We start from the raw sequence: 144,179 nt of genomic DNA, 5'->3' as shown, positions 1-144,179 counted from the left end.
AATTTCGTTTTAAGATGTGGGTGTAAAAGTAAAGTGATATAAAATTATATTATTGTCATTATTTTCTCAATGCAGACCTGTTCTCAACACTAAAACTTTTAGTCTGCCATACCGTCACGACTTCGCCGTTGGCAGCTACTTCATCATCTTTGACCCAAGCGAAGGTGGAGTAATCAGAGGCACTTTTAAAGCCAATCTGCACACAGAGATATAAATCACCACTAGTTACTGACCCGCTTTGTGATACAGATCTCCTTTTGGTCTCTTTCTGTGCTTGTGTTCATCCATCAACCTCTGTTTTTCTCTGTTTCCCTCTCACCTTGTACAATCCGATCCAGTCCCAGGTAGAGGACTCAAAGTTTTCCAGAATGGTGTAGGTGAATGTGGGACCTTCATCAGCACTCCAGTGTCCCTCCACGGTTAGTGCGACGAGAGGCGTCTCAACCTTTTTTTCTCATCTGCATGAAGAGATCGAGACAAATTTGGACTAAATGTACTCATGCAGGCTGAAAAGTAGATGTATCTAAAATCATAATTATTAAGGATTTTGATTCTTATTATTTAAGCACATTTACTTGAATTTGATCAGCTCTGTAACTGTACAATTGATCAGCATTGTAACTGATAGATTAAATATTCAAGGCATACATTATTCATACCTCCAGATTGAAGGTCCCAATGACGGGTTTGTGGTCACTGACCCCATATGAGACATCACAGGTGTACATGTTCTGTGTCACCTTAAAAGGATACTCCTCATCATCAGCTGACGATGTTGTCGAACTATTCTCATCCTCAGTGTCTATAGCTTTGGGCTTTATCCTCCACAAGATACGATCCGTCCAGGCAGGTTTCCGCTTTTTACCACTAATCATTGACCCATGCAAAAAAAAAAAAAAAAGAATAAATAAATAAATAAATGATTATATATTCATATAGAATGTAAATTATACTGAACTAATAAATGCAGAGTGATATTGTAGTCTTTACTAAATTATATAGATAGTATATATACACACTATGCACTATGCACCACTAAAAAAGGTTGGGGTCAGTAAGTTTTTTTTATTATTATTTATACTTTTTATTAAGAACTTAATACTAGTCAGCTATTTCAATACAATTTTGATTAAATGTATCTGTAAATCTGTTATTTCTATTCATCAAAAAATCCAGATCCAAAATTGTTAAGGACCACAGCTGTTTTCAACATTGATAACAATAAGCTTTGTTTCTTGATCATTTAATCAGTATATTAGAATGATTATAAAGGATCACGTGACACTGAAGACTGGAATAATGATGCTGATATTCAGCTTTGCCATCACAGACATAATTTTACATTTTAAAATATATTCAAATAGAATATACTTATTTTAATTTATAATAATATTTTACAATTTTACTGTTTGTCCTTTATTTTTGATTATTTGTATGCAACCCTTGTGAGCTTAAGTCTCCCTTGTTAGCTTTTTTTTTTTTTTTTTTTAAACATGAAAAACTTTACTGACCCCAGACTTGATAGCTAGATAGATAGATAGGTGAGCTGTGGTTGTATAATGAGAATTCCATGTCAAATTCCCATTTCCATGCAGACATGAAACCGACATGCAGTTTTTTTTCCATAAAACAGCATGCAAATGCATCAAACGCCAGCATATCAAAGTGAAACAAGCTTTCTACACAGTGATGAGATGCTTAGTGACATGTTATATGACAGGTGCAAAGCAATTCTCCATTACAACTGTTAAAAGCCCAGTGACACACCGACAGCATTTCATGAATGTGTGTTCATGTATTATACATACGATGGAAGGGCTGGATGAATAAATGGAGTAGATGGTGTATACATGATTTCCTTTTTTCAGAAAACCTATTTCACTTTTTTCACCTTGATTGGTAATCTTGAAAATAAATTCAAAGCTTGAGCTGATCTTCCCATTGGAGACATAAACTTCATCTGCTTCCATTACAGACAAATTCAGCAAACAGGTGACAGCTAAATGTGGAAAAGATGTGTTCTGAAGACACTTTTGTACACAGTCACAGATTCAAATACTCCCTGGTGCAGAACACCTCCTATATTCGGGCCATTTATGTTTGATGGGAAATACAATTCCTTTGCATGATAGGAGCAACTTAATTTACATTAAGGGTAGTAAACTGTAACTTTATAAAATGTGCGACCTTAGGATGTTCGGAGGTAATTCCCATTTAGAACCCGAGGTACAACATGTACTTTATCACTGCTATGCTGCATAAACATCTTCATCAAGATCTTCAACCTCCTCATCAATTTTTCTTAAAGTTTGTATACTGTAGATATGACTGAAATGCTTTCTGGAGCATCTGATTATGCAAAGATTGAACAATGAGTGAGAGGACTGCAGTGTTTTAAAGGGATGTGATGGTGAGTGCTGAATTCTGGGTAATAAATGGGTTAAGGTAAAGGTAAGGCCAAAAAACAAACACAAACATTTCTTCTCAAATCTTACATAAAGCCAAACCATGTCTTTGGCGCTCTGTGTGGAGAAAGAATGACCATGAATTTCTTCTAAGAAACACAATAAAGATAAATGTATATCTAAGACTGTTTCCACTTTCAGGCACTGAAAATAATGCATTTGTATTGTGTTAATAATGTATAAGTGTGTATGTACCTTGTATCGTAAGTCTCAGAGAAACGGTCAAACTTATAAGTGGGTTTAAAGCACAGCAGTCCCTCTTCAAATTCCTGAAGAATAGCTTCTTTCTTCTTCATCATGGTCAGCTAAGAGCCAGAAATCAGTAGAATAGCATAGAATAACATGTCTCATGTGACATTCGCATGTTGTTAAGCTAATGATGATATACTGAGCACGTACAACTACTGAGTGAAACTACAACGACTAACTTCTTTTGATGCACTTTTTACTTTAAAAGAAAATTTTATAATCACCATGTTAAAGAGCCATTGTTTTCAGAAGAGTGTGTATTTGAGCTATCTTTGTGTGCTTGCCTGACCTGATCTCTGTTCCACAGCAGGTTAAAGCGGCCATTACTGATCGAGGAGCGGAGAAAGTGCATCCCATGGTCAGCGATACGAAAGTTCAGATCCCCAAACCAGAAGACTACCCTGAGATACGGAACAACAGCAATATGAGAACCATGACGCATGTGAGAATGCATGACCGCGAGCAAATTTACCCCAACTTAGCACTGACTTGTGGTCAAGCACTTGTGGAGTGTTGTACATATCAAAGTCTTGCATGTCCAGTATATATTCAAACTCATCCATGCGTTGCAGGGCGTAGTTCATATGAGCCGCCAGATGACAGTTCAAAAAACACAGCATGTGACCGTAGAATGAAAAACGCACAGACACACCGCCTTTATTTCCCTGTAAGAATAAATACAAATGCATTAGTCCAGCTGCATATTATTAAAAGGAAAATGCTATTGAAATTAGTGTATAACAGTAAGTGTCTGTGAAATGTAAAGATGTAAAGGCTATACCATACCCAGTATCCGAACAGGCCCGTGCGGGTGTATGTACTTTGGATGTCTCTGATGAAAGGCAGGTGGACCTGCTTTGCAAACAGTATCAGCAGCAAACCCTGCATCCTCACTGAAGTCACCTGAGGACAGCAAAACCAAAAAGCCTTTTCACATGTCAAAGCTTCAGTGCATTTCGCAATACACACGTCACAAGCCGATTTGACCTCCACATCAAAACCGACAGCATCATAGAAAGAGGATTTGACATGGTTTGTACGCAAGAAAGCTATAGTAGGCCTTATACAGTGAAAGAAAACAAAAGAGGAAACATGTATTTGAGCTTAGAATGGATAAGTGTCCTTGATACGTTGGCGTAAGAAAATAAGGAGATTGGTATTGCAAATTCCTGGGATGTTTTGGTGAAGTGGAATTCAGTTCTGAAAATCAGAGCTAATTAGTTATGAAAGGCAGAATGGGACGGGCTCACATCAAATCAGAGGTTATGGTACACAAATGTGCTGATGTGAAACAAAGCCTCTAGTGTTTTCAATGGCCTGCAGCGAACAATGGAGTTTAACAAGCTTAATGAGGAGACGGCTCATCCTGATTGTGTCTCTCTGTTCCATTGTAAACATATTGTATGTATAAGGACACTCAACACCTCTCTGTCTTTCACACTCTCTAAACTGAGTTTGCAATGCTGAGACAGACAATGTTTTTTTTTAATGTTTTTTTGTACCTTTATATATCCCATTGGCGCAAGGGTATCCATGAGAAGGTGACTCCATGAGTCCTCAGAAATGAGATCAGAGATATACCGCACTGGATTGGCATTCACTTCCTGTAGACTAGAGCACAAACACATCTGCTCATCTTATATGACAAAACAATGTAAACTTACCAATTGACAGAGAAATTCATTCGGTCTCATAGATATATTATGAACTCACACACACATAAATTGGTGTAGAATTTACTCTGAAACAGTTTTCACTGTGAAACTGGTACTAAATTTCATAATAAAGTTGAAAGAACATACTCCAGTAATTTTAGTTTCATTTACACTTTGGAATTTGATATTTGATTCTATATTATATATCTGAAAATTATAATTTGAAATATATATACAGTTCAAGAACGGTTAAAGAAAGTAATACTTTTATTGAATGGGGATGCATTAAATTGATCGAAAAATGATTTCTGTTTCAAACAACAATAGCACAGCCGTTTTCAACATTTATAACACAAGGTTTCTAAAGCAAACCAACTCATCAAAATGATTTCTGAAGGATCACGGGACACTGGAGACTAGTCATTTTCAGTATCATGGAGTAACAATGCAGAAAATTCAGCTTTGCCATCTCATAAATAAATTACTAATATATATATATATATTAAAATAGAAAAAAGCTGTAATAATGTTTAACAATATTACTTACAATTTACTGTATTTTTGATCAAAGACTTCTTCATATCCATTTAAAAAATCTTGCCAAACCCAAACTTGGTATTGTACATATTAGTAAATTAACATATTTATTGAGTATAAATCTGCTGATCATGTGATTCAGGTGATGTTAACTCACCCAATCACATAGAGGTCAGTGGCCGGCTGTGAGTCAAGCTGCAGTAATGACCTCACATCAGCAGGGGGCTCCGCTGTGCCAACATTCCATGTGACCATGTGCAGCCTGAATAAGAGAAGAAGACACAAACAGAGCAGGAATGAATCAATAAATGAGTTGGGTTCATATGAACTCTGAATTCAATATCTGAGAAATGTGAGAAAGTATCTGAAAAGACAATGTAAAGATATAAATACAAAAAACTTGCTAGCAAATCACCAACAAAATCCAAAGCCCACACAAACAAAAACACAAGTCTATCTAAAACTAATTTTCAGTGACTTAATACACCTGAAGGACTCTCTGTTGGTGTATTTTCCACAGAGGTAAAAGGCTTCATCTAGCGTGCGGGACACTTCCTCATTTGCCTCATCATCTGAGCTGAGATCTTCTAAGCAGACGAGCAACTGAGCGAGACGCTCGCGAAGAATCATCCGTGATGAAGTAGACTGAGTCGCCGTTGTGGACGTACTATCGGATCGCACACGTGGGATATCAAATGTGTCAGACATCTTGTTGCTGTTCTCCCAAAACAACTGATAATCTGAAGCCTGATTCATCCAAACCAAGAGATCAGCAGAAGTGAGTAGATCTGTTATCTGATTCTCTATCGTATTGGTTGTGTATGATAACCAATATGATAGAAAAAAGTTCAAATGTCCAAAAAAGGTCCAAAAAAGTTCAAATGTCTAAGTGTCCAAGAGCTGGTTTAGGTTCAGCAGATGCAGATATCCCAAGTTTTGTTCGTGCTGTAGTTCCAAGATTCTTATTTCTCCAGTCTCCTCAGAGACAATTCATCATTATCCTTTGAACCTAGACAGCCTCAGAAATCTAACATTTGCGATTAAATTTAACCCTTTTTGTTGATCTACATGTTTTCATTGCTTCTTGTTGCTTGAATGGACGAGTGTGTGTAAAAGCATGCGTTTTGGAGAGTTTTTGGGATTATGAAGTGTAATCTGGAGCAGTGGAGAGGAGGAGGGCCAGGAATGCAAAAAATGCAAAAATCACTAACAGGCCTGATCTCCAAATCACTGCATGTATTGTTGCAGGTCTTTAGCGATGCAAGTAAATGTCCACAGAAGCTAATCCGCTTTATGCAAGAACTGGCCTCAACACTGGGAATTTTTCTTGGACTCTAAATAAGAGATACATTTTGAAAACAATGTGGGGGGGGGGGGTCTAAATGTAAATATCTTTAATTAAAATGTGAGAGCATAATACCAAACTTTAACAAACTAGCATTTTTCATTTAAATATGAGAGAGCTATTTTTACTTCCATTGAGTTAAATGTTACTCTATCAGAGTTGAAATATCCTTCTTGCCAAACAAATTAAATTATAATGTGGGAGACTACGTTCCAGATTACTTGATGAACACAGTGATCCACTGCTTTTAATCTGTGACGTACAGTATTGACATTTGTATTATTAAAAATGTGCAATAATTAGTCAAATTAAATGTTTATTATTATAAATTGAATATTTATTAACAGTTGATATAAAATTATGAAATTAAATTATGAAATTAAAAATAATAATAAAGTCTTTTCATGTACCGCCATAAATCTTTGCCAATAATTTGTGGTCATCTCTGCACCTTATTTTTTTCCCCATGTTTAAACCAGGAAATTTGTATAGGCACTAAGAAATTAGTCTAAAATAACAATGTAGTTCTCAAATCCAGGGTAACTATCTTTCCATCCCATTGCTCTAGAATACAGTCACATGCAAATTCTTAGGGGCAAAGAAGCATTAAGCAATAGAGAGAAAGAAAAACAGCAGGCACATAAGGACAAAGCAACCGGTCTTGTGCCAAATTATAAAACTTTTGAGAGAAACACCAACATTCACAGTGCTTCCATGCAAAAAGAAGCAGTAATGCTGGGCAATAAAACAGACTTTACACACTGAACTCCTTTTAACGTTACTTCCCGTCCATTTCAGTTCTCAGTTGCATTTTCTATCACCCCCCTCCTCTTGACTATTTAGAAGTGAAGTAGGGTTCAGTTCACTGATCAAGGATGCTGTTACCTGAAAGCCTGATGTCCATACCTGGATCCAACATTGTGTGCGCTCATACTCAGACCTGTGTAGACAAAAACCGCATAAACAAGCATCCATGGTAATGTAAACTAATCTAATCTAAAAGAGTTAAACCTGTCGCATTCGAGCTTTTAAACTGATAAAAAAAAAAATCTGGATGTTACCTGATTATTTCTATGCTAACTAAAAACGCTCGAGCGAAGTACTTTTGCTATGATAACGAGCAAAAGTGTTCGCAATTTAGCTGTAATATAACTTCTATGATTAGCCTACCGAAATGTTATTTATAAACGTTTTCAAAAAGCATAACAGTCTAATCTTTCTCCCCTTGTATCAGTTTTATGTGTTGTTGTCACACAACGTTCAAATTTGAAAAAAGTGGGCTATATTTAAACAGCCATCGAATAAATTGAAAATATTTAGGGACTTAGCCTACAGGTTAAAATGTTCCGAAATCTAAAGCCTACTGGAACGAAAGCAAAATTCAACTTTGAATGAAATATCGTCGGTACCTTTCAGTCTCGGTCTTGTGGAGATTGTTGATTTCGGTTGTCTTGAATATTTATTCCGTACTCAACAGGTGCTATAGGACTGTGAGAGTTTGGGGTACGTGTTTACACCCCTCTACTTCCTCGCTGTCAGGCCAATCCACAGAAAGCTCTTAAAGCCGCAGAACTTTACTGTTTCATCATATAACGCCTGAAAGCTTTGGCTAGGTCATGAAAGGACCTGTGTCTACATCGATGTGGTAGGCATATATCGCAATCCTTTTGATTAGGGCATGAAACAGAGGGTTCTCTGTTCACTGAAAACAACTGTTTTTATATGCAACATGAATTTAAAATATTTGCCCTTTCTGCACTGAAAGTTAGTCTAAATAATTTCATACCGCGATTAATAATGTAGCTGTATGTTAGAAATCTGAGTTGTTGTCAGGAGCTCTTATACTAAAAAGATATACAACATTATTAACTTAATACTTAATTTAAAGTTCATAAATTTGTTTTTAGACACTGTGATGGTAGTTTCAGAGCTGAACAAATCGAGTTTTATTGCTACTGAATATAATTAATAAATACATTTAATAAGTATTTAAACATGTCACATATAGTATGTACATTTTCAACTGTGAAAATGAAATCCGAATGTCTGAATCAAACACAATCCCCTTTCTGAAGGCCTCATAAGAAGGGGTTAGTTTAATCTGGCTTCATCTCTTCAAATCCTGATTAGGCTGAACGTTTCACTTGATGAAGGGAGGAGGGTTTGTCATTTGTGCTTGTTTATGTGTTTGTCCGGAGTGGTGTCGCTGAATGGGTTAGGTTTGAGTAACCAGCATGTTTACTGTGGAAATGTTGCAAGCCAGATTCAAACACCTGTCACCTATATGAGCACCACAGCTCAATGTGTCAGTGCGCTAAACACTAGGGGAACAACTGGTGTTAAGCATATAACTGAAAAATGTGTTCGATCCGAGAAGAAAATGTACCAATATACAGAAAAAAAATAAAATAAAAAACAATATTGAATATTTTTTTACAACTTGAGGATACGTAAAGCAGTAAAACAGTTATTTTTAAAAGTATATTTATTTTTTTCACATCTCCAATGTAGTTTTATTGGAAGATAAAATGACAAAAGGCACAAATTCACAGTAAAAGAAAAAAAATGACATGACAAGGTGGGGGTTAAACATAAATTAATAAAAAAAAATAATGTATTTCTATAATCACTGGGTTTTTAATTTCGACAAACATATTGTGAAATCTAACAACAACATATCTATGAGAAAGTCCTGTTTACCATGATCTGCTCACATAATGATAACACACACTGTGGATGATCAGTTCATGTGGATAGTTCCCTTTTATAAGCCACTTGTCTGTCATTCAAACACCAGCTTGGACTGATCAAGGACAAGTTTCACTCGAGTCTCCTGAGAGAAGAATGGCAACCTTGTCCAAAACCCCTTGAAAGGCTCATTTCTCAAGTTCGTGGCTGCGTTCACAGTGTAAGCTTTGAAATTAATTTAAAAGTGAGAGTTTTCTACGGCTCACAGCAAAAATACAACAACAATCGATGAATGAAAACATATTTAGACACCATCCTGCCAAAGAGGAGCGGCCAGGGAGGAGGGGCGGGGCCAGTGACAGTGATGGGCGGAGTTATCTGAAAGTTCCATTATAGACTGTTCAAATCAACAGTTCATATTTAGTTTTTAATTCCCTAGGGCACCATAATCCCCACATTCCAGAAAATAGTAACTTCACCCACAGATAACACCCAACCATTACTAAACCACTAGATATAATTACTCTGGTTAGGTTGATGGAAGGCTGTATGTGCTGATATCCTGGCAGGATAGTCGGGATTATATTTATTTTAGTTTTTATGTGTTAATCTACATATATTTATATATTATATACAATTCAATACATACATCCATACATAACTTTGATTAGACTCAGGACCAACACATTTCTGGTGTATCGGTGGTTGTATCATGACGGTAAAGATGTTTTAACACAGTCTACACCATAAAACCTGCATTCACTTATTAAGAACTCAATGGCATTGTTATGAATTTCAAAGAATTCGATGCAATTCTACAAGAATAATTGAACTCTTGTCAGAGTGAATATAGGTGTGCATCAATGGGTCCTGAGCATTGGCTGAAAGAAACACATGGGTGTAAACCTCCATTCCAGTTACATGACGGATATCCCTCGAGCAAAAAACAAGAAACACTGAGAACTTCAAATGCACATACATCCATACATCACGTTACTAAGAAAAGACTGATTTAAAACCCCATCCTCAACCCATTTCATCTTCCTTACCTGATTCCAGGTAAGAAGCGATTGGAAGTGAGTATATTTGTATTGAAGTCCTATTGACGCAACATTCTGAGAGGGGATGGATTATACACTACTAAAGTCACTATCTCACATGTGTGTTGATTGGAAGGGTTTGTGGAAGGAGGTATTATTGCTAACATCTGGATAAATGTGTCTTTATCCTCAAGACAAGTAATAAAAGGGGAAGTACGATAATGAATCCTTCAACAAAACAGAAAGGAGGTGAGACATGACGTAAAATATCCTCCTTAAGCACCTTATCTGGTAGCGAACAAAATAGTCAGGAAAAAACTTTTTCTATAGTAGGAATGAAGCTTTTATGAAAGATGTCAAGACTAAAGGTTTAGCGTTGCCTCTTCAAGTTTTTTTAAAGACAGTCAGCCACTGAATAAAGAAAAGGGCGGAGCCTGATCTTGTAAACCAATCAAAAACAGCCAAGGGAGGGAGAGCTACACCTACTATACACCTGTCTTTTTTATAAAAAAAATAAACCAATACAATAACTTGACTAAAATAGCACACACAATGAAATTGTGGAAGAGATGACAATGCAACATTAATATTGACTGATTAACAAACAACACTTTTAAACTTCAACTTATTTCAAGAATGTGATACTGTTCAATGAGTCATAATAAACTATGTCTCGCATTAAATTATGAACAGTACTTGCAGTCTGACATTTTAAGGTGATTAAGCAGCTGCCAGTCAAAATGAATCCAAAATTCATCTCACAAATAAATGAATGTTCCGGATGACACGACTGTGATTGTACAGTACTCCACTATAAAGAGACACACTAAGATCCTGGATCAGCTGGTAAACAGATTTAAAAGTGGGTAAAAAAAATAAATAATAATAGTAAAATAAAATAAAGCAACAAAAACAAATCACTACAGAACAAAGCAAGGAAAACCGGCTTAGTCTGAAAACTATTCAGAGAACATTAACTTCAAAACCCTGTTTATACATCTGTCACAAGGATTCCACTGCCAATAGATATTCTGAAAATATATACACACAAATATCATCTGCTTTACATTAAACTCATCTTATAAATCCATTTATGCCGAGCTCCAAATGTTAAGGTAATGATCTGACATCATAAACGACGAACTGCTGATCGTCCCTGTATTTGTTTAAGTAGGCAGACTTCAGAAACTGGGCATGAGGATAGAACTGGAATAAAAGCCTACTGAACTAGTCAATGTGCTCCACTGTCAGACTGAAAGGAGGATGTGAAAGCTGCTCAGGACTAAAGGACTGGATGAAGGACTTCGATCACGATTAAAAAGACATGTTGCTTTGATGAGATTGAGGAGAGAGATGCTACTGGTCTCCAGAAGTTCAGGTCTGATCTGAGAAAAACTCACAGGAAATGACATGGCAGAGAGAGAGAGAGAGAGAGAAGAACATTAATTTACTCTAAAGGTTAAACACCACAGTTATGTTCAGAAGAGATTACTAATATAATGATTGAATATGGTTCAGTACATACTCCCATTCAAAGGTTTGGAGTCAGTAAGATCCTGTCATCAAGGATGCATTAAATTGATCATTTTATTTATTTTTATTTTATCTTGTTATTATTTTTTGTTTAATGCTACAACAAAATTAGTTTTCTATTAATAAAAGAATCCTGAAAAAAAAAAAAAAAAACTATTAATTAGCACATTGTTTTTCACATTGATAATTCTAAGAATTTTCTCGAGGAGCAGATCAGCATAGTAGAAAGATTTCGGAAAGATCATGTGACTATGAAGACTGGAATAATGATGCTGAAAATTCAGCTTTGCCAACACAGGAATAAATTGCATTTTCAAATGTTTATTTAAATAAAAAAACAGTTCTTTAAAATTATTAATAGCATTTCATATTTCTGTTTTGATTGTATTTTTTTATTATTAAATAAATGCAAACTTGGGGAGCATAACAAATATCCTTAAAAAATACAGAACAAAAAAAAACATCACGTGACATAATTGGCTGTGGCGTACAGTTACCAACCTAAAAATACATGTTTATTTTACATTTTTATTATTGTGGTTAAAAAATATATTTTGCAATGTCAATGAAAGGCCAAGTTCAGTGCAATGCACTGTGGGATTATTCTTTGCATACAGAAAATCCGCATACTGTACATACCACATAAACTATATACTCCCAAAAAAAAAGTTAATGTGCGTATGCTATCCCAAACATAGCCTATATACTGTGTTCATAGACTAGGAAATATGAAATAATTTTGAAGTTCTCACTTGCTGCTTCAGATAATGACATTAGGGGGCGCCAAAGATCTTGAATTACCTTTTTGAACAGCAGCATCCAGGAACACAGAGCAGCCTCAGTCTTCAAGAGCCACCATGCCTTTCACTGGATCCTTCACTCTCATCTGGAAGACAGCGATGGGAAAGCATGCATGTGTACATAAAGTAAGCAGCTCCTTGCAGAAAAAGAGGGGGTTAAAAATATGATTCAGGAAGGACTTTATCTTTAAGGATCTTTCTTATTTTCTGGTAGACAACAGATCACTTGTGGAAGTCAAGTAGGATACACTTGATTTCTGGGATAGTCCTCCAAAAAAATGTGAAGCTGGGGATATCGCCAATACATGATGTCACTCATTCCCCAAACGGCACCTGAGAGTGCTGAACTGTGACCTGCTCCGCTCTGCTGCCCCTTTTGTTCGCAGTGACCAGACCTCATTATGAGCTACATTCAATTATTCATCTGCGCTGTTACACATAATTGTCTTTGTACGGTGGGAAAATGTGTAGCAGGTCGAAGGCGACACACAATGCACCAGAACATAAACAAACTCAAGTCTCGCAACAAATGAATTGAGCCGTCAGTGCTCTGTTAAATTCGACAACAAAATATCTCAGGGCAAATGGTTTGTTTGGCTAACTGGCTAAAATTCACCATTACCATATAAAGGCTAGCTCAAACTGAATAACTGAAAGTGGAGAAAGACAGGGTAAATGTAAATCTACTAGGGGTGTAACGGTTCACAAAATTCACGGTTCGGTTCGATACGATACACTGATGTCACGGTTCGGTTCGATACGTTTTAGATACAGCAAAATGTAAAAACATCTCAACTTTTCAGAATGCCGCAAGCGCACCGCGGGTCATGTGACAAGAACTAACCAATCAGCTTCATCCTTTCCCGTAACAACGTTGAAAACTCAGCCAAGATGAAGGAACAGCTGATCATAGTTGTATATGGATTGCAATTTTGAAATAAATTTAGTAGCAGAGCTACTGCAAGCGATTTTTAGAGCTGCAAATCCATTTATCCTTTGCTGAAATTTCCGCGTCTCATGGAGAGAGCACGTCATTGTTGCTTAGCAAAGACAGACGCCTCATGAGCGCTTCTGCCCGAGCGCTTTGTAAAGGAGGAGAAAGACGTGCTTAGCGTTTTCCACGCGTTTTTAGGAGCGATATGTGAACGGACCCTAAGGCGCTCGCTCACTCAGCACGCGCTGAAGGCTCATTGCAAAATGTCTAATGCATTTAACAGACCAGAAATATAAGATCCTAAAATAACCAACAGGTCTGGTGTTTGGGTGCACTTTGGATTCCCTGTAAGCTATAATACTGGTGTCTAAATGCTGCAGGCATAGTTTGTTGCGTGCATGTTTCTCCTTTTTTTCGTCTTTTCCCAGATACTGACACAATAAGGTGATGTCGGCGTAAATGAGTTGACATGTTTCAAGTATTCACGCTGGTGTTTTTTTTTTTTTTAAAGCAATGAAGCAACCGCGCGAAGCCCTCACTATATAGGATTTTAGAAAGAATGCAGAGCACTAGTGTAGTGTGCAAACTTACCACAGTGTGGATTTCAGAAAGTGTGCAAAGACTTCACGTGCACACTTACCATAACATGGATTTACAAATAATGTTCTAAGGAGGGGCTCTCATGTCACTCTGATCGAGCAGCTCATAGATGGAATCATGCATCTCAAACAATATGTTTGAGAGTCATCTTCTTTTTCTCGTCTGTTAAACGCATTGGCCATTTTGCAACGAGCCTTCAGCGTGTACTGAGTGAGCGAGCGCCTGACTGAGTCATAACATAACATAAACATAAGTTGGTGTTTTTTTCTTCTTCGGGGGTGTCAGGGGCGTTGCCTGTTACGTCGTTTGGGTTATTGGGCTACCTTGTTGAACGCATATCATTATATTTCTCTTTTTTTTTCCAAATATAATTAATTAGTCCAACGAACCGTTCGGTATGCATAATGCGTACCGCGTACCGAACCGAAAGCGTCGTACCGAACGGTTCAATACGAATACGCGTATCGTTACACCCCTAAAATCTACTGGAGGACGACGTCTCATCTGACCTCATCCAGTTCCCTCCTGGTCTCTTCCTCCATTCTGCGGATGTCGTCCATGTTCAGCTCGATCCATTTATCAATCCAACAGAACAGCTGCCGGTGGAAATTAGTGAACAAGCGCTTCTCTTGCTGTTAAAGGGAAGATGACTTTTATATAGTTTGAACTAATATCCACAAGATGCCATGACATGACATTATAAGTCAACATGAAATGGTAATCAGAACTCATGAAATAGTTAGCAAATGACACATTTTATATTTTTGATAATAAAAAATTTAAATAATTTAAATTGGATAAAGCAAAAATTGCGGCCTTCCCCAACAAAGCCAAAAATGAGGGCCAAAAATGTAAGTCCTCTCAGTAAACTTTATTTTTAAGGAATAATCAGACCAGGAATGTGCATTAAATACTGTCAAATCTGATATCTGATTTTAACTTTAATATACTCTTTAATCAATCCCACTGACCTTTTGAATAAAGTTTTCCACTTTGTTTTGCAGGCCCCACCACTTGAACTTGACAGTAACCAGTTTGTAGGCACACATGTGTGGGCAGTCTGTCTTTTTAGGTAGCTCTTTCTACACAGACCCAAAATCATTTAAGCATTTGCATATCATTTCCCATTAATAAGCTTCCCACTCATACATCAAGCATGCACTTACTACATTTACACAAATTGTATTCAAGCACACAGCCATTAGAAGAAGTGCTTTAAAATATATCACCCTCCAATCCGGACCGAGCGGCCCTCTTCCAGTCTTTGCAGACTTAAACTTAGTGGGGTCTTCCTCTGGTTTATAGTCCTATAGACAGACAGCGCTGATCAGATTAGAAAGTAACAGGTGGCAATTTTATCTAAGTGAAGCCCACCTTTGGCTCCACCTGACTCCGGTCTGCGATGTCTATGTACATCACCTCCACCTTCTTCCAGGTGTCTGGGTCTAGTCCGTGAACCTGTACACATGAACACAATAATCACACTTGAGAACTTGACTGTCAGGTTAGACACAAATTTGTGGAGCTCATACACACAAACTATACTCGCATTTTCCTGCTGTCCCATGTCAGGTTTGTGCCACGTCTCAATCTTGACAAGGAAGTTTTCTTTCATATACTCATTCTAAAAACACAGATACTCAATGAACAAACTGATAAACCATAAACTCTTCAGTGACATACTGACTGTCCTCTCTCCTTTCACTCCAGCTAAAGTTACTGTCTCCTCTTTCACACAAACAGTGAGTGTTTGTATGTGCTTCTTCTGTACATGTTCAACATGTTTGTTCATTCAAATTACAAGTATAACTGGAAAAATACACATTCATGTACTTGTAAAGAGTGTATACTTACAGTAATTACTGACAGATGATGCAGGACAGACAATAGTGGTGGGGGAAGGATAATAAAATATGAATTAGATCATTTCTGTTTATGAAAACATCACAACACATTTAAGACTTAACCTCATTTTAGCCCATGTAAACTTAGTCTGGAAGTAAAGGAACTGAAATAATAGTTAAAATTAAGATTAGTTCCATTCAGACTGTGAGTCATTACTCATAAATTCTAATCAAACAACGATAAGCTTTGTGGCACATGACATGCAAGAAAAAAAAAAAAATTGTGCGCACGATTGACTAATTCGTTCCCTTAATGTACTAAAACGTGCACACGATTACTATTGCGTTCTTTCGATTTACTATTGCATTTTTCGATTTGCTAAATTGTGCACACGGTTTAGCAAATTGAGCGTATGAATTGGGAAATCGTGGGCACAATTTACGAAATAGAGGGAACGCAATAGTAATCTTGTGCACGTTTTAGTGCAATGAGGGAACGGATTAGTAAATCGTGTGCACGATTTAGCCTAATATTTTTTCCTGCATGTCATGTGCGGGGCTCCGTATCATAGTAAAAAATGGTGTGAAACAATAAATCAGCTCAGTAATGAATTCTGTTCACTTGAGGCAACTCTTAAGATTATGTTTTACTCCAATGCTGTTTTATGAGGAAAATGTCAGTTTAGTAATTTCTATGATTTGTGATTCTATATTTAAAAGCAGTCTTGAATAGGCAATTCTGACTTCTTAAAATCATGAAATGAAATCTATTATCTATAATCTATTTCACAGATGCATGTTATTTATCTTATTGTGAACGATTAATCTAGGCATGCTGTAGTATTATCATTATTATTAAATTTGACTTAGTCGTTTTTTTTTATCAAATCTCAAATCTCACTTTTATTTTTATTTTTATTGCAATTATGTCATTGTACAGCACTTTGGCTAACCTCGGTTGTTTTAAATGTGTTTAACAAATAAAATAAAATTGTATTGTATTGTATTCAATCTTGATTCCAGTAATGTATTCTGTTTAAACCCCGGTCCCTCCACAACTGACCCCACAACAAACAAACTCCCACAACCTGAAATCCAATTACCAACCGATGGATTATTTTATTTTTCAATAATCTGTTACACTCAGATGAACATCACAATAAAGATCTATTGCTACTTCCATTTTATTGCACCTTTAAATGGGACATCGAACTCCCATCGGAACTGTAGAAGCTAGAGCTCTTGGCTCTCAACTGAATATCTGTAGACATCCCTGTCTTGGACAAATAGTGGAAAACACTTTCTTTCTTCAAGCAGCTTGCTGACAGATGGCCAATAATCTCAGACAAATTATTTTTTTTATTCAATACTTATATGATTAAATAATCAGAAAATTCAGTACAGCTCAATACTTGCCATATCAGCTTTTTCCATTTATTCAAAAACCAAACTGTAGACTTCAGTTTGTTTTAAGCACTGCAGTGAGATTTAGAAATATCTTGATAACATTCTTCAGCGAATGGGGAGACTGTCGTCTATGCGGCTGTGAAAATGATGTGAAGGGAATGTGTCAGTATAATCTCAGTTTCCTGTGCTGTAACTCCACTCCTGCTCAGCTCAAACAGTGAATTATTCAGTGCCCGCAAACACAGGGACAAGAGAAAGAGACAGGGAGAAATAGATAGGAAGACATAATAATAAGAAAGCGAGAGAAACAAAGAGCACATGAAAAGAAATCTAGCTTCTAAGCATGTGTGTGTGTGTGTGTTACCTGTGCGGCAGTATGGGTAGGCGTTCCAAGCTTTCTCGTGAATGTTCAGTGCTGATGCTGGCGCAAGCATTCGTACAAATGACGGGACTTTACTGAAAAAGCAAAAATGCAATTAGAAGTAGATATATACAAAATAAACAGAAATGTCTATTTATTATAATTCTTTCTTCAAAACTTTGCTCTGTTTGTTTGAGCAATTTAACCAGGGGCCCGTTCTTCATACGTCGCTTATTACATCCGAGATCAAATGACACATCCAAGATGATATCATCGTGCTAATCATGATTCGGCTAATTGGGTTCTTCGAACACACCTGTTGTGTATGATTTGTATCGCCTGGATTGAGTTATCGGAGATAATTGCGCGTTCATGTGTTGGCTTAAAAGGGGATATGTATCGATACTCGAAACCATGATCAGCAGGGCAGCGATTGGCTGGTGGCAAGACGGCAATGTAATGACGTCATAAAATTTAAAACGACACCTGACGAAAAACTTGACAAATTTCTGGACTTTTTTAAGGAAACAGCCAAGCAAACAAAACTATACATAAATGTTATAATAGATACATGAAAGAGATAATAAATACATGTTTTTTTTTTTTTTTTTCATGATTCCCAATTATTTAGATTCACAATTTATAATAGTTGTGCAGTCTTTAAATTTTTATTTCAATGTAGAAATTATCTTTTCATTTCATTTTATATTTGGACAGATTTGTTACGTGACAGCATTAATGAAAGTTTCTAAAGGGTCAATATCATGTTATCTGCATCTCCTGCGCTCCATCAAGCCACTCTTATAAAAGCAGTCATCACTCAAAATAATGCAAGACTCTATTATCTGTATAGCATGTGTGTAAGACTCTAATACAATTATGAAGTAATAATTTTATGACATAAATATTTCAGTGAGTAAAACTGGCTGTGTCTATAGTAGGCTGTTATCGACTACACAGCATTTTTATATTATTTTTAAATATTTTTTTTAATGATTATTATTTTAAATAATTGTCCCTGGATCAGTATGATACTCTTGTAATAAAGTAGCGGTGGTAGCAGACATATTTTGAGTATCAGTTCTGGTTGAAAAGAAGCGATCTAATCCTGTTTACATGAAATAAGCCTGTTCCCGAGCAGGTTTAAGCTTACGGACCTGTTGCTATGACAGCAGCTCCGGGATGAGCTTCGAAGAACCAAATGATCCAAGATCACGCCAAACCATCAACATTCAAATCCAGCTAACTGAGTAAGCAACGTACGAAGAACGGGCCCCTGGTCAACATAGCAATAGTGGCTCAACCAATGGTGTAAATTTGGGGCGGGGCTATCTGTTTGTCTGACCAATAACAGACAAGGGAGGTATTTTGTAAATCTGTCTGAAAACATTCATTATTTTTGCATTTCTTTTTACTTAAATTATACACATAAAATTTACCTTAAAGGGTTAGTTAACAGAAAATGAAGCAAAAAATAAAGTCAAGCACCCAAATGTCAAAACAGCATCATATAAGTACATAAAATAGTCCACATCATTCATATTCTGAGTGTTCTAAAGAAATTTGATAATGTTATGTGAGGAACTAACAAAAGACCATTTTATGGTGCTTTTTGTAAAAAAAAATTCAAACTCAATGGTTCATAACAACCAGGACATTCTGCAAAAAAAAATTTTTGTGGAAGCTCAAATGCCATACTGGTTTGGAACATCTTGAGGATGTGTAAATTATGCACCTATTTTTTAGTGCACTATAACATAAATCTAGCATATTTTATTTTATTATATACACTTGTGTCTGTGGGTTTGTGTAAGTGTGAGCACCTCTGCAGGTGGTAGATTTTGTGTGTGTACTGTCCCTTCTCTCCATCCTTCTCATAGGGTTCGTTCTTCAACACCTCCACACCCTCTCCTCCACCCGTCTCGTTCTTACTGGCCTCCGCTACTGAGTACAGCTGTCCAACCTGATACTGCGGGACACACATAAAGCATCGGACTCACTTACTAAATGGCAAGTTATAAATTTTACTGATGTCTGTATGGAAATGAAGCATGTTTTCTGTTAGTATCGTACCATTAGCAGTATGACTGATTTTCAGATATCACAACATGTTGTCAAAATTCAGATTATGTTCTACTAATGATGATCATTTTCAAGTGCAACTGAACTGGACATTTAGACTAGATTTTTTTTTTTTTTTTTTTTTTTTATAGCCATACAATAATCTTGCTGCTTAATTACAAAAATAAATCAATCAATAAAAAGGAATTACAAAATACACTTGGCACATGATGAGAAAAGTTGAAGATATTGTTTAGTAAAATTAGTCCATTTTGTTATAGGCTATTAAAAATAAAGGCTCTAAAAGTGTGTTTTGTCAGCAATTGCAACAGAAGGACGATTTTCCCAAAGAACAATTCAGCGAACAGTTCTTAAAACATTTTTTTTTTTTTCTCTAAAACATTTGAATAATATAAAGATGCTTTTCCACTATAAAGAACGTTTTTGTCCAATTGAACAATTCCATGGATGTTGAAAGTTCTTCATGGAACCATAGATGCCAGTTAAGAACCTTAATTTTAAAGATTGTAGATTGCGTGTGTAGAATTAGAGATTTAGTGTACACTGTTAGCAGCCTTCGCTCAGAGTCAAGCTGAGCCGGCAGCAAAGACTTGAGCTAAAACACCTCCTGAATCTTACCTAGAAACAGCCCAGCTGTTCAAATCTGGGCTTTCATCCCTATACACACTGTCCATCACACATAAGCGTGTGTGTGTGTGTGTGTGTGAGAGAGAGAGAGAGAAAGAGAGTGAGAAAGAGAGAACAGAAGAAAGAAAATGATGACACAAAGCCTATTTATACCAGTTGGCACCAGAAAATGACAGATAGAGGAGAAAAGGGGAGAAAAGGAAAGAGGGAGTAGAGCAAGGTGACACACTCCAATCCATAAATAGATTTGGATTTCATGATTTCTGTGTAGAATGTGGAACTATGTGTGTGGTTCTATATGGCCATGCAGTGTCATCATTCCTCTGCCAATCAGAGATTTCCTCTGTCCTCTTAGCCAATCAGACGCCAGTAGCAGATTGCGTCACTTTGCAGCACCGAAAATCCAACCTACATCACACATTATCATCCCTCTCGCTCTGCAAACCACACACACACAGACACAGATCATTGGACAGGGTTTCGTCTGCAGCGGATGTGCTATTTCTTTGTATTGGTGTGCCATACATCTTTTTTTAAAGGGACAGTGCACTAAACTGTAATATTTTTGAATGAGCAGCATTTGATAATGTGTAGACTACATGAGAGTGTGGTTATAGTTCACTGATGGTGATGGACAGGTTAAAAGATGTGAGCTCAGACTAATCGACAGGCTAACAGAGGGAAAGGATATCTCATGCGCCAGCCAGTCTACAATGGCAGACAGCTTATGGTGTTTATGTGCGGTATGATTATAAACAGGAGGAGGAGGAAGGGTAGAAATGAGGGAGTGTCATAAGGGGGCATAAACTGCCCAGCTGCCCTTAAGCAAGTAAGCTTTCTTAATCCATCATTCCCTGCTGAATGAAAGGACTCCAGGAATAGAATTTTGCCCTCTTGCTTTAAACAACATCCACCAAATAAAATATATCTGCATGGGCTTTAATTCATGTGAGCTTTTCTGACAAGAGCTGTTCTCTGCTCTCAGCGCTCAAAAGAAATTAGATTGTCATTATTTATTCACATCTGGAAACTTGCAGACTAATGACCAGAGGTGATTCTGGGAATTTTATGAAAATGGGAGGCACAAAGGGCCAAAACTTGCAGCTTGAGGAATTAATATCATGCCATGATTCTATGTTTTTGAAATGTGGATCAAAGATTGACTAAAGGTTGACTAAAGGTTAAATGGTGAATACAAATTATATAGACGATAAAAAAGCCTAAAGATGTATTTATTTAAATGTCTTCATTTTCCATTACCACTATCCATTATATACAAATAAAATAAGATAAACATATTTTTACAGTAATAATGAAAAAAAAAAGGTTATTGGATTTATACTTGCTTAGTAGGTGGCGACAAGTAACTGTTTTGTATGTGTGAGTTTGAATCATTCATTCAAAACTCAAATTTATTCAGCAACAAATCAAGTGAGTGTGTCACTGAATCACTCACTCTACCGATTTGTCTTAAATTAAAAAAACACATTGTTTGGGACTGGTTCATTGTCATATTAAGTAGATATTGTATAATATTGTGTCTAGAATATAAGTTGCTCAATCCACTTTATTTTTAACGTAAGAGAAGTTGTGGACCTTTTCTTACTTTACTGAACTGTTATTCTAGATGTTCATATAACAGCTAAGTCTTGAATGAAATCTTGTGCATTGATAGGAAATCGCTTACTTCCACATTGAGAATATAGCTTGATATTAACACCTTTTATTGAACTGCTGCATAAAATCAATATTATAATCACAAGCTTGCAGTATTGCTGTACACTGCAGTATTTTCAAATATTGCAATGAAACTATACTTTTCAAGATTTTCATATTCATCTGGGCAAGTACAAAATAAACCTCTATGAATTATAGATAAACCTTTTTAAATGAATTGGCATCCCTTAAATGTCAATTTTTCACTGAAGACAATAGTTTATCTGCAATCGCTTTATGAAAATTACAGCATGTCAGTAATAAGGATCATTACTCTGACTGAAAATACACTAATCAATGAAGATGATGATGAAAGAGTGAAACTACAGTAGCAATGTTCACCCACCCTTGGTTCATTAAACTCAGTCTAAATCTAATCTGCTCAAAGTTCATTTAATTGTGCAGTCTTAATGAATGCAATGCAATGCAAAAGCTGCTTATTTAACCTTTTAAACTCCCACTGTGTGCAAGGAGGAGACGCTGACCTGACACAAAGTGCTTACATTAAAATGTCTCGTCCTAGACATATTTTATGTGACTGAACTGATTGGACTATTATCCAAATGGATCTTGGCAGACAGTACTTTTTTTCAGAATATGCTTATGTATCTAAAAATGAGTCCAGATGAAGAGGGGCCTCACAAGGTGTAAGCAGCCCTTCAATTTGTATAATCTGGCCCAAATCCATCAAGGCATTTTAAATTCTGTCCGTAATTCACAGTAACACTTCCTCCAGTGGAAAAGCCCATCCCCTGTTGTCCTCTCACATCAAAATTCACAGACACAATTGCTTAGACCTGTTTTGGACTGTTTTAGCTTGCAAATAGTGCTTGCCTTAAATTGCCCGTTATATGGAGCCAGATCTGCCTCAAAAATTATACATATACATAACAAAATTCATAAATGCTCAGCACAATGAATTCATGAATACACAAGTAAAATAATAAATATTTCCACAAAAATGCTCACACAAATGCATCTAACCTAAATACATTTTAAATGTTTACGTTAATATATGTAAATATTAAATTATTTAAAATTTACATTCACATTTATGAATGATGTTACATGTATTTATCTATTGTTGAATCTGCTTTGCAAATCGTCACACATGCATGGTCTACTTTGAATTTGTGTGCGGTAGAGCGGAATTTGGGTGCGAATGCAACTGGTTTTTAAAGGGAATGGGAGATGACACCCATTACTCATTAAGAGAATGGGCACTACCCTTTTAGACCAAGCACTCGGCACGCCGACCATTTTTCCGTTCCTTAAACTAGCAAAAGTGGATTTTAATGCGCACTAAGTGCAACTGCGCTGTGCGCTTTAAACTATGAGCTTAGATCATTAAAATAGGGTCCTAAATCTTAGAATAGCTTCCAACAAATCATTTGAGAATTGTTGGAAAATTAGGTGATATTAAATGCATATTTTGAGAAAACTAAAGCGTTTTTTGACCTTGCATGCATGTAAATCTACTGTAGGATTACACCAAAAACAATATAAGGGACCTTAAAAAGGGCATAATAGGGTCACTTTAAAGGTTTAGTTCACTTACAGAATAAATATTTTGTGATAATTTACTCATGTCATCCAGAAAGAATTTATTAAAAGTCGAAAAAGAAATTAAGGTTTTTGAGAAAAACATTACAGGATTTTCCCATTATAGTAAACTTCAATGGGATCAACGGGTTGAAGGTCTAAATTGAAGTTTCAATGCAGCTTCAAAGAGCTCTATGATCCCAGCCCAGAAACAAGTGCCTTATCTAGTGAAACTGTAATTTTCATAAAAAAAATTTTTTACCACAAATGATTTTCGATGTGTGTCCATGACTTTACGCAATTGCGTAATCACTTCGGAAAGGTCACGCGCAGTTGGTTTATCTTTGTACTCCGGTTCAAAAAGGTAGGGTAGGGTGGAAAAAATTTCTAAATCATCAGACAAAAGTTTTACCTTTTTTTTTTGTGAAGGGCATTTGACTTTCTTTGCACATTTGCTTTTGTAAACGCTGGGTCAGTGCTTCCACCTACATCATGCGTGACCTTTACAACATAAGACGTGAAGTTGAACTAGTGCAATTTTTGTTTTTAGAAAATGACAGATAGATTCACTAGACAAGACACTTATTCCTTGGCTGGGATCGTGTAGAGCTCTGTGAAGCTGCTTGAAACTGCAATTTAGGACCCCTTTGCACCCATTGAATTCCATTATATAGAGAGAAATCCTGGGACGTTTTCCTCAAAACCCTGAATTTCTTTTCGACTGAAGAAAGAAAGACATGAGCATCCATTAGTGAGCAAGTGATGCTAAAAAGTACATTTCTCCAAATCTCTGCTAAATCTGTTTAATTTTTGGGTGAACTATTCCTTTAAAGTTGCAGTGTGTAATATTTGCAAAACTTGCCCAAACAGCAATTTCCAACCTTCAGTCATTGCTCAGGCAAAAAGAACGCTTGGCCAATGGAGCATATTCTGATTCTGATTTGTGTTCAAAAATTACACACTGCACCTTTAATGCTCAAAATTAACTGATAATCTTGGCAGTTGGCAGTCTAAATTTTATTTCTTTGCAGATCACAACTTTGTGAGGCTAGATGACAAGAAAAGCTGAGAGAAAGAGAAGCAGAAGGAGGAGGTATCAGGTAACTCTTTAGATATTCACAACCAGATCACTGAACAGAATGACACGCTAGAGGATTAGAGGATCATGGGAAATGAGGAGACTGGGAGACACAGGGAATGCTGTCTGAATGGGGCAGAGAAAAGAATGAGAGACAGAGAGGAAGCAAAAATGTGGCACAAAAAAAAATGCTGAGAGGGCCAAAAGCACAACTATTCATTGACACAAACTGAGAGAAATTATGCATTAGTGTTTCTCCATGGGCAGTACGGGATCAAACAGCATGAGAGGAAAAAGATTCATCCTCTTGCTGAGATAACTGACTCATAAGAGACTGAATGACAGGGTGGTGTGCTGATCTGTGGCTTAGTGCACATGGAGAGCATCACAAACTACATTGTGACTCCTCTGCTGTCAAAACCAGCTAAGACTGAGTCATCCGAACTCAACACATGCAAATCAGTGTTTGACGCTGCACACACACATACCAAAACAAAGTTTGTGTTCAGTGTCATTACCAGCGTTCACTGTGTACACAGACATACACTCACAAACAAACACACTCAATTTGCACTTACCTCCTCCACAGAAATCGGTAGGATCACTCGACTGCAAGAGAGCAAGAAAAACGAATTATTTAAAATCTACCAGTAATAAGCATGTTTGATCTATCATTATAGCTATTACCATCATGTCTCGTTTCTTTAAACTGCAGAAATGAATAGGATTTTTATTTGGGCACTATTCTGATAATTTCTTAAATTATTAACACAACATACAAAGTGGAAAGTTTGGAATAAATACGTTTTTTTTATTATTATTATTTAATGGATGCATTTATCATCAAAAACAGTAAAAGTAAAAAACAGCTATAATGAGAAATATTATAAAGATTTAAAATCTTTTCAGTTTTAATATATTTTAGAAATATATTAAATGTAATTTATTCATTTATTTATTTTTATTATTAGTAGTATTATCAATGTTAGAAACTGTGCTATTTAATATTTTTTTCAGGATTCTTTGATGAATAGAAACATCAAAATGACAGCATTAATTTGAAGTTGAAATTTTTTAACATTATAAATGTTTGATCAATTTAATGTGTCCTTGCTGAATAAAAGTATTAATTTATAAAAATTAAAATTAAAATCTTACTAATTCAAAACCTTTTAACAGTATAGTGCATATAATTTCTTTTCTTTATTCAAAGAAAAGTATTTTTACTCCAAAATAAGTACCCTAAAATATATATATATATATATATATATATATATATATATATATATATATATATATATATATATATATATATATATATATATATATATATATATATATATATATATATATATATAATAGCTTAAATGTAAAAATATGATCAATATATCAATGCAAAGTGGAAAATATTGTTTGGGAATCTGGTCATTCCACTGTATTTTCAGCTCATCTTTATATTCCTAATAAACTTAATAGCAAAAAATAAAAAACAAATAGAGAATCTATAACACAATTGCTGCATCAGGACCTCCTTGGCTATATCTCTTCAACACATGTTATATTTAGCAGCTTAAAGTATCATGAATACAAAATGAACCTGTTCATATTAGCAAACCTAAAAGCTATTCCCTGTCAAGCACATCTCTGCTATGCTGTATGTGTACTGTTTCTGGATGGTAGTTGGCAGTATACCTAACTCTGTGTAGCACCCATATATAATCAATACTTCTCAGGAGTAATACAACACCAATACCACGCTCCAATCCAGCACAGCTCTCTCATTATCAGCCTTATCACACACACACACACACACACACACACACACACACACACACACACACACACACACACCCCTCAGCACTGTCTACATCTGACTTATGAGGGCTTCTGTGACAGGACACATGAGCTTGTCAGCAGGTCAAGGACCAGGTTCACCTTTAATAAATGACAAGATCATTGGGAAAGAAGTCCACGCTTTGATGAGAATAACAGGTTAGGATAATTCTGATATTTTTACTGGAAAACAAATCAAAAATACAAATTATGAACATGATTTTGCAGTATAGTCATGTTGCGCTTGAGGGAATTTCTTTCCTCACCATATATTAGGTGCTTCATAAACGGGGAAGTCTCTCTATTTATCAAATGCCATGGTCGCACAGGTGTGTTTTACTGTTTGCTGTTATCATCATCTGTTAATAGCAGGAGTCACCTTGCCCTCCTGAGTGCCGCCTGTGTCCTGGACAGGGACTAGCGTTCACCGTGCTGGATTTGGTGTCTCATGTACTCTGCCTCCATGACACCCAGGCAACTTTCTGCATTATAAATGCCTTTGCCTGCATGACTGCATTTCGCTGTATAAGAAAGGCTTTACTTATTGTTTCGGTTACAAGACAATCAAGTATACAAATAGATCCTGAAATTCAAGATTCACCTGAAAGTTCAGCTCTCCTTTTCACTAAATTTGTGAAACATAATGCATTCAGACAAAGATTAAGACATAATAATATGACATTTCATTATTTATTTCTGAAGTTTTCCAATCCATCTTATTTATAGATTTTATGATGTTACCCCAGTCCTAAAGCTTTCAGTCTTAACTATGAAAATACATGATGAAAATATAAATCATTACATAATTAAAACGTGATCATCTAAATTTAAAAAATCATAAAACATTTTTATTTTCCATTTTTTTATCTATTCTGTGAACATTTTCTGTGATTTTGTAACAAAAAAAAGACAAATGGCTTCAGTTTTATACACTGTTGGATGCTGTTTGTGAGACAAATGAAATAAACTAGTTATGAGATTATTTTCTAAAATTTCACAGGCCAGAAGTGTTGAGAAACTCTCATATAGATTGTAAAATTGGCATGACACGTGTGACTAAAACTGTTTTATGGCATATAAGTTAAGTAGGAGACCCAGCAAACATTGTGTCTGAATCCTGGAGGTGAACTAGAGCAGTGAGAAAGAGACACACAGAACAAGAACTCACTGCTTTAGCTCACATAGCCTACTACAAAGATTAACACCTTGTTTTTATTTAAACTCATAAGCTACATTTGATGCATAACGGACACCGCGTTCTCTGCTGAGCCCTCTCTGTTCCTTGAAATCTCCATGACGTGGCTGAAAGTGGCGTCAGAGAGATGCCGGCAATGAGGAGTGTATCATACATGATAATAAGTTTGCATCGCGTCCTTGTTACATGCATCTAGTGAAGAGATTTGGCTCGTGGCTGAGTCATACAGAAGATGTGCATGTGCACAAAATAACCCCTCCACAGTGGAATTAAAGAGAAAAGAGGTATTTCTGAAAGGGTTAGTTCACCCCGAAATTACAATTCTGTCATTAAATACTCAACCTCATGTCATTCTAGACCCGTTATACCTTTGTTTATCTTCAGAACACAAATTAAGATATTTCTAATGAAATCCGAGAGGTTTCTGACCCTGCATAGACAGCAGAGGTCTCATAGCTATTCAAAGTGCTAAAGGAAATAAAAAAATAGGCAAATAATATTTTTTTTTATATTTGATACAATCACATCAGTGTGATTAGATCATTCAGTGCGGCACAACATTAGCTGATACATTCAATTATAAATTATTACGTTTGGAAATATTTCGAATAAAAAAAAATAAAAAAAAATAAGACATCCTATAAACAACTTATATCAGTTATACAATGTTATCATGGCTGCTGTGTGTCACATGACAAGCATAAAATTAGTGCATGATTTATTAGATTGACAGCAATGCAACTACCATGTTCAAGACCCAGAAAGGTAGTAAGGACATTGTTAAAATAGGGTCTATGCAGGGTCAGAAAGCTCTCGGATTTCATCAAAAAAAATATCTTAATTTGTGTTCTGGTGAAAAAACAGTAACATCCTCGTCCTTTTTATGAGCCATCTTTTGAAGCTTTCTCGCTTCTCAAGATGGCCACCGTCAATCACATAAGCACAGCTCTGTACTTGTGCTCTACTCTCTGGTCAAACGCACTTAAACCACTAGCCTAATGTATCTATTAACTATGCACATCATAACGTTTTATTATTATATGTTATGATAAAATATTTAATTAAGACTGAATTTGTATTTAACCAGACCAAGTTTAATTAAAAGACATTTTAAGTTTAATTATAAATCTGCATGTCCATGATTAACCAAACAACGGACAAATTAATTATGCAGTGAACAAAGAACATTTACATTATCAAAGAATATCACTGGACTCGGTCTAGTGTGAGTGTAAGCACTCTAAAAAAAGCTAAGCTTTAATCAGTGTATGATGAATTAATCTCTCACATCGCATGTACATCTGCACTTTGTACTAACCAAAACGTTTGCGTATCACTGATGTTCAAATTGAGTAAAATCCCCTTAATAGAAATATTAAAGAAAAACATATCCTTGCACTAAAATCAAAAAAGCACAAATATATATTGGTTTGCATATGACGCTGTCTTCTTTGTATGTTAATCCATAAGAGTTTAGGCTGATTAATATTCGGATTTTGTTGAAAATATCCCCCTCCATGGCCCCGCCCTGCAACATCAAGCCCCGCCCCCAGCACCCCCCATATAAAATATGTTCCCGCTCTATGAACGAAGGTCTTCTAGGTTTGGAAGAACATGAGGGTGAGTAATTAATGACAGAATTTTCATTTTTGGGTGAACTAACCCTTTAAGGACAAATGTAGCCTGTGTTCCGACTGTGAGAAAAACCAGATGGATTTCTCGTTAACTGGTATGATGCTGGTCTACCAGCCTAAACAGATGAAAGTGCCTTAAGTTTACACAGTAACCAAAGAAGTTTACTTCAGAGTGCGCAAACGCAAGCGAACAAACTTTGCGTATGAAGTAACCATGGAAACAGCTGCTGTCTGTATCTTGTGCTAAATCAACAAAACTAAATATTGGTAATATTTATCATTTTATTAGACTGGGTTTACGACTTTAAATGTATCGCTAGTGTTTGTTGAAAAAGCCTCTGCTATGATTTGACGATAGACGCATCAATATTTGAACTCCCTGAAAATTACTAACAGAAATAATTTTTAAGTAACTTAATTAAAGAAAAGGTGTACACTGCCTAAAACCCATCTAAATCCAATAAACAAACTTTTTACTAAGGACGTCAGAAAATATTACTATCATCTGCACTGTCTGGAGATGAATAAAGCCTCATATGGTTTCAGTAACCTTAATTTCTGCCGGTGCCTTTTGTGTTTGTGGGCAAAGAAAGGTTATTAATATTTCAAAGGTGACTGGCGGGGGAGGTTTGGAGTTTATTATTAAGTTAGCCATAGTTCGTCGCGCGGTTCAATGAAACATGCGCAAGGTGAACGCATCCACGTTGTTCTGAAAAGCGCGGACGGTTTAACGAAAATGTGAATATAGCCAAACTCGTGGCCACATGGAGATGAATGAACGGGATGTTTCTGAGAGTATTAGTACAAAATACACAGTCGCCATTTAATATCGGAACGCGGTGTCTCAGTTTCACCTTCTCGAGCGTATCAATAACACAATAAAGAGACAATTAAACTCGGTTGATTGGATATGTGACAATATAAATTTAAAAGCATCTAATTTATTACAAATTATAATTGCACCAGTTAAAATGTCACACGCATGTTTTAAACACATAACGTGTACTGTAGGCCACGGTAAATTGATGACTATGCATCAAAGCCATTTATATATTAAATGTATCAAAAAATATGCATAAAATCAAGGGCTTTAGATGTGTACTGTCGGAAAGTCAAGTTTCCAATGTCGCCATGGCCTCTGGTGCCTGCGCTGCATGGACGGACAGAGGATGCTCCCACATCACAGTCAGATCCGAAAATAACGCTGCACTTACAATTCTTTAATCAGCATTTTCTCCGGTGCTCTCTGCCTTCCAAAGATAACGAGGTTTAGCACCTGGATGAACCCAAATAGGAGTCGAGTCTTGCGTTAGTCCCGGTGTCTCGGTCTACCCCACCTCACCCGCTTCTATGTCATTCTAGGGACCGTTTTTCTATTTCCCACAGATTCACTTCCTGATCGGGGCCGAGGGGGGCGTTAACGACAAACCCTGATGCTGTGACAGAGGAGTGATGACGTCATGGGGTGATGATATGGAGGGGGGTTGATCGTTATCAGCCTTAATGCATCATAAAAAATAAATAAAACCCCAGACCGACCGTCGATGGAAGCTCTTAGGTGGTCGTTTGTGTGATGTAACAGCTGGTGGTCGCATAGCTCTCTATCAGTCAAATTACAATCTGTCACAAATTATGTAACGATAAACTGGTGCAGTCTATTTATATCACATCTGGAGACAGATCCCACCATCCGATTATTTTCATGTAGTTACAGTATGATCTGCCCTTCAAAGCGTTTCTCAAAACATTGAATACAGTAAATAAATACAGTGTCTCCCATTCACAATATATTGTTCATAGATTTCAAACCCAGATGTATTTGTGCAGTAGACTTGTAAGATCTGATTTCTAACTTTAATGAAGAGTCAGCTTCTTTTTTTCTCGATGCCACTCAAGGATCCAGGATTATGATGACCCCTGAGAGGAGTAACACTTATAAGACTATATTTTAATTGATGAAAAAAACTCATTTATACAACGTGAGAAAAAATAATTGTGACATTACAAAGAATATATACATATAAAAAACTATATTTTAAATAATTAAATAACTTGTTCATGTTTGTACTAAACACAAAATAAAATATTATGTAAATATGTCATATATATTTTTCCCCACAAGACTATGAAGATCTTGTGGATACATATAGTTATTTCATTCATAAATTATGATATGTCCTCAGTAGAGGACATCGTGACTCAATTTCTTAAAAATTAAAATAAAAAAGACATGAATGAACAATGAATGTAATAGACACTATTATGATGTTTTCACTATAAATTAATAATAAATCACAAAAATCAGCAAAACCTACACATTTTTATTGAATAAAATCCTCAACAGTAATTCCACATAGAACAATACATGAAAGTTTTTGAAAAAACAAACAGTCTGTGCGACACTGAGAAAAACCTTTGCAAATAAGGCTGCATTGTCCATATGGTCCATTAGATTTTAAAGAAATAAATACATTACACAACACCATTTCTAACATTACCAACATTTCCACAGTATCTGTGGCTCCAGTCCTCCCATCAGCTATCATCAGCATCACTAACTTCACTTTAAACCACACAAAAGGCACATTTGTGAGTTAAGTTGTGCTTTCCATATGATATTTTACTTCAGAGGACCATTATATTTTGATCTTATGATCAGTGACACATAAATGACTCTTAACACGCTCTAAAATATCACAGAATGCAAGTGAAAGAAAGACAGAAAAAGGGAACTATGGGTCATGAGGGGGTTTACGGTACATGTGTCAAAAGTGCTGTTGTTGCCCTGACATCTGCGCCTCAGTTTTTAGCCATCACCTTGCAGATCAGTCACTCACTGCAGATCATAAGCATTTCAGCCTCTTAAATGTATGCATCTCATGCACATGTAGTGTAAAAACATATATACAAACTGAAATGCATAAATTGTGGCTTTCATAAAGTGCCTATGATCAAAAGTGATCAGATCTTTTTCACAAATACAACATTATTTCATAGAAAAATGTAAAAGGCCCTTTGAGGATCATTATGAAGGGAAAATGTGCCCTTTAGTGAATACAATTGCATTGCACCACAATTATTAGCTACAGTGAAAACTGGGGCTATAATGGTTTACGTTGAAATCCCTTGTAAAGTTTAGCTGAATGAGTAGGGTGTTTGGGTGTCCTTGGGCAAGACAGACAAACTGTCATCTTTACATCATCTGTGCAGGCAAGGCTGACTTCAGTCCTCCTCAAAAACCTCCAGTTGGCATAAACAATGTATATAAAAAATCATGTACTTATATGCTGTATACTGAAATGCGCCTGGTTTAGATTATGGAGCAACAGTCAGAGTTGAAACTTTATCACATATGTACATGCGTAATATAAAATATCTGTTTAAATTCAAATCAAATGTCAAAGAAGAGGGATGCCAAATTTCCCATGTTGCTTCCTGTCTCCCTCATTCCTCTTTTGGTCCACTGAGTTACTCAGTAAACCTCTGAGAAAGTGGTTTAATCGTCTCTGCGTTTCTGTTTTTATGAAGCTGTGATGATATTCTCATGCCTCTGTTTTTCCCTTTATCTGCTTTCTTTATACAAATGCCTCTTGTTCGTCAGTGCCATTGATTCTGAGATAGATTTTAGCGTTATTTTCCTTCTCCTTCCTCTTCTTGTGCAGGGTTTTCCTGAAGTACAGTAGATAGAGTGGTAACAGGAAGCCCATCATGCTGAGAACCAGCAGACCAACGTTCACCTACACCAGAAAACCAAAACATACAGAGGAGGTCAAAACCTGCCTAATGGGCATTTCATCCATGTAGTATTCCTAAAGCTCTCTGTTGTGTGTCATACCCAGAGTGGGTCTCCCTTCAGTGGTCCCATCATGGCCATGAACAAAGGCTGCTGCAGCAGAGCGAACAGAGCGCTAACCAATGACTGCATTCCTGTCAGACTGCCGAACTGAGATGATGGGTACCTGCAGACACACACACAGATTATTTCTTATCATAATTTAAATGCAGCTATTACAGACGAAAGTGATGATCACAAGCAGAATTGAATCATGTTTTACAGATAATGTCGACAAACTCACACAGCAGCATAAAGTCCACCGATGGCGGAGTGGATGAAGCCTCTGACGATGGTGTGAAGGACAAACGAGAGCATCTGGAGAGAGATGACATGAGGTGGCAAAATCAAAACATTATAATCACTTTCCTGTGGTAAAATTGGCAGGTGACATGCTATTTCCATAATTAGGCCACTAGGGGGAGATGCTGTATTGTACAGCTATGCAGACACTTCATGTGCCAATAGCAAGAAATAAGTGGTACATACTACTCTTACTATTTCTGCTATATGGTAGACTTGCACACTACTCCATATGGAAGAAATAATAAGAGTAGTATGCTATTCCAAATTTAGCAATAGCCTTCCTCTGCACAATAAGTAGAATAGCATACTAACATAAAACTCTTAATATTGCTGCAATGTGTACGGTTTACTGTGCACACTATACAAATAAGTGCACAGAATATCCATAAATATTACATTAGCAAAAAAAAAAAATCAAAATAGCAGCATATTGTAGTATACAAGTATGTTATTATTCATGTATTATATTATTTATTCATGTTTTAAATTAACTCGTATATATTAATGTTAAATTGATATATAATTATTAATAATTAATTAATTTTATTTTAGTTTTAGTAATTGTGTTATGTTCTTCATTTGTTTGTTTTTTTATTAATTTATTGTTATTATATTTAATTTTAGTACTTATTTTATTTAGTTGCTAGGCAACTATTCTAATTTTTGTTTACATTTTTTTTTGTTTGTTTTTTTTTCTTCCAAAATTTGTTTTACTTGATTTCCGTGACTGAAAACTAATTTTTATAGATAACATTTTAGTCATATTTAACAATAACAACACTGGTACACATATTTTTACAGTGTTATGTTTACAGCATACTGAAAAATTGATTAACAAAAAAAAACGTATAAACTTTTTTTTAAAAACATGTACACTATTTTTTTTTTTTCAAAACACACCATGCCTTGTGCAACATTAAATGTGTCAACCAGTAATATTGTCAAATGCTCATCATATTGTGAGATTTTGTACGCAGCACACACCTGAAGAGGGAGGTTGGGAACTAGGCAGGTGATGCCAAAGCAGACGAGGAGGATGTTGGTGAAGATGAAGGCCCGTGTGGCGTTGGTGACTTTCTGAATCTGTCTGTCTCTGCGTTTGGGCTGGGGCTCATCCCTGGAGACAAGGAGCACATAGACACACATTTTAAACAGCTGTCATTCATTTTTTTTCTTAGAATTTTGAGCTTCAAACTTGATTATTTTAAGTCAAATCTACATCCATAGATCACTCAAAAGTGTGTCATAACTTACTTGTTGGGCTCTTTTTCATTGATTTCTCCATCATCGCATTCCTTCAGCTTCCAGTCCATGATCTGACCGATGACCGGTGTCGTCATCAAGCACAAGAGTTGCATCATGCCAAAAATGGAGGTGTAGAGACTCACTGGGGGAGCAAAAGAGAGGCAGAATATAACACTGTGTAATAGATAATAGAGGTTAGTTAATAACTACGCTGGTTAATTGTTTTTGGCGCTCGTGTATGCTCGTGTATGCTTGAGCGCAGGTGGGCAGGGAGTGGCTTACGCTTGACGTCAGAGCAGGAGAAGGTTAAAGATTAGAGTAACAAGCTTAAGGGGAAGACACACTCTACTGGTTTCTACTGTGCTACTGAGATTCTTACCCAATTCCATTCTCTCAACTGCAAAAATAGTATTACAAAAAAATTAAGAGCTTATAATTTTATTAGTGGTGGATTTTTTTTTTCCTGCATTTACATATCTGAATTATCATAATTAAAGTAATCAAAATTTTTTGTTGCTCTGGAAATATGTATTGGTGTGTTCACACATTTTTGTTTTCACATTTCCATAAACTTTTATGCTGGATTCTCAAATCAGGATTATCATGAAAGCACATTTAAACATGCATATTCACCCGTATTGAAATCTCCTCCGCTGAGGGACTCCAAGATATTGTTCATGGCTCCCATGTAGAAGATGAGACGCAGTTGAGTTACACACATGGTCACCAGACTCAACATGAAGAGAGGGCTGAAAATACTCCGCATGAATGACTGAGCTGCATGGAAGAAAAGGAAAATGGGGTTAGTTTGAATTGTTGACCTGTCATATTAGCACATTTTCTGTCTTTTTTCCTGTATCAGACCCGTTTAAAAATTGTGACTTACTCTCCTCCTTGGCCTCACACTGCGGTTCCAGATCCATGGTGGACAGGCAGAGATTCTGACCCTCTTTGGCTAGCTCTTTCAGTTTTTGAGTGTGATCCACGCTAAGACGCTTGCCCACTGTCGTCACCTGCTTATAAAACTGCTTTCCTGTAATCTTATGGTCAAATCGCAGCCAACTGAACTTGATCTTGACACTGGATACAGAATATACAAATACAGAACGAGTGTCAAATATTGTAGATGTTCGATGTGTGTGAGAAGGGTATGTGTGTGTTTCTTACGTGTAGTCCATGTCTTCGGGTCCAGGGAAAGGCTCCAATGGCCAGTTGAAGAAGCAGTTGATGAAGACGAGGCCTGCACAGCCCGCCCAGACCACCAGAATCATGATAAAGGTCACACCAAGGTCATAGATCACCTGAAAATTTTAACATTTATTATCTAAGAACATAATGTACCATTATAATCACTTGTTTTTTCAACCAGTTGCTTAATCTAACAAACCTTGACCCCAGGAAAGGTGACAGCCGAGGAAGCGTACGAGCCGATCATGAGCGCGATGAAGGTGGCACGCAGGTCGCCAAACATGCTGGGCAGCTGGAAGGAAACATGGGAACAGATTAATATCTCGGTTGGTTAAATTCATTTTTAATTACTCTCATTTGTTTGTTCATTTAAAATGTATATAACTCTTAACAATCTTAGCAAAAAACATAAGTATTTAAATAAACTAAAACAAATTATAAAGCTTTTTTATTATTTTAATATCATCTATAGAATCCACAACAATCCTGGCAAGAGAGAAAACGTTTCAGATTTATTAGTAATTTATATATATATACATATATTAATTTATCTCATTTATGACTTTATAATTATATAATTTATATTAAGAAAAGTCATGTTTATTTGTTCTTTTTCCACAACATGTATTTTTAAATTATTTTTATTAATTATAATTTAAAATGTAATATTCTTATCCTATTCAGACTGTGGCTATTCAGAGCATTGATATGAAGACAACTGATCCACAGTCTTTCTCTAAAAATCGCAACAGCCAAGAAGAGATGGCACACAATTATGGACTGACGAAAGCAGAGCAAATCAACAGTGAGAGCAGTTTCAGTTTAGAGGCACTAACTACAGCCCCAGAGTGAGGTCGGGAGATTGAAAGAAAGAAGAGAAAGAGAATTTGACAGATGACTAGAAAACTAGAACACTACCAGTGGCCTGAAATATTTTTGAGTTAATCCACATTTCCTTCTTACTTTACTTTCGGTTCGATGGAATAAATGGGGCAGTATGAACTGAGGATTCATCCATTCAGTCAGAACCGGGTGAAGCTTTAATTGGAGCACAGACTGGGGAAGACTGCTTACAGTGAAAGTGTGTTTTCAGCAGGTTGGTAATGGGCGAGTTGTGTTTTGTGAGAATTCCTGTCAGAACTGATGTGAAAGTATTCTCCAAAATCAATTGGAATGCAACTATTGCCAACTCATTTACACTTCAAGAGGGACATGCAACATGGCAAACAAGAACTTGTTTTCCATGATGAATTGCATTATTAGCGATTTAGCCATCGATGTAATAATTTTGAGGTAGGTATCGTTTTTTTTTATTTTCTCAGTTCATGGCCATTAATGTGTGGCAAAAAGTTTATTTTGGGCTTTGGGTGCGAGTGTTCTTGTGAGTTCATGGTCAAATAGTTCCTGAGATCATGCTGAGTGCATGATAACATCATCAGGATTTAATGCATGGTACCAGCGCAGCAACAAGAGTGAGTCATCTGAAAAAACTCTGTAGTTAGACGCACAGATGGGTCTAATGATTAATCTGCTGCACCACGCTTGAGAGATGCTCAAATAAGAGAGATTGAGAAAAAAAGAGACCTAGAGATGTCTAACTAGCATGGATATAGCAGGATCAAGAGCACCCAATGTAACAATAAGAATCGACCACTGAGAAAACCTCATTAGCTAATCTGAATATCAGATGGGACATATCCTCTACAATTTATATGGTGGATACAGTCTGTTAATTAGCAATGTAAACATTACAAGTAACTTGGGGCAAGCAAGTTTAAACAAAATAAACGCACAAACACACACACACAAAAAAGTGTACATTCATAAATAAGTTAAGACACACTCACTGTAAGTGAAGTGAAGGTCATACACATTCCTCCAAAGCCGTTAAAGGTCAGAGCGATGAAGATCAAAACAGACAGATCTAGAAGAAACATGCAGATGTTAAATGATGGGATATTATCAGTATCTATTACAACATTGGTGTCTGTTTCACTAAATATGGACACATAAATTGCATATATGATGTTCTTACCATTTGGGTTGCTGGCTCCATAAGCAATCATAAGGCACGAGAGGGCAAAGCAGGCACTGGAAATAAAGATACAACACTCAGAGGTCAGTTAATAATGGACAATTAAACACTTTTCTTGTCATTAGTCTGTATTGTGATCTGACCTTAGGAACACACTTATCACATTTTTCATTTCATGAATAATTTATCCATCATGTGACTGGTATAGTAATGATACTGAAAAATTAAGCACATCCTATCTACCTTCCAAGCAGACGGAGTTTGCGTGGGCCGTATTTGTCCATGACGATTCCGAGAGGAAGTGTGATGGCGCTGAGGAGGAAGGAGCCCACGGTGAAGGCCAAATTGAGCATCTCATCCTGTTCTTTACAGATGAGCCAGCCATTCATCCTCAGATTGTCCTCTGGATGGTTTAGGGGGACCATCTCCACCCCACCATCATGCTGGGTAGACTGGAACTCGTCATATTCAAATGCTTCATCATTCGACAGCGATGAAGGAACAGCTGGTAAGGAGAAGTTTGTCATCGAGTTGTTACCTTTGGGAAAGAAGAAAGAGGAGAGGTAAAGTTAACGGAACCCAGATTACCAGAACAGCAGCTACCATGTTCCAAAAACCAGCTTGAACACAAACTGATGTGGCCTAAAACCGTATGAGTTGCACTACTCAACAGGTTAGCATTTCTGCTAAATCATGTTTTCTAAACCAAGCTTATGTGTGAATGGTGTTCCCACTGTCAGCACTACAAAAGATGCATCAAAGATTGTGTATAAGCCACATTGATGTGCAAATGTGCAAAACTCTATGTGATAAAAACTCTTTTATCATGACAACTTCAGAGATTGCATAATGGGAAATCCCAGCTAATGTACTAAACTCTCGAAAGCAGTCCTCACATACTTCACATATCATTCAAATTGGTCAAAGACTAATGCTTCAAGACATTGTCCTTCGAGACTTATCTGTGGACTTTAAGCCTGCTCAATACTGTCTTGAACACATGATTTTTTTGCTGAGACGGTCTTATTGCGTCACAATAATGTCACTGACCGAAAGGACAGTCAAATCAGATGAGTAATATCAAAAAACATGAACCATGACAGCGGCAAAAAGGAATGATAAGCACTTTTCCATGCAAAAATTCCATGCCAAGCAGACAGTTGGACATGCAAGATGCCCACCACTCCACCAAGAAGTTGCATTCCTAGATCTACCTAAACGATAAACCTCCAACAGTTTCCTTCACACACAACTCTTTCTCATCTTCTGCCCCTCCTCTACCCCCTTCTTTTTTCTTGTCTGCCTTGGAATTTTAAACCAGCTTTTGTGGTTAAATAGGTCTCAGTGTCATCATCTTTTATTAAATCAAGCCCATAGTGCCTGAGAGAGAACAGGACAATGCTAAAAGGGCATTACCAGCCACAACAAGACCGAAACGTTCTTATGTGATGCTAATCAATACCAAAGACAGTTAAATCAATCAATCAATCAATTACAAGCTAATCAGCAGGTCAGAAGGTCTAACTGAGACGATAAACATCTTCATTTACATCTTGCAGGCGGTAGGCCTCTCAATTTAAAGATACACTTGATTAGGTCAGGATCCCTGTTGAAAACCTTTCAGCATTCCTATGTTTTACTGTGACCAGCTGATTAAATGGACGTCTGTGCTGTCTATGGTTGTGAGGCTCCTGTGGCAATTACTCCAAAGAAAACTGTCAGTGATGGATTAAAAGTAGGATCTTTCAAGTACTATCAGATACAGTCTTTGTTTCGAGATCAGATTGGAATGAAGGAATGGAGGGGATCTGCCAATATGTTTAGTGACAAATAAAACCCACTCATGCATTAAATTAAATTCTTTCATAGGTAAGATCACAAACTTGACTTGCGGACCACGTAACCTAACTGTTCCTCAATGGCTCTTCTAAATTGCTGCAGAGTTTTCTTGAGTTCTTGTTCTTGATGTTACATTATATTTGAGTAGGATTCTTACCTTGCTCTGTGCAGAGGTATGAATAGAAACCCTCAGACTTCAGCATGATGAGTAAGGAGCCCCAACCCAGCAGAACGGCAGAGAAGAGCAGGTTTTCAATGATGGCTGTTATTGCCATCCACCAGCGGCGGGCAAATGCCGTGGCTAGAGTGGGTGCCATGGCTGAAGGAGTAGTATAGCCGACAGATAAGAGGAAAAGGGTGGTCGATAGTGTCTGGTGGAATCAACCCTCACAATCTGTGGGGAAAAAAAGAAGAGAGAGAGAGTGTGGTGTTGTAATTATTTTAGTGTAATGACCAAGTTATACATTTCTGCATGGGATGAAATGGAAACATACTGTAGACTAAAATGAAGACATTCCTAAAAATGGAGTTCTTGAACTCTATATAAAGATGTGTGAATGAGGCACTTCAAAGTCTCACTTTCAGAGTCAGTTCGTTCAAATTCATTCAGACTGTTTAGCAAAACAGTGTAAGAACAGTGACAGGGAGGTCCCAAAATACACATTACAAAAGATCCCACACATTGATCGATGCAAAATATCAAAAAGAGAGCTGTTAAAGCTTCATAACACATTATGACATTATCGTAGACTTATCTTTAGTGTGCCTTGTACTTCAAACACACATGCATTTTTATTCTTATTAAAGTTTAGCACTTTTTGTAATGGAATTTTAATGTAAAATGAACATTTAGTGTTTGAAAGAATAATATTAATTGTCTTAAAGTGTAACAAACTAACTGTATTACTACTATTATGTTTACTTTTACCTAAAATACATAAGCATTTGTTTAAAGCAGGCTATACATAAATTATATAATTATAAAATAATATTTAGCTATAAAGAATGGAATAAAACACATACCTTTCTGCCTTTGCTCTCTCTCTCTCTTCTCTCTCAGTCAGTGCCTCCTGCAGTTACCGGCACTTGGGCTACTGACAGCTCGTTTCAGTTGCATCTGACGAATTTATAGCGGTTTCGTGTGGGAAAGCATTGAATCGTTTCTATTGGCTGCATCAGGAGGCTAAGTACACCTATCAGCCAATCAGGTGCGAGTCTGCCGCTGCATTGAAACATCACGGGCGGTCAACAGGTGAGGAGCCAGATGTTTATCTTGAAGAAGCGGATGAATTGGGCTCGATTTTGTTCAGGAAATTGTTTTTAGATTGGTCGTCTCAATAAACGGAAGGTCCTTTATATCATCAATGATAAAATCAATATTTTCGACTTTTATTGATTATAGAATTATTTCCTAAACTGTATATTAGAACTAGCAGGGAGTGATGAGGAGAATAACATGTAACAATCTCTAAGACTTTTTAAAAAAATCATTGTTTTATGAACTTGTTTTTCTTTAACTTTGAGGACACGGACGAGAGGTTGTGATATGCTGAATTGCTAAATGCAGATAAGACAGCAAAAACAACTAGCAAACTGTGTCATCGCCAGAAGTCAACAAAAACAGCTCGAAGAGTCTGAAACAGTGACGCTCAAGGATGTGTTACTGAACACACGATACTGCTCAACTCACAAACCACATCTACTGAAGAATTATTCTGACCAACCATAACAAGCACGTTATCCTTGCTGAAAAAAAGGTTGGGTAAAAATGTATTCATTAAAATGCTAAATGTGTTTGGTTCAGCCTTTTGCAGGTTTAACTTAGTTTGTAGTAAAAAAAATAAAAAAATAAAAAACTTTTCACCTCTGCTTTGTTTATCAGTAACTTCTTTATGTGTGGTTCTTTTTAAATCTACTCAAGGAATGTGTTGTTGTAATGCACACAAGATAAGTTTTCTAGATGTGAAAGTATGTGTGTTTGTGTGTGTGTGTGTGTGTGTGTGAGTGTGTATGTGTGTCATGCAAGTTTAATGTTTTTTTTTTTTTTTTTGTAATTTTTAATATACCATGTTAGAAGACTGAAAATAGCTTTATAACATAGTTATTGTGTACTAATACACTGAGCCGATATGCTATATTCTTCAGGAAGCATAAAAGTGTATTTTAAATTTTAAATTAATAATCAGTTATAAGTTCATATTAAGCATATGTGGCAAGTGTAATGTTGTTACACTAGATTATTGAAATTATTATTAACTAATAGTACTAATACAAGAGGCTTTAATTTTTGAAACTGGTATCAGGAATAATTTCACAGTGAAGTCATGTGATCACAAGCACAAAACTATTGTTATTTTTATTTCTTTTTACATATATAATTTGTATTTCTTTTTTTTTTATTAGTTTGATTTTCTTTTTGGAATTGTTAATCTATATAAAATGTTTAGGAACAACCGTTTACGTGAGTTACGTCGTGTGTTAGCGCTAGGGAAGGGCTGATGTAATTTCCTGTGCTCTCTCTCTTTCGCGGGATGTCGTTGCGATGAGAGGTATATTTTATCAGCTCCTCAGAAAAGTGTTTGAATCTATTAAATTACTTACTGATTATTGATTTTTTTTTTTGCACGAAATCAGTTTGTTTGTTAACTTTTCCTTATTATGGGATTACTAGTCCAAGTTAGTAACATTGTAAAAAGTATGTTTAATCGAAGTGTGAATTCATGTAATGGTCGCCATTACACGTGCAGTATGCTGCTGAATTAATTACATAACGATGCATACTTCGGTAAAACAGAGTTATTCAGTTATGAATTATACATTAGTGATTGCGTGAAGTTTGTCTCTTTAACTTTAATGATCCATGAGAGGTTTGAATGTATTTGCTGTTATATAAGTGTACAGTGTAACACTATGCAATGATTGACAGGCACTGCTAGACCTGATATTCTTCTGTTACTACCTGCTGATGTCTGTTATACTTTGATACAGGTATGTAAATGGATCATTATAGTATTGGTTTCTTTTCCTGTATGTTTTTCTCTTGTATATTATTATTGTATTTGTTTTTATGAATGTTACTGTATGTTTTAATGCTCTCTCTTGCGCGGGATGTCGTTGCGATGAGAGGCACTGCTAGACCTGATATTCTTCTGTTACTACCTGCTGATGTCTGTTATACTTTGATACAGGTATGTAAATGGATCATTATAGTATTGGTTTCTTTTCCTGTATGTTTTTCTCTTGTATATTATTATTGTATTTGTTTTTATGAATGTTACTGTATGTTTTAATGCTCTCTCTTGCGCGGGATGTCGTTGCGATGAGAGGCACTGCTAGACCTGATATTCTTCTGTTACTACCTGCTGATGTCTGTTATACTTTGATACAGAAACGTCGCTGAGAGTAAACCACGTGACAACTGCATCATGGTGTGAAGTCTCTTTTATTATCAAAACACACAACGCAGAAGGAAACCCACTACACATATCTTAAAGAACACTTAACATATGTGAAGTTGCTCCAAAATAATACATTTATTATGCTCTTAGTATGGTAGTCCTATAATACAAATCAAAGCACTGATGTTACAACTGAAGTGTATTTTTTACCTGGCAATTATCAAGATGATTTTTGTCACTTAGCGATAATAACAGAGATTTTAACATTTTAGATGCCAGAAATGGCTTTTATTGTTGGAGTCATAATCTTTTTCAGCAGTAAACACCCGGTCACTCAGGCTACAGCAGACCGGGTGTAAATTGTTATTCTTGAAACACGTCGCCCTCGTGTTATTTACCAGAATAGAGACTTCTCTGAAACCCGCTCTTGAAACAAACATGAAACATCACATTTTCGTCACATCTGCACTCACAGTAGTCTGGTGTTTTCGATTAAATCATTGCACAACAAAGCCGTATTGATCAACCTTATCAGAAAGAACTAGTATTTCCCTTTATCACCCCATATCAATATGACTGTCAGACTGACACACACACAAAGGTTTATCTAGTAAACGTTTATCAAATTGTATTTTAATGCAGTTTGAATTCTTTCCCAGTGAGCTGGTGGTCTGTTTCAAGAATGTGATCAATACTTCGGCTTTATCACTGCAAAGAGTAAATGCCTGATCATGGGGTTCAGGCTTATTACCTTTGAAAAACCAAAGCATATGTTTGGAGGAACCACATTCACAGGTGTTGACTTGTATTCTAAGCAGTTTCAATCGGACTTTAAAGTCAAATGTTTACTGGCAAGGTTCACTTCTTTACATCTTAACTGGTCAATGGTTACTTAACTCTTTAACTGCCCCACCAAGAAAAAGGCATTTGAATTTTTTTTTGTTTGCATTTCTTGTCTGCTTATGTTGCTAGTTATCATACTCAATGTTTTTTTTTTTTTTCAACACATCCCAAAAATTTATACAAATAATGGAATTCATACACATACTATAAAAATCTGAAAATATGAACTATAATACTAATTTATAAAAAATAAAAATAAAATAGTTTTGTATATTGAATCTTCTTTATTTATTGAAGTATGCTATAAAATATTTCAGGTTTTCATGTTAACACAGGAAATTATACGTTTTCTTTTTTTTTTTTTTAAGTAAACAAAAATAAATAACAGAAATAACTAAAAGTAACAAAACCAAAGGCATTACATTCTTTCAGCATTCTTCAAAAAAAAAAAAAAAAAACAGCAAAAAATAGTAATATAATGGCATTTGAAGTTTTTATGATTCAAGAAGCACGTTGTCAAGTGTGGTAGTGAAACAGGATTTTATTTTTTATTTTGTAAATAAATGAACATTTCTTTGTAAAAACAGGAATGCTGTTCAGTGTAATTCTTGAGCCAGGGGTATCCTCTGGCTCCTTCAAGGAAACTGTTTTTAGAGTGTGTTTGCCTTTTCTTCTCTTCTAACATGGAAGCTCAGTAGAGGATGTGCCTGTTGAGGGAGCACCATCTTGATCCAGGGACTCAAAAGAACTGTCACCAGCTACCTCTTTTCGGAGGGGGTGATAATCCAGATCCTTCTATGGTTCTCAGACCTCTACATGAAGTACCCCCAGCACTAAACATTTTGTTTGTCTCCCTATATCTGACACACAGGTCATGCAGTCTCCACTAATGAGATGATGAGTTTAATTAGGTGTGATAGATGAGGGAGACATAAAAAATGTGCCAGCCCTGGGTGTACACGACAGATTTGAGAATTTATTGGGTCATCATCATCATTGAGATCAGCATCCGAGTCCTTGGCGGTTTTCTGGTACACGGGCCTGAAGTTCTTGTACCATAGAAACGGTTGAAATCCATCTAGTAATTGTAAAAGAAAACAACAACAAACAAATAAATAATCTCTTGCATTTTAATAATGTTAGTACATCAGCATTTGTCATTTAATTAGTAATTGCCTCTGATAATTATGATTTGCACACATTAATTCAATGAATTCATTATATTTACTTCAAAAAAAATATCCAAAAAGTGGCAGAAAACACACATTTAAGAAATTATATCAGTACTTTAATGGAGAAGTAACAAGAGCTGTGTCATATTCATGAATAATCAGAAGTTTATATTTCTCAGCCAATTGTACATTCTGACTCCAGAAACTGATGATCTGAAAACATTAGCACAGCTTTTCTACATTTACCATAAAGTGTCAAATCAACCGTTTGGTTGAGCATGTTTTTTAAAAATTATTAAAATCATACAAAAGTTTTTCATGGCACCAAGTAACATAATTTTGTAAAGTCAGGGCTGTTACAGTGTAATATGTTAAAAAAATATATGCTTACGTTGAAAAATTTCACCAAGAAGGACTGACATGGAAGGGGTTTCTTTGTGTCTGACATCCATGTTAGAAGGATTGTGACAAGTGCTGTTGATTGACACTCTGACATCTAGTGAATTTTTTTGGCATAACATAAATCAACCAGATGGTAGAGATGGCTCAATCAGCTTGAGTCAAGTTACAGTATGTGATGAGCATAACAGACTTATTTCCAAACCATTTAAAAGTCCTGCCGGCCCTAAATTTTGAATGGTACAAACAGGTACCAAACCACCCTTTCTCCCTCCATCATCTCTAGTCCATGAAGGTTTGCATAGAGCTTCCCGATAATCCCGGTCAAGGGCAGAAAAAGGAAGCAAAGTTTGGTATTGTGTAACCCTCTGCCTGAAACAAAATGACATGTATAGTGAATTTTTTTATTTTTTTATTATCAGTTTTTTGGGGCAAGGGGGTTATGAAGTGTGTCATTCGTGTACTTTTTTCATACATGTACCTCTGAAGTGTAAAACAAATAGTGAATTCCACTTGATCCATCAAATATCAAAAAATGCTTCTTAGTGGTCATAACTTGACAATTTTTGTGTGAGTGTTACTGCAAAATGCATGTTGTATATACTTGTGACCTGTGATCTCTCACTGTAACAAAGAGTCAGAGGCATTCGGATTCATGTGCAGAACTGTATTAAGAGAATGGTAAGACAGGCACAAATCAGGAATGACATCAGGTATGTCAGGGATAACCAGAATCATATTCGGTAACGAGCAGAGGTCAGGGCAGGCAGCAGAGAATCAGAGTCGGTTTGAACAATCCAAGATCAGACACAGGAAGAACAAACACAGGGAAAATGCTCGGAAATGCTAGACAAGACTTCGCAAAGCATCTGTGTGTGAGTGCTGCTTATATGTGTGCAAATGAGGTGCAGGTGTGGCAAGGAGATTAGCTGATGAATGAGGTGCAGGTGTGGCAAAGTGATAGTGATGCAGTGACTCATGGGAGATGTAGTTCGGGTGTAGTACAACAGAATGAGAGGTGCTAGTGTCCAAGTGATGATATGGTGACATCTGGTGGTTGATGGGTTTTGAGTGAGTGCTGAGTGGAGTGGAGTGCCCTCTACTGAAGTTCATGGGCACTCCAGCTAAAGATCGTGACACTCACCATACAGTACAACTTGTTGCTTTTCTGAAACTCAGCATCTCTCAGAAAAGGTTGTCAGCTATTGTAATAAGATTTAATGTTTTCCTCCAGGCACCAGGATTTATTCTCATCAAACACCATGAAAAGGAGGGCAAATTCTCTTTACCTCCGTTCTCTGTATGTTTTTGTTCAGTACACCCCTCATGCAAAATATTAATGGCCCAATCAGACCACTGGCTGTATACTAGAAAGTAGATTATTATTATTATTATGTTACATTCAGCAAGGAATTTTAAGTCTATTTGCATTACTAAGTGCTATACCTTAACAAAGTCCTCAGCAGAGCAGTAGGCAAATGCAATGCAGTTTGGGTCAGATATGCCTGGGACGAATTTCTCTGTAATGATCCACTTTAACTTAATCATATTTCCTGCAGTAATGAGTTTAATTTACATTAACAATGTTCATATCATGTGTCACTTGTGTAATTGGTAAATGGATAAACTAATGTCCCTTTTAGTTAAGTCAGGTAATGCTCAAGACACACAGCTTAATGAATCCCTGAAGGTGTTTTTGTGTACATTTCACAGCTGACATAAGGAGGCATATGGTACTCTAGGTGTTTCAGATTTCTCTACCTGGCTTGCTAGCCTCAGGTTTAGAAGAAGACCTGACTCCATATGCCTGTATTGAGTAAAGATGACTGGCTTTTTTCATGAATGTGATCAGAAAGACCTGACCTACTTCAGCTCAGATGATAAGTCTTATAAAACACATACAGATTATCATTCATTAATTCAAATGAGAAAAAACAGATGTCCAGAATATTATATGAAACAAAGTTTTGTTTAGTTATGTTAATAATAAGTCTCTCCAGGTGTTCCTCTTGAGGCTGTCTCAGTTTCTTTGTCCTGAAGGAGGATTCAGTGTGTGGCGAGTGGGGCGGGGCCGAGAGGCGTGGGAACGAGGAGTGAGGCCAGGTGTAGTGATTGGAGATGAGCTACACCTGCGCCCCACCCCTCGTTCCCACGCCTCTCGGCCCCGCCCCACTCGCCACACAGTGTATTTTCAATAACTATACCTGGATGCCAGTCTGTTCTTTCCCCTCCCCACAAACAAACTGCCAGGACTGAGACCAGAATCTGGTTACAAATCTCATTCAAACACTGCAAACTGTTGTTTATAAACTGACCCATTGCCCTGTGGTCGTGCAGTTTCCAGGTGCGATCAGGTGAGTAGTCCCACTCTACCTCTTCAGCACAGATCATGAAATACTCTACTATCTGAGACTCTAACACTGAGAGGTCCTCATCCTCTGACCCCCACCACTAGACAGACACACAGACAGATACATAGACAGACAGAGATAGATAGATAGACAGACAGACAGACAGATACATGTGAATACATTTGGTCTTTGCATAAAAATATTGAATTTTTCCATTGGTCTCCATAACCATAGACAGTAAAAGAAATGGACACAGCAACCCCATTGGAACTCAATTGAGACAAGTGAAGCCCATTTTTAGCGTTTTTTTGCACTTCCGTTTCTGACGCGCAGACTCAAACTAAGCTTGATGACGTCAGCAACCTGTCTGACAGATGTAAATCTTCTAAGTGGCTGTGCGTACAAAGTGCCATCGTTAATCTTGCAGAGACGGCGAGCTTGAGCGGGGAGTTCTTTGTCGTGAGTGAGCAGGAGTAAGTATTACGATTAATTATTTTGTATAATATTATAAAATGTAACGCCAGGATGCCATATTAAGTTAATTGCCTGCGAGCTTCTCCTCCTGTCTGCACGGTAAAGCGACAGAGAGTCAAGTGGTTATGACGCAATCGTTAGCCTATTTTTACAAAAACTGTTTCTACAGGGCCACAATGTAACATAGAAGGTAATGGAGCCCTTTATACATTGTCGTGTATCTTTAGAAATAAATAATGGACAAACGGAGTCTTTAAACGCCTCAGATGTAAAGTTATTCGCTGTCAAAGTGACGCCAAAATGAATGGGAGTCAATGGGAATGCTAACGCAAGTGAAGTTCTTCTACAAGATGGCGGCACGCGGCCGACTTCAACTTCCGGTCGACTTCCTTGCCGTTTGTCCATAACTTTAGCGATTATTTAAAATACCTCTTATTCGTGTTGCTTCTGTTCTGATGGCTCATATTGTACAGCCTCCTCTACTGGACACATCAGGAACAACAGGGTGATTGTTTAAAACAGAGGTGATTGTTTTCAGTCCTACTGATCATTTCATTCTCAGGCTACCAGCCTAGGTCTAGGCAGCTTCCCTTATGAAAAAGTAGTATACTTCAAGTTTATTTTACCCAGTATACTTAAGTAAAGTGTTAGTGTACTGTAAGTGTACTGTTTCAATACTCCTTGGGACTAATTTGGCCCACTTTCTAATTTACAAAAGTATACTTTTAAGTATACTTTCAGTATAACAGTAGTAAACTTTGAGTACACAACTAGTTTCCTTCTATGTTTCTAGTTTGTACTGCAATTATACTAAAAGTGAACTTATAGTTTTACTGATAGTTTACTAATTAAATACTTTGTACACTTTGAAGTATAGTCTCAGTAAACTACTATTTTAGTAGTTTTATACTCCAAGGATACTCATAAGTTTTCTTTAGGTAAACTTTACATCATCTACGACCTCTACCGTATAATAATGAAAACACGGATTCTAGGAATAGCTCAAACATATTTAGAATTTTTGTAAGTATAAGTTGAATGAACTTCTTTCTCAGAAGGCTTATCGTCCTTCAGACCTTCTTGTGCTAAATCTGCTCGTCCTTCTTGATGAGTCATTAAAATTGGGCATCTCTTCTCTGCATGCTGTCTAAATCAAACACTTTTTAAATGATTCGACGTTAGAGATAGCTGTCCATGCTTTTATTACCTCACGATTAGATAACTGCAACTCACTATATTGCCAAATTTCAAAGTTACAAATTCCTCACCTATAATTATTCAATTTAGAATCGATTTTAAAGTTCTCTTACTGGTGTAATAATCTTTACATAACCAAGCCACTATTATCTCTCTGTTTTATGTGTTTATAGTTTGATTTCAGTGTTCAGCACTTTGGTCAGTCTTATGGCTGTTTTTAAACGTGCTTTATAAATAAATGAACATGAACTTGATGTTGCTTCCCCTAAACCGGGTGAAAAGTAATGCATATTTTCAATTAAAACATGGGCAGTATTTGTATTATCTGCAGAAATCCTGCTGTTGTGGTCAGAGCTGTTTAAACATACAAAAGTCATCAGAAACTCCTCCCTCTTACAACACTTACCCGGATGAGACTGACTTGTTATTTCTTCTTTCTGTCACCGATTTTCTTCTCTTTGACAAAAGCAAACAAGAATCAGTCATCAGTGGACGACAAAGAGAAAGCCTTTGAAGAAGTTTGTTTCTGAACAGACAGCAGATCTTTGTGATTCTCGAAGATGATTTATTTTTGAAAGCTGAAAGTGAAAGTAAAGTTTAGCTTGCTGGAGCTCAAACACTGAAAATGGCTTCACTATCTGTAGAAGAGCTTTCTTGTCCCGTGTGCTGTGATACCTACAAGGCTCCTGTTTTTCTGTCATGTAGTCACAGTGTCTGTAAAGAGTGTCTTCAACAGTTCTGGAGAACCAAGAAAACTCAGGAGTGTCCTGTCTGCAGGAGAAGATCCTCCATTGCTCAACCTCCCATTAATCTAGTGTTAAAAAACTTATGTGAGTCGTTTCTGAAGGAGAGAAATGAGAGGCGTTCATCAGGCTCTGAGGAGATCTGCAGTTTACACAGTGAGGAACTCAAACTCTTCTGTCTGGAGGACAAACAGCCGGTGTGTTTAGTGTGCTTTACTTCAGAGAAGCACGTCAGTCACACATTGAGACCCATCAGTGAAGTTGTTCCTTCATATAAGGTAGGACAAATGTCTCTTGTTTCATATGTAAAGACCAATTAATCATAAACACAAATATCATCACATATCATGCACTCAGTATTTCTCTCTGCTGTTTTACTCAACTTCATATGACATAAACTCTGCTCTGATTTGTTCTGTGTATTAAAGTGTAGTCACTGGGTAAGAGATCAAAATCCTGCTGTTGAAAAATGTGTTTTATTTTTAATCAGGTTGTTTTTGATTTATGTTTGCTTTTAATTTCTGAATAAATTCAGTGTGAGATATACACAATACACAGCACTGTATGATCACTGTATTCTCTTCTCTTCACTGTAATCTGGTGTTTTATATATTTGTATTTTGTTCAATTCTAGGAGGAGCTCAATACAGCACTGAAGTCCTTACAGGAGAAACTTCAACACAATGAAAACATTAAAGAAGAGTTTGAGAAAACAGTTCAACACATCAAGGTGAGGAAACAGAATCAAGAGTCATTTTCAGTACAGCTGTAGCATCACTAAACACAATTATGATGTGTTATATTTAATATAATGATTCCAGTTGATTCTTTTTGTAAATGACGAGCAACGATCTGCTTCTGGATCTGTTATATGTCGGTGTCTGAGTTTCTCTGAGATCTGAATGATGTGATGTGTTGATGTGTGCTGATGGAGATGTTTGAAGTGAATGTGATTTGATTTCAGTCTCAAGCTGAGCACACAGAGCATCAGATTAAACAGCAGTTCGAGAAGCTTCATCAGTTTCTCAGAGATGAAGAAGAAGCTACAATCACTGCACTGAGAGAGGAAGAGGAGCAGAAGAAGCAGATGATGAAGGAGAAGCTGGAGGAGATGAACAGACACATCTCAGCTCTTTCACACACAATCAAAGACACGGAGGAGATGATGAAAGCCAGTGACGTCTGCTTTCTGAAGGTCTGATTTCAGATCATCCATTGATTGATTGATTGATTGATTGATTGATTGATTGATTGATTGATTGATTGATTGATTGATTGATTGATGATCAATGGTGTGTTTGTTCTGCAGGAGTTTCCAGTCACGATGGAAAGGTGAGTGATCTGGTGTCTCTGCTTCTGATCCAAAGCCACTGCAGTTCTGATCCTGAATGTTCTTCCAGAGTCCAGAACTCATCACAGCCGGATCCACAGATGCCTTCTGGGGCTTTGATTCATGTGCCGCGTTACTTGGGCAACCTGCCCTTCAGAGTCTGGAAGAAGATGCAGGACATCGTCCAAAACAGTGAGTCTGGAGAAGATCTGTGCTGTTACACACACTGGAACTGACGCATGAGGGAATATTTACAGATTTCAGCATTATGTGTGAATAACCAGATTCATGCTGATATTTACATGATATTTACAGTTACAGTGATACAGCAGATCTCAGTTCAGTTTGATTGATTGACAAATCTTAAATATTTACTGTAACAAACACTGACAGTGATCAGAGGAGAGAGTCTGATGTGTTTGATTAATAGCCTGATTGTCATAATCAGTGTTCATTTCATCAACGAAGACAAAATTTTGACAAGCTAAAACTAATATATGATCAGGTGCGGCTCGTCTGAAAAAAATTATAAATTGTAAAAGTGTTCAGCATTCTGCAAAACATTTTTTTTCTTCAGATTTTTGTTACGTTACCTTAAGCTTCAGCTCTGTGTCCGCATCAGAACAGTAACTAGTTGGCATTAGTTTAAATCTGCTGACATGAATAATAGCCTTTATATGGTTATATTTTTGTTTGTTTTATTATTATTATTATGAGAATAGACATATGATCGTCTTTCCTCACCCGAATTGCTCCACACTTGTAACATTCTAAATCAACATTTGGAGGTGATATATGTAAATTTTAAGTTAATTTTCATATACAGTATTTTGTAACAAAAAAAAATAAAAAATAGTGCATTGAACTTCTAACATTTTGATGTAGTATAATTACAGTGGCTTAACAGTTTGGTTTGCAGATCAGCAATCTTTTTTTTCTGCAAGAAAAATAAAACAATATCTATTCGACTTAAAAGTAAATAGTTTTACAATATAAAATAAATAATCAATATTATACAAGTTTACAATATAAAAGAAAGCATGCAATGCAGACATCAATTTAGTAGTCACTGTACAAAAATACACACAACTGGTCTTAGTGGGAAGGATGAGACTGTCTTTTTTTGCACAGCTTATCAATTCAACATCTCAGTTCGAACACTCGCTCTAAAACCTTTACACGTGAGAGCCACCGCACTTCTGAATGGAAGAGTAGCTGAACATGAGCATTCGTGTGCACAGTTATGCGAAGAGATGTGATTTTAGGCTAGCGGCCTTGACTTTTCGGAGGTGATAGCCACTTCTACTACTTCCAACACATCATGCAGGTCGGGTGCCATTGACTTGATGCAAGTGCTTGACGATGAAGCATACAGTGAGTGGCTGCAATCTTTGGATTTTTGGCTTTAATTTGGGTGACAACTCCACTTCTGTGCCCAGTTATTGCTGCCGCACCATCAGTGCAAACAGACACACATTTGCGAAGCTTTTTACATTTGGCTATTCACAGAGCTGCAAGATACGATGCTTGCTGTGCTTTCTCAGGTATTGTCATGATGTTAGTCATAGTCATTGTTGACAGTTGTCTGTTGAGTTTATACAGTTTCAGCACTTCAACAGATAAAACCTTCAAGCAAAGCGTGCCCTGTGGTCTGCTGTCACTATATTTCATAAAGCCATATTTTCTGTATGAGTCATCAGATTTCATCAGTTTAGTTTTTTCACGCTAGGCTCTTCTGTATTAACCTTCTCAGCTGAGAAACTACATCCTCTGTCTAAAAACGTATCCATTTTAAGGATACTTCTTATCATTTATCAGCATGTTCATGGCTAACTGTTCAGTACAGTAGTACATCAACTGAAGTTTTGGTGACGTTTCAGAGTAGTGTGCTGCGTATAATTGCTATTATTTTATTATTACATTTCTATTTTAAATACATCATAGTTTACAAAGGTTCACAATCCTGACTTACATACAGGTAAATATATATATATATATATATATATATATATATATATATATATATATATATATATATATATATATATATATATAAAATTTCCTAACCTAGAGTGTCTTTTGTGGCCCCCCTAGCTCCATCTGGTGGACCCCAGTTTGAGACACCAAAACACAAACTATCTGAAACAATGGCCTCAGCACCCGAAGGAGTAACGTGACCAGACGTCCCGTTTTTACCGGGATTCACAATTAAATTTGTCAAATAACTTGGGGGGGGGGGGGTGAAATGCTCGTTTTCACTCAATATCCTGTTAATCTTGAGTACATATATAGTAGTACTGCATCCTTCATAACTCCAAAAAGTCTTTAGTTTTATTATATTCATAAGAGAAAGAATATAATAATTCCCAGAAAAACACGAGCGGCTGGAGGTGTGACGTGTGGGCGGAGCTAAAGAATCACGAGTGCCAGTAGGCTTTTGCGTTGAGAGCGTTTGGAAGCTGTGACACCGTGAGGACAAAACCAACTAAAACAATCCATGCCAAACAAATCCATGCCATGATTCAGCGTATATTTATGATCCAGAATCAGATCCCGAGGCTGAAACTGAATGAGAGCAGCAGCAGCAATGACTCGCTCTGAGCGGGGCTCGAACCCGGGTCTCCAGCATGGGAGGCGGACGCACTAACAAGGAGGCAGAGATATTTTAAGCGGTTTTACTCACCGCCTGCGGTTCCAACACACGATCGTGACCCTTTTTCGTTGGGATTGCATCATCCTTAAGAAATAAACGATACGCGAATCCGTCGTCAAACATCTTCGAAATGCAGGGAACAAACATAAACACTTGCACAACTCCATTGATGCTCTGTAAAAATAAACTCCATCCACTGGTCCCTTAATGCTGTTTTTTCTTTGGTAATCTGTGCAGGGTTGTCTTGCCCTGGCAACCAAAAACACACTCCTTTTGTGACATTTCGCGACACTCTCGCTCTGATCAGTGAAGTCTGTTGTGCTCTCAGTGCTCTGCTATACGGGAGCGCGCGCTCTTCCGGCAGAAGTGCCCTTAGGACCCATATAAGGAAATTCTGCTCCATCTAACGTCACACAGAGCCATACTCGGAAAAACTTTCTGAAACTTGTGACAAACCGGAAGGAGTATTTTTGGAACAGAAATACTCCTTCAAACGTACAACTTAATTTTTGAAACTTTGTCCATGTTTAGCATGGGAATCCAACTCTTTATCAGTGTAAAAAACTCAGTATGCATGAAATAGCATTTCACCCCCCCTTAAGAGGTATTTCTTACAAAAATGAAAATTGTCAACATTTATTCAAGTTTTTTTCCAAAATACATCCTTGATGCAAATTCCTCATAAACTTAATTGATTTGGTCTTAAGAGAGAAGAATTAATGACTATATTTGAATGAAAACTACATATAAAATAAATATTGGTAACTGCAGTTTGACTAAAATAATGACTAAAAGTTGGAAAAAAAGGTATGACTTTCTGTCGACTAAAACTATGAAAGACTCAAATGACTAAAATGTGACTAAGACTGTTAGCATTTTCGTCTCAAGATAAAGACTAAGACTAAATCAGAAATGCCTGTCAAAATGAACACTGGTCATAATTCATAATAATCTGTGTGTGGTTCACTCTTGATCACTATATGAACATCAGAATAAAAGCAGCTGTTGATTGTGTCTCATCAGCTCCTGTGATTCTGGATCCAAACACTGCACATCCACATCTCATCCTGTCTGATGATCTGACCAGTGTGATACACAGCAGGAACAAACCTCTTCCTGATAATCCAGAGAGATTCGACTGTTATCGCTGTGTTCTGGGTTCAGAGGGTTTTAACTCAGGAACACACTGCTGGGATGTGGAGGTTAAAAAGAATTCAGTCTGGAGTATTGGAGTAACTACAGAATCAAACCAGAGGAAGGGATGGGTTTTCTTCAACACTGATTTTTGGAGTGTGGAGCGTGGATATTCTGAACGGCTTGGTTTTCCTGTTAACCAGGATCTTGAGCGTGTGAGAGTTGATCTGGACTATGACAGAGGAACAGTGTCATTCTCTGATCCTGTAACTAACACACATCTACACACATTCACAACCACCTTCACTCACAGACTCTTCCCTTTCTTCTGGTGTTGTGACTCTCTGAGGATCTTATCGTTCAATAGTCAGTAAATGTTACTCCTGTAGTTCTGGACCGATGTTCTGGATCAATCATGTTTTCAGTATTTTATCCGTATCACAATTTGTTCAACATGAGACTAAATGAGTAATTGTTTATTTCAGTTATAGAGGTTAAATGATAAATTTGATAAATATGTTCATTAATGTAATATATTAATATTAATATATGTACATATATATATATATATATATATATATATAAAACACCAAAAATATTGCAGTATGAGTTTTATTGGAAAATAATAAAATAAAAAAATCCAACATTAAATTAAAGAAATATTGTAGTTTTAATTTTTTCTTCTTTTTTTTTCTCTTAATAAAATGAAAAATGATATATATTAAAATAATGTATATATTTTTTTCTGTTAAATTCTTTCTATTTGTAGGACTTTTTCAAGATTTTTTAATCAATTTCTATATTATTATTTTTTGTTACAAATGTGTTACAAGATTAAAATCAATATTTTACAATTTGTGCAACATTTCTGATATTGTTTATGCATTATTTATATGTGTAATTTTTGTATTTATTAATTGAATTAATTAATTTTTATTTTTATTTTGGTGTTAATCATTCAGATCAAGATTGTATTATTAGTGTGATATTTCCAAGATAAAAAAAAAACAAAAAAAAACAAATGGTATTTTTTTTTTTTTACCTTTTAAATCAATAGCTTTTGTCGAGGAGTTTTCAGAGAAATGATCCTTAGATTGAAATAGGAGAAGAATACGGCTGATCTGATCAATACTCAGATTTTCTCTTTGAGAGGCAGAAACTGTCTGTAGTTTATAAATGAGACACGTTTGGTTTTCTAGGTTTGTACACATCTAAACAAATGATGAACAAGAAAAATGCACATTTCATTTGACTAAGATACATGATTTCTGTTTGATTGCATCCCAAATCATAATTTTCTGTATTTAATGTTCATGCACTTCATTTCGGCCACTCGAGAGCTGAAAACAATCATAAGCACAGCTGACAATCATCGCCGCTGCCTCTGTTACCATGGAAACCAGCATCACCACCGTCCGTCTGGAGCTTCATCAGTCTGTCTGAGATCAGCTGTAACATGAGTGTGATGTCTTGTTTTTATTGCTGTTTTCTTCAGATGTAGCACTGCATCAGTGTCTCAGCAATGGATGCTCTGCTGTGAATGGGTGCCGTCAGAATGAGAGTCCAAACAGCTGATAAAAACATCACAATAATCCACAGCACTCCAGTCCATCAGTTAACATATGGAAAAGACAAAAGATGAAACAAATCCAGCAAGATGATTTAAGATGATTTTTACTCAAATACATAGTCTATAACACTTCCATAATAACACTTCCTCCAGTGAAAAGGTGTTCTGGTTTGAATCAGGAGAGGAATCTGCTTTGTTGTTCCCTGCTATCTCTGACCCTTCATTCATCAACAGCCAAAAACAAAACTTCTGTCCAATTTATTTACCTCAATGTTGTTTCCAAACATGCTGTTATTTTTTTTCTTTGGAACACAAAGGTAGATGTTTTGAAGCTCCCAGGTCCCCCTCTGTTCCGTGGTTGCCATTGGTTTTGTTTGTTTGGGCATCACGAGCTGCCCTTAATGTCTGTTTTGGGGTTTTGTTTCATGTTCTTGTTTTCATGTCTTTTGTTTTGTAGTCTTTGTTTATGCTGTTTAGTCATTCTTCCCTTGCCCTCTTGTCTTGTTATTGGTTCCTCTTGTTCCTTGTGTCATGTTCCGATTTATTGTCTGAATCCGGTTTATTGTCTGAGTCATGTGTCTTGTTTCCCATTGGTTTGCTCTTGTCATGTGACCCTCATTGTTTGTATAAATAGTCATGTTTTTGTCATCCCATTGTGGTTTTGTCGTTTATTAAGGTACCTGCTGTTGGTGATTTTGGTCTGTTTCTGTCAAGTCTGGTCAAGTTAAGGCTGTTCATGCCCCCTCAAGTCAAGTTTTTCTTCATTGTTGGATTTTGGATTGCACTGTTGTAAATAAACTGCACTTGTGTTCATCTATGCATGCCTTCAGTGGACTATTTGTTATAACTTTTATCAAAAAATACAACTTTATTATATTAAAAACAAACAAGCAAGCCCTCCCCAGACTGAAAAAGTAACGCAAAAGTAACATAACAAGTAACTAAGTAATGTAATTAGTTACATTTTAGGGAGTGACGCAATATTGTAATGCATTACTTTTAAAAGCAACTTTCCCCAACACTGAAATACACACATATAAAAGTCTAAGCTCTTTAAATAAAGAAAACAATTAGCATAACATTACTTGCAGATCTTACTATTACATCTACCTGATACATTTATAAACTTATCTGTTAACATTACAGTTTATTGACATCGAACGTCAATTAATTAAATAAAAAAAAACTTAAAAATTTACACGAAAACCGAAAATAAAAAACTAAAAGCTAGTTCAAAAATTAATAAATACTATAATAGTAAATCCTAAACAAACATATTTCATAAAAAAATAAACAATGATCCACTGTTCAATGTGGTGCTAGACTGACATTTCTAATCTATTGTATTTTCTTTTTTTCCTTTGTATTTTTTATATTATATTATTTTATTTATTTGTGTGTGTGTGTGTGTGTGTGTGTGTGTGTGTGTGTGTGTGTGTGTGTGTGTGTGTGTGTGTGTGTGTGTGTGTGTGTGTGTGTGTGTGTGTATTTATTATAAAAAAATATATGTCCCAATGAGTTGACACCTCAGTCCTGTAGATGGCGGTAATAAAATTTAAAACCGCCAAATAAAAACCACAGAAGAAGAAGAGGAACACGTTTCCGCCAAAGGCAAAATGGTGGAATTGTTATCATCGCTGGCGCCCTGCATAAATCTAAATATCAGTCTGTACTAACTCTTCCAGAGGCGTTGCACTACATCACCATGTTTAAGAAAGCCAAGAGGTGCAATTTCAGACGGAGGAATGACTCAGAAAATGAGGAGAGAGAGGAGGATCATCAGTCCGGCGGGCCTGGGGCTGAAGATTCGGTGAGCCCAAGTGAGTCCACCAGCACCGGTGCCGCTCCTGGAGCAAACGCGCTGAACAGTCACGGAAACGGGGTTCAGGCCGGTGCTGTCAAGTCCAACAGAGAGAAAAAGAGAAAGAAGGAGAACCGAGAGGAGCCGAAAGCGAGTCTGCTGAGCTTCCACGATGATGAAGGTGCCTAATGAGCTGCCATTGAAGACATAAATAAGAATATAAGTTAGATATGGAAATGTACACTTACACCAACTATACTTTAAGAGTTTCTCAATGTATTTCCCTAATTCTTTATTGCAGTCTACTGAAATTGAAAACCGTTCGTGTCATTAAAGTCACTTCTCTGGGAAAACACGAGCTACTTGGCATATTGTATTAGGCAGTAATAGTGACCAATTAGCACGCTGCATATATTTTAATATAGCAAATGATTGGCTAAACACCAGTATCATAAAATTACTGTGATAAGGGAGAATAGGAATGTCAACGGTCATGGCAAATATGGAAATACTAGAGTGTTTTAAAACTGCTTTAAAAAAAAAGGTAAAAACACCCAGTAATCTTAATAAAGAAAAGTTCATGTAAATTATTTGGCCAGAATGTGTGTAAAAAAAAAAAAAAACAACAACAGCAACTCCCACAGATAATTTCTTTTTTATTAGATGAGGCTGAAATGTTCCGTGTGAAGAAATCCAACCACAGCAAGAAGATTGTCAAGCTGCTGAAGAAAGAATATAAGGAGGATTTGGAAAAGACTGGCAGTACCACGCAGGAACCAAACACACGCATAGGTACAACACTTTTGTTGTTGTTGTTTTTTATTCTTTCTTCATGATATCATTCATGTTCATAGATCAGAGTCAGGGGACTGCTTTCTTTCTTTAGGAAAACATATTTAGTACATTTTTATAAAATAAAAAAAATAGGGGTGCACAATAAATTTCAAAATCTCAGTTAACAACGGCTCTGTGTTGTAACAGCTGCTCTATGTGAAATCACGCACCTGATGGAATTTACCGCTGATCAGAGAACCGGCTTTAAGGACGAGATGCGCATTAATTATCAACCGATATTTATCGTGCACCCCTAAAATGCCGATTACTTGAGTTTTACTATGAAAATACTATCTCAGTTTTTCTTTTTCAAAATAGTTGCATTCAATGTGTTCAACTTTTCAACCTTTTACAGCGTATGACCCCATTTGTTCAAGTTTTTTTTTAGGTCCTCAAAGTATTAAAGACCCTCAGAAACATATAGCAAGGTAAAGATTACGAAGTTTGTATTATCGCTCACCGTTTTTTTTTTTTTTGGTCCAGGCGGACCTGCTCAGAATCTATCAATTAAAGAGGAGCCCTTGGAGGCCAGCAGTGAACATGGAGAAGAAGAAATGGAGGTGGACAGCACTGAGGAACAGGAGGATGAGGGCGAGCAAAGGCCTTCGGGTGGAGCATTTAGCCAAACTCTGTCGGCTCTCAGCTCACTCAGACCAGGTGAGAGCTCCCATCATCCCAGACAAAAGTGTGTCACAGTCACCGGACCAGCAGCAGCATTAGGCTGTTTTTGCTTTTCAAATGCTTCGAGTCATACAGGGCTCGGACCTGCTTCTAGGTATTGTGGTTAAACATTGAATGCTGTTAAACACTCCATTTGATCAAATTCTTGTGAAAGTGATATGCCATTGTGTTTACACAACAATAATTGTTGTACGTTACAACAGGCGAGATCCCTGACGCGGCCTTCATTCATGCTGCTCGTAAACGGAGGCAGATGGCTCGAGAGCTCGGGGGTGAGCCTCCGCTGGTCGAAAATGACGTTACAAACAAGCGCCTCGCTCGTGAAGATGAGAACGGCGGCAGTGACGACGAAGACGAGAAGAGAATCGTCTTCAGTGGAGTCAAGATAAAGACTCAGAGGCAGAAAATAGCTGAGGAGATAGGTCAGTTTATGAGCTCAGAGCTAGTCATCTGAAGCTGAGTTCAAGGAATCCCCGATCACACGCTCTCTGGATGGGTTGTCCTTGTAATAAATGGCATGTCACATTGAATAAATCACACAAAAAGGACTGATTTCCTATGAATAGGACTTTTGTGAGAAATCAAATACTGGAAAAGATGTGCTGTGAACCTAAATCTGACCATATTGTTTGTTTTCAAATTTGTGTGTTGTGGTTCAGGTATTGAATGCAGTGACGATGAAGCTCTAGATAATGGGCAGGATGAGGAAGTGAGTCGCTGGGAGCAGGAGCAGATCAGGAAGGGCATTAGCATCCCGCAGGTGGGTCACTTTTGTCAGTATTGTGCTTGAGTGTTGTGCAGTATTGTGTGCGTATACAAGTTGTCACAATAACCACATTTCAGCTATGTATGTTAGGCTTTTTTCCCTTTTAAAACTCCTGTATATTTTATATCGTCAATGAGTATTTCAATACAACAGTTCAAATGTGATATGACAAATTCCTTAAATACTTATTGTGTATATTAACAAATTGAAACTATGGCATGTAGAATTCAAGTTAAGAAGTTAAGATCTGTGAATATTTTTGACTATTTTTGTCAGTATCGTTTAATAACAGTAACACAATAGACGGTAATCTCTCTGTGTCTCTCTTTTGTCTATACAGTATACACACACATTTGGGGTCAGTAATACATATTTATTTTACATAAATATACATTTATTCAGCAATGATGCATTGTTGATCAAAACAGACATTTATAATGTTACAAAAGATCTCTATTTGAAATAAAAATTATGTTCTTTTGAACTTTAAAAAAAATAGTTTCCACAAAAATATTAAACAGGAAAATTGTTTCCAACATAGTCATAAGAAACAAATTAACATTAGAGTGATTTCTGGAGGATCGTGTGACAAATGCAGCTTTGAAATAACATGAATAAATTACTTTTAAAAAATATTGAAATAGAAAACAGTAAATAGTGTTTTTGATTAAAATCTGACACTCTGATCCTTTTAATGTCATATCCTTTTTTATGTTTTAGGTCCAAACCACCCAGTCTGAGGACCCAACTATGTATTACCAAGGCAGTTATGATGCACAGCCGTATGGAGCGTCCTATGCCATGCCCTTTAGCTACGCCGCTGCCACAGTTGGAGCAGACAACAGCAAGCCTCTGAAAGCAGAGCCCTCGGTTCCCTATCCCATTCCCTCTTGTGACCTGACCCCTATAACCACAGATCTGGTAAAGAAACGTCTCAAAGACAGGTACGGTCTGAACCGCCATTGTAAACCCTCAAAATGCAAGTTGGAGTTTCCTAAGATTTTGAATGTACCACACTGATGCTGGTTATTCCTGGCTATGGTGGTGTTTCAACTCTGTTAAGCTGTTTTGCAGATAGTTTTAGAGGCTCCATTGCTCTTATTAGACCAGACCGTCTTCATCAGGACATGTGCGACCCTAGTGACTTCCCCATACATCACTGATAATAAATCTTTCTTTGATTCCCCTGTGTGCCAGGCTGAGCTTCATGCGTCAGGGGCACGATTCCAATGCCCGGCGCTTTGAGCAGATCCAGGAGGAGCTGGAGGCCTCAAAAAAGAGCATCCAGCTCCTGGAGGGCTCCTCACAGGAGGCTGCAGACAAATATAGATTCTTGCAAGAAATGCGAGGGTATGTTGGAGACTTGCTTGAGTGTTTCAGTGAAAAGGTAAGAATGAATGCATTTGCTTTTAATGTTGCTGCTGCTTTTTTTTTTTTTTTTTTACTGACTTGTATTTTTGTTAGTTTTTTTGTTTGTTGTTATTTTTATCTTGGCACTGTATATCTTTGTGATTTATTTTGAAATGTATTGAATGTTGCTTGGTTCAGCATTGTGTGCTTAGTTCGACTTTCGTTAAAAAAAAAAAATAAATAACTTATAGTTTATGATCATCCTTTATAAAAAACTTCAGCAGTGCACCAGGTCACATTTTTAGTAGTTTATGGATTATATTGTAAACTTCCATCTTTTTTTCCCACAGTAAGATGCATTAACATAAAATATGTTTCCATAATTGTTTTCGGCTGTAAAGAGACACTATATACATAAATCATGGTGTCTTTGATGGGGCATGGAGAACAGATCCTCAAAAGTGTTATTAGTTGGGCAAAAAATCATTTATATACTAATTTATCTAAGAACTAGTCACTTTATTTAGAAAGTCATAGGTCACCCCTCCCTTTTTGTGTGAGGCTTCCAGTTTGTTTAACTGCTAGGTAGCTAACAAGTTGAACCATTTTTATAAATATTAAAGTAATAAGTGGTCAAAAAGGTAAACCTTTACCACGCCAGTGGACTAAACTGCCATTTAAAGCCTTTACATTTTTTTATCTTTAGGTTATCATTTGACTTAGCTTAATTATTACATTAGCTTTAAGATAGTTTGTCCTAAGTACATGTTAATATCAAAAGTAATTTGTGGTACATGTCTTGGAAAACTGCAACAAAATTCCATTCATTTTCTCCATGTGGGAACTGTTTTGTCTGTATCTGTTTATTACATCAGCGGTTCTCAATTCCAGTCCTCGTGCCCCACTGCTCTGCACATATGGTATGTCTCTTTGTTAACACACCTGATTCAGATAATCAACTCCGTGCATGTACTGTGTCCCTATTGACATGGTCTCTACACAGTGTTTACTGCTCCCTACTCCCTGAGCTGCGGAAATCTGTTGAAGTTTACTTCATTTCGGCACATTCATTCACGGATTTGCATTGCACAACTTCCGTCTGCAAATGGACAAGTGACATCATATACCTCTGTAAATCAATAAAATTTTAATTCATGCTTTGCACACTTCAATGCACTTTGAATGGAACATATACCTTTGCTTCAAACTGGAATCATGGCAGAATATCCTGTGATGTCCACTTCGCAGGGCACTTATGTTTGAATAGAACAAACGTCTGAAGCAATAAGAGAAACATAAAATGTGCAGAGCAGTGGGGCACGAGGACTAGATTTGAGAAGCGCTGCATTAAATGAATGTCAAAAATATCTAACAATGGCTATCCGGAAGTCCTTCACAGTAGTTTCAAACTACTCAAGCCATTTATTTTTTATTTTTGGCTTATAATATGGTAAATAACACAAAAGTATTAAGGGGAAGACGATTTTGATTCAGCTCTAATGGGCTTTCTGTCCTCATTGAATATGGGTAAATTTGGTCTGGTTCTGCTGCTCTCTCTCCCATGCCACAGCAGAACACACTGAACCCCTCGTCGTGGTCGCTGGCCACTTGTCTTCAGTTCAGCTGTCACAAAAATCATCATATCTTTCAGGTGCCTGTTATTCTGGAGCTAGAGGTCGCCATGCACCAGTTACTTCGGCAGCGGGCGTCCCGTCTCGTCCAGAGAAGACAGGATGATATTAAAGATGAATCGTCGGAGTTTTCCAGCCTTTCAAGTCAGTCCATCTTGAAGGTTTTTATTTGAATGGCCTCATTGTTTTTTTTCTTTCTGTTCTGTTATATAGTTGTAATTAATTGCACATCAGTAATACACAAAGAGACTGTCCTGTGGGTGCATGTATGTATGTATGTATGTATGTATGTGTGTGTGATTGAGACAAGTAAAAGTGTATGTTGCTTTCTGATGGTGAAAGCTCACTGGCTTTTAATTGGTCAGTGTTTACACTGAAACATTGCTAAGATGCTGAGCAGGTGAGTGTTTTGGAGGAGAGTTTCAATCTCACCCCAGTAGAATTGAGCAGGTAAATCAAAACCAGCTTCTATTTGTAAATTAATCCTGATGATGTCAGAAAAAAAGGAGAAACAACTTAAAGGGATAGTTCTCTCAAAAAAAAAAAAAAAAATTCTGTAATGTACTCACCCTCACATAATTCCATCATTCTATGAAATGGGTGTTCTTTAAGAACTGCATGGAATACTTTTTTTTAAATATATATTGTATTGAAATTTGTGGACTAATGCATTAACATCTATGCTATATTAAAGGGGGGGTGAAATGCTCGTTTTCACTCAATATCCTGTTAATCTTGAGTACCTATAGAGTAGTACTGCATCCTTCATAACTCCAAAAAGTCTTTATTTTTATTATATTCATAAGAGAAAGATAGTCTGTACCGATTTTTCCCGGAAAAACACGAGCGCCTAGAGGCGTGACGTGTGGGCGGAGCATGTGGAAGCTGTGACACAGATCCAGAGGCTGAAATTTAACAAGAGCAGCATCAGCAAACGACGTCTCTATGTGGTATGTACTGAAACTGTATATATTTGCTTAGCAGGTTTGGAAAATGACTAAGTTCCACTTTATGTCATTTTTTTTTTTTTTTTAAGCTGTACATGTGGAAAGTGCAGTTTGATGACAACATCGCATGTTTACTTGATGTGCTTACGCGCTGATAGCTAAGTTAACAACACAGAGATATTTGAAGCAGTTTTACTCACCGCATGTGGTTCCAACACACAATCGTGACCCTTTTCCGTTGGGACTGCATTATCCTTAAGAAATAAACGACGTGCAATCCGAAATGCAGGGAACAAACAAAAACACTTGCACAACTCCGTTGATGCTCTGTAAAAATAAACTCCATCCACTGGTCCCTTAATGCTGTTTCTCTTTTGGTAATCTGTGCAGGGTTGTCTTGCCCTGGCAACCAAAAACACACTTCTTTTGTGACTTTTCGCGAAGCTCTCGCTCTGATCAGGCTGTGCTCAGCCTCTCTCTGCTCTGCTATATGGGAGCACGCGCTCTTCCTGCAGAAGAGCGCGCACTTAGGACCCATATAAGGAAATTCCGCTCCATCTAACGTCACACAGAGCCATACTCGAAAAAAAACTTTCCGAAACTTGTGACAAACCGGAAGAGGTTTTTTTGGAACAAAAATACTCCTTCAAACATACAACTTAATTTTTGAAACTTTGTCCATGTTTAGCATGGGAATCCAACTCTTTAACAGTGTAAAAAAACTCAGTATGCATGAAATAGCATTTCACCCCCCCTTTAATGAGTAGGTTATGACTATCTAATCTGTCAGTATAGGCTGTAACAGAGTTGATGAGCTGAGCTTTACTGTGAGTTAATATTATTTTTTTCTGTTTCAGATAAGGCTGTTATGGCACCTAATTTGGACTCATTCGGTAGAGATCGCACAGCCTATCAGGAGCTGGCCAAGCAAAGGAGGATAGCTGAAAGAGAAGCCAGACGGTATACTGTCACTTATATATATGTGTGTGTGTGTGTGTGTGGAGATCAATATAACAGGACAGCCTACAGTTTTCTAAATTTCGAGGTTACTGCTTAGTCCTATTTGAAGTTAACCTAACAGGATTAGAAGGGCCATCTTTTAGGCATGTTTCATGAATTAATTGTATTCTGAAGCACAGTATAAAAAACCTAAATGAGACCGAAAACAAATGGCAGCATTCCTCTAATTTTCACTGAGATTGCACAATGGCAGGCCATTCTAAGGTGACTGAAACCCTTCAACAGCAGGTTTTCCAAATGAAGGCCAAAGAGATGACCCTTTCAGCCACTCCAAGAGAAGCTGGTCATTCCAAATCTGTGATTTCTAAAATATTGCAGCTTTATAATGACACTAATTCATTCAAGTCCCGCCAAAAGTCTGGGCGTCCACATAAGAGAAATGCTCAAGAAGACTTCAACACTTCTGCTGGAATTGCTCGCCAATTGAACGCTGAACATGGTAAGGATCTGTTTAAGAGAAGTCGGACTGAAAACACACGTCCGCTCTCATCAGCAGAAAGAATCAAAGGCTAGACTCACCTTTGCTGAGGAGCATGTTGTGTGGAGAGATAACTGGTCCAAAGTTCACTTTAGTGATGAGAACAAGTTTAATGTCTTTGACACCGAACAATGTTTCCCATCTGACCCAAACTAGGGAAAAACTGAATCCTGAGTGTGTAAAGAAGTCAGTGAAAGGTGGAGGAGGAATCATCATGGTTTTTTAGCAGCAGGAGTTGGGCCTCTTATACAGTTACATGGCAGGGAGAATACAAATTTATCAGAACCTTCTTCAGCAACATGCGGTGCCTTCCCTGCGACCATCTCCCAATCAGTCTGTAGTTTTCCCACTGCAAAATGGATAAAGCAGTTACTCAACATGGAAAACATTGAAATAATGGGCCAAGAGTCCTGATCTATACCCAACTGAAAATGCTAAGAAACCCACTACAGTCACAGATCTATGGAAGAGAGTGGAAGAAGAGACATCCAAAGCGAGGCCTCTACACTTCTTGCTAGTTTCTGACAGCTGTAACTCTTCAAAAATTTAGTTGTAGTCTTCTTTCGTGCTACAGTGGTTACTGTTCTCTAATTTTAATCACTGTGTTTTCCACAAAAAATATAGTTGTTTTTTTTGTTGTTGAAATGCTTTGGTTATTTGGTCAAACATGTTAGTAGAACAGTGTTAGTTTCCCACAGCTAATATTCCTTCACATTTTGAGTGATGGAGATTAGCAATATTTCAGTGAAAGTCAAGTATTTATGGATTGTTCTCTAATTTTGATCTCCACTGTGTGTGTCATATAATTGCATATGCCAAAGCATGTAATCCTCAATATAAATATTTAAAAAAATATATAGAAATTCACTTTGTACTGTAACTTGTAATGGCAAAACATTTTTGGAAAAGAGCAGCAAGATGGTACATTTTCAGCTTTCTCTTGTTTATCGATAAAGTACATTTAATACTTTTAATAATGGCTACTTTTGCTTTATAGAGTAATGTGAAACATATGCCTTTTTACTATTTGCTTGTTAAATAGCGAGTGCTTCTAAATTAGCTTGAATTAGAAATTCAAAAGCCAGATCTACTACTGTAGAGTTTCTGAGGTATAATTCAGTTTTGACACCCCTGAACAGAACTCGTCGCAGACAAGCTCGAGAGCAGAATGGCAAGAGAGCCGAGCATAAGGAGGGGCTGTCCAGTGATGATGAAGAGACATCCACCGACATCACCAGCTTCAGCTCAGAAAGAGGTGACCAACTCGACTCACAGCACATCCAGATCAGCTTCTGCTGGTTAGTTTTCATTCTTCTCTCAATTAACAATTCATCATTTTTTGATTTCCAGATCGCATTTTAAATGAGTCTAAGATGGTTTTTGAGGATGTGGCGGAGGAATTCCACTCACTGGACAGCATAAAGTCTCACTTTGAGACCTGGAGGAAGCTGTATTTTACATGCTATAGAGATGCCTACATCGGACTCTGTCTGCCCAAACTCTTCAACCCTCTTATTCGACTACAGCTCATCTCATGGTCTCCACTGGAGGTACAGAGAACCCCCCCCCCCCCCCCACTCACACATTTCTATGAACTGCTTTGCGTCGCCTAAACATTTTGATCTGAAAGTGCCTACTGCCTAAATGATCACATTTGTATCTATCTGTATAGGTGGAGTGTCCCAACTTTGAGTACATGCTGTGGTTTGAGTCTTTGCTTTTCTATGGCTGTGGGGATCAGAGCGGCCTGAAGAAAGAGGAAGATGTAGATAACAGCCTGCTTCCTTCAATCGTGGAAAGAGTGCTGCTTCCCAAGCTGGCAGGTCAGTCTATCCCATCATTATGGTCCAGTTCTTTCTTTCAGAACAGCATCTTAAACCCAAATTGCACCTTGTTCACCCCCTCAGTGCTGATGGATCAGGTGTGGGACCCGCTCTCCAGGAGTCAGACGTCCAGACTGGTCACGTTCATGCAGAAGCTAATTAAAGGCTATCCGACTGTGCTGCATGGCGACAACCGCAACACACAAGTCAGTGAATGGATGGGACTGCAATGCATTAATGCCACAAGACTAAGATATAATATTGGAGGATAAAGAGTGACAACTGTTATAAAGATCTCTACATTACGAGCTTTCAGAATTCTATATTACTGCACCAAATTGCACATTTTTGTACTTTTGAATACAATTGAGGAATGAGCTCTTTTTTTCTCCAGTGTTAATCTATATGTGCCATAAAAGCCTGAGTTATCAAATATGACACTCAGCAAGAATGTGTATTATACTTCTTATATTTTGTCTAAAGGCTCAAATAAATTTCATTTTAAAATTGTATTATTTCATTTACAGGGTTAAATTGTTTCATTAAGAGAAATCTGATTTCTCAAGGCAAGAATGTGTCTGTTTTTCAGGAGCTTCTGAGGACCATAGTCATGCGAATTCGACGGACTCTTGACGATGACATTTTCTTGCCTCTGTTTCCAAAAAAGTGAGTGTAAAAGCCGAAACACTCCTGTTGTGTCACCGTTTGTACATGTTGTTCTTAGTTCACATCGTCTAGTTTCGAATGTGACTAAATGTTTTGTAAACCAGTGTGTAATGATGGGTAATTTTTGTTTTTTTTACCCTGACAGTGTAATGGAGAACAAGAACTCTGGTCCTTACCTCTTTTCCCAAAGACAGTTTTGGTCTTGTTTAAAGGTATGGCTAGTCATGCTTAAACATTCTAACGACTTTCTGCTGTCGTTTGAATCAGTTAATCTTAGTTGAACCTTTTATTTTTTTAAATATTTAATGTTTCAACTATTGTTCATGCATATTCCAAACGGAATCTCTTTCTTCTGTTCAGTTATTTGGGAATATCTTAATATGGGACGGGATCCTGTCTCCGTCAGTGCTGAAGGAGCTTGCCATGGACAGCACACTAAACCGCTACATTCTCTCAGCCCTGCAGACCACAGACGTCAGCGAGGAACACATGGAGAAGTGTCGCAGGGTATGACTTGTCTCCACATTTTCTGGTGGAGTTAGGAATTAATGTTCATCAAAACGCAGTGTTTCCAAATGATGTCCTTCAACTCAAGACACCGCATTGCTCTCACTGCTGCCCTCAGGTGGTGGAGTGCTTTCCTGTGCAGTGGTTCAGCAGCCTGAAAGGACAGCAAACTCTTCCTCAGCTGGAGAACTTCTGCAGATATTTGAAACATCTGGCCAGCAGTCTTTATCGCAGCTGTGTGGCTGGATCAGATGTGGAGAAGAGGAACGTGAGGTAAAGAAGTTTCTAATGTCCTTGAGTTAACATCTCAACCTTACTGTAGATGACACACAAAGATATTACAGATATAAACATAGCACTCTCTCTCTCTCTTTTTATATATAATATATATATATATATATATATATATATATATATATATATATATATATGCTCAAAAATACAGTAAAACAGTACATATTTTGAAATATTTTTATTTAAAATAATTATTTTTTTTAATTCTAATTATTCGACTATTCCGACTATTCGTTATTTATTCCTATGATGGTAAAGCTTAATTTACGGCATTAAAAAAGTTTTAACATTAATCATTTAGATTTTCAAAATTAAAGTCTTACTGACATTTAACATTTTAGTCTTAGCATATGTATGTTCACATGCTTCATTGTTTCAATGTAGAATTAAAATGTAACATGCAGGTATTTTAATGGCTTTGCGATGTAAGCATCATCCCATTTTTTTCTTTTTATTAATGCAATTATTGTTTCTCTCCATAGGGAACACATAAAGGAAGTGGTTAGGCTTCTTGGACGGCTCAATGCTTTAGACCATGTTATTGCGGTTGCATCAGAACATGGAATTAAAGATATAAAGACTCTCCTCGAGAACAAATGAAAGGAAAAGCAATGGGACGCATGCCTCCCTGACCGTTTTTGGATGAACCACACCATGTAAATACTGTGAATATTGTACATTTTTTGTGTGGCTGAAGATTTTCCTTTGGGGACAAATAAGTGGAATCTAGTGAAGTTTCTCCTTCAAGACAGTTGAAATTCATTGTGTTTGAAGTGCACTCTGCTGTGTTTAGACTTTTGTAACCTCTTTCCTGAAGAGAGGTCACCCCTTTTTTTTACGTGGTTTTTTTTTTTTTTTTTAAATGGATGGAGTCTCTTAATGGATCTTTTAAACTGTCTATCACTGCAGTATGATTACCTGCAAGAAAATACTACTCAACTCACGCATGGGTTTGGTGCTCTTTCCCTTCCACAAAGGCCGCACTAAAGCTGATCTCTGAGAGCAGGATACATAATGCATCTTGTAAACATGCAAAAAATATTTATGCACAGCCATGGGTTGAAATGATCCTGTATCTGTGCCCATCTTAAAACAGAGTTTTGCTCATGTGCCAACCTCAGCCCTAATTAAATGAACATGACATGCTGGCAAACAAAACAATGTGCTACAGTAACACATGTACTTATTTTTTGTTGTTGTTTTCCTGGAGCTTGTAATGTTTTATTTGCTTAAATAAAGAGTTAATAATTTTTAGGATAAATTCCTTCTTTTATACACAATGGGGTTAAAAAGTATATTGGAAATTTGGGATTTAAAGTGTAGGCTAGTTCAGGAGCGTGTGTGTGTGTGTGTGTGTGTGTGTGTGTGTGTGTATGTATGATTTCTTCAAAACTAGTTCACAGATTTTTTTTTTTTTTTTTTTACTTATTCCTCATAGTTGCAACTTTATTGTAATTATGACTTAATATCTCACAATCTGACTTTTTCAAAATTCCTTTGTAATTACACTATTAGTAGTGCTCATAGATGTAAAGATTTGAGGATACGATTGTTTTTACATGCAGTTAAGAGTTTGAATATAAAACGCTTCTTGTCAACTAACTATGCTTTAACTTGAGGTAGAAATAGATATATATATATATATATATATATACTCAGATTCTATAGAAGGGTTTGTTTAAATCCAAGCCAGAGAGCACAGTAGAATGTTAGTTTAGATTTTATGAACATGTAACTGTTTGCCGTTATCTGCTATTGTCTTTCCTCTAGTGGTTCCCTTTCTAGGGAACTCGCACTGTGTGCTCTAGTGGACACTATGAGGACTGCCACCAGCGGGACCGGTGTCTGATGCACGTGTGAAACAACTCCAATCCTACTGACCTACATGGCCCGTGACGTCACAGGCACATGCCCGGAAATAAAAAGTGGCACCTTTAGAATGTTACAAACTTTTGTTGTCTTCAGGAACTGTCTGTTTGTTCAGCGTGTGTGATCATCATCCTGGTGAATCGAGCAGCATTTTAGGGAATGTGTGCCTATGTGTTTGATTTTTAAAATTCGAGGGCACATTCTGATGTTCAGTGCAACGTGCTTATTGTGATGAGTTACAATGTAAAGTATCTGCTCATGCTCGTTTCTGTTCCAGAGAGGGTGTAGGACAAAGTGTTTGTCTCTCGTGGCTCGGCCCCGCTGTTGCCACGGCACAATTTATCTCAGTTTATTGTGATCACTTTGATTGCAGGATCTGCTTATCCTCTCTTAACAGGTTGCCTTATGCTGCGGGTTGAGTTTGTGTTATGACGATGAAGTGTGAGAACTGAGTCGTTTTAGCCCCAATCTTCCAAGATCGCCGGGTGGAGCTATATTCAGCTTGGCTGTGCCTCTTTAATATGCATATTATTGTGTGTGTTAGATTAGCCTTCCGGACTTCTTTTGACATCCATCAAGGTGGTGGTCTATAAGTTCAGGAAGGCATGGGTGTGGTGGGCGGCTTTCAGGAGGTTCATTCTTAGCCAGTTGTTCTTTTCGTGAGTTAAGGTCAGAAGATAATTACCTTGCTCCTTCTCCAAAGCATTTTCTTAGCCTGGGTAAGTAAGGTTGGGTGTCTTCCCCTCATTTCCCCACATGCTAATTTTATGGCCTTTTCCCCCATGATAGGATTTTTCAAGTGAATGGCACATTGCTTTTGGAACATAGTTGTTTGAGGACAGCTGTATTCCTTGCTTGATTTTGGGGAATGTCCCTTTCTATGTTAAGCCGGATGGGTTTAGGAGTGAAGTGACATACAGCTAAGTATGGTGACCCATACTCAAGTCCTTGCCTTGGAACATAGCTATTCAGTTTAAGTTTATTTGTATAGTGCTTTTTACGATACAAATCATTGCAAAGCAACTTTACAGAAAATTACGTTTCTACAATAGTTAGTGGTGACTGTCAATTTATGTGCATATGATAAGAATTTTCAGGAAAATGTATACGAGAGACACTATTAACAGCAATTATTATATGATGCAATCACACTTGTAGCAATATTTGTTATTATCTATGTTGTTTCAGGGTTAGCATCGTCTGAGCTATCTGAGGATAGTTGTGTTTCAGCTCAGTACTGTCCCCTTGTCAGGGAAACCCGTTGCTACTCGAACCTATACAATAAAAGGTAGATGTGCATTTGTTTGTTCACATGTTTGTTGTGGAGCCGACCATCAGCGGATGCTTTCGGAAGTATAAATACTATATTAGTCGAAGCTGTCCATGTACGCATCTGGATTGCTCATGTGGAAAGTATAACACAGGCTTGCAGTGTCTGCTAGAGGACGCAACGTTTTGTTCCCTCTCACAGAAGCATGGTTCTCACAGAGTAACCAGTTTTTCATTCTTTTTTGGGACTGTCACTGAAGGTGTGGAGGCACCTGTTGTTTATGGCAGCCTATAAATCCATTTGGAGGAAAATTTGGCACATTAAGAGGTGAGAGTCTGAACTTGCCTCGCCTGAACTTGATTTCAAACCTCGAGTGCCACTCTCTTGAACCATGTTTTTTTCTTTTGATTTCTTGGTTTATTCTAAAAGACATCTATGATGCAAATTTCTGCCACATTTGATATAAAAAAAGGTGTGCTTTGGTAAATCATAATTATAACAACTTGACATTGAGATATTGAAGGTGCAGTTACATAAACATGAATTTTTATCTCATAATTATGGCTTAGTATCTCAAGTTTTATTTTTCATAACTGATTTACAAAAGCAGGTTATTTTCTTATGCAGAAATACATGTATAGTAATTATTATTCTGATGAAATTCTACTTTTTCCAAACCATCTTTGAGTGTTTACAGAATCTTTATTTAGGCTAGATCATATTTATCATATTGTGTGTCTGCTATTTTCCCCCAAAAATTATAGCCTTTCAATTTCTTCACTAAGCTAGATTTCATTTGTATGTGGCAAGTGCTTTTAATATATTTATCTGGATTGGAAGAATTTTTGGATCAAGTTTTTAGTGTAGGCTGCAGCTTCCTCATCACTTCATAAATTATTACATTAATTGCATTTGATCTGCAAACTTTCTTTTTTATTGCCTTGAAGATTTAAACTTAAGTTTGAGATTTTGCATGCCGGTTTCTTTACAGCGAATAGTAAAATTCGGGAGGAGCATGTACAAAACCGCAATGAAACTTGATCCATCTACCTTACACATCGCAGACCCACACACGCAGTCACACCACCTGCCAGGAGACCCACATAACCACTCCTGACTGAGCTGGAGCAAACATTATGATAGAAGTTTTCCAGCAACACAAGAAGAATCACTAGATCCGGTCTGTGCTGCTCTGAGACCAGCTGCAAGGTAAGACCAACATCTGGTACACTCAACCCAGTTGCTTTCTTGTCTAAGGCGTTTTCTAAAACGTCCATCAGCACTGAACATTTATTTAATTAATATAAATATTAATTAAATAAATATTTAATTAACGCTGTCTTACTATAATTAGCCTAAAGTTACAAATCAATCGATCTGAAACTCGCTCGGACGGACAGCACATGGTTTAATTCAGCGCAGCGCTCCGTTATCAGGCAGGGCAGGAAAACGTGGGACGGGGCGCACGGGGTCTCCCGCCTCGTAATGTAGTCTATCCTGCAGGGGAAAAGAGGACATTAAAATGTTTTTAGGTTTATAAAAACTGCCGCTGCTTAAACCTGTCATTTGGTTTGAGACACTGCATCTTCGTTAGCACTAGATAGTGAGCATTCTGGTTTTCATTTGTAAAGATCGTAGCAACATCATACAGTCGATCGTTTGAACAGAAAAATTTGAACAGAAAAATGTAATATTGTTGTATTAACTTAAATATTATTGTTGTATTACCTTAAAAATTATTAAAGAATACATTAAAAAAAAAATTATTTGTACTTCACATGATGCCAAAATGTGAATAATTAAATGGTCTTTCAATTGGTCTTCACAGCAGATAAATCTTTTTCTATTTATAAGTGAGCTGGAGTCTCTTCTGCTCTTAAGAGTAAACTGATCTAAAAGAGAGAGGTGTGTCACCTCATGCCATAAGAGCTGATGTAACATCAAAGATTATTGCTATCAGAATGTCATTATATTTTTCAGATAGTCATTTATGATTTCTATAACAAAAAATGTAATCAGAGTGTTTGTATGCATTTTTTCTTGTGCTGAATTTTTTTTTAAATGATTACATGCTTTACTATGTGTTAGTAAGCAATGTCTTCTCATTGCAAACATGGAAAACCTTGTTCCATCAACACTCACTAATGCATGCCATACCAAGAGCTGTATTTATATGTAAACAAGTCAAACGTGCTGCCACTAGGAGAGCTTTCTGTTGGGGGTCTTTAATTTACATCTGAGTCACTGTATGTGAAATGCTTCATCCTCAGTCCAGATGCTTTCTGCAATATAGAGGCCTTTTAATGCTCCAGATTTCAGAAAATCCTCTTAAAGCTGCTTGTAGGTCAGAGGAATACATTTTAGGATGTTTCCATATTATATAAATCACAGTCAAGGGCATCATACACGACAGCGCTGATGATCTTTGACTGTTTACACCGTTATGCTATAGATACAGATACTACAAACATGTGCACACAAAAATGATAATAATAGCATACGTGGGTGTGTGTTTAATGAATCCCAAACTTCTTTTTTTTTTTGTCATGGTGCAATATGAAGTTTATAACACCTACAATTCTACATTTATTTGTCATTTCAAACCAATAGGAATTTCATTTTATTAAATGAGATTTACTGGCTCATAATAAAAAAAAAAAACATGAGCTATCTTTAGTAGGAGGTAGAAATGTTTTGATTATGTACGTCTTGTGACTTGTGACCTCATGGACTCACCCTGCAGGTCTTCTGTGTTTTGTAAACTGTTTTTTTTTTTTTTTTTTGCAAGTTTCTCATAATTAGGTCACATGCATCTATCTGTGTCCCCAACACACAACACGTTACCTGACACTCCACATGTGACATGCTAAAAACAAGCCTTGAGGAATCTCTGAGTGGCAGCCTATGGTTTAGATCCTGGACTGCAGTCTGAAAGGTTGCAGGTTCAATCCCAGATGTGTAATTAAAATGAATTTGAGTGATTAACTCACCATCAGCCAATTAGTCTTAGAGTGTCTGTCAGCAGAGGTCTATTGCTTGAGATCCATTAGAAGCATCAAAATACATTGGAAATGGTTATAAACTCACCATTAGATTAATAAATATTGTTAAAAGGCGTTAATTTGATTTCAAATGGATGGTTTATTATACTGTAAAGCATAATTTTACCACAGTTGCAATGTCTATAGCGAGAAATTGTGTCACGACTGTGAGAACTTAAGTTGCAATTGTTCTTGACGCTGCAAATCAACTTTTGCTGGACAAATTCAAGCACTGTTCAACTTCTAGGCACATTATATATACAGTTTTATGCATGATTATTAGGCCAATTATATTATTGCATTGCATTTTATTTAATCATGCGATGTCCTTTTCAACCTGTGATTTTAGGGTCTGTTGCATATCTCTTCAGTGTTTGTGGGAAGGCCAATGACAGTGTCACGGGTGGAGAACTTGCTTGGCTACTATTAACAAAAAGAAAGTCTTTTTAGAAGGGGTTTTTGTCGCAGTGGATAAGACGCATGCCTTTGGTGTGAGAGACCCGGGTTCTAATCAACTGTGAGGCACCAGTGTGTCCCTGAGCAAGACACTTAACCCCTAGTTGCTCCAGAGGCGTGCGACCTCTGACATATATATAGCAATTGTAAGTCGCTTTGGATAAAAGCATCAGCTAAATGAATAAATGTAAATGTAAATGTAAAAAAAAAAAAACTAAACTGAAGAATATTTGTCGCATACATTCCAAAATCAAATCACAGTCACGAGTTATAGGCTAAGGGTAGTCAGATGGTGCCAGGTACATTGTGACCACTCTAAACATTCTCTTATGATTGGACAGACGTTGGCAAAAACACATCAACAAAACACAAGTTCTGGTTAGACTCTGTGCCCTTGACCCTATCCTATCTTGCTGTTTCTAGAAGGACTTGTGTTGTGGTTATGATACACTAAACGTTTGTGACGTCAGTACTCAAGCCCATATTGATGCTAAAATAGGATCACTTATCTATTTTAAGATAATGCAGTAATGTATTTAAAGATTATACAGTTCACATACTGATGGGACTTTAACTAATGTTGTGATTAAATGCAAAATAAAAGCCACAAGCATCCCATAGCCAGAGTTTCACTGCTCTGCACTGCACGTTGAATACCATAACAGAAAGTCGCCCACTGATTGGTGCTCAGGCAACACACCCCTGCTCTACCCACCTGCTTAATTTAGTCAGATAAATTGCATGTGCGTGTCTATGGTCACCTCGCTAGTCTTGACTGAGCTGGAATGGCAATCGATGGCACTGTTAACCTTACTCAACCCTGCTGTCAGTTGAAGCTATCAGGATTTATTTACAGATGTATGGAAAAATCCATAGCCTAGATGTTTCAAACACACTGTCATGTGGGTGATGCCAGCTTAATGTGCTCTCTAAAAAACATTTGCAGTATTAGAGATCTTCTGAAATGTTTGTGAGTAAAACACCTCAGTTTCATTTCATTATGTATATAAATTGTTTACAGTGGTGTTGTTGGTCTTTATGTGAGGCATCTTGAAATTGTTGCCATGTGTTGCAATTCCATTTAACCATTACTTATAAATCTATTCTAAAATACCTTCACAGCATTGTTGGTCTGTCAGCATTCCTACAGCATGGCATAGATGCAGACATTTCTACATGTCTGATGTCACACCAAAGAGCAGTTTAGACCAGCTCACTCAGGGAATGCTGGGATATCTGAATGAGGTCCAACTGGACAGCAGACCCCAAGAAACAGCTTGTGCTTGGATTACACTGATTCAACTCAGTGGCTCTGATTCTGGCTCCCACAGATTGGTTATGTGCCCATGTGGAACACAGTTTAGTCCTGTCACTTTAAGAAGTTACTCCTAATGTCAGCTCGTTAGGTGTAGAAGATACTGTTCCACACAATCTGTATCTTCCACTCTAAACTCACCTACCACCATGGGCAAGACCAAAGAGCTGTTAAAGGATGTCAGAGACAAGATTGTAGATCTGCACAAGGCTTGAATGGGCTACAAGGAAATGGAAGAAATACAAAAGAACCATCAGTCGGCCTCGGTCTGGAGCTCCATGCAAGATCTTGCCTCGTGGGGTAAGGATGATCCTGAGAAAGGTGAGGTATCAGCCCAGAACTACATGGGTGGAGCTTGTAAATGATCTTAAGGCAGTTGGGACGACAGTCACCAAGCAAAACATTGGTAACACACTACGCCACAATTAACTGAAATCCTGCAGGGCCCGCGAGGTCCCCCTGCTCAAGAATTGCCAAATTTAAAGTTTGCCAAAGAACATAAAATGATTCAGAGAAGGTTTGGGAGAAAGTGCTATGGTCAGAATGGACCAAAATTGAGCTCTTTGGCATTAACTCGACTCGCCGTCTTTGGAGGGAGTGAAATGGTGACTATGACCCCAACAACACCATCCCTACAGTCAAGCATGGAGGTGGAAATATTATGTTTTGGGACTGTTTTTCTGCTAAGGGTACAGGACAACTTCACTGCAGTGAGGGGCAAATGGACAGAGCCATGTATTGTAAACTCTTGGACGAGAACCATCTTCCCTCAGCCAGAACACTGAAGATGAGTCATGGATAAGTCTTCAAGGATTACAGTGACCCAAAACATACCACCAAGGCAACAAAGGAGTGGCTCAAGAAGAAGCACATTAAGGTCATGGAGTGACCTAGCCAGTCTCCAGACCTGTATCCTAAAGACAATCTTAGGAGGGAGCTGAAACTTTGAGTTGCCAAACAACGGCCAAGGAACCTTAAGGATTGAGAGAGAATCTGCAAAGATGAGTGGATCAAAAGTCCCTCCTGAGATGTGTGCAAAACTGGTTTGTTTTGCTAGGGGATTGAATACTTATTTCACTCAATGAAATGCAAATCAATTTCTAAACTTTTTATAATGTGTTTTTTTCCCTGGATTTTTTGGTTGATATTCTCTCCATATGGTAAAATAAACCTACCATTAAAAATTAGACCCTTAATTTCTTTGTGTGTGTGTGTGTGTGTGTGTGTGTGTGTGTGTGTGTGTGTGTGTGTGTATGTTTTTTTCATTCATGTTCACACAAATCTTAAGTTTTTGCTTACAACACTGATTTATTCTGAAACTCCTGTAGCGCATTATCATACTAGTTGCTAAAGCTTGATCAAAAAAATAATTGTGCATTTAAGAAAACAACAACAAAAATAGACAGACATTTTATTGATTCTGTCTTGTGCACAGCTTTAAACCTATACTCTGGTTTTCTTTAGTCACACTGCTATTCTCAATTTAATGAACTTCCGGTTTAGATGTGGGAAATTTGACTAAAGTTTATGTTTGCTGTTTCAACAACCGGTTTGTTCCAGTCAGGCCCTCATATCCACGCTTGCGTGGTTAAAATGACAACAGTTAAATGTGCAGTACTGCTCGAGTGACTCTATTTACGTGCTTCCACGTTTCTAAGGTCCAAGACATCCGAAAGAACTTTCCATTTAAGTGTGGCATGAGAGGAAGTGATTCCTTATGTCACCTTTTTACGCTGTTTAGATGTTAGATTTCTCAGAGGAAAGATAACTGGGTCATGATTCATAGTAGATTCATTTATAGACTCAAACTCTGTGTTAAGGAACATATTTTGAAACCAGAGCCTCTCAAGAGACAAGTTACACATAATTACAAGTAGATAAATTACATTCAAGCTACTATTTAAAGAAAAAGTGAAGAAAAAGTGAACTATATTTGGTAACTACAAGCTATGAGTACACACATCAGTGTGTTTATATGTGTGTTAGTATGTGTGTTTTTCAAAGAATTTTATATTTTATTTGTTTCTCAGACTAATAAATATTTAGCCAAAAACAATGAAGAATCTCAGTTACCTTTCATAGTGCTGAAAAAAATGTAGTGGTGTAACAACTTTTAGTTATTTACTGATAAAAAGTTATAATAATGGTAATAATAATTATCATTATTACTATGTGAGAAAAGATCAAATTTACTGCTTCACAGTTTAGTGTTATGCTAGCTTTATGCATAGAGAGATTCATTTACATTCATTAACAAATTACCTTCTCAGAACAGGCTGTTTTCATAGAGCTTGCAAACAGATCTTAATTGTTCTTGTGCAGTTGCATGTATTTTTGCCATTAAGTTCTGCTCTTGGTTATGTAATGCATGTCAGTTTGTGTGAGTATGATGGATTATCCCCAGTGGGCCTCTCCAGCTCTGCCACCGGTCACATTTTATGGATTTCTCTCCATGTTACTCAACACTTGGGAAAAGAGTGCAGCTGTATGAACTTATTGACTGGAGAACGGCTGCCCATTTGCACGTACAGTACAGTACATTTTGACATTTGGCCTTCGGGGGTCACAATATGCTTTTCATTCAAGAGGCTTGGTTGCGGTTCAGAATATTGCGTCGTTTTCTCTTTCTCGCAGTGTCATCAGATTTGTACTGGGTTTAGTTTTGGTACTTGGCTTGAAGTTAAAGTGAATATGGGTCAGTGTTCTACGTGTTTTTAGGCCCTTAAATCACTGGACAGCTACTATTCTCACCACAGATGTGCTGGTTTGTGTCCTGGAGCTTTAAAAAGCAATGAAAAAAAGAAAAGGTTTGCATATCCCACTCATATCTGGTGGGAAATATCTGGAAAATATCGAGTTACTTTGGTCACACTGGGGAGTGCTAACCGCATTTACCGCCATATGATTACTGTTGCATTTTTGTTCATCTCTGGAAATAAAGTTTAAGTGAAGTACGATTCCCTGAGAAAAATAAAAAAACAATTTAATGGAACAAAAATATGGAAAATGATATAGTCACTGATAAATATTATTGTTGTGCATCACTAATCATTTGACATCATACATTTGAGGGTGTATAAACTGCCACTGCCACTTTCTCAAGTCCATTACTCTCTTTTTCCTACAGATAAGTGTCACTCCTGAACAGTATTCTGAACACTGTGAATCCTCTGCGTTTGTGGGCGAACCAGAAATATTGTGAAAGGAGGAACTCTGATAAAACGAGGCACAAAAAGAAGCTGTCGCCAAATCAAATCAATGATGTTTTTGAAAAAGCTTCTGCGTTTCGGGAAACAGCTGCTAAGGTTGAAGGTTGTCGACTGCAACTCGGAGGATTCGCGACTCTCCCGATGCTTGAACACATTTGACCTGGTGGCTCTTGGTGTGGGCAGCACCTTGGGAGCTGGGGTGTATGTCCTCGCTGGAGCCGTGGCCCGAGAAAACGCAGGACCAGCCATCGTCCTGTCATTCCTCATCGCAGCCATGGCCTCAGTGCTCGCGGGCCTCTGTTATGCAGAGTTTGGGGCGAGAGTGCCGAAAACGGGCTCAGCATACCTGTACAGCTATGTGACTGTTGGGGAGCTGTGGGCCTTTATTACTGGCTGGAATCTTATACTTTCATATGTAATAGGTGAGACAACACACAATATCACTAAAAGGGATAGTTCACCCTAAAAATGAAAATTCTGTTAATTACTCACCCTCAAGTTATTCTAAACCTGTATGACTAACTTACTTATGTTGAATATGAAAATATGAAAAAAGATATTTTGGGGAATGAGTAACCATTCATTAGATGGACCCCATTGACTTCCAAAGCTGGACACACGTACTATGAAAGTCAATGGGGACCATCAATTGTTTGCCTTACACACATTCTTCAAAATATCCTCTTTTGTGTTCAAATACATATATTGTTACTTAATATCATCTTTAAAATTGTGTAATGCTATGAAAATAAAGTTTAGAGTCTTTAAACTGATGTATAGTATAGTTTTTTACATTTCCTTATGTTTTCTTTCATTGCTATATGATGTTACTCAATCTGTAAAACCTTCTCAGGTACATCAAGTGTCGCCCGAGCTTGGAGTGCCACATTTGATGAGCTGATTGGAAAACAAATTGAGCATTTTTGTCGACAGTACATGTCCATGAATGCCCCGGGGATTCTGGCGGAGTACCCAGATATGTTTTCAGTATTCATCATCCTTACTCTCACAGGTAAAACATGACTAGAGCACTAATTACATAGGGAGCCATGACTGACCAATATTAGAGTTTCGTAATTTGTTATGTATATGAATAATAATTTCAAAACACACTGATTCATTCTGATAATGAAAGCTTTTGAATGTAAATATTTAGCGGATGTTCGTGTTGACTTTGTTCGGTAGTGTTTTGAACTACGTTTTGTTTGCTATAGGCCTGCTGGCCTTCGGCGTGAAGGAGTCAGCCATGGTCAACAAAGTGTTCACCTGCATCAACGTCCTGGTGCTGTTGTTCATGGTTGTATCTGGACTGGTTAAAGGTACACTGAAGAATTGGCACCTGGACCCTGATGAGATTCTCTATGGAACCAATTCCACCATTAAGTGAGTTATGTTTCACGACTCAGAGATTATTTATATATATATATTTATACTGAGATATGTAATTACAATTATTCCACAAAATTATATACCATAAAAAAAATTTCAGGTCAGTAGGATTTTGTTTTCCAGTGTTACCTCACAAAATTGAGACTGAAAAATTATACTAATGATTGACCTCAGTGGACTTACGCATGTTAGCATATTTTATATTTTTGCAGTTTCCTTTTTTTTTTTGGCGCCATAGTTTTGCAGAAATGACACACTTCCTCTTTCAAATTTAAATGGCATGTTATAATTTGTGTAAATTACTCTCTCTGAGCAGCGCTACACAGCCCCTGCCATCAAAAGAGATTCTGGGTGAAGGTGGGTTCATGCCTTTCGGCTTCACAGGGGTCTTATCAGGGGCAGCTACCTGCTTTTACGCCTTCGTTGGGTTCGACTGTATTGCAACTACAGGTAACTAAAGACTCTCTACACTGTTTAATATTAAGAAGGCACCATTTTCTTCTAAAATTCTGTTGAAAAGTTCAAATATACGATGCATTGTCTGCAAACATGAGGTTAGTGAGAGTAAATTGTGCAAGAAGCCTATTTTGTATGCATAAATGCCTTTAATAAGTGTAAAATTGAACAACAGTGAGGCTATTATGCTACCTAAATATTTGGCTTGCATTCATGACGCTTTGGTCTAAGTTATTTATAGTTCCCTATCTGTCGGTCACTACGAGTTATGTCGACCGACAAATGGGGTCTCACTTGGGAGGCCAATCATCTCTGATTTTAAGAGAAAACGCCAATGAAATTGGCAAGTGGATTAACACACCTGAGCCACTCCTCGTGCCAGCGGGTATAAATAGGGCGACAGGTGCATCCACTCATTAGATTTTTGCTTCGGAGCCGAGTAGTCGATGAAGAAGATCACTACAAAGCCATTCATCTTTGTTTTTGCTGAACTGTTCCTGGTCGGTGTGACGGCGCGTTACAGCGGTGTCCCTGCGAGACGGCGATTCCCCTGGGCGCTTCGGCTAAAAGAGACAGTTCTAAAAGAGCAAATCACGGACGATTCGCGTCTTTTTCAAGATGCCGTTTCGTCCGTGTCCTTCTGGATGCGGTCGTTTCCTGTCTTCGGTTGACGGTCACGAGCGTTGTCTGCAGTGTCTGGGCGTCCAACACGCTGAGGCTGCGCTCGTGGATGATTCATGCGTCTACTGTGGGCGTATGAACATGGCAGCGCTGCGATCGCGTCTCTCACTCCTCAAGGGGAGTGCAGCAGACCCCTCTGTCGCCACCCGTCCCGGTCTCTCTGGCTCGAGCAGAGGGCCGCCGGCTGGCGCTCTGGGAGATCTGAGGATCACAGTGAGAGCTTCTCCGCCGGGCCACGCCCCACGGACCTCTCACTCCTCACGCAGCGACTGTCCCGTGCAGCTGCCGATTGATTCTGCTTGGCCGTCCGAAGACCAGATGTCGATTGCTGCATCGGGGGATGGGTTATCGACCTCTGAGGATGAAGGTTCGGCGGGGCTGCCCCCCTCGGGTGTTGTCGCTACTGCCGAATCGGACTTGGAGTTGTCGGCCATGCTTGCCCGGGCAGCCGTGAGTATCGGACTGGAGGTGACTACACCGCCCAGTCCCGAGCCCTCACGGCTGGATGATTGGTTTCTCGGCGCGGGACGCGGCTCACAACCTCGTTCTGCTCCGGTGCCTTTCTTCCCGGAGGTGCATGAAGAGGTGACGAAGTCGTGGACGGCCCCTTTCACGGCCAGAAGCCGCTCTTCTCCCTCTTCCATCCTCACCACCCTCGATGGCGGGGTAGCCAGGGGGTACGTAGAGGTTCCCCAGGTGGAGAGGGCGGTTGCGGTGCACTTGTGCCCACAAAACGCCGCCACTTGGAGGAATCGTCCGCGCCTCCCGTCCAAGGCCTGTAAGCTGACGGCCGCACTCGCTGCCAAGGCTTACAGTGCTGCGGGCCAAGCTGCCTCTGCCCTGCATGCCATGGCTATCCTGCAGGTACACCAAGCCAAGGCACTCAAAGCCATGCACGAGGGTGGTACCGACCCGGGGTTGATGCAGGAGCTGCGCACGGCAACTGACTTCGCCTTACGGGCAACGAAGGTCACGGCGCGGTCCCTCGGGAAGGCGATGTCCATGCTGGTGGTCCAGGAGCGGCATCTCTGGCTGAACCTGGCTGAGATGAGGGACATGGACAAAGCGCGCTTTCTCGACGCCCCCATCTCCCAGGCAGGCCTGTTCGGCGACACTGTCGAGGACTTTGCCCAGCAGTTCTCGGCGGTACAGAAGCAGACTGAGGCCATCCAGCACATCCTGCCCCGACGTGTCTCTCCGGCTGCCACCGTTCCGTCGCGGGTAGCGCCTCAGCCTGCTCGTCGCCGTGGGCGCCCCCCTGCGTCCTCTACGCCAGCTCCGCCCCGTGCTGAGAGTTCTTCGTTGGCCGGCGTGTCGAGCCCCGCGCAGGAGAGCGGCGCCCCCCGTGTCACTCCCGGCTGCGAAGTCCTCCAGGAAGTCGACCAAGCGGCCCTGACACGGGCAACTCGGAGATGCGGAGAACTGCTCTTCAGGAGATGGCGAAGACAGCGCCACTCCTTCCCCCGGAGGAGGGCCGGGCGGAGAATCTTCAGTTTCTGTTTTGTTCTGTTCCCACATTTTCAATAAAAGAGCAAATTCTCCTTCCTCCGAGTTGCAAGGCTCGTGGCTTGACAATGAGCGACGCACAGCTTCCTCACTCTCCCCTCCCTGGCGCATCCCCCTGAGGAGAGACCTTCTCTCTCAGGGGCTTGGCACCATTTGGCACCCGTGTCCAGATCTCTGGAACCTCCACGTGTGGCTTCTAGACGGGACGCGGCAGACCTAAGTGATCTGCCCCCAGCGGTGGTAGACACTATCACTCAGGCTAGAGCCCCTTCTACGAGGCAGGCCTATGCTCTGAAGTGGAGTCTGTTCACGAATTGGTGTTCTTCTCACCGAGAAGACCCCCGGAGATGCCCGGTCAGAGTCGTGCTTTCTTTCCTGCAAGGTAGGCTGGAGCGTGGGCTGTCACCCTCCACCCTGAAGGTGTATGTGGCTGCCATTGCAGCACATCACGATGCAGTGGACGGCCGGTCCCTGGGGAGGCATGACCTGATCGTTAGGTTCCTGAGGGGTGCCAGAAGGTTACATCCTCCTAGGACACCCCTGATTCCCTCCTGGGACCTCTCTATTGTCCTGGCGGGACTTCAGAGGGGTCCCTTTGAGCCGCTGGATTCGGTTGAGCTGAAGTTCCTGTCTCTCAAGACAGCGCTCCTGATCGCGCTCACTTCCATCAAGAGGGTCGGGGACCTCCAAGCATTTTCGGTAAGTGAAGAGTGCCTTGTGTTCGGGCCGGCCTACTCTCACGTTGTCCTGAGACCCCGGCCTGGATACGTGCCCAAGGTTCCCACCACTCCCTTCCGAGACCAGGTGGTGAACCTGCAAGCGCTGCCCCTGGAGGAGGCAGATCCAGCCTTGTCGTTGCTGTGTCCCGTAAGAGTGCTTCGCATATACGTGGACCGCACCCAGAGCTTCAGAAGCTCTGAGCAGCTCCTGGTCTGCTTTGGAGGTCAGCAGAAGGGTAAGGCTGTCTCTAAGCAGAGGTTGGCCCACTGGATAGTGGACGCCATCGCCTTGGCTTACCATTCCCAAGGCGAGCCGTGCCCCCTGGGGGTGAGGGCCCACTCCACACGGAGTGTGGCCTCCTCCTATGCGTTGGCGCATGGCGCCTCTCTGGCAGACGTTTGTCGAGCTGCGGGCTGGGCGACACCTAACACCTTTGCGAGGTTTTACAACCTCCGTGTAGAGCCAGTTTCCTCCCGCGTGTTGGGTAACAGGTAATTGGCGGGAAGGGCTGGCTGGGTGTCTCGCTTGCTGCGCCATTCCCCCTAACACGGGGATGTGAGCGCCTTCTTCTCCCAGTAGAGTTCCCCGGTTGGCGTACCCTGGTCGAGCATCCTCCAGCACCCTCGGCGTCAGACTTGGCGGAGCAGTCTGGCGCCAGGCCCAGTACTGGCGTTAGCATGCCCGGAGCCGGTCAGCCCCTGTACTGGGCTAGGTGTCCATATGGCTGGGTTCCCTGCGGGTAATCCCATATGTGTATTCTTCCACGGTAAGGTTTCCCTCTTGGCAAACCCGTGTCTTCCCTTGACAGATCGCTCTGTCGGTCTCTTCTGGCAGCCGTTCCATCCCTACTCCAAGGTAGGACCTGCCTCAGAGACCCTTTCCATATGTAGTACTGCCCCCTGGGTCAGTCCATATCGGTATATCCACATGTCACCTCCCTACGGGTAGGATGTGGTCTCCGTAGCGACCTTTCCTAAAGGCTCGCTTCCCCATTGTCTTGCCAGCTGAAAGAACAAATAGGGAAGATTTGAAGCAATCTTTCACTGAAGGTTGAAATCCCTTCCATTTACTTTATGTGGGCGGAACAGCAGCATGGCCTTCTCCAGCAGCGATGTACTCACCCTTTGGCCCCTTCGGTACCAAGGTCAGTGAATTTGCGCTGGGGCTTTGGGAAGGTTACGACCTTAAGCGTAGCTTTTGTGGCACGCCAAGGCTTGTCAACAATTGCAGCGCCTCAGGGTTGTGACGAGGTTCAGGTTATGGCGTTTTCCATAGGACCCCATTTGTCAGTCGACATAACTCGTAGTGACCGACAGATAAGGAACGTCTCGGTTACGTACGTAACCCTCGTTCCCTGATGGAGGGAACGGAGACGTTATGTCCCCATGCCACAACCTTGAACCATTCGCTGTTGCCGGGACACGTTCTCGGCTCCTCAGCGTAAAACCTAATGAGTGGATGCACCTGTCGCCCTATTTATACCCGCTGGCACGGGGAGTGGCTCAGGTGTGTTAATCCACTTGCCAATTTCATTGGCGTTTTCTCTTAAAATCAGAGATGATTGGCCTCCCAAGTGAGACCCCATTTGTCGGTCGACATAACGTCTCCGTTCCCTCCATCAGGGAACGAGGGTTACGTACGTAACCGAGACGTTTCCTTTTGTTTATAATAGTATGGCATGGATATTCTCAGTAGATCTCTGCTTATGGTTTGCCTCTGGGCCCCCTCTTTTATGGCGGCTCACTCCCCCACATACCCTTGAATTCGATTGGCTAGAGTGTTTCAGGGTTGGCCTGGACTCATCTCCCTCTCTGTAGCTGTGGTTCAGATTCAGTAAACCCTTCTCCTCCAACATGCTGGTCAGGAGTGGTGATATAGCCATGTTCCTTTGCTCTCTCTGGCACTGATGGCATGAAGACACTTCTGCACAAGGTCAAACCACAGAAACTTTTGCCAAAAGCGAACATGCTCGCACCACTAACTGCTGCAGCTGAGTCATTTTCTTGCTCCGAGGCTCCTTAAAATGACAGATTTCACATGCAGTGTGCTTTTAATTGACTTAATGGCAAGAATAAATGTACTGTAATTGAATGAATGTAAATGTAACGTACAGTACCGTTCAAAAGTTCGGGTATCAATGTTAAAAACAGTTTAATATTTTTGTAGAAACTGATTTTTTAAATATATATCTTTTTTTGTAACAATATAAATGTATTTTATATCACTTTTGATCAGATTAATGTATTCTTGCTGACTCAACGGTTTAATTTCTGTAATATGTTTTTTATCACTTTTTTTTTTTTTTACACTTTGAAATAGCCATAGTATTTGTGGAGACACTAATTAAAAGAAAACCAACTATCGGTTTTCAGTTTTACACAATAATAATCAGTCATGTCATGGAATAGGATGGCACAAAATGAAAAACCCTCATATCAATAATGTAAAGGACTGAAAATAAACTGGTATTTTGTAACATTAATTTTCTCTATGGAAAAATACAATTTCTCGTGTAATTTGATAGTCCGGGCAAAGGTCTGTTTTTGGCCTTCTTTGGTTCACCCCTGTTATTTATGCTGTGACACAGCAGTTAGCTACTGGCATGTTGAGCTTAGTTGCTTAAATGGATGATGCAGGTTTGAGTCCAGCCTGCAACCTTTTACTGTTTCTTTTTAACAAATCATAATATCTTGCTTCTTATCACAGGTGAGGAGGTGAAGAACCCCCAGAGAGCCATTCCCATTGGCATCGTCTCCTCCCTCCTTATCTGTTTTGTAGCATACTTTGGTGTATCGGCAGCCCTCACCATGATGATGCCGTATTACATGCTGGATAAGAACAGCCCTCTTCCCGCGGCCTTTAAGTACGTTGGCTGGGAAGGAGCCACATACGCTGTGGCGGTAGGCTCCCTTTGCGCCCTGTCTACCAGGTAAGCACTCATCCTACCAGTCAGGCATTGTTTGAACACACACTACAGCCCAGTCTAGAGTAAAATAGTTCACCCCTGCATGGTAGAGCACTAAAATGTTCATAAAATTAAGAATTAATCATGTTCCTCGAAAAGAATGGATGTAATTAACCACAAGCCTGATTGCAGTTTAAAAGACTTCAGTCATTTTGATAGCGCAACTTTTCAGAAGTTGACCATCCCAATCATTAAAGTTTACTAAGTGTACTCGGACAACCTCAGGGAGGTTCAGAGAGTGCAGTCTGGGACTGGATTGCAGGATAGTGTGTGTGTATATATTTATCTGAGGCAGCTCATATGAACCCCTAGCTAAAAATATATAGGGAAACTTGGTGTGCTGAGTTATGAATCCTGTTTCTCAGTTATGCAACACTCAATCCAGGCTATGAATGGGAGTAAGGCTGGATGCTACACATTTTTTTTTTTTTTGTCCATAAAAGTCAGGCAGTAATTAGTCTTATAGAAATTACCTACATGAATTCACACTAGATATCGTTGCTCAGAAATGTTTGTACTGTGAAGTATGAATTGTGTGTACACTATTAAAGGGGTCATCTGATGCAATTTAAATTGTTCCTTTCTCTTTGGAGTGTTACAAGCTCTTGGTGCAGGAGATCTGTAAAGTTGCAAAGACTAAAGTTTCAAATCCAAAGATATATTCTTTATAAAAGTTAAGACTTGTACACACTCCCCTAAAACAGCTCATTCTAACACGTCCCCACATCTCTATGTCACTATGTGGGAAGATGTGCATAAAGCCGCTCAAATGTTCATGCAAAGAAAGAAGGCGTACAAATCTTTCTATTTAACGGGATCTTCTTAGTGAACCGGTCCAACCAGTTCATCAAACCAAACTTCATAGTTTGAAACGGTGCATGACCCCGGGTCGCGGTCCGGTACCGGTCCGTGCATCATTTGGTACCGGGCCAGACAAGAAAGAATAAATAACTTACATTAAAGCTGCAGTCGGTAACTTTTGCCGCTCGCGTCTGGCGGAAGAACATTGTAGCCGGAGTTACTTCGCTCTGTTTACATCTATGGCGAGTCACGCAGGCACTGTGATGCTCTGCAGCGTTGCCAACCCCAACCAGACTAAAATAGTCCGATTCAGGGTAAGACAAAAACACGGTTTGGAAAATGGATTCATGATGTACTCGCTCATTATATATATACTTTACATTTTCAACACAAAACACTGTGGCACAGCCCTGCGCTGATTAGACCAGAAGTCCAAGGACCAGGATTTTTGCAGTATCTTATGCCGTGTTCCAGGCAATCAGTAACCTGTGTTTTTCCAACCTTAAACCCGTGAAAGTACACTGGAACAGCAGTCAAACCCGTGACTTCTCACCCATGAACTCGTACTAGATCGATGTACTCCGAGTTCCAAACGACACACAGCATGTGAAACAACGATGGCAGCCCCTACAAATAATATTGCCTAACGATGCAGTGTTTATGCAGGCCGTACACGTTGAAAAATTGATTTTAGGACAGTGTATCGTTGCAATTAAATTAATAATCTAGCTACAATTCTTTGTGCTCAGGAAGTTTGGCGTGACTTGCCTGGAACGGTACGAAGTCGTTAGTCGTCGTTTGAAATCGTGACTTATGGGCTCAAAAACCTGCCTGGAATGCAGCATTATTTTAGTGAGCGTTAGGTTAGGGGGCAGAGAAAATGTTATTAATGTTATGTTGTTGGTGCGATGTTACAAGGAAGCTGCTAATAAAGTTGCATACGTTTACACAGTTGATTCATGTTTATTATTATACTATAATATAACACAGCTTTTATGCCAGTCATATCATTTTTTTTTTTTTTTTGAAGTTGTATTTATCCGTAATACCTTAAAGCCCGGTCCGTGAAAATGTTGTCTGACATTAAACTGGTCCTTGCACTAATCCACACATTACTTAAGATTTAAGATATTCGGTTTATAAACGTGCCTTACACTCCCTCTGACGTGAAATAGACCAATATCCAGGGAGACGACATAGTATGTTAAGGGGCGTAACATTTCCGTCACATGCTTGAGGCATTCAGCCAATCACAATGCACTAGATAGCTGGACAATAAGAGCACACCTCGCTTATTCAGAATGATGAGCCTTGTAAAATCGATGCGTTTCAGAAGGCAGGGCATAGAGGAGAAACAATAATGTACATTATATGGAAAATAATGTGGGTTTTTTTTACCTTAAGACGCATAAACATATTGTATTACACAAAATAATGTTCTATTTAGCAGCATCATATGACCCCTTAAGTGAAGAAGTCTTCTGCATAATCTGTCCAAGTCCTGTACGTATTATTCTTCTAACAAACCGTCTAACTTCTGAGTCACTAACGATAACCTCGGTAGCTGCAGAGCTGAAGTAGATTTATTGGCATTTATCTTTTTGGTTCCCAGTTAGTACAGTATTTTCAGTATTAAATACTGTTAATTTTATATATTTAAATATCTTCCTATACTTTTCACTATCGGCATGAAATCTGGTCCACTTTCGCCGATTTAAACAATGTGTAACCAACCACATACACTTTTTTTTCTTACTGTTAAGGAGAGGATTTATCTGATAGAATTTGATACCAAAATTAACCAACCAACCAAAAAAAAAAAAAAAAATGCAATATGAAATTCTATTCATGGGTATCTGATTTACTTGCTACTAAATGCTGCAAATAATGCTTGCAGTAATAGTCAAGTTGTGTCATGCCACAGTTAATTTCAGTTGACAAAAATAATTTTTTTTGTTGATGAGTGTACAAACTTAAAACAAATACATTCAAATTTGAACTAATTCTGTAAATGTGTATACATACATAACATGTACATACGCATATAATGTTTATAACTGTAATTCTAACGTTTTAAATTAATATTTCTACCTCTGTGAGAATAGGGAAAGCCATACCACAACTATGATATTAACGACACAGAGAAACAATTGTTGAAATCACTTTCAGAATGATGTTTTCCAGCCGACGAACAATAAAAACATTAACAGCCTATCAAAATCCACTAGACGTTGTGTAAAACCAGCCAATTACATTAGAAGTGTTTCGAAGTATTTGTAGGCTGATTTCCAAGAAGAGCATATGCTGTGGCTATTTGGTGCTTTCAAAATATGTTTAAGTTTCTTTAAGCGGTCATCTGAGGTGGAAAGGGTGGGAAGTAAATATGGAAACTATCATTATTTTTGCAATGCCACTTGTACTTCAGAAATTACATGCTTCACTTTTAAAGTAGTTCTTTTAATGATTAAAAATTCATGCCAAGAGATTGATCCTTATGCTCCTGCAAATATTTTCCTCTTTTTCTTTCTGGCTGGTCTAATATCACTTCTGATTGGTGGGGGTGGCCTGTTTGTGGCATGATGCTCTCTCATAATAACACCACAGCAGTGTATGAATGCACTATGTCTGTGTCTCTTTTTTGCATGGCATGGTTTGTTTTCTCCATCTCTCGCGGCAGCCTGCTTGGCGCCATGTTCCCCATGCCCCGTGTCATCTGGGCCATGGCTGACGATGGCCTGCTCTTCAAATTCATGACTGGGATCAACGAGAGAACAAAAACACCCATACGCGCCACTATAACAGCAGGCATTGTCGCAGGTGAGCGAATTTTAATGCTACTAATCCACTGACGTCGCGTTACGTTCGCATAATCGCGCATCCATCCACCTAGAGCATGTCGCATGGAAAAACAGCATTTTCGCCACACTGAACCTTTATCTGGAATGGGCCGGGTGGCACAGCCTGTCCCCGACAGCTACGAGGGGATTCATTTAACTGTACATTTAACAGATGTATCCCCTTTCTGCCTTTGACACCACCTCTGGCAGCTGTCCAGTTGGCTTATGTGTTTCTTTTCTGCTCTCTTCCTTTTTTTTTTTGATCATCCCATGATCAGTCTCTTGGGGTCCTTGTTCCCCCTCCCACGTATAATCTTTGCCATGGCCCGAGATGGTCTGCTCTTCTCGTTTCTGGCACGAGTGAGCGAGAAGAAGACGCCCGTCGTGTCCACTCTGGCCTCCGGGGTCATTGCTGGTAAGAGCAGAGGGCAGTGTGGGATTGGAGGGTGGAGCTCCAGTGGGCTGCTTTTGTTGCTGTTGCCTGTACACATCGATAGGAAGGAGGCTGGAAATTCACTGTTTATAAAACAGACAGCAGTTACATGTAATTGCTAGAACTAAAGGGTATTTCTTGTTTTCTTTTTCTAAATGATTCTAGTAGTTACTTGGAACAGAAACTTGTAAGACAGACTTTGCTGTGAATTATTTGGTTTATTGTGCAAACATGACGTGATATCATGATGTCAGTTTTACCATACTAAAGAGTCTGTTGACATTGTGAATAGTTTTGTGTATTTCTGTTTCATCCATTGAAAGAGTTTAATTGCTTATGCTTTTAGCACTTTCCTTGAATAGGGTCCAAATACAGGACACTTTTTCTTTCTTTCTCTTATAAGCAATCAATAAGCCTTCAGCAAGGAAGGCTAAATTAAATTTTATTTTACATTCTATAATATCTTTATAATGTATTTAAATTTTATATTGCATTTTTTTAATCTAATATCTTGCAATTGTCTCTAGAGAAAATGACATTTGTGCCTTTTTTTTTTAATCAATAAAAAACAAAAACCCTACATGCTTAAAAATTGTTCAAATGACCCTTTTCAAGATACTTCAGATATGACTATTATTATTATCATCAAAAACATTTGCAAAAACTACCATGTTTAATAAATCCATAGGAAATAAATACAATTTATTTTATATAAAGGTTAATACAGGTTATCCCCTTTGAAAAGGAAAAATGAAAATGACACAGAGTTTTTTTTTTTCTTTCTTTTTTTTTTGGAATTCATAAAACATATATTTGTTATTATTGATAAAATATTTCTAACCCCCCCTCCCCCCACCCACTTGATCCATTTGAAGTTTAAAAAGTAATGTGGTATTATTTAATACCCTATTTGTGGAAAGTGTCTTTTTTATCTATTTAATTTATACTATTTAATATTGTTGATAAATGTTTTGTAACAGCTGAAAATTCATGAATAATGTCTCTTCTGATTGCAAAAATATTTGTTTTTATTTGTTTTATTGTTCACTATTCACTGACGAACAAAGCTTATGTACTGGTTATATTTTCTTTACCTAGAAATGTAAAAGTAATGTTGGCCTAAATAGTACTACAGAGTATGCATGTCCTCTACATAGAACATAAAGCTTTGAATTCAACTGCTTATTGTGAATATCATCCTACAACAAAACTGATGACCATAAATCGATCCTTTCCATTCCTGTGCAGCTATTATGGCTTTCCTGTTTGACCTGAAGGACCTGGTTGATCTGATGTCTATAGGAACTCTTTTGGCCTACACGCTGGTCGCTGCCTGTGTTCTAGTACTCAGGTTGGCAGATGCATGTGAAATTAAGGCATTACAAAATTTGTGTCATTACAGTTTGGCTGATGATTGTAAAATAATATTGTGAACTACAGGTACCAGCCCGATACGTTTCCTCCAACATATCACATAGCCAACACACCGGACGAGATGGAAATGAGCGAGACCATAAGTACACCTAGCATGGGGATTCTTCCCGGCATAGAAGAGCGTTTCAGCTTCAAAACACTGCTCTTCCCCAACATCACTGAGCCCTCCAACCTTTCAGGCTACACTGTTAACATCTGTGCGAGTCTGCTTGGTATGAAATCCACTTTAAGACAGATTTAATACTTTATTCAGCTGTTTTCTGGAGGTTTCTAAACGGCATCTTTTCCAGGTCTGCTGATCTTCAGCTTTAGTCTGTTGGCCGTCCTGGGTGGAAGTGCAGTGTGGAATATTGTCATCCTCAGTGTCCTGTTCAGCATTTGTGTCATAGTCACATTTATCATCTGGAGACAACCTCAGAGTAAAACCAAGCTCTCTTTTAAGGTTAGACCTCAAAATGCACATGAACATCTAATGCATATGTAGATTTTCTATTTATAGATTTAGTTTCATTGAATCTAATGTTAGATTAATTATTAAACACAGGAAGCCAAATACTGTTTTCTGTTATTATGTGGTTCACTGATAAGATGCTGTTTTGTTTTTTGTTTCCAGATCTATTCATTTATTTTTAAAAAAATGTGATTTATACACACAGTTACTTGAATGGACCTTTTTAAAATATTACTGTTTTTTTGTTTTGTTTTGTTTTTTACGGCGGGGGAATACATCTGTCCTGATATTACAATTAAGAATATATTGTTTTTCCAATATAGATTTTAACTTGGTGATTTACTTTTAAATAGTTTAACTCAACAGCTTATGGATATTAAAACACTATTATTTTTTTACTTTAATAAATAAAATATAAAAAATGGAAATGTTTGATTAAAAACCAGTATGAAAATTAGAAATGTCTTGGCAACTAGTTAAATATGTTTAAGTTGAAGTACTAAAATTACTATATATATATATATATATATATATATATATATATATATATATATATATATATATATATAAAATATATATAAAAAGCTTTATTGTAGACACTCACTGACCATTACACATTACTGACCACTGCATATAATTACACATTCCAGTCATTTTTAATAACAAGTAACTTCTTCATGTCTTCCCACAGGTTCCTTTACTTCCATTCATCCCAGTGGTCAGCATGTTTGTCAATGTGTACCTGATGATGCAGCTGGACAGGGGTACCTGGGTACGATTTGCCATGTGGATGTCTATAGGTACAGCACATACTCCTGCATGAACCAGTATATGCTTGTAAAAAAAAAAAAATGCATGTAAATACAAGTTTTGCTACTTAAATAAATGTCCTCTGGTGGGCCTCCTGGCACGTGTGCGGTCAATAATGTGTTCTTATATCCCTCTGTTCTCTCCAGGACTCATAATCTACTTTGGCTATGGAATCTGGCACAGCACTGAAGCCACACTGGCCCATTCCAGTATGGAAGAGGAACTGAGTGTGTACAAACCCACCTGCAGTCTAAACAGGGACAGTGTGACCCCGGAAAAGGAGGCTTTCCTCTGTAACGGTTCACGAGTTGACGAAGATCTCTAATATGAAACAGTGTTACATTATTTGCTCAAACTTTGCATGAAAGCACATCGCCGGGAGGTTGTGAGGAGCACAGGCCGTTGGAATTGAATCAGATGGAGCTCAATGATCCTTTTAACAATCTCATTTCCTTGTCAAGAAGTCTAAGAGCTTTGTAAAGTGCACACTACACATGGGTGGAAGTATTTGATTATTCTCACAACTCGATGGTTTTGTTTCCTACTTCAGAAATCTTGAAGAAGCCAAAACAGGCACAGGACCTTTTATTGAATGATTGTGGAGTCAAAAAAAAAAAAACTAAAAAAAGAAAAGAAAAAAAAATTGTAGGCATCTGTAAGCTGCAGTATTTTTTGTTGATGGCTGCTTTTGATAAATGATCTAATTGAACTTGTGCCTTTTGTCTTACTATTGCAATTAAACTAAATCTTGGATGTCAGGTTTAGGGTTTTACGTTTCTGAACGCACCTTTACTAGAAAAAGAAATCAAATCATGCTTGACTTTTGTGCTGAATTTGTAGTACTTTCTACTGTCTGAGGTCCCATTTAAGAACCTTTTCCGACTGGTTTGAACTGCCCAGATCCAGAATTTGTAGGTTATTTCTGGTCCACCCAGATTAGATCTTCAGGTAGTACTGCCACCTGCTGTTGTGGTCGGGCAGTCACCAGGGTTAGTTGCTTTTATCAGTCACAGTGCTGGCTACTGTGTATTTTATGTTGATATCTAGATGTATGTTTTGGTCATTTATGGTGTAAGGACATATATCGCACTGTATTTATGTCAGTCAAAATATTTTACAAATTAAAAATTAGTCTAAAGAGTTTTGGAATCATTTATTTTATCCCAGAGGTAGTCTACCAAAGATTAGAATAATTAAGATTATAGATTATATGTTATATATTTATATGTTCTAGTTAAACTTCTTCCCTTATTCTTACCTGCTGAAGCAGCACATTGATGAATCATACAGACCTGATGCTTCTCAATCAATCCATCCATCAATCAATCAATCAATCAATATTCTATCTTTCTTTGTTGAAATTCCATTGATTAAGTGATTTGTAAATGGCAAATCATGCTCTTTTTAATGCTGAAAAGTAATGTATGTGTAGAGTTGTTTGTTAACTTTTTTGATTACACAGATTTTAGTAGATTACAATGTTTTCTTATCATAACTGATTGTGTTGCTGTTTGTGAATACATTTCACATGGTTGTTTTGAGCTCTTGAAACTTTCCAGTTACAATTTAGAATGAAATTGCTTACATGTATATTCATATAAATGCTCAACTGCTTGAATAGTTGCATGAACACATATGAATAAATAATACAATATGAATAATACATTTGTAATGAGGCAAATAGTAAAAATAATAACAAATAAGATGAGTTTTTTTTTTTTTTTTTTTTACCCAATATTGCTTAAATTAAATTATACATTTTTTGGGGGTGGGGGGGGTGGGGGGGCTTTTCAAATGTGGCGCATTCAGTAAGCCTAAGACATCAGGCTACTATATACAGTTTCAACCTGATGCTGTAAATAAAATACATTTGTGGAATTTATGTTTGTTATTTTCAATATGTTTTATGACATTTGTTACTTTAAATAAAATGTAGTTTAAAAAACGTTAAGCTTATAAAACTGCAAAAGATGTTTTTGTTCTACATATTGTTTTATCGGTTTTTGTCTATGGGATCAGAATCCCGCAATATGTATTGCAGTCACAGATCGAAAAATAATAAGCATAAATCAAAAATGTAAATGCAATGAAAAACAAATGCAATTTTTTTTTATAAAAAACAACATGGTCATGGATCGAAAAATAAGCGTGAATCAAAATTGTACAAATTATATTGCACAAAACTGAAACATGAATTTAAAAATTTTCCAAATCGCAAACAAAATTAGGTTTCCTGCTCATATGTTTTTTTTTTTTTTTTTTTGTGAGCTTTTCTCATTTGCTCTTGTTTTCACATTCTGCGCTTCCATTTCTAAAAGTTGCTTTTAGAGTTTCATGTAAATCAGAGCAGGCTTCACCATTGGGCCACTAGTTCTAGATTGACAGCTGCTCCTCTAGCCAATCAGTCCAAGGGAGTGTGGACGTCACTCCAATGCAACTCGTTGCTGCTGTGGCAGGTGTGTGAAGATGGGTCAGCAGGCAAATGCCAGACAATCCACAGGTAATTAGCCATTTCGTTAGTGGGTGACAGAAACATTCCCTTTGTGTGTTGATATTTGCAGCAAGCTCTATGTAGTCTGAGTAGGCCGATATCTAGCCCTTAACACTTGTCTTGTTAGTTTGGTCAAGTAAGCAATACTTTATATTTTAGGCAGTAAATTGCCAGCGATAGTTTATGCACATCTTGTCAGTAAAGCCAACACCTGCGCGCTTTCACATGAAGCAGCGTTTACTACACAGAGCTGTACGTTATGCTGCTCCATGTGAAAGCGCGCAGGTCATGGAGATTTACCGCTGATTACAGAACCAGCTTTACTGACAGTTAGAGTTAACAAGTTATCTACAATTGGTTACCTTTTGTTTTTCTCCACATGAGCAACTGTTCTCCATTCAACATTTTGAGTTACACCAATGCTTGGAGACTTGCGTAAAGGCCTCCATACTTAAGGAGCATCCAAGTCTTTGAAAGAGTCTTTGTTCCTGGGGAGGACTGTACAGTAAGTTAAATGTTTGTAACAATTTTTTTTTAAACCAAACACCAATTTGTTGTTCTACTGACAATTTGTTCTTTTTCCAGCCAGATGCAGACTATATTCTCAACAATGTTGCTCCTGAAATGAGTGAGAGAGGAACTTCAAGGGCTTCGGTAGAGAGCAAAATCTTAAACTCAGAGCTTCCTTCAAGAAATTGAATGTGGAGGTGGGCTTTGCTTTGTATTGTACTTTATTATTAATGGGATGGTTTACCCAAAATTTAAATTGAATAACACTACTCACTTTCAGGCTGTCCAAAATATAACTTTCTTCATCAAAAATGGTATAATGAACTGAGATAGAAGAAAACGAGACTTTTTGAAAATGAGATTTGTACAGTCTTTTCAATGTTTCCTATTACAGTATTGCTATAAAACCTGAGTCTTTCAGTCCTTTGTTCCAGTAGCACACATGACAACCTTTAAAGACTTTAAATACATCATTGTACAAGCCATAAAATCAGGGGGAGTATTTAGCAGGGTTTAAATATCACCCACGATATAGTGCCGGATTTGAGTTAATCTCTTAAATCATAGCTTTTAGTGTTACAGTTTAACATTTTATATCTCAACCTGTTAGAGGTCTGCAGTACTTTTAGATCTACATTAAGACACTTAAGTTCCATTTTCTTTTCTGAAATGTTTTTTTTTTTTTTTTTTTTTTAAGTGAGCCTCTGTTAGAGTGCTGTTTCTGTAGTTTATATATGATTTAAGATATATAACTTGCATCTGCAGTTCCACTTGTTCAAATCAAGCTGCTCTGTTGTAGAGCTCTCATTAACTGATTTTATATCTGTTTTAAGGTACTGATGTTGCATTTCATTTATAAGTTTTTCATTTATAATGAATTATAATGAAGAACCTTGGTGTAGAGGTTTGCCACTCCAGTAGGTATTTGACAATTTTGATTACAATAATAAAAAACACTTCATTGGTTTTGTTTTATTTTTATGCCAAAGGTGTTTAATCACATTTACCACATCAGTTATATATATATATATATATATATTAGGGATGCACCGAAATGAAAATTCTTGGCCGAAACCGAAAACCGAAAAAGAGAAAACCAAGGCCGAAAACCGAAACCGAAACACCGAAAGAAATTATGCCAATTATTAGTACCATTGCATTTATTGCTATGACCGTGTACTAACTTTACTAAAATTAAGACATTGCAATTGCATAAATTAATATTAAAGTTTCAAAGATAATTACAATTACATAACTTATTTAAAAAAAAAAACATAAAAAAACATAATTACAAATGATGCAAATATTTATTAAGCACATTGCAACAATGCACAGTAGAAAATAAAATTCAAATTAAAAATGTATCCCGCTCATGTGTATATTTAATAATAATGTACAGGCCTACTGGCCTGCAGAAAGGTTTTAAAATGAACAGTTCTCTCATAAAAACAAAGTGCATTTAGGTGGTGCATTTGAAATTTTTCTCTGTAGGACTAGAAAGTGCATTACTTCTCCAGGTGGCAAGACTGTCATCACTTCTGGGGATGGGGACTTCAGACAGATAACCATCTAGCTGTTGAGCAGCTGAGCTTGTCATCTGCCTGACATTTGAGAAACATTTGAGAGAGTGTATTTAAATAGGGCCAGGGCATAAATAAACATTTTTATCAAATTAAAGCAGAAATCTAGAAAATCTAGCATAAATATGGCTACAATCTGATATTATGTATGTATGTATGTTTGTGTGTGTGTATAAGAACAAAATAGCCAACGTATTATTATTATTATTTGAGGCTCTTTCTTGCAGAATTCCACTGAACATATCAGACAACGAGGGTGCATGCCACTCATCTGGTGCAGAGACCAGTCCTTTTTTTTCTGCGCTCTGATCTGTCTCCTGTGTTTGGCGCTTTTCCGTCTCCACGCGGGTTCTCCGCATCTAGCGCGGCCTGGATCATTTCTCGTGCGCGCTGCCTTATTTCCGCATCCAAGTAATGGTCTTTATAACGCAGATCAAGCACAATTCGCGATGAAGTGCAGAGGATCCGAAAAGATCTCAGTGAGACGAGTGCTAACAGACTCTATAAGACTGTACTTTTCTTTGTTTTCACTTCGTGGTCCGTCTTAATCTCTTTGTTAGGAGACGCTTTAGTGCTGCGAATAAAGGAATAAGAAGAGAGAGAATGTTCTCACTGGTGTTAAGTGAATGTCGCGTGGAGCTCGTGGTCTTCGCTATGCAGGTGCACGTGCAGGTCGCGGTTTCTGTTTGCGTCATCACAACATTTCGGCCGTGTTGTTTCGGTGATAAAAGTCTATCGGCCGAAAAGCGAAAAGGCCATTTTCGGCCGAAAATTTTCGGTGGCCGAAATTTCGGTGCATCCCTAATATATATATATATACACACACACACACACACACACGTGTATGTATGTATGTATGTATATATATATATATATATATATATATATATATATATATATATATATATATATATATATAAGCCAACAAAAATAATTAAGTTCTTTGTTTTATCTTTGTGTGGGAAGTACTGATCAATTTCACAATAGTTAAATGACGCCCATTAACTTTTTTTTTTGTTTTTTTTTTTGAGGGACCTCTGAGGGACCACTCCTCCAGTGGGTAAATGCTATTTTGCACCAATTTGTTGAGGTCCTGAATTAAAAAACCAAAAATAATAATAATTGAACAGTATAGACAAAACATATTGTATTGCACTTTTTTTTTAACAATCATACCTCTATGTCACATGAAACATTGGCTGGATTCTGTGCAAGTCCTATTTCCCACAGTTGATTGGGGGACAGATTTTGCTCTGTATGGATAGAATGGTCATTCCATGCATCAGTGAATGTATCTAGGTCTCTGTAGTGGTGACAAGAGTCTCTCTAAAAGCAGTCTTGACACTGCCTGTGAATATAAATGAAATACTGAGTAAAACGATCAACATAAATTAAAGCAATTAATAAATTATCTGCACCTAAACCGATATCCTCAAAACTGGCATAATTCACATATTCAACTTTCACCCACTAACATAACATGTATGGCTTATTACTTGTGATTTTTGATTGACGCTTATATATTTTTTAAAAAGAATTATTTGTTTTTCGGTTTTGTGCGTTATTATTTTACACGTGTTTTGACATTTTAGATTTATGCTTATTATTTGTATCTGTGACTGCAATACATTTGGCTGGATTCTGATCCCATATTTGTCACTTGGTGACAGCGTGTGGCGCAACTGTGGTCTGATTGCAGTTCGCTGCACTGGCCGGCAGGGGGCAGAGTTAGCGGGTATCACACAGCACCTGCAGCATCCCTGATCAGAGAGAGAGAGAGAGGTGAGCACAAGAGAGATGCTTCACTCAAAGCATCGCGCCGAAGCGAGATCGTTCAGTCAGCGGGTCTGCTGTGGGAGAGAGAGGGCGGTGAGCGGGCTGAATGAGGGCGGACTGAACCTGAGGCTCTCTAAGGTGAGTGTTCATACACGGAATTATGGGCTTTTGTGACTTGTGGTGGAACATGTACGGCTGAGCTGATGCTATTTTGCTGTTCCAAGGCATTAACTAGACAAACATTAATAAAAAATGTGATGGCAGATTTCAGACTGACTTTTATTTTTTGCACTAACTTTTAAATATGTATTTGCATTATTGTATTTCCTATTATTTATAGACACATTTATAAATATTTGAAATATTCTAATAATCTACTAGATTTAGATATGCTGTGATTTTCCACATTAGTTGTGATGTAGCACATCTCCTATAGATAGATAGATAGATAGATAGATAGATAGATAGATAGATAGATAGATAGATAGATAGATAGATAGATAGAGAACATGCATGCACAGACACGTTCCTACTGTCAAGTGGCGTGATAAGAAAGTATAAACATCCCCTCAAAGCTCTAAACTCTATGTACATACATGCTTTAATATGATGAGATCAAGATGTAAACATCCCTCTAAATGGTCTAGATCTGGTCTTTGAAAGCCGCTGCTGTCTATGGGATGTATCAAAATAAGGCAGAGCCTCCGGCGCAGCTAAGAACTGACTTGCTTAGCCTGGAAATGAACTTGACTAGTGCATCCCAGCATCTGCTCCTATAGGAATAAATGTTTTTGCATAACAAAGTTTTACTTACAGAAACCCCTTAAAATAATTTGTATGTGCTTTTTTTTTTTTTTTGGCGGATAGAACAAAAATAGGAAGTAGAGGGAGGGAATGTGTGAAGAACCCTGTCAAGGTTACAGCATCACAAACACACATCTGATAAAAGCTGAAGTTTGTCTCGAGGGGTTAATAGACGTGTTGAACTGTGAAGGAGGTTTGATGTAAGGGAAATGGGTGGAGAAGGATAATGAGGTGTTTTTATGAGTTATTCCAATTGCCGATTAGGCTTTGCCCCCCAAACAGAATTGTGATCCACTTGTCAGTCAATAGAGATGGACAGGAATCCATGTGAGAGTTCTAGTTGTCTGTTGAAATGGGAAGCTGGTGATTATTGACATATTAAGCTTTGAGTCTAATCGTAAAAAGCTTGTGAGTGTGACCTGTCTGTTACCTCTGGAAAACGGCTCTGCTGGGATGTTTTTCCTGCCATCAATGTGAATCCTTCGCTCTACCTCTACAAATCCTCCGGTAGCACAGTAGAACATCTTTCCTGCCCTCTGGGTGTGGATCACAGATTTACAGTAGATCTAGCCCGCTGAGAACATCGCACTTTCCACACTTTATTACCTGTCCTAAATCCCCCTCTCCTGCAGAGAGGTCTAATAAAGTGCCCTGCTCTATATCTCCTCGGGCCTGTCTTCATCTGGCAGCTCTCAGACGCACGGGAAGGCTCTGATCTTTCAACTGGATCAGTCTATCCACCCCCTGCACTACTATTTGGGTTTCTACCATGCATGGTTTTAATTTATTTAGTATAGTCAAACATGCATGATCTGAGCTGTGCTTTTGTCATGCAAAGTGAGTCAGGAAGCTGTAGTGTTGCTTTTTTGCCTGGGATTGATTTCTAAATGTGACCTACATGAGATGATGAATGTTCTTGAGTCTGAGAGGAAGTGGTGTGTGAAGCATTAGTACTTTATAAGTGTTTGTTCTGCTATCACTAGTTGTCTAGTTCCTCTTTAACAGTCCTCTAGCAACTCATTGTTCTTCATCCTCGCATGGTAGTTATTAAATTAGATGTTTTGACATGTATCTGTTTGTTCAGGCATAGATAAAATACATTTGCCGATATTTAGCTATTTAGGAATTTGCTGATTAGCAGAAATGTTAGCTTTTCTTTCTGTGAGTTCTACAGAAAAAAAAACTACCCACTGCTTTGTCAATTCATAGTGCACAGTTTTTGTAAATATGTCAAAGATGTAGTTTTACTGGTGGTGTATGTGTGAATATCATAGCTGGTTTAATTTAATTGCATTAGCCTAATTCGCATTAGCCTATGTCTTCAGTAACCCTAAAAAATGTTTTGACAAAAAAAAACCATAAAAAAATCTAGTCTAATAGAATTATTTTTTTTGTCAGTTTGTGTTAAAACATTAGCTGACCATAGGCTCTAACACAGTGTAATTAAATAAATAAATATGCTGAATAAATAAAACATTCAGAATGAAAATGAATGGGAGTCTATGACTTTATGCACTGCTGCAAAAATAAAGCTTAATAATTATTAAATATATATACCAAACTTTGATAATAATTGTGGGATTTTATGTAATGTCCACTGTAATGAAGTTCCAAAGTTTATGTATTTGCTGTAATAGAAAAAGGTACGCATAAATAAGATCTAAATGAGCTCAATCTCTTAAGAAGTGCATGATTTTATTACTTCTACTAGTTTTTAAGTATCATTATCAGCCGTGGTTGGTTACTAATAAAGATAATTGTATTGAATGTGTAAGTGTAGCTTCAAAAGGAGTAGTAAGCCATACGGGTAGAAATCCTAAGATATTGTAAGACTTTTTCTAATCAGATTACAAGGCCTGTAATGAAACATCAGCCAATCACAGTCTTTTTCTGATGCTTAGCCTGTGCCTAAAGGTTTTTTGTGAATCAGGCCTGGCCATTAATGGTTAATAAGTCATGCTAACGTTAGTTATCTCATCAAACAACTACATACACTGCTTACCAGTCATATGGAGGAAAGCATCATTGCCCATTCCTTGCCTCAAACGGGAGGCTTTATTATTTTAATTTCATGAAAAATGTAATGGTGTTGTTTTGTATTTTATGTAACTTAAAACTCTCAGTGTGGTTTGTAAACCAATTTGATGCATTGGGTTGCCTACAGCGAAACTGGCTCGCTTGACTCTATGAAAAATGACTCCTATGGAGTGTGCTCCCAGACACCACGCTCTCATTTGCATGTGATGTGTCATTAAGGATTGGAGATGAAATGCAAAAAAAAAAAAAAAAAAAAAAAAATTTGAAAAGGGAGCGATTTGAAGAGCTTGGGACCTTCTCTGTTTCTCTCTGCAGAATCTCACCATGGCCTTTCATCTTTAAAAGCCTGGCAAGAACCGATGCGGGAAGCCGCTCTGTAATCTCCAAAACTGTCCTGATGAGTGGGCAGGACTGGAGCACTTACTCTTGAGTCTTAAAATCTGAGGTTTAGAATCACTTAAACATTCGAGTACACATTACACACAAAGGGGGACTCCTAAATTCAACTGTTTTCAACATTGATAATTAAATATATCAAAATGTTTATTCTCAGTTGACTTGATTATGTGCTTATGTAGCACTCAGTTCTGTTCATTTAGGAGTATTATGACTGTGTAGTTTGTTTTTGTGTTTAGACAGGTGCTTTGTGTATAATCTATAAGTCAAGAGTGCTTTGTTTGTCTGAGCCTTTTCATAGACGGATTCATGTATATTTGTCGTCTATGCAGAGTAAAGCCTGTCATTTCTCACTTAGGTTATTATTCATTGTCTGTTTGAAAGAAAATTGAGACTAGCCCATAAGTGCGGACTGAAAGCTTCCGGTATTTTCCCAGGGGCGCTTCGGTAATGGCAACCCTCGGCTCACCTCACTTCCTCTCTGCACAGTGACCTTGATCACTCAGCTGCACGTCAAACCGTCAACCCAGCCGCTCACTATTTGCTTGTGCTACATCCATTCGACACGTTCTTCGAGCGCGGTGGGGAGAATGAACTTAGTCAGAGCTGGAAAATCTGTTTTATTATATAAAACAGCAGGTCAGTTCAGGGATGTGGAAAATTTTTTTACCCCCTGAGGAGCGAGATACTCCTCGTTCACCTCGCAGTAGCATCACCCTATGGTTTCTTATGCCCTGAAGTATTTATAAGAATCCCACTCTTCCTCCCTCTCTCTCTTTCACACGATCACACCATCACGGATGGCCTTAAATTAATAGTTATTGAAAAAAGTATTCATTTTTTTGTAAAAAGTAATTCATTATATTCTCACTGTCATGTCATTTTGAACCCATATTATACTATTTTTAGTGGGACAATTTTTTTTTTTATTTTTTATTTTTTTATTATAATTCTTTGTAATAATATGTATATATATACACACAAACAAGTTTAAGGTAAGATTAAAAATAAAATATATATTTTTTTTGACAATTAAGACATTTACAATGTTACAAATAGTTTTTATTTCAAATAAATGCTTCAAACATTTTATTAATCAAAGAATTAAAAAATAAATGTCACAGTTTCCAAAAAAATTGAGCAGTAAAAATAGTTTCCAACATAATAGGAAGAACCATTATTAAAAACTGAACACAACTAATAACTGATGATAACCGAACAACAAATCCGTATGTTAAAATGATGAAGGCTAATGTGACACTGAAGAAAATACATTTAAATAGAACATTTTAATTTTAGTAATGTTACATTTTAAAGGGGGTGTGAAATGCTATTTCACGCATACTGAGTTTTTTACACTGCTAAAGAGTTGGATTCCCATGCTAAACATGAACAAAGTTTCAAAAATTAATTTGTACGTTTGAAGGAGTATTTCTGTTCCAAAAACATTCCTTCCGGTTTTTCACAAGTTTCGGAAAGTTTTTTCCGAGTATGGCTCTGTGTGACGTTAGATGGAGCGGAATTTCCTTATATGGGTGCTGAGGGCACTTCTGCCGGAAGAGCAGCGCTCCAGTATAGCAGAGCACTGAGAGCACAACAGACATTCACTGATCAGAGCGAGAGCGTTGCGAAATGTCACAGAAGTGTGTTTTTGTTGCCAGGGCAAGACAACCCTGCACAGATTACCAAAAAAAAACAGCATTAAGGGACCAGTGGACGGAGTTTATTTTTACAGAGCATCAACGGAGTTGTGCAAGTGTTTTTGTTTGTTCCCTGCATTTCGAAGATGCTTGTTTTACAAACAAGGCCCAGTTTGACGCCAGATTTGCGTATCGTTTATTTCTTAAGGATAATGCAGTCCCAACGAAAAAGGGTCACGATCGTGTGTTGGAACCGCAGGCGGTGAGTAAAACTGCTTCAAATATCTCTGTGTTGTTAACTTAGCTATCGGCGCGTAAGCACATCAAGTAAACAACATGCGATGTTGTCATCAAACTGCACTTTCCACATGTACAGCTTAAAAAAAAAAAAGACGACATAAAGTGGAACTTAGTCATTTTCCAAAACCGCTAAGCAAATATATACAGTTTCAGTACATACCACATAGAGACGTCGTTTGCTGATGCTGCTCTTGTTAAATTTCAGCCTCTGGATCTGTGTCTCCAGATGCGCTCAACACAAAAGCCTACTGGCGCTCGTGATTCTTTAGCTCCGCCCACACGTCACGCCTCCAGCCGGTCGTGTTTTTCCGGGAAAAATCGGTACAGACTATCTTTCTCTTATGAATATAATAAAACTAAAGACTTTTTGGAGTTATGAAGGATGCAGTACTACTCTATAGGTACTCAAGATTAACAGGATATTGAGTGAAAACGAGCATTTCACCCCCCCTTTAATATTTTTAACAATATGTAAATTGTTTGTGTGCAACAATATGTAACTGTTATGTAAAAGTATGTTTTTTTTTACTGTATTTTTATCCAATAAATGTAGATTTGATGAGCATTCAAGACTTCTTTCAAAACATTAAAAATTTATATTATGCATGCAAACTGTCAATCAGCCAATCCATTAATTTTAAACCTTTTTAGCTGCTAGTGTTTCTTTCTCTCTCTTGCTCATTAACAAATGAGCTTTAATCTTTATATCTCTCTTTGTTGTCACAATCTCTTTTCCTTTCTCTCACCACCTTGTTCTCCATCCTTTTTGTATTCCTCTCTCATGATTTCATAGGTTCCTCATCTCTTTCTTCCTCATTAATCACAGCCTCTCTGCCTTTGCGTCTGAATGGGAAGCTGCATCTCTCAGTCTCATTAATCACGTCACTGTAATTCTTCGGCTTGTTGTCATGGTCCAGGTGTCAGTGATAAAGAGGTCAGTGCGGTAATGAAAAACTCTGACCACAGACACACTCATCTAAAACCAGTTCTGCTCATATTAAAGCCTGCCTTTGTCAAAGTAATGAATGTGGAAAACCTGATGCACAAATGCTGATCTATGGGAGATTGTGATTGATTGGTCTCTGATGATGGTGAATCAGAGGTTAAAGGTGCAAACTGAGAGGTTAAAGAGAGGTGGATTTCTCTTGTTATAAGTGCATCTGATGGCCAGAACATCACATTCCTTCATAGTTTCTTTTGGACACGGAAGAAAAGATGAGAAAGGACGTGTTTTTGTGTGTGTGTGTGTGTATGAGGCGGGGTCTCTGCAGTATCCTGTCACTCCTCCCCTTCACACTGTTTCGCGCGAGGCTTTGTATGTGTACTCAACCATGCCTTTCTGTTTACAAGGCTGACAGACGCGTGATGGAGAGAACGAGAAAGAGTCAAAGAAAGACACTAAAGCTTGCCTGCACCTTTGAAAGCGGAGAAAGAAACCAAGAGAGGAGCATAAATAACAGTGTGACAGAGAAAATGAATCAAAATTCCCTCACTAGATGTAGTGGTTGTCCTAAAATGAAATGAACTTTGTGGCTGACTATACCAAAATACTGAATGAAAGCAAGACACTATAATGACAGTGGAAGAATCCCGATAAATCTGTGCAGATATTGGCTAAGACCGGCTGCCATCCCCCTTTTCCTCCCTCCGTGACTCTAGACGCTCTGCAGAATATTTTAACCCTTTCAGGCAATCTGTTTTACATTCCACATGTGATAAGACTCTTCCCATCCTCCTAGGACAGAGTCAGGGACCTTTGTCTAGTGATTACTGTTTCTACTAGCTATCAAAGAAGAGGTATAATCTTACACCTCATTACTGCAACTATTGTTCTTAATAGATCATGTGTAAATGCTGTTTTTGTGATGATATAGAATGTTTTCGGACCTTATATAAGGTGTGAAATAAGGATTTAGCATCACGAAGATACAGGATTGGTTTTACAAGCAGTCTTTAATTTTTAGCGTTATTGTAGCTTCAATACTATACTATATTTAAGGTCCACACAATCATAAATAACCTGGAAATATCAGGGAATATAACATTGTTAAATGATCACAAATCTGATAATCCAATAATAATAACAACATGATTTAATGTATATATTTCTTTTATTTTCATTCGTTTCAAGAATGTACGAATGGATTTTTATCATTTATTTTAATTGGAATATTTGATAGAGAAATGTACAAATGAATATTTGATATTTTATTGCTTTATATGATTATTAGCATTTACAGCATTTATTAATCTTTGAAAATGTTAATGTATTTGCTATTGTTCCTTGTTAGTTCAACTTTTTTCAAAATGCAAAATTCAAAATAAACATATTTACATGAAAATAAAATAAAATACCAGTAATAATGATCTGCTTGAAAAATGCACCCTTTAACCATGACAAAATATAGACAATATGTAACAATTGTCTTTGAGATCGGATTACTCTTTATAGAGTCTGTATTTTTTTATAGGAGTTTGTATTGCATTGCTGTATGTGATCAGAGGACCTTGACTGACAGATGTATGTGTGTGTCTGTGTGTGTGTCTGCTGGGATAGAGGACTTAACATTAGGACAAAGATACAGCACTTGTGGCAGCGATGCACAGATGCAGTCGCCTTGTGTAGGGATAAAAAAAAAAAGCATGCTTGTGTTGTGTATTTGTGTGTAGAACTCATGCAGTCTAGACAAAGAGCCGACCCTGTTCACCCTGTGACATAAAGAGAGAGAGTGAGTGAGTGCATTGCGCGGTCGGGGAGTTAAAAAAAATGCCGAGGTGGTGAGGAGAAAAGAGAGAGAGAGAGAGAGAGAGAGAGAAGGAGGTAGAGAAAGAGAGGATGTTGGGGGAAGGGTTCCCCTCTTTCTTTGTTCCATTTTTCATGAAAACCCCATTGTGTGCAGGAAGCCCTGTCCCGTCCTGTCCTGTCCTGTACTGTACTGTAGGGAGCTTGCAGGGGTAATTACTGTTTCAGCTTTTTTTAGAAAGAGAGGAGAGGGTTGAGGAGGGGAGATAGTGGGGTTCATTTCGAGCCCCAAAAGGATCAGCACAGTTCAAATATTTTTCTGCCACCAGCGTGCAGTGAACATGTGTAACCACAGATTCATAACTGCAACATTTTACTTAGGTATTACAAAGCCATTCACAAAGTCCATTCCTCTGAAAAACCACAGATTTTTGAAATCAACACCCAAACAAACAATTTTGTGAATATTTGCTACGTGTGAGTTTGTAGGGGCAGTCGTGGCACAATGGTTAGTCTTGTTGTCTTACCACAACTGAGGTGAGACCCTTGAGCAAGGCACCAAACCCCCAACTGCTCCCTGGGCGAGCACTGCAGCAGAAATGCTGTGTGTGTTTGTTCACTACTGTGTGTGTGCACTTGGATGGGTTAGATGCAGAGCACAAATTCTGAATATGGGACACAATACTTTGTCACTTTCACAAGCATGCATTTTTTTCATCCCTACACAAGGCGACTGCATCTGTGCATCGCTGCCACAAGTGCTGTATCTTTGTCCTAATGTTAAGTCCTCTATCCCAGCAGACACACACACACACGTTTGTTTTTGTGAAAAGTGGGGACCCCATAGGCATAATGGTTTTTATACTGTACAAACTGTATATTCTATCGCCCTTCACCAACCCTACCCCTAACCCTAACCTTCACAGGAAACTGTGCATTTTTACTTTCTCAAAAAACCTCATTCTGTATGATTTATAAGCGTTTTGGTTATAAGCATGGGTTATGTCCTCATAAGTCACCCTCTCCTTGTAATACCTGTGTCATACCCATGTCATTATACAAAGTTGTGTCCTGATATGTCACAAAACATGCCTACACACACACACACACACACACACTGTTGGTCAAGGTCCTCTGATCACATACTGCAATGCAATACAGACTCCTATAAAGGATAATATGATTGTTCACTGAGAGGCAAAGACTACGTTTGCGTGAATTTGTTGGCCATATTTGTTAGTGATGTGTTTGTTAATGTGCTAGTGTGTGTGCGCAAAGTCTCAGGTTAAATGTCGTTTTATCACTGTGAGGTGTGTATGAGGTGGTAATTGTTTGGCCAATGTGTTGGTTTGCGCTGTAAGTGTGTTTATATGTGTGTGTGTTTGACTTCCTGCTCTGTCAAATGTCAATCACACCAAGTGTTTGTGTGTGAACCAGCTGCAATGCAATTAAGCACGGAGTGCTGGCGTGATAAGCTGCCGCAAGCTTGTGTGTGATGTGTGAGTGACGTCTGAGTGTGTGTGTGTGTGTGTGTGTTTTATCAAGCATGCAGGCATAATTGCTTCAGGATGGAAACATAAACATGCTGTATATTGGTTGACTCTTGAAGAATTTCCGTGTAATTAAATGTAGTGATATGTCTGTGCGTCAGTTTCTCATCAGTGTCTCTGCATTATGCGTGTAGCCACAGGAAATATGCTATTGTGACTTTTATTCTGCTATCTTTGTGTTTTTGTTGTCAGATGTTTGGCAGGATGTAGGGGGATGAAGACAGGGAGGATTTAGAGATATACAGAATAAAGTCAGTAGGTATAAGCTCAATAGTAGCCTTTCAGTCATTTGGTCGGTTTTTAAGTGGGGTTTGTTCACTGTGTCTCAGCATGTGTCATTCAGTTTATTCTGTTCATTGCGTCTGTTTGGTGATATTGTATGTCAATTGTGGCCTCAAAAATTTCAAGGGCTTTTCAAGAGCTTTGCCAGGGCTGTGCACTGTTTGTGGTTTCTGTTGAGAAAGCTGCTTAAATCAGCCTACGTTGGTTTTAGCTGGTCTCCAAATCTGGCCAAGCTGAGTATTCCATAAACCTAAACCAGCAATTCAAACCAAATAATAATACTTTGATGGTCATAATAATCGTAATGTAAAATGTACAATATATATATATATATATATATATATATATATATAATTTTTTTTTATATGTGTGTGTGTGTGTGTGTGTGTGTGTGTGCGTGTGTGTGTGCGCATGCATGTGTGCGTGTGTGTGTGTATCATCAATATTATTGTAATTTTATTATAATTTAAAATAAAGGTTTTCTATTTTAATACATTTTAAAATGTAATGTATTCCTGTGATGTAAAGCTGACATTTTTGCATCATTACTCCAGTCTTTAGTGTAACATGATCCTTCAGAAATCATTCAATATGCTGATTTTTGTGAGATTTCTTATTATAAATGCTGAAAACTGTATTATTGTTTTTTTAATGAAGACAATTTTTATAGATGAATAGAAATTAGCAGATAGATGAACAGCAATTAGTTGTTTTCTTGTTTGCATCCAGTTGACTATCATTTGAAAGTCCATTTGTTTAATATACTTAATATGGGAAGTATGGAAAGATGTAATATTTTGCTAAGAAAAAGAGAGTAAGAAACTCTATATGCCCTTAAGAATTGTGATTGACAAGCTTATAAGAACATTCTTCTCTTGAACTTTATTACAATCTCTTTTATATCTCATTCACATCATTACTGTCAAAATACAGCCTCCTAAGATACCATTTAAGACATTTACACTGCATGTCACACATCTCATCAGCCTTTGGTTAGGCTGAAATGACAAAGGTGGTAGCTAAGTGGATTTCCTCAGACCTACGTATGTTGTTATGGAAGGTGCGGGGGTGTTCAGAGAGGTGTAATGATTCTCCCATCTTCTCCATATCTGCTCATTATTCACATCTCTTCCTCAGTCTGCAGGATCTGTTTATTCTGCTGAAATCTTATTTGAGAGTCACAGAGTAATAACTCCGTCTATTTTCCTCAGAATCTCCTGACCTTCTGATAAATGGATCGGAGATTATGCATCTGACAAATGGATTTACATGTGCCATAATTAGGATGGATTTGGTGGCAGGGGTGCAGTAGGCAGTTGGCTTGTTGCCCTCAGCAGGAGGGATTCATTTAGAAGCTGAAGACAGAAATCTTGTTAGAGACAATGGGAGGGATTTTTTTTTTTTTTTTTTTTTTTTATTCTACCACTGCAATATTTCTGTTTCCCAAATCTGAGCGGCACAAGAGCTAATGAGGAGTGTGGGATGTGTTTTGCTCTCTGTTGTGCAGATACCTGTGGAGATTTGAATGAACAACATGCCTCCAAGCTCTCAAGTTCCACCTGTGTGTTTTGTAGTAGGAGAAAAGGGTAGAAGAAAGTATTAAAGATAGAAATAAAGAAGCAGAATAGGATCGAGCTGTATTCAAATCAGTATTTCCCATATGTGCACCACAGCTCGACATATAAATCGCCACTGCAATGGCATACCAACATGCAACTAAACAGCGCAAGAGAGGTTTAAGGAAACAGTAGCGACACCTGTTAGCCCTGGAGAACTGGGGCAATACTGCTTGCATTTGTGCTGAATGTAGCCCAGATCGATGAGTCCACCTAGCTGCACTGCAGGTGCTAAAGGTGCTTTTAGTTCTGTTCCCAAGACTCTGTCTCTATCTGACCCCTCTCTGCATCTCCATATTGCACTGGTGTAACGCAACAAACACTGATATTATACAACTCACAAATTCACATTTAAGGTGGGAATCTGGTTCAATTAGTTACAAATCTTCAGCTTCAGACATACACCCACCCAGATCGCCCACAATCAGATCAGTGTTTTTCCCCAAAACCATTCTTAGTCTGCTATGTTCCATAGTTACCAACATAGTTCATTGTTCATATGGCATGACTACAAAAAAATCCTTCTGAAACATTTATATTTAAGAGTGAAAAGAATGTTTTTTTTTTTTTCACTATAAAGATCATTTTGTGCAATGGGAAGTTTCCATAGATATCAAACATTCTTCATAGAACCATCAATGCCAATACAAAATTATTTAAGAGTTTATTATTTGGAGAATTTTTTTTTTAAAATCATAATATAATATAATATAATATAATATAATATAATATAATATAAAAAAATTTAATAAACATTTTCAAAAACTTGAACATGTGAATTCTTATTCTGTGTATAAGTTTTGTTACCGTTCTGTGCCCATCATCTGCTATTTACACCACTTAATCAAGTTCATCTTTAAAACATTTTATCTCACGTGTCATTGAATTTGCATAAGCTCTTTTTTAGCTCTTTCGTCCACAACCATTAAAATATTCCATTTCTACAGCGACCGATTTGGCGAACATCATTCTCTTTCTATGAAACCTGTAAAACACGTTCAACGTTTCTTGCTCTATAGCAACAGCAGCTCTATAGCAGTTTGCCTGAGCATTAGAATTCAATCAGATGGCTTTCCCAACTAATTTGTGTGTGTGTCCCATGAGAGGCATATTCTTCTTCTACACGGTCAAGATATAAGAAGTGTGCAGCCGTGCACACGTGTAGCTTAGAGGGAACATATGCTTCATATTACTCATTCTAATTGGGCTAGAAAAAGGAAATGTTGATTCAGGCACTACAGAGTGTGTAAAGATGTCCAGAACTCTTAGATTTTGCACCAATTTATCCCTCAGTATCAGTGTCACCTGGTTATACTCTGCAAAAAAGTTTTATATGTAGAATCATTAACAGATATTTTTGCTTTTCATACGATCAGTTGTCCCAAAATTGCATTTCCCTACAGCAATATGCCACTTCTCACCTCAGCACAGCTTGCCAAATTGTCACATGTGATATACTGTAACACAGTCAAACAATCAGATATAACCTTAATTAAACCTAAGCATTTTACAATGATTGTATAGTTTTTTTAAAGGTGATATAGAAGGATATTTAATACCATCTGTCAGAAAAGAAAAAAAAAAGAATAATAATCTCACAGTTACATTTGAATGGGCATCAAAGGAGAAAGATGCGCTAAACTTGAGCATGTTAACCATGCTAGCTACTAGCCAAATCTCAAACCCTTTTGGTGGTGCACTAATGGTAAAGTGTGCAGTATGTCTAAAAATTAGAAGGCTAATTTGTTTACAAAAGTGATTCTTTTGTGTGTGGGTCATGAGCTATGCTAGTTTTTGACAGCCTGTGTGTGTGTGGCGTGTAGTGTGTCAATTACAAAGACTGGCATTGTGGGTAGACTCAGCAGGGCTTGATACTGCAGGTCAGGAGGATTTGGAAGTGATCTGTGATTGTTGGCCCAGCAGCTCTCCACCCAAGCGATAATAAGCCTCTCTGTCCCACTCATAGTTCCTGTGGACAAACTCGTTTTTTGGGGGGGCAGAGTAATTTGATTTCGAAGTCTCAATTCTTTTTTCTCTCACCCTTAATTCAATCTCCCACCCCAAAATGTGTTTATCCACTCTCTATGAGGGCTGTGTGATGAACAGACCTGACTTTCTTCTAAGTGGCTTTCTAATTCTTTCATCCGTTCTCTTTTCTCTTTCTCTCTCTTTGACTATCTCGTTCACCCTCTTTTTCAATCACTGCCTCTGCCCTCGTCATTTTAAAGTAGCGTATGTTCATATTTTCTGTTGATTCTGAACAAGAATAATGAAAAAAACTTAGTAGACCACACATTTTTGCTCAGTTGTGCTGTTTATGAGTATTTGTTGTGGGTGAGTTGTCACTGTCATCTGCCATGTTTGTCTGAGACAGACTGAGCGCTCCATGCCTCGGTGTCAGTCTCCTTAGTCCTGCACACTTCATCTTTGTCTCAGAATATTGCTTTCTGTTCCTCAGGTCTGCTGCGTACTCAACCTTTTGTTCTGGAGACGGTCATTTACCAAAAGTAGATAAGAGCCCAACGATCAGATTTGGTTTCAAACTGCACGACAGTTTGGTCCGATAAGCGAATGTCTTTTGCCTTTGCTTGTCAGGGACAGTATAATATGAAAAATATTTAAAGATATCCTTTAAATACTGTCAAGATATTGTCAGAAATCTAAATTGATTTATCTATCCTATAAAATTGGTATCATGTATCATGTACCAAATGTACATATTATTGTTATGGTATGTCTACTGTATATACATGCCATACTATATAAGTGACATAAATTAGACTTACAAATTGTTTTTTTATTTATTTATATGAATTAATTTATGCATAGTGTGTATAAGTTAAAAGCTAAGTATGTATACATTTTATATAATTATTATATATTTGTATTTTATTTTTGCTTTTATTTGTTTATTATAACAATATATATATATATATATATATATATATATATGTGTGTGTGTGTGTGTGTGTGTGTGTGTGTGTGTGTGTGTGTGTGTGTGTGCTGCTGTGTGTATGTGGAGATAGATTCTTCAAACCTCTCATGTCATATCTGATTTAAAAAGGAATCTGACAAAAAGTTTCATAGAATTTTCAGAAATAAGAAGGGATTTCAGCACACTCAATAGAGCGACTACGATGCTTATCTTTTACCTTGATAGGATCATATTGCTCCTTGACCAAATTCCATCAGAAATGAAGATTAAGGTTTAGCCGTGCAGTACCTCTCCAGGTGATTCCTCCAGGGCTGAATAATCAGATAAATAAACCCAGAATGGGACATGATGGAGTGGGAATGGATTCAAATCACATAGCTGCTGCACGCTATTTTGAGTTATAAGCAAAGTACAGCCAAGGACATTTTAGTGAGAATGCTTCACCTCAAGTGTGTGTGTGGGCATGTTTTTGTGACATATCAGGACACAACTCTGTATAATGACAAGGTAATGACAAAGGTATTACAAGGAGAGGGTGACTTATGAGGACATAACCCATGTCCCCATTTTTCAAAACACTTAGAAATCATACAGAATGAGTTTTTTTGAGAAAGTAAAAATGCACAAAGTTTCCTGTGAGGGTTAGGGTTAGGGGTAGGGTTGGTGCAGGGCCATAGAATATACAGTTTGTACAGTATAAAAACCATTATGCCTATGGGATGTCCCCACTTTTCACAAAAACAAATGTGTGTGTGTGTGTGAGTGCACTCTTGTTTTTGTGACATATCAGGACACAACTCTGTATGATGACATGGGTATGACACAGGTATTACAAGGAGAGGGTGACTTATGAGGACATAACCCATGTCCCAAATTTTCAAAACGCTTATAAATCATACAGAATTAGTTTTTTTTTAGAAAAGTAAAAATGCACAAAGTTTCCTGTGAGGGTTAGGTTTAGGGGTAGAGTTGGTGAAGGGCGATAGAATATACAGTTTGTACAGTATAAAAAACATGTGTGTGTGTGTGTGTGTGTGAGACACTAATTACCTGTTTCAATCCCAGCCACCGTATCCAAGGACTAGACATTACCTGTTCAATGACTGACCAGAACTCAGCAATAACTGTCACCTATTTACCTAATGGACCTATTTATATGTTCTGTCTTCTTCATCTGTAAAGTGTCTTAGAATAGAAAAAAAAATATGTTAAGCAGTGATCGGGACAGTCGGGCTTTTGCCTCACCTTTACACTCACTCACACACACACACACACACACACACACACACACACACACACACTGAAGAAAGAGTTCTCCAGCAGTCTGTGAGATAGGGTTGTCATGACAACGGGACTAAACCTGTAGTTTCCCAAGAATTATTTTCATAATGACCGTGTTACTGCATAATCTCATTGTCTGATATCATCCTCCCTGATAATATTCAGCTCAAGGAATTCATTGTTTCCTCCTCCCTCAAGCTTTCTGACAATAACCTTTAATGAATGTTACCATGGTAACCACCATCAGTTTCCACCAAAATACAATACAGTTATTGTTTTGTACAGTAAAACCATGATTAATACAGGATTTCGTTTTAAATGCTTTAAGATGTCTGTCATTGTCATTGATTACTCACACTTATTTTATTCCAAACCTCTATGAAACCTGAACACAAAAGAATATATTTTGAAAGATGTGGGTAACCAAACAGTTTCAGTTCCCATTGACTTCCATTGTATTTATATTGTATTGAATTTATATTCCATTATATTCCAGACTGTTTGATTACCAGCATTCTTCAAAATATATTCCTTTGTGTTCAAAGAAATTAAGTCATACAGGTTTCAAATGATGGTTGAATTTTGGGTCAGTTGTCCATTCAAGAGATTACAATGTTTCAGTTGAAACCATGGTTAGCATAGAATTAATGAATTTATTTATTTGTTTGTTTGTAAATTAGGTTGTTGTATTCTTGTCAATAATTTATTTTTTTTTCTAGTTCTTTGATCGTCTTCTAGAATATTCCTTTTTCTAGTAATTTTCCATTGCATCTCATAACCTTCCTGCAAATAAACAACTCAGTCTCATTGATGAGGTCAGAGCCCATGGGATTCACACGTGCAAATTAAGAATACACAAAGCATGCACATACAAAACACGCTCTTATTATATACATTTTTGTTGTGTGATATGACATCCAGTCCTATCTTGTGTGTGTGACAGATAGCCTGTTATAATCACTTTATATTGAGGCTGAATAGCGTCATCCATCACTTGTGTTGTTAATGTGCTGATTTTATTCGCCATGTTGCTTTTCGCCTGCAGCTGTCTCCACCCTGCTCCTGATCTGTAACACCAAGACAACTCACAGGGAAAAAATAAAATATATGTAATAAGAGTAAGAAAAGCTTTAGCAGAATAGATTAAACTTAGCTTAAATTTTGGTTTGTTTGTCACACATAGCTTTAGATGATCTAGGTTAGTGTACACATGAGTCATTTGGATTGTATTAATGGTGTTTTTGGGAGCATGATAGCTTCTGTTCAATTTATGTAAAAGAGCAGCATGGACTTTCTTCAAAACATCTATTTTTGTGTTCCTTGGCAGAAAGGAAGGATTTAAACCAACATTCAGTTTTAGGTGGACCTTCCCTTCTGGTTCCTTTCAAAATGAATGTGTATAAATGTGAGTGTGTATTAGCTTAGCTTTGAGATGAGGGCAGCTTGTTTACTCTGAGTTTCCTTGTCTGCACCAGCAGCTCCCACATCATCTCTCCCAACTGCAGTTCAACTGAAGCTTTTTTGGGCTTTTCTGATTTTTTCAGCTCAAGTTAGCTATCATCTTCTCACTCTATTCCTCTCTCCTATTATCTCTCATTATCTCTCTAAAGTTTTCAGCCTTGGCCTCTGTCTGCCTGCATGTCCCCCACTCTACCTAAACATTCAGGGCATCCTGGAAAAGATACTGTCACTGTTTGACAGATAGCTTACTTGGCAGCATGGTTCAAATGTTCAAATGCATTTTAGTCATTTTTTACTCTGCTATGTAACAGCACTCCAATTATCTCTTGTGTACCTGTAGTTCTTTACCACCATCTGTAAAGCAGAATACAGATGTGTGTGTCACAGCCGCCACTCTTGTGCCTAATTTACACCTGGTGTTGAGATCCGATTTAGGAAATCTAATCAAAAGATCAGATTTAAGAGATATAACTTTATAACTATAACTTTATCGTTATCTTTACAGTTATTTTCCTTGGAGTGAATAGGCCTTAAGACCAGTGAATCGGTGTCTGTGGTAATGAAGTAGAGTCTGAAGATTTCCAGCCGTTCCGTAAAATGATTTCAAAATGTTTGTGACTACAATCTCACTCAGTTGTCACAATGTTTTGAGGCGCTGTCAAACCCTGCCCCAGCGGAGGAGCGAGAGGAGCTTGACAGACAAACTGTAAAGAAACATCTTGCATCCCGTTCAGTGGGAGTCTATCAACATTTTCTAGTTGCTGAGACGTCAAGGCCATGAATTTTCCATAAGCGAAGTCTCTCGGGTCGCTTGTGCGAAGTGTTTTTTAATATCAGTGTAAATGTGTGAGTTGCTCATCAGGTCTGAACTCATAGGGGTCAATGCAGTTGGTCTGAAATTTTTACTTGGCCCTTGAAAATATGTTGTATATTCCTGGAGAGTACTTTTTTAGTTGTACACACTCCAATAATATGTGTTTTATTTACAACTTCAAAAATATAATCTTTTACAGTGAAGTGTAATCAGTTATAATCACAAGTGAAATATTATCCTGCCAAGCTCACAAAACAGTGGTAAACCCATAACATTTGTGTATGGGTATAATGTAAGAGCTTTAACAAATATAAGAGCTGTATTTTTCTTTTAAACTCCTTCAGATTTACTCTGAATTAGCTGAACAAGTCTTCTGACTGATCATGTCTAATATTTACAGTGAAATAACATATCTGTACATCATATCAGGGTATCTTCAGGTTATGTGAAATGAACAAACAAGGTCAAATAATCAGACCGGTTGTAATACGCTCTTTTGAGAACTGAAGGGAGACATGTGTAATAAGTCTGTCGAGCTCTGGTCCTGTCAGGGCTAGCAGATCCATAAGCAGATCCATAAGCGGCAAGACTGTTAACAACAATGTTCAAAACTATGTTCATAGTAATATGTAGTGCTATTGTTTTCTTAAAGTAGCATCTTTAATTTCTTTCCATCAATCACATTTTTGTTGGTGATAAAAAAGGTTTGTTTTGTTTTTCATGCCATTTTCCAAATTTTATTTATGTTTTTTTATTTATATGTTTGTTTGTTCGTGGAGCACAAAAGTAGAATTTTTCAAGAATCTGTTAACATTAATGATAGCTTATAGTGATCAGTAATCTACAGTAATCTAATGTATTCTTTTTTTATTGTGTTTGTGTGCGTACTTCAGTATATATTTATTTTTACCTTTACATATTTAAATTTAAGCTTACATTTCTGTTGTGCTTTTTGTAGTTTTAGTTTTTTTTTACATATTTATTAGCTTTTTTCAATTTCTTTTTTCTACTTGTGTTAGTAATTTTCATTTGCTTGTTTTATATTGAATATTTATATTTAATTTTAGCTTATTAAAATTATTTGAATAGTTTTAGTTTGAGTTAACATTCAAATTTATATCTGCAGTTAATATTTTATACATTTTAATCTATATGTTTATGTACAATTTATTTACATATTTATAATGAATGTGTTTTAATTTATATTGTGGAACACCAAAGTATATATATGGTAAATATTTGCCCATTTTAGATAGACATACTTTTCGTCTTCCTTGTTAACTCCCCTTCTTTCACATGCTTCTAATTTTTCTCTGTGGTTTTATATTTTTGCTCTGCACCTTGATTGACACACACATCCTCAATCCATGACAGGAAGAGAAAGGCTTTCAAGTACCATTAGTCTCACTGAATTAAGCCTGTGTTCTGAGCCGCCTCTCGCTTCCTCTCTTCAGGTCTGTCCCTGATCGCCCCCGCCATGGCCAAGCGACAGCACAAATATGCTGATGATTACCACGACCCATCAGTTATTCCCAAAGCAGTTGTGTTTTTGATTTAATTAAGCCCATCTGCTTCAGCTTCAGCTCCTTGTCTTGTTCGAGTAATTTGAGGGTGCTTGCTGTTCATTTTCTGTTATTTTTAGGAGTTAAGTGCTGGACGGGAGAGCTGGTGCCACGTCCTGTCACAATCCACCATGCCCCAGTTTCACACTTGATAAACCCTCTTTTCAAGATTGGCTGGCAGGCTCTCCCTGATTCAGGCATCTGTTCCTGCCTCGTCTGGCTGCTCTGAGGAGCCTCGTGGTGTTGTTTTTTCTGCTTACAGAGCACATCGAGTCCAACACAACACTGAGGATGCTTTTCCTCATGTTGCATTGAATCCTTTTTCCTCAGAAAAAAAATAAATACATTTGTGCCCACTTGCTGTGAGGGACAGATTTTGCTATTATTAACAGCATAAAACAATTGAATATGAATTAAATAAATAATAAATGCATAGAAATACATAGAATTTTCAATGATTTATGAAGTTGTTTCCCCCCACATTTATATGAATTTATTTATGCCTGGTATAATGTTTTACGTTTTACGTTTCACCTTTATGCATTTATTTAACTTTTAGTATTTTTGGTGTTTCAACTTATTTCTTTACTTATTTCAGTTAGTTGCCAAGGCAGCTTTTCACATTTTCATATGTTATAATGGGGGGTATTTTCTACTTCAGCCAATACACAAACTATATTTAAGGAAATGATAGACTGCTAAATGAATATGTTGACAGGCCTGAAGTGGAAAACAGACTTTCTTAATAACTCGAACCGGAAAGTGTTAATTACTGTTCTTTATTTATCATGTTTACACTTCCTATTAGCATTGCCATTTACACATGTTATTTAAATGTCTCATTATTATTATTTTTATTACTATTATTATTATTATGTAATATATAAAATTATATAGTTAAAATTTTGATTATTTGTATTATTATATTTATTATTATATAAATGTTTATTATTATATAGTATTTTAAGTCTTTCTGCAATGCCAGTACACAAGACAGAAGTGTCTATATCTTGCTGGTGTCTCTTTTTTGTGACATTGAAAATGAATAATATACAAGTAAAATAATAAAATGTACACTTAAATTGGATTCAAAAGTTGTGCCGACAGAGATCAAAGTTGAGAGATATCAGATATCAACAAACATTCTTCTTCTCACCATGTGTATCTCTTTACAAGGTACAAACATATGTTCAAGATGAAAGGAAGAGCTGTAGAAAGTTGCAGGATTTGAAAACCTGAGGGTAAATATGTCATTAGGCTTGTGCTGGTGTGTTTTTACCCTCTACAGAGAAGGCTGATACACACTGCTCTTCAAAGGTTAATCATAGACCTGGGTTGTCGAACTCAGTTACTGTGTTCTTTCATCATGAGTGAATGGGGGTGAGCATCTTGCACTGGTGTGAATTCAGCTCCCAAACTTAGATGATTCCCTTTTTTGAGACTTGAGAATCTCTGTTACTTTGTTCCTTTTTTTGGTTTGGGCCATACTATATCTACTAAACGAAACAGCATTTATTTTCTGTTTTCATGTCTTAATCACAATTATAGGAAAACAGCTGATTTGTCAATGTTTTATAGAGATGCAAAAAAATTAATAAATAAATAACCCATCATTAATGGTGTATTTTGATAATTTCTATACCCCAACTGACTGTGCCTGTTTTTTGGTTAAGTTTTTTTTATCCCGTGTGAGCAGTGTTTTTTTATTACAAGTCATTTCACACTCTCCTTAATCTGTAAAAATCTCTAAAATACATAATTCTCAGCAGTGGAGATTTGAAAATGTAATTATTAGACAAAAGGAGATACTGCCATCTGTTATTAGAGGACTGAGCCAAACTTTTTACTACTTTGTATCAATATACTTATTCATTACACTGGCTTGCCAATTTGTAGAGGAACACATTAGGTGTAGGAAACAATACAATTCTTTAATTTTGGTTTCCACCCCCAGAATATTTTTCACAGTGGTATGATGGTGGAGGCATTTTACCTGTTCAGGGAAATAATCATAATTAATATAAAAAACCTAGTAGCTTTCTGAAACCAACCGGGGGAAAAATATGTTTTCAGTAGTCAGTCTCAACTGGGCACTAAGATTACGATTTAACAGAGGATGCCATGAAATATGTGAAGAACCTTGAGGAAATATTACACTGAGACCATTCGTTTTGTTGAGAAGCCAATAATTCTGACTTATTGAAAATGTTGCCAAATATGAAATAATGTTTTTTGTTGTCTCCAGTATTTTTAGCTATTATTTGAGTCAAACAAGTTGTATGCATTGCTCAGTGAAGACAAATGTAAATGCACACCTTTTTACTTTGCTCTGTTTACAGAAGTATTGCATGCCTTTAAACTGTTTTATATTCATTGAAAAAATGCAATGAAGCTGCAAACAGTCATACAATAATTATAAATCTTGTTTCTTACCTTCAATATAATAAGAATAGTGTTTTGCTTTTAGGGAATCTAACCTTCAGTCAAATAAGAATGAAGTTCTTCTGTGCGTTTTTACCCCAAAGGCTGAGAATTAAAAAAATCATCTAAATACATGCAAATATTGTGATAGAAAATAAACAACCCATTTAGGATAGGTTCTGCTGAAGCACACTCTGCCCTGCTTACAAAATGTGATGTCTTTTCTGTGCAGGTTTGGCACCAGATGAATGAACAAGGCATTTCAAGGTGCTCAAAGCTGATGTGATGTCATCAAGTGCATTGTCCTGTTAAGAACAAACAAATACAGCTCAGTCCTTTGGCGGCATCTTGGAGTAGAAATGTAAAGAATGTGTGATTAGGTTGTGATTCTGCACTCCATCCATACGGTAAACTTTGAAAGTCTCGGTAAAGGCCAGTGAGAGAACAAGACCTTTGATGGATCCAGGATTATCATTGAGCTTTTGAGAGAGAAGCTCAGACTTATACAACATGAATGTGCAAGGCAATTTTCAAGCCAGTGAAGTCAACCAACAAGAAGGAATACAAAACGACGACAAGCAGCCTTTGCCAGAAACAGTGGAAGACGCCAATGCCAATCAAATCACCAAAGAGAAAATTTATTCAGATGACAGAGAGCATAGCAGCCAACTACCCCCTCTGGAGTCGCATTCCGAAGCCCAGGAGAGGAACATTATCTGGGGAACACATGCTTGGAGTGAAGACCCTGTGCTTGAAGAGTTTAGTCAAGAGCTAGAAACATTTGTTGTAGAAGAAGAACAGTTAGACATGCAGAGTGAAAGAAGCAGGAAGGGAGCAAAGAAATTCAGTGACAAAGAGTTTTCTTCTAAAGCCGTCAGCACCACTGTTGGCTCACGTTGGAAAGACCACAATGAGAATCATAGTGTGGATGGGGATGCAAATGAGAACTCTCAGCCCCTTGACCTCAGGACCTCCAGCTCTCGCTCTGGTGCAAACCGGAACCTGAGAGATGCACGCAGTGGCTCTGAGAGCAATGTCTTTTCATCTTCTTTATCTGCAGTGACCAGCCTCAGTGGAAGTTTAGCCAGTGCCCTGGACAGTGCAGGCCGCACACAGCCTCTCTCTTCCCAGTCCACCAAGTCTACCTCAGGCAAAGGCAGGAACCAGCATCAAGCTACTACCGAGTCCTTCATCCACTCAGAGAGAAACAGGGAGCTTGCCAGGGAGTTGGACCAAAACCATAACTCTACCAAACTGCCTCAGGAACCACAATATGACAGAAGTAAGCTAGTATATCCTTCAAATGGAGCAGTAAAACTGCAAAAATTCCAAATGGAAGCAGAGCAGAATGCTGGGAAAAGGATGTCAACCGAGGTGCCAAAAGGTATAGTGAGGGTGCTACCTTCTTGTAGGCAGCTAGTCCGCCCTCTTTCTACTGAAAAACAACTAACCTCAGGATACCCTAGCATAGACACTCATGCAGACCAGCACCAATCCCACTTCTCAAAGACAGGTCAGAGCCATTCACAAGTGCTGCCAACTACAGAAGTCAAAAGCAATCCCAACACAGTCTCACAGACACCTCCCAAGCAGACCTTTAACCGAGAAGCCCAACACTTGAAGAGGCAAAGCTCAGCAGATCGTGCTGAAAGTCCCACCAGCCTAGAAAGGAAGACTCACTTCGGCCGGCGGGCCTACAGCAGTCCGACTAGACCTTCGACACCTCCATCCCCAAAGACAACAAGGTCCCCTCAAAGACAGCCTTCTTCATCACCCATCAAGACTTTACCTTCTCGAGTTCCTCAGCTGGGTTATGCTGGGTACAGCTCAGCCTTAAGAGCCCCAGTTAAAACCACTATCAACACAAGCATCCATAAAACTCCACCACAGCAGGCTTCAATGGAGACCTCCCCTCCAAGCAAGTGCCTGCCAAAACCGAAAAGTGTCCGGCCCAAAATCATTACATACATTCGGAAGACCCCGCAGGTCAAACCCCAGTCTCTTGAGGGAACTTACGAGGTGTCGTCCTCACCTACAAGACTGTCAACAAATAGCACCACACAGGCCAAACCAGAGGTCAGAGATCAAGTAGAAGCCACTGTGCTGAGTGCCTCAAATTTACTCTATGATAAGTATCGACAAGAGATGCAGAAGTTCCGGTTCTTCTCGCCTGGACTCATGGTGTCTGGTATTAAGCCATCCAGCAACACCATGCCCCATAAAATGACAGGCAGAGCGGACAGCTTCTATGGGTCTCTCAGCAAGCCTCTGTCTGCCGCGGTAAGGAATCCAATCTTCCAAACATTTAGCAATATGCTGTTCTTTGGTTAAATGCTTTTATGTCTATTTCTTGCTAAATATAATTAAATGTAAGCTCCATTACATGATTAAATCAGTAAAACTGTGTGCTTTGATAATGCCATAGTGTGTACATGTTGTGGAGTATTTAAAGGGATAGTCCACCCAAAAATGAAAATTCTGTCATTAATTACTCACCCTCATGTTTTTCCACACCCATAAGTCCTTCATTCCTCTTTGGAACAAATTAAAGGGGGCATTTTATGCAATTTCAATTTCAATTTGTATTTTTCTCTTTGGAATGTTACAAGAGTTAAAAGTCAACCACGCCCTCCTAAAATGGCTCATTCTAACATGTCCCCACATGACTATGTCATGATCTGGGAAGATTTATATGATGCCACCCAAATGTTCAAACAAAGAAAGAAGGCATAACTTTTATTATCGCTTTTGCTGCCGTCCTCATGTTGTGTATTTGTTGTGTGCTGTGTGTTTTGTTGTGAAAGCAAAACTACTTCATTTGACCTTCAAAAATGAGGATAAAAACTAGAAATCAGTGATTAAGTTGTATTTGTATGAACACTGTTCCAGAAGAGTTAAACATAAATATTCAGATGTGTGCAGCACATTTTACAGAAGATGAGGACTGTTTCCTTAAGGGGGGGGGGGGGGTGAAATGCTCGTTTTCACTCAATATCCTGTTAATCTTGAGTACCTATAGAGTAGTACTGCATCCTTCATAACTCCAAAAAGTCTTTAGTTTTATTATATTCATAAGAGAAAGATAGTCTGTACCGATTTTTCCCGGAAAAACACGACCGGCTGGAGGCGTGACGTGTGGGCGGAGCTAAAGAATCACGAGCGCCAGTAGGCTTTTGCGTTAAGAGCGTTTGGAAGCTGTGACATTACCGTGAGGACAAAACCAACCAAAACAAACCATGGCTTACAGTCAGATTAAGCATATATTTATGATCCAGAATCAGATCAAGAGGCTGAAATTTAACAAGAGCAGCATCAGCAACGATGTCTCTATGTGGTATGTACTGAAACTGTATATATTTGCTTAGCGGTTTTGGAAACTGACTAAGTTCCACTTTTTCGTCTTTTTTATTTATTTATTTTATTTATTTTTTAAGCTGTTCATGTGGAAAGTGCAGTTTGATGACAACATGGCATGTTGTTTACTTGATGTGCTTACGCGCCGATAGCTAAGTTAACAACACAGAGATATTTGAAGCAGTTTTACTCACCGCATGCGGTTCCAACACACGATCGTGACCCTTTTTCGTTGGGACTGCATTATCCTTAAGAAATAAACAATGTGCAAATCCGGCGTCAAACTGGGCCTTGTTTGTAAAACAAGCATCTTCGAAATGCAGGGAACAAACACAAACACTTGCACAACTCCGTTGATGCTCTGTAAAAATAAACTCCATCCACTGGTCCCTTAATGCTGTTTCTCTTTTGGTAATCTGTGCAGGGTTGTCTTGCCCTGGCAACAAAAACACACTCCTTTTGTGACATTTCGCGACGCTCTCGCTCTGATCAGTGAATGTCTGTTGTGCTCCCAGTGCTCTGCTATACTGGAGCGCGCGCTCTTCCGGCAGACGTGCCCTTAGGACCCATATAAGGAAATTCTGCTCCATCTAACATCACACAGAGCCATACTCGAAAAAAACTTTCCGAAACTTGTGACAAACCGGAAGGAGTATTTTTGGAACAGAAATACTCCTTCAAACGTACAACTTAATTTTTGAAACTTTGTCCATGTTTAGCATGGGAATCCAACTCTTTAACAGTGTAAAAAACTCAGTATGCATGAAATAGCATTTCACCCCCCCCCCCTTTAACCAGTAGCCTACAATGCTTCTGTGCATAAAGGCTGTTTCTATAAAGTGGGGTAATTCCAACTTTGCAAGGACAATCTGGTGCTTCTGACTCACAGCCTGTAAGTATGTTTACATTTTTAAAGAATTTGCCACTGATGATTCAAATGCAAGTTTTGAGCAGTGTAGAGTAGGCTTGTTGTATGTCATTTCTTCGATCACATATGCAGACATGGTTTTATGATTACGGAGTGCAATACACAACGCAACGCGTAAAAAGACAGCATAAGTCATTATAATTAGTAATTATATCCCCAATGAATGCAACAAATGCCTAGTTTGTAATGGCTTTTGTTGGTTTTGTCTCGTCGTGCTGATAGACGGCATCACAGAATGGTAAGGGGTGTAACATTTCCGTCACAAGCTTGAGGCATTCAGTCAATCGCAACTCACTGGATAGCTGGCAAATCAGCGTACACCTCGCTTTTCAGAATATTGAGCTTTGTAAAATCAACACGTTTCAGAAAGGCCGGACATAGAGGAGCAACAATAATGCACAATATGTGTTCAAAAAATAATGTTAAACCACATAAACCCATTGCATGACACTAAATACACAAAATAATGTTCTTTTTAGCAACGTTATATGACCCGTTTAAGATATTTTTAAATGAAATCCAACAGCTATCTGATCCTGCATTAACAGCAAGGGAACTAGTATGTTCAAGACACAGAAAGGTAGTAAAGAAATCGTTAAAATAAATAGTCCATGTTACAAGCTACAATTTTTGTGTGCAGAGAAATAAAAAATATTGAATTTATTCAGCAATAACAACTTTATTCAACAGTTCATCACTGCCCTGTCACTGTCGGTTGAATGACGGATGTCACATGGACTATTTTAATGATTTCCTTATTTGCCTTGAATGTGATAGTTCCCTTGCTGTCTATGAAGGGTCAGAAAGCTCTTGGTTTTCATCAAAAATTTCTCAATTTGTGTTATATGAACGAAGGTCTACGTGTTTGGAACAACATGAGAGTGAGTAATTAATGATAGACTTTTTATATTTGGTTGAACTTTCCCTTTAACAGACTACTCCTTGAATGCTTTCTGAATGGTATGTCAATATTTTAGTAAGCTTTTAAATTTTGACACTCTTTTCTTCAGTAGACACGTTTATGTAGTACTGTAACAGTTTATTGACTGCAGCTGTAATGTGTGTTAATGTTTTTTGGCAATTTAGGCAGGCAGATCTCCATTAGCCCTTGGGTCTCCAGTTTCTGGAGCCGAGGACCCTTCTGGACCCCTTATTGGAGCACAGGATATGGGGAGTCTTTTTCATTTACCACGGGGCCTAAGACCCCAACTTGGCGTTGGTGCTGTAAACAGGTATCCCTCTCCATCTGCCAAGAACAGGATGGTCCCAACAGGCCAGCCGAAATCACCATTGACCCTCAGTCAGCCAATGCAGACAGTAAATCCAACCACTCAAACACCTCAGGAACCTCAAGGTAAGATCAATAGTTCATTTTGCATGGTAAAATTAGTCAAATGGTATTGTTTTTACAATTTTCACACAGATTTTCAGCAAGTAAAATTGAATGCCTTATGTTCCACACTGGAGTAAGTTCAGTGGAAACCCAAGCCAAAGCAGAAACTGTTTTTGACTGATAGAAACACCAAGGCTTCATCCTAAGGGCGAAAGTGACTGGAGTAGTTTGAGATGAATAGATTTAAATAGAAGGAAGAAAGCGAATGCCATATGAAGTCTTTTCATCCCTGTCAGCTATGCATTTGGGATATTTAGAGATAAACTCAACTCAGCCGCTAGTCAGTGTAAAATACGCTTTACCTCCTGGCATTCAGTAAATAAAATTCACATTCATCTTGTGCCATGAGGGAGTTCTGTTTGAGCTTAAAAATTTCCTCTCCATTTCTAATAAGCACTTCATTTCCTACAACTTTGCCTGCCAAGGTGAAGATATGAATTAATTCATCTTAAATCCACTACCAGCATTGCCGTCACCCTCCTCATTTTTTCTAGAGGGTATCTGTCTATCTGCATACTGCTATCTCACTGAAAACCCATGCCAGTCTCCATTAATGCATGCAATTTATTGCTGTTTGGCCCTGTCTGTGATGCTTTGAAGTGCAAAGCAATTAACAGTTCATTCATGCCAATAACTATGCATGGTCACAATTATTAACTGTGGTTGAAACATAATATAAATGTTATGGGGTAAAGATGCTGATGCTTCAATAGATAAAGAGACAGTTAATGTGTAGGCTTGAGTTTTACTCCTGAAGCAAAATAAGAAATATTAAGTCAAGTAGGAAAACCTCTTCTGGTGTGATTAGACTTGTTAAAATTGGTAAATTTGTACCCACTGTAGTTATTGGTCGTTTCATGCTATATTATGTATTCCTACTCTCAAACGATGGAAAGATTTAATTCTGGTCACTGGGCTTCTTTTGAAACACTGTGATCAAAATCTTCTTGGAAGTTGCCTAATGCTGTGAAGTACAATAAACTGGAGATCAATGTTGAAGAATCCATGATGTATTTAAATAGCAGTCAGAGGTAAAATCAGAGGTTAACTTCTATGGAGACAGACAGAGTACCATCTTTTTAACTGTACAATGTATTTTTGGGTCTTCATCAACATGACATACATGACATAGTATTTTGTTTTTCATTCATGCGGTTTCTATCATTGTTTAAGTGAGGGCTTGATGGAAGTGCTCTAGTATTGTATCCATGCATTTTAACACTCAGTAAGAAATCAATGAGTTCTTGAGCTGCAAGCCATAATAATACATTTGCATACACACACACGCGCACACACACACACACACACACACACACATTTCTTATTTATTCCAAAAACAGATTGGGAAAATGACACCCCTTTGGTGTTAAAGGGACAGTTCACCCAAAAATGAAAATTGTGTCAATTTCTGTTTAGCAGAATGTTGCAAGCTTCTTTTTTTCCTTACAGTAAAAATGAGTGGGAACAGCTGTGGTCACCATTCACTTTTATTGTATGGCATGATTAAAATTAAACAAGTAAGCTAAATCCCAGCTATGATGGATGACTAATTAGTGTGATCTGGGCTAGTCTGGAAATATGGGGAAGTAGGAACTGGAAGGAATGCAAAAGAGAGATTTTTGGGAGAAAAAAAATCTGAGGGGGAGAACAGCAACACATTTATCTTTAATGATCACCCTCACATGGAGGAGAAGCTGCCAGCAATTTCATTAAAGACCTTGATGGCCAGGGTTTGGGGTGGGGGGTTGCTGCGGGGGGTGGTGGAGCCGGGGGCAACTTTGAGTAGAGATGAATGGATGAGAGGGTGCTTTGTTGTGTGCATTTGCTTGATTGTTTATGCGTGTTTTCATTTGTGAAGAATGCATCTCTGAAAGATATCACTGATACTGCAGTCTAATAAACATCTGAGAATGTGACAGACAAAATGAGAAACTATAGATTGTCATTTAGTATGCGCTACGCCTTGCTGCAGTCACAGCTTTTTGGGGACAGGAAAGTTGGGGACAGGAAAGGTGCTTTATCTCTAAGAGCAGGAAGGGATGATTCTCTTCACCTGCCCCAAATTATGACATTGGGATGGTGGAGTCTAGGAGTTCAAAGCAAGCCTTGAAGTGGGTCCTTAAATTCACACCACGGTAGTTCTTTGCATGTGCATATTTATGTATATTTTTTGCGACTTCACTCTACTTCTTGTGCTTTCCAAAATTATACTTTTTTTCCGGAAAAACAATAAATAATAATTATTTCAACAACAGAACAGTCTCTGTGGTGCCAGCAGTAACGGTATCTGATTTAAAGATGTACAACGCAAAGAGCTGATAGGGAAAGCAAAAGACAACAGATATTCATATTAATCCTCATTAATTGTAACAGCTTTTGTCACTTTTTCTGGTGTAATAAGCACATGATAATGTGATAATAAGACCATGATAATAATAAGCACATGGGGTTAGCAGAAATCCTATACTCTATTCAGTTGAGGCCTTTATCACACTGATATCATACCTGATGCTTAAATAGCTCTTTTTATGGGACCAGGGGGTACGGGTTGGAATGAAAGAAAGAAAGAAAGAAAGAAAGACGACATCTTTTTTATGCACAAAGATTGCGAGAGACAGAAACCATCCACACACTTACATTGCACATAATTGTTCAGTTTTATATTAAATCTTTTCAAGCTCATATTGGGATTTTATGAGCCATCTAAGATGATATGTTTTGGCAAACGTCTGGTATTAAATTAGACTCCCTGAGTGGATGAGAAATGTGACTCATCGCTCATCTCCATGTGAATACTACAGTGGTATAGATGCTGATTAATGGCCATGACATGCTGTGGTCAAAGGAGGCAGACAGCCGCCGACCTCTTTATGATTCTTTCAGGAGCTCTTTTAAAGCGATCTTTACCTCACACCAGAGAGAGGTCGTAAAACACTACAGTTCTTTCTCTTTCGGTCCTACTGTGAGTATCTTTTAGGCCCGACAGCTTAGACATAGTTCATTTCAGGACACAGCACTCACTTTTTTTGTTCCTTGTATTCCATCTGTTTCTCAATTGAATCAGTCATGTGATCATGTATGCCTCATTTTGCCACAGCAGTATTACAAGAATGTGTTATGCATAGTTGACCTCCATATTGACATATACTAGAAAAACAGTATGTGACTTTTATTTCCCACAACATTTTTTTTCTTTTTTTTTTACAAATTGAATTGAATAATAATCATAGTCTTCTTTGCCCTCAGATCAAAAAAAGCCAGTGGCGACTGGGTTAGCTGCTAAATCCCTCCTGCCGAAGCCAGCTCAGTCTGGCCTGCGTCCTCCCGGTTACTCGCGCCTCCCGCCGGCTCGTCTGGCCACCTTTGGGTTTGTTCGAAGCTCTAGCGTCTCCTCTGTGTCCAGTAACCAGTCGACCGACAGCACACGGAGTGACCCCTGCCGCCCCACCTACCGTAAGTTACTGAAACACAAACACGCATGCATTCAGATTAATAAATGTAGAATACAATTTACAGTGGGGTCTGAAAGTCTGTGACTAAATTGAAAATATTTAATATTTAAAAAAAGTAATATTATGAAATATTTGTTTCTATTTTAATATATTCTAAAATTAAAATTTTCAGCATCATTACTCCAGTCTTCAGTGTCACATGATCCTTCAGAAATCATTCTAATATGCTGATTTGCTTCTCAAGAAGCATTGCTTATCATTATCAATGTTGAATATATGTGTGAAAACTGATACATCTGTTTTTAAGGATTGTCAGTTGTCATTGAAGCAAAAGGCATTATGATATTCATGTAATATTTTCATTTGAATGTATTAAAATATAACAAATTTAAAATAGAAGCATTTTCACTTGTTGTGAAACATCTGTACACTCCACAGTTTTATATACCATCTAAAGTGCTTGTAGCTGAGTGTATTGTTAAGCGAGATCCCTGAAGTAGTTTACATAAAAGGGTAATGCTCCACTTTTTAGAGTTAATTATAATGCTATTTGCATCATTTTATTAACTCCACCTACAAGCAGCATGCATGTCCCCTTTCATTAATATATTGTGCTCATAACTACTTTGCTCTTATGTGGTATATCATGGGATATTAAGCACAATAGACCAAAAACACAGTATTTTTTTATTTATTTTTTTCAAAACCAGACTTTTCTTTCAGTTGGTCTTTGCTTTAGGTCATGAAAGAATCTTTGTGTTTGATCCAAGTGGGCTTCTTTCATAACTAGCTCCGTGAGTCAACACGAATAATCCTCAGTTTGATCAGAGCTGCTCAGTTCTGCTGAAGTAGATTCTAGTCTGCTCTTAGAAGGGGTTGTCTTTGAAAATCGGCATCTGCGTGCACCGCATGTGTTTTGAATACGACCTACATAAGTGATGTTGGCTGGTCTTCTCCTGGTAACAGCTGACGTGGCTGCTTCAGATTCTGGCATCCAGAGTTACATGCGTCCCAAAATGAGTCATGTCATCAAGTCTTTTTTATTCTGAAATCACTCGGGAAGAGGAATCCCTGACAGTTCACAGTCCTGTGTGTATGGAGCAAACAGATGCATGAGAGAAAGAAAGAGGGAAGGAGTCAGTGTGCCATGTTCTGTGCATTGCAGTGGCCCCAAGACAGTTTTATATACATTCATTTTGTAAACATGTATTTTAAAAACGGACAACATACTTGTAAAGTTTGTTTAAAATGCTAAAACGTTATATAAAATGTTGGTAACACTTTATTTAACAGTGTCCTTGTTACACATGTTGGATGTACTTACCGTATTAATAATGTTATATTATGCATAATTACAAATAAACTTACTGTAAACCAAACCTAATCCTTACCTATAGTTAAGCACATGTTGTTAATTAATATTACTCTGTAATTAATTATATATTTAACACTGTTTTAAGTACACCCTAAAATAAAATGTATTGAAAATGGTTTATATAACTAATTAGCTAAAAGTATGTATATATATATATATATATATATATATATATATATATATATATATATATATATATATATATATATATTTGGAGATACCACCGTTTGATATATTGTTATCTAAACCACGACATGCAGGCATTATTAAGTGTCAAAATAATTTGGGGGGCACTGCAGATGTAATTGGGGTCATTGCAAACAGTGTTTTGTATCTACAAAATTTCTCAGATCATTTATCTCACCATAGTCATGTCTTGACACACTGTGAGTCTGTTGTAGAACTCATTACTGAAATTTCCATAGCGAAGCTCGTTATTCTTCATTGAAATTAGGGCTTAGGGTTCCACTCTGTGTTCATATTATTCAGTACAGCTGTGTGATCCATACTTGCAATGCATTAACATATCAAATCTGTTTATAGCCATCATATTTTCACAATCCTTCCACACTATGTAATATGTAAGTCAGAAGTGCAAATGAGTGTTTCTCTCTCTCACTCTCAAGTGTTGAATGTGCTACTGGGCTGATTCCTGGTATTATAGTATAAGTGTATGAATTTTATGAAGAGCCTTTTCCCCCTGTGTCATTATCACCTGTCCACTTAGGTAAACAAGGGCATTTGCAGAACGTACTGTATGTATATGTTACTGGTATAATGACTGACTGTTGCTTTAGGCTCGGTGTTGAATCAGTTTGACCTAGGATTCCTGTGACTGGATGCCACAGACAGTTATCGATTTCTCAGGTCTGACTGATTGAGGCCAGTCCGCTTGTAATTGGCTGAATTGGAGAGCGTGAATGATGGTGGCAAATGCTACTGGACTTATTAAGCTGTCATTAGTGTTTGAGCTGCTGGATATAGGTACAGCTGCATGTCAATATTTGGCTCTCATTTTCATCCTCATGTAGAGGCAGCACAGTAATTGTTTTTTTTTAGAGATTAGATCTGTCACATGGCTTTTGTTAGTCTCATGTCATGGCTTGATGTTGTCTGAAATATCGGAGGAAACTCTTAAAGGGATAGTCGACCCAAAGAAACACAATTCTGTTTTTCTAGTCATTTAATCACTTTTATGTCATTCCAAACCTGTATGAATTACTTTCTCACATAGAGAACATTAAATGATATTAAGTGAAATGCTAACGCAGCTCTTTTCCATAAAATGAAAGTAAATGGAGAAGGGGAGCTCTAGCATTTAAGGATTGGATTGAGAATTTTGTTATATGCCTTTGTCATTATGTGTGTGTATATATATATATATATATATATATATATATATATATATATATATATATATATATATATATATATACAACACTAAAACTAAGACAGAAAAAAAACTTCTCAAAGCTCTCTCTCTCTCTCTCTCTCTCTATAGCCTTAATAAAGTTTTTTCTGTATTAGTTTTAGTGTTGTTATTACTATAACTTATTTATTTAGCAGCAATCCATAATTTCTAATTTTCGCTGCATTTATTAATCTAATGTTTATAAGAATTATATAAAATGATTATAATTATTTTATTTCAGCTTCATTTCACATTTTCAAAAAAAAAATGTTTTTACCAGTTTTAGTTTACAATAACAACATAGTATAGCAGAGATAATAGTTGAATGAAAATACATAAAATTCTTAATTTACTCTGTTTCTCATGTAAAGCTATACTGTAAAGCTTCAGAAAACTTGGAATACAGTTCACAAGTCAGAACAGGCTATTTTAATATTTGGCCGCATCATTCAATTTTATTGTCTGGAAAAGAGCTGCATGTCAACAGAAAAAAAGAAAAAAAGTCTTCGAATTTTGGAAGTGTGTGGGTTAGTAAAAACAACAACAACAATACAACTGTAATTTTTCGGTGAAGTATTCCTTCAAGAAGAAGTAAACAATTATATCTTACAGCGATAACTATTACAGTATGTTGTACAGTAAATGGACTTTGCTATAGAACCAAATGCACAATACACTTTTATCTGTTATTTGTCTTTCTTTGTCTCTGTCTGACTTTGTCCTCTTTGTATCAGTAGTGAATGACTACTAGCAGGCTTATAAAGCCACTGTGCTGAAAAGCAACACTCCGTTTGAAGCTGTTGGCTTCAGACTGTGAGCTTCTGAAAACCAGCATCATCTGACCTTAACAAAGACCCAGACAGAGTTTCTTTATATAGAGAGATTGCAGTCCCACCTTAACTCTCAGAGCGAGCGCAATAAACGATGCCGTTTTTAACTATTTCAAATATCACATTTCTTATCCTTCTCTCTGGCTAGTGCAACATATCCTCTTTTTAATTCTTTTTTTTTTTTATCTGTCTTGGTGTAATTCATCTTTAGAGATTGCTAACTGTCAGTTTGTTGGTGTGAGCTCCCAGCTTGCATGCAGGATTGATGGATGTGATCTCATGCTGCAGCCTGGCGGGATTAGGCCAAAAACTCTTAATTCTTGCTTTTTCTTCTTCGTCGGAGTCTCAGTTCACTGTCTAAAGGGGGTTTGTTCAGTGACAGCCTCTCCTCGAATATGACTCATCCTCTGGTCTCTGGGATATTTCAGATCTCCTCAAATAAAATCGCCAAGAGTCTGAACTTTCAAGTCACAAGCTTGAAGTTGTTCTAGTTAAGATGCTTATAAAAAATACATTTCATACAGTGTGCAGTAACACTATCAACTTGAGGCACACTAACAAGATCCAATCTCAGATGTGACCTTTGCAGCAACAGCAAAGTAAATAACAAGCCGAGGAGATAATAGACACAGTCACATACAGTACATACTCTACATGCCTACATTGTAATGCAAAGACAATGACCTTCAGTCAAGGTGATGCTGCTTTTATTGATTTTTCATTTGTATGATCTCGCAATTCTTATTTTAGTGTTACCAACATTAGTGTGCTTGGATTGGTTTGTAATACACACTACCTAGTCACCCACAGATTTACTTCTCTAACTAGTGAACTGCTAATTAGTACACTTGTAATACACCCTACAATATATAGTGTATATTAATTGTACAGTACATTATATATTAATTGATAGGATACTACCTAGTATTCCAGTTTTGGTAGAGTATGAATTGTAATAATTCTGTAGAACACTACGTACATACCTATTTTGCTCAATTGTAGTACATGTTACCATTTGCACATGACATAATATTGGCCCCATCTCATTTTGCATACTCATACTATCCAGTTATAACAATTATTACATAAAACTAGAACTGTAAACACATTTTGTTACTTCAAATAAATGTTAAATAAAATAAAATAAAAATGCATATAAAAAGCTTAAACTTATTATTATTATTATTTTCTTCATTTGGTTTGAATAGATGGCTAAAATAACTGAAACTGAAGGGGAAAAAGATATGTAGGCATTTGAACACAGCAAAATGACTGAAACTTAACCTACAGTTTAAATAAGAATTAACAAATAAAAATCAACTAAAAATGTTAATAAGAATTAAAATATTATATCAAAGATAAATTAATATTACAGTTAAATATTATTTACAGTTTGTATTAACATTTTGAATTAGATTTTATTTGTATATTTTCAAGTTTTAGTATTTTTTTTTTTATTATTATTTACATTTTGTTTTCATTATGTTTTCATTATATTTCATTATGTTTAAATAATTTGTTTTTGATTTTATTTATTTTAAGTAAATGTAATACTTAAAACTTATACTCATGTATTTAGTATCAAAGGAAACATTTCCAAGTTTGTAATCTAATATTTATATTTTATTTTATTTCATTTGGAGAAAGCAATTTTGAAATAATTTTAGTTTTAGTTAAAAACAACAACAACAAAAACACTGGTAGTGAGTCAATATTAGAGATTAGAACAATCTTTAGAAAAAAAAAATACTAAAAGTGAATTATCCAAACACCATTTGCATGCAGTTTTAATGTACTATACATTGTGTTATTTAATCTCACATATTATTTTGGACAAGGATAATGCATGTCTCATAATTTAATACTTCCCAGTTTGTAATTTAAACACAATTCTAGTTCACTACCTCACTACTGCCGTTTTGTATTACACACTTACATGTGTGCACTACACAACCTAGTCTGAAAGGAAAACACGTAGAAGAACAGAAAAAGTGTTGGAAGTGAGGTAAGGGAGTGAAGGGAGGGAGGTGTGAGAGCACAGATGCCATCGCTCCAGCCCATCTCTGACTCATGCACACTGCTGAGAACAGATGGTCCTCACACAAACATGCACACTTACACACACAGGAACATTCTCACACACTGAAGTATACACTGTTTCACTACAGGTTTGTTGTGTCTTTGTCTCATCTGTATGTATATTGAGTGTGCTTCTAAATCCCGCATCTCCCTGACTGTCAGATTTCACATTGGGCAGTCTGTGCTCTGGGCACTGCTGACTCACACACAGATTGACCCTGCAGCGCGGAGAGATGCTAATGAACTTTTTTCTCTGTTTTTACCCATAAGGGCTGTCAATATACTCCTGCCTTCACATTATGCAGCTGTGCCATCTAAAGCTCAGATAGGTCAGATTCAGATGTACGTGGCCTAGATCGAGCTGCATAGTATTACTCTTAAATATTAATATGACACAGTGATGATTTTGAATGGCAGTATACCTGCCCACATTAACACTGAGCTGCTCACTCCTCTTTGCTAACCTCATAGGAGCCTGATAATGATGTTCTGATTACCTCACGCCTAAATCCCATTCTGTCTATTTCCCTGAAAGCTTTTATAGGATTTTTTCTTTAGATGAAAAGTCAGACCAGGCTTTCCTTTCTCAAAATCCCAAGCAATCTTCAGTTCTCTGTTTCAGCAAGCTTCGGTTTCCGTTATCCCTCTGAAGCCTCCCAGAGAGAGAGCAAGATAGAGTGTGTTTCTCAGAGCTCTGCCAGGCATGTTTAGTGCTGCTTCTGCTATTCCAGTCTTTATTTCTTAATTAGAAAACATTAAACTTCAAGAATCTCTATCGTGGTCAGCGTGATATATAAAAAGTAGATTCTCAAAGTATGTCAGTGCTTAAAAAAAATTAAGAAAAACCCCAAACAATAGTGCACACTACTAGTATCGCACACTGCCTAATCAGTCTTTGCAACATTTGTTGGATCCATGATTGAAATACAGAGGGTCGACCAGTTATGGTTTGATCTACTTTTTTGGCCTGAAAAAGGTTAAATGCTCGTCCCTGTATTTTTGTGGCAACTACCCAGTGTTTTAGTTTTGTACTACTCAACATCCAGAGCACACTTCCCTTGATATTGTTTTATCAATACTTTGTGGTTTTGTACTCTACTATGCTACATCATACACACTGCCTAATGTTCAATTACACACTACTTTTTCTTACTAGTACTGTACTATATAGAACACACTGCCTATTGCACATTACATTGTGCCCTAATGCTTAAGTGCACACTACCATGTGTGATAGTTTTGTACTCCACTTTCTAGTCCACACTACTTAATGTTGCATATTAGCGTATTAGTGCACAACACTTTGTGATTTAGTACTGCACTACCTAGTACACACTACCTTATGTCTTACTGCATGCTACTTTTGAACTAGCACTACGTATAGCACACTACCCAATATGCCTGTATTTTAGTGCACAGTGCTTTGTGTACTCACACCGTACTACACTACTTAGTGCACATAACATTATTTTGCATTGCCTTGTGAACACTATGCTACCTAGTGTATACTACATTTTATGTATTAATGTTATTTGAATTATCACACTACAGAATATGCATGTTTTTGTAGTGCACAATACTTTTGTGCATTTACACCGTACTACAATACAGCACAATCTGTAGTTGTGCGCACTACTAGTACTTGCAGTACACTATCTAGTGCACACTACATTTAGTATATTAGTAGTGTACTATGTAGAGCATACTGTAGGTACACAATATGCTAATTTCCGTGCACAGTACTTATTTTAGCACTTCACTTCAAAATTAGTATTTTAATTTACTTGTTTTGTACAACACTATCTAGTGCACAGTTAGCATGATATCGTTTACTGCACGCCATTTTGTGATTTCACACTCTGTTAAACTATGTAGTGCACACTACCTAATGTCCTGCTGCACACTACTTTTGTTCTAGTGCTGTGCAATATGCAAATATACTTGATATGCAAGTTTTTGTGCACAATACTTTGTACAGTCACACATGCCACAATACAGTGCACACTACCTAATGTCCTATTGCATACTACTGTTAGTGCTAGTACTCTACTGCTGTAGGTGTAGGACACTACCTATTGCACATCGCATGAAGTCTGAATGTTTTAGTGCACACTACCTAAAATTTTACTTTTGTTGTTCATTTTGACCCATCTGTCCACTTCCTGCCAGCAGTGCTGAGCAGTGAGTCAGTATGTCTCAGGTCCTTATGGTATTGCTACTGAAGTGGCACCCATCCTGACATATGGCTGTGAGTGGAGGGGCTGGATTTGCATAATGTTTACCTCCTGACATCCTCGGGAGCACCTCTGATGCTCTGTGCTTAATAATGCATTGCAAGTGTGGTCTTTTAATGGGTCACTGCTGTGTTCACCAGGCATGATTTTTCATTCTGATTCTCTCTCTGTGCTGTCTAAATGTTACTAGAATAGGAATAGCATCTGCTCCCGTCACATTTCAAACATAATGTTTTTGCTCCATCTCTTCTAGAATACTTTCTTTGCTTTCTTTCCTTGTTCTTTCACATTACGTATGTCTCAGCTGGCCAGGAAACCAGAAGAGAAGTGCTGATTGTTTGGTTCTGCCTGCTTCACAAGCTGAATTTTATCCACACCAGCACTGCATTAAATTAGTCTTCTCTTATTTTTGCATTCCTTTCTGGGTGCATTGTATGATAAATGCTTCAGCTCACACTGAATTGTATATTTTTATTACTCATGTTGGTTGAACATTTGTCTTCATTATGATCAGCATTTTAAATTCAGCATGTGGGAATTGCTTCATTGTATTTCCAGGACCTTAAATCTATGTGTGTGTATGTGTGGCATTTAATTTTATGAAGATTATTATTTATTTTTTTAAGAAAAACTAATGTGATTTTTGACCATATGTTCCATGTTTGCCAGTGTTTACTGGCCAATTATTTTTGCTAAACTAAACAAACATTCAAATCAAATTCATTCGAGATTTCCCTTAATTAAAAACATATTAGTAAACACTAGAAAATGATAATGATATAAACACACCTGCAGATAATAGTTGGGTTCAGTGTACAAAAAGTATTTCGCATATCTGAATGGAAATGTTCATTGAACTAGAGAGAGAGAGAGAGAGACAGAAGCTAAATCCCTTAGCATCATAAATCAGAATGTAAATCCTGTAATTGTCTCTACAATGTACTGCCAGTTATTTTTTGTCACAGATAGACTCTTAAACGTTCAGAAAATACATTTCTTTATAAACTGTTGTTACTGTTACTGTTGATTCCATTCATCAAACTCAGACATTGTGTTACCAATGTTATTAAGATATTTATTTTAATTTAATTTAATTTATTGTAGTTGTAATTTAAAGGACCTTTAAACTATTAATTTAGGCGAAATCTAAATCTAAATCTAATGTTCAATTCTGGAAAATAACAAAATAATTTCTTCCAAATTTTGTAATAGAGTTGCAAACTTTCTGTCCGTTTGTGGAAAAGGGTAAATAATATATATATATATATATATATATATATATATATATATATATATATATATATATATTAACGTTTTATTTTTTTGTTTATTTTAATGTATTCATTTATTTTTATTACTAAATTTAATAATTGTATACCTTGTTCACGAAAAGTGATGCATGCAAAATGTGAGGCTTTCCACAGTCTTTTAATTGCAGTTATTTGAGGCGCTCAATATGATCCATCCCACACAAGTATAATGCTCCCATCATTTGAGTGATTATGTAAATCCAGAGCGCTGATGAAACTGGAACAAACATCTTAAGGATTGAGTCTCTGTGCTACTAACCCAGTTCCACACAATGCACACAGTTCACTGGTTCTCACAGAGGTTTGACAGAGAATCCACCAATGAGCAGCGAGGTTTATTTCCCAGCAGCCAATCAAACGCATCTCTCGGCTGCTCTTGCACCTCAACATCTCCTGCTGCAAGAGTTGGAGGGCTGTGGTGCACTTCCTACTGTTTCCAAAGCTCCGTCTCTGCAGCCAAAAACTTTGTCCCAGATCTTTACCACCCTTATCAGATCACCCTCAACCTGCATTTACCACAGTATAGCCTTACCATAACTGAAAATAAGTGATTCTGTTGTGTGGCTGTGTTTAATTCCTTTTGAATCTATTTGAATTAATGGCAGTTGTTGGTTGCTGTCTCTAAATATCTCCACAGGTTACATAGAAGCACTAAAATATGGTATTTTAAACCTCTTATGACAGTGTACTGTCAGCATTTCTGCATCTGTCTGCTCTTTTCTGTTGGTGGAGTCCTCTCTCAGCACTTTATAAATCAGAGCGATATCTGCGGCAGAGCAGCGTTATAAAGACTCCCGAGAATGGTCTCGCCTTACAGTCTGAAAGTAAGCTAAAGTAGAGAGAAAGTGTCTTTCAAAGGACAAGTTTATATAAAAGTACCTGTGTGGTTTGTGAAATCAGTTATGGCTTGTTGAATAGATGCTATGTCTTGAGTTTTTTCTTTTACGTGGCAAGTACTCTTGTTTTATTGCAGTGTTTGGTCTTATTGAGCCGTGCTGAGGTTATTGATCAAGCATAGAGTGGGATGAACAGTTGGTCTGGGTTCAATTGTGGGGTTAATGAGCAGTAAGATGAATTCTCATCCACACAGATGATGAATAATGTGCTCAAGTGAGATGAGCACAGTCTGAATTAAGCATTCACCGTAAACCAGGGAACTAGACAATGGCCTGCAGTATTCAGTTTCTAAACTACTGTATGATGCACAATTAATTATATGCAGTTCAACTGGCAAACAAAAAAGATACATTCAGAGATTTTCAAAGCAAACTAATATTGATTTGTATGGATGTGCTGGGTGTGAAGTTTGGCTCTTTTTGGGGTAATTTTCAGGTCCCAACAGTGTAAATGATGAGCCGCCACCACTTCACCATGTCACCACGTCGCCTCCTGAAGATGGATCCAGAGCACTGTGTCCCAGCACCCCTCAACCCCCAGCACTCCTGCACCCAAACGCCGCTCCCTGCTGCCCCCTCCTCAAAGCTCTCCTGTGGGTAAGTGGACCGAACCTTCATATTTTTAGCCAGTAATGCACTTCAACGTGTATACACTAAATGAAGTATGCTATAACAAAACTAAATTGCATTAGAATACAATGTTATCTTCAAACAGTACTACAAGAAGTTTGTGTTTCAAGAGGTTTGCTATAATAGAAGTACTTGTTTCAGCTAAGTATGCATTATGCACATATGTACTCCATGCTAGTGTACACAATAAGAATGGACTTCAAATAGTTCATATTACAGTTTGCCCTTCGATAAATATGCACTTCAGCTAGAATGTACTGCATAACAAGTTTGTTTCAGTAAAGTTTACACTGTTAAACATATATACCTAGTATGCTAGTAGTTATTTAACCAGTATGCATTTCGGTGAATATGCACTATAAGATGTATGCATTACATCTAAAGTGATCTTTAGTACTACAAACATGTTTAAAGAAGTATGAGCTACAAGAGGTATGCACGACTAGAAGTATATTTCAACAAGCATGCATTACACACATATAGTGTAGACTGTGTTAATGAATTTCAGATAGGTTCAAATGATACTTAACTTTCTGATAAGTTTGCATTTGTTTCTGATAAGTTTTCATTTGTTCTCCTATGCACTACAAAAAGTATGTGCTTTATTATGAATGCACTAATGGGTGTGAAATTCTGCTAGTTTGTTTTTTCAATGAGTATGCACGACAAGAAGTAGTGTACGCACATGATAAACATGATTCATTCAAACAAAATGCACTACATTTAGAGTGATCTTCGACCAGTAATACAAGAAGCATGCGGTTAAACAACTA

General features: G+C 37.6%; 5 protein-coding genes, 2 long non-coding RNA genes and 2 pseudogenes across 10 annotated transcripts; 5 read left to right on the top strand and 4 right to left on the bottom strand.

Moving 5' to 3' along the window:
- The window catches only part of LOC113100244 (inositol polyphosphate 5-phosphatase K-like), a 7,428-nt pseudogene extending 1,435 nt beyond the window's left edge, over positions 1 to 5,993 (bottom strand).
- A 2,868-nt stretch (positions 5,994 to 8,861) lies between these two features.
- LOC113100243 (phosphatidylinositol transfer protein alpha isoform-like) lies at positions 8,862 to 30,587 on the bottom strand. Of its 2 annotated transcripts, none has more exons than XM_026265030.1 (12): positions 30,380 to 30,587; positions 25,082 to 25,112; positions 19,282 to 19,427; positions 17,462 to 17,553; positions 15,701 to 15,708; positions 15,396 to 15,470; positions 15,221 to 15,304; positions 15,076 to 15,153; positions 14,818 to 14,928; positions 14,356 to 14,478; positions 12,314 to 12,398; positions 8,862 to 11,374 (listed from the first exon to the last, which is right to left on the bottom strand). In XM_026265030.1, exons 1-11 carry the CDS (start codon positions 30,394 to 30,396, stop codon positions 12,351 to 12,353), a joined length of 813 nt encoding a protein of 270 aa, XP_026120815.1. In that variant the 5' UTR covers positions 30,397 to 30,587; the 3' UTR covers positions 8,862 to 11,374; positions 12,314 to 12,350. The 2 variants fall into 2 exon arrangements, with proteins under 2 accessions (XP_026120815.1, XP_026120814.1); XM_026265029.1 differs by having other exon boundaries at positions 8,862 to 11,364.
- Positions 30,588 to 31,466: 879 nt separating this feature from the next.
- LOC113100238 (large neutral amino acids transporter small subunit 4-like) lies at positions 31,467 to 40,782 on the bottom strand. 2 transcript variants are annotated; one of them, XM_026265021.1, is made up of 14 exons: positions 40,634 to 40,782; positions 39,768 to 40,004; positions 38,015 to 38,309; positions 37,772 to 37,827; positions 37,584 to 37,660; positions 35,936 to 36,028; positions 35,716 to 35,849; positions 35,435 to 35,628; positions 35,182 to 35,325; positions 34,558 to 34,690; positions 34,288 to 34,420; positions 33,242 to 33,315; positions 33,001 to 33,124; positions 32,741 to 32,902 (listed from the first exon to the last, which is right to left on the bottom strand). In XM_026265021.1, exons 2-14 carry the CDS (start codon positions 39,925 to 39,927, stop codon positions 32,741 to 32,743), a joined length of 1,779 nt encoding a protein of 592 aa, XP_026120806.1. In that variant the 5' UTR covers positions 39,928 to 40,004; positions 40,634 to 40,782. The 2 variants fall into 2 exon arrangements, with proteins under 2 accessions (XP_026120807.1, XP_026120806.1); XM_026265022.1 differs by lacking the exon at positions 40,634 to 40,782 and having other exon boundaries at positions 31,467 to 32,902; positions 39,768 to 39,927.
- A 1,130-nt stretch (positions 40,783 to 41,912) lies between these two features.
- On the top strand, positions 41,913 to 46,409 carry LOC113100239 (uncharacterized). Its single transcript, XR_003289588.1, has 3 exons — positions 41,913 to 42,159; positions 42,537 to 42,798; positions 42,999 to 46,409. It is a non-coding gene; the product is annotated as an uncharacterized LOC113100239 (long non-coding RNA).
- Positions 42,222 to 42,875, bottom strand: LOC113100240 (uncharacterized). Its single transcript, XR_003289589.1, has 2 exons — positions 42,749 to 42,875; positions 42,222 to 42,548 (listed from the first exon to the last, which is right to left on the bottom strand). It is a non-coding gene; the product is annotated as an uncharacterized LOC113100240 (long non-coding RNA).
- Positions 46,410 to 50,069: 3,660 nt separating the features above from the next.
- On the top strand, positions 50,070 to 55,884 carry LOC113100241 (tripartite motif-containing protein 35-like). Its single transcript, XM_026265025.1, has 6 exons — positions 50,070 to 50,465; positions 50,822 to 50,917; positions 51,152 to 51,382; positions 51,497 to 51,519; positions 51,588 to 51,709; positions 55,194 to 55,884. The coding sequence occupies exons 1-6, from the start codon at positions 50,070 to 50,072 to the stop codon at positions 55,676 to 55,678; spliced, it is 1,353 nt and encodes a 450-aa protein (XP_026120810.1). The 3' UTR covers positions 55,679 to 55,884.
- A 2,575-nt stretch (positions 55,885 to 58,459) lies between these two features.
- LOC113100246 (PAX3- and PAX7-binding protein 1-like) lies at positions 58,460 to 70,922 on the top strand. The gene is made up of 18 exons (XM_026265031.1): positions 58,460 to 58,856; positions 59,339 to 59,467; positions 59,993 to 60,166; positions 60,394 to 60,612; positions 60,850 to 60,950; positions 61,677 to 61,900; positions 62,154 to 62,343; positions 63,958 to 64,081; positions 65,742 to 65,844; positions 67,522 to 67,637; positions 67,733 to 67,932; positions 68,055 to 68,205; positions 68,290 to 68,411; positions 68,795 to 68,871; positions 69,017 to 69,083; positions 69,232 to 69,378; positions 69,497 to 69,651; positions 70,155 to 70,922. Exons 1-18 carry the CDS (start codon positions 58,580 to 58,582, stop codon positions 70,270 to 70,272), a joined length of 2,694 nt encoding a protein of 897 aa, XP_026120816.1. The 5' UTR covers positions 58,460 to 58,579; the 3' UTR covers positions 70,273 to 70,922.
- Positions 70,923 to 73,876: 2,954 nt separating this feature from the next.
- Positions 73,877 to 97,018, top strand: LOC113100242 (high affinity cationic amino acid transporter 1-like). Of its 2 annotated transcripts, none has more exons than XM_026265027.1 (12): positions 73,877 to 74,020; positions 80,751 to 81,254; positions 81,686 to 81,844; positions 82,047 to 82,215; positions 82,538 to 82,671; positions 88,291 to 88,513; positions 92,466 to 92,602; positions 93,869 to 93,971; positions 94,061 to 94,266; positions 94,345 to 94,496; positions 95,197 to 95,305; positions 95,462 to 97,018. In XM_026265027.1, the coding sequence occupies exons 2-12, from the start codon at positions 80,882 to 80,884 to the stop codon at positions 95,638 to 95,640; spliced, it is 1,944 nt and encodes a 647-aa protein (XP_026120812.1). In that variant the 5' UTR covers positions 73,877 to 74,020; positions 80,751 to 80,881; the 3' UTR covers positions 95,641 to 97,018. The 2 variants fall into 2 exon arrangements, with proteins under 2 accessions (XP_026120812.1, XP_026120811.1); XM_026265026.1 differs by lacking the exon at positions 92,466 to 92,602 and adding an exon at positions 92,028 to 92,167.
- Positions 97,019 to 101,612: 4,594 nt separating this feature from the next.
- On the top strand, positions 101,613 to 143,373 carry LOC113100245 (microtubule-associated tumor suppressor candidate 2-like; annotated as a pseudogene).
- The last annotated feature ends 806 nt before the right edge of the window (positions 143,374 to 144,179 follow it).

This window comes from Carassius auratus, unplaced genomic scaffold, assembly GCF_003368295.1.
Source record: "Carassius auratus strain Wakin unplaced genomic scaffold, ASM336829v1 scaf_tig00217205, whole genome shotgun sequence".
Lineage (NCBI taxonomy): Eukaryota > Metazoa > Chordata > Actinopteri > Cypriniformes > Cyprinidae > Carassius > Carassius auratus.
Note: the sequence above shows the minus strand (reverse complement) of the source record. Positions and strands in the feature narration are given on the sequence as shown.

Bases quoted from the DNA above. Each gene is read 5' to 3' on its own strand.
- LOC113100243 (XM_026265030.1), bottom strand. The intron at 14,479-14,817 runs GTCAGTGGGATT...TCCCTTTAACAG, and splicing joins TGGAAAACTTTATTCAAAAG to CAAGAGAAGCGCTTGTTCAC. The intron at 12,399-14,355 runs GTCAGATGAGAC...GCTGTCTTCCAG, and splicing joins CCAGGAGGGAACTGGATGAG to ATGAGAGTGAAGGATCCAGT.
- LOC113100238 (XM_026265021.1), bottom strand. From the start codon at position 39,927: ATGGCACCCACTCTAGCCACGGCATTTGCCCGCCGCTGGTGGATGGCA. The intron at 34,691-35,181 runs GTGAATATGCAT...TTGCTCCCCCAG, and splicing joins CGGAGGAGATTTCAATACGG to TGAGTCTCTACACCTCCATT. The intron at 33,125-33,241 runs GTGAGTTTGTCG...GTGTGTCTGCAG, and splicing joins GGTGGACTTTATGCTGCTGT to GTACCCATCATCTCAGTTCG.
- LOC113100241 (XM_026265025.1), top strand. From the start codon at position 50,070: ATGGCTTCACTATCTGTAGAAGAGCTTTCTTGTCCCGTGTGCTGTGAT. The intron at 51,383-51,496 runs GTCTGATTTCAG...TTTGTTCTGCAG, and splicing joins GTGACGTCTGCTTTCTGAAG to GAGTTTCCAGTCACGATGGA. The intron at 51,520-51,587 runs GTGAGTGATCTG...ATGTTCTTCCAG, and splicing joins TTTCCAGTCACGATGGAAAG to AGTCCAGAACTCATCACAGC.
- LOC113100246 (XM_026265031.1), top strand. From the start codon at position 58,580: ATGTTTAAGAAAGCCAAGAGGTGCAATTTCAGACGGAGGAATGACTCA. The intron at 65,845-67,521 runs GTATACTGTCAC...ACCCCTGAACAG, and splicing joins GCTGAAAGAGAAGCCAGACG to AACTCGTCGCAGACAAGCTC. The intron at 68,872-69,016 runs GTGAGTGTAAAA...TTACCCTGACAG, and splicing joins TTGCCTCTGTTTCCAAAAAA to TGTAATGGAGAACAAGAACT.
- LOC113100242 (XM_026265026.1), top strand. From the start codon at position 80,882: ATGATGTTTTTGAAAAAGCTTCTGCGTTTCGGGAAACAGCTGCTAAGG. The intron at 88,514-92,027 runs GTAAGCACTCAT...CTCTCGCGGCAG, and splicing joins CTTTGCGCCCTGTCTACCAG to CCTGCTTGGCGCCATGTTCC. The intron at 94,267-94,344 runs GTATGAAATCCA...CATCTTTTCCAG, and splicing joins CATCTGTGCGAGTCTGCTTG to GTCTGCTGATCTTCAGCTTT.